Raw genomic sequence first — 121,628 nt, 5'->3', positions numbered from 1 at the left:
TGGTTCATATAGATCACAGCATGCTTGTTTAAAGAATGTTAACAGCACACTACACTGTGTGCAGGTGATGCATACAGGTGGTACGTTTTGGTCTTAGGAAATTTTGTTTTCAAGTGCAATCCATAAGGTTCCTTTGCTTTCACCACGTGTCCTAACCAGGTGAGAGAAGTGGATGAGCACTACAGTGGACTACTGCCAGCACTTGCATGCTTTGAGTCAGTCAGAGGATATTGGAGCCCACAGGAAATTCATCCTTAAATTTCACTCGGATAATGCATTGTGACATTGAATGGAGCTTTTCAATGTATACCAAATTGTTTTATATACAGGGTGTTTCAGCGAACACTTTCAGAATTTATTTAAGGTTGCCTGTGGCAGATAGCCCAATTCTAGTTATTGAGCTGGTCTACTCGAAGAGGCGGACATTACTTGCACAAAAAATTGGCATGCATAATCGACTAATTAACAAAAATTCACTAATTAAGTTTTAAACTAATTATCTGATGGCCCATATTGCAATTTACAAATTGTAGCCGTGGAGTTCGCAAGGCGGGGACACTTGGAATTCTCAGGATGACACCAGTTTCGAGATATTAATTCCCGAACTTTGCGGAGAAATGCATTGGCGTTCCAGTTAAATTATTTAAACAATGTCGCTTTATCAATTAAGAGTGGGCCCTCTGGTGCGCCAGCGAACGCCGGTTGCTGTCCAAAGACTGAGTCAGAGCCCAGAGTTGTCCAAACACAACAAAATATATTCTTCACACAAGGCAGTTACACACACACTTGCACACTTAGGCTAGACACAACACAATTCAAATCAGATGGGTATTAACAAACAAGAAAATAATTCACGACAAGCACTAAGAGTCCAACAGGTAAAGCACAAAATAAAAAAGGAACACTAAGTGTCCAATCGTATTCACCAGTGTTGGTCTTGAAGTCGGACGATCTCGGCGTAACTCGGGGCAAATCTCGAAGAAAGAACTTCTTCCGGAAATGCAGACGCTCGATGAACCCGTCGACTAGCTTGCCGGGGAATCCCCTTCTTCCGCAGGCGCTCGGTCTTCACGTTACATCACTTCACCGGTGCGGACTGAACTCTCGGAACTCCCTGAATTCCACCCTCTGATTCTCGTACGGCGGCTATATAGCTTCCACAGGCGTTCTCGAACTTTCCTATCGGTGTCGTGATCTCGTAGCATTGCCAAAGCTTGGAAAGCTTCGAGTCCTTCGACCTTCGTACCTTCGACCGCTGCTGTCGGAGCATTCTCGAGGGGGGGTGATGACTCATCCTGTTGATGTATGCTGGTAGTAATGTCTGTCGACTCGCCGGGTGAGAAGGTGTCTCGGCACGCGCGTGTGCTCTCTCTCTCTCCAGTTACCGTCACTTCGTCGAGGCTCTTCCAGACGTTTCGGCGCCGTTGTTAGCGTTGTTGCTTGAGGCGTATGCGCTCTCCCCCTCCGTTGAAGTTGCCGCGGGGCTGGCGTGTTCTTTCGCTGGCTTGCGTGACACGCGGCGCGCGCTTGGATTACGCGCTCTTTTGTGACAAATGCATTAGTGTGGAAGAGGTGCCCGAAAACAGAGTTCACTTTCCTGTGAACAGTGGTGGCTGCAGCAGCGTTAATGTGTCGGCTGTTCTAGAGTTAAGTGATGGTGCATACGGCATCAAGAGAGCGCTTGATAAGCTGGAGCTGGCTTGTGGAGTTCAGACGAAGAAGCACGTCCAGTAGACAACTAAGGAAAGCATTTCACAAGCACAAACAAGGGTGCTTAATTGACACATCTGAAGTTGAAAAAAAGAGAAGGCAACTTGAAACGATTGCCGCTGACCAGTGTCGTGTCGAAAAAGGGGGCCCAACTTATGCATATGGATGGGCCTTTGATTATTCGCTATTCACCATAAAGTAAAATGGGATGTTCTGCAATCTTTGAATTCATTTTCCTCAATTAGCACTTTTTGGCCAAGCAACACTTTTACAAAAACTATAGTTTCCATACTGCTTTGCCAAAAGCTGCTTTCAAGGTACAATATTGCCACCTGTAGGTAGTGGGTCGAGGGAAAGAGTGGGTCGAGCCCAAGAGAAGAAAGAAGACCGCGCCCCCTTCTCTGCTCGAGCCAGCCCCGACGGTCGCGTCTTCCGAGAGCCAGCTGCTCTACGGGTTATTAAACCTTCAAGTCCACTTCTAGAGGCTCGTGACAAACTGGTGGAGGTGCTGGGTAAGCGTCCTCACGGATGTTGCAGACCCCTCCAAGGATCCGCGCTACGAATCCAGTGCCTGTCGACACTCCCGTGCATCGGGCCAGCCGCAGGATCAGGGGACTGTCCCCAGAAGTCGTCGACGCTACGGTTCCCACCACATCGACCGGTATGACCAGCGCCACCCTTCAAACCGCCCCAACCGGTACGGGAAGCACGATGTCGAACCGTTACACACTTGAGAGCCCACGGATCCCAAAGACGTTTCATGGCACAGTGTTCGAAGACGTCGAAGACTGGATAGTCGAATACGAGCGCGTGGCCTCCGTGAACGAATGGAACGACACGGAAAAACTCAGACACGTCTACTTCTACCTGGAGGATGGCGCGCGTACGTGGTTTCAGAACCGCGACGGGCAACTGCCGTCGTGGCGCGAGTTTTGTCGTCAGCTCCTGGAGACCTACACCAGTTCTGATCGCCACGAACGAGCGGAACGAGCGATTCAGGCCCGTGTCCAGTTGCCAAACGAAACTGTGACCACGTACGTCGAAGACATGACGCGCCTCTTCCGACGAGCGGATCCAAGAATGACGGAGGAGAAGAAGTTACGTCATCTGATGCGCGGGGTCAAGGAGCAACTCTTCGCTGGCCTCATACGGAGCCCTCCGAAGACGGTCGCGGAGTTCTTGTCCGAGGCCGTAACCATGGAAAAGATGCTTCTGCATCGCTCGAACTTGTATGAGCGGCAAGCGAACAGCATGTCTGCTGCTGACGTTTTCACGGCCATAGGAAGCAACGGCGACTCACTGCGAGAACTCATCCGCTCCGTAGTGCGTGAAGAGTTCTCGCAGTGAGTCGCCGTTGCTTCCTATGGCCGTGAAAACGTCAGCAGCAGACAAGTCCACTTCTAGAGGCTCGTGACAATATAAGGTACATTTTAGGTTTCTAAATTTCTTCTAGCACAATGAAATTGGCTGCTATTTGACATTAGGTGGCAACATTATAAAAACAAACTTGGTTTTCAAGCTAGTGGTGTAATTTTTACAGAAATTGCACAATAAATGAAGTGTCTGCCCTTATCCTGCATTATAGGCCACCTAGAAGGTACGTATTAAAAATTAATTATTGTATTTCTACTATTGCTGAAATGATAGTTTTCCTAAGCTGACGCACTAAACTGCTCTAATAACCATAACGTTTTGTTTCTTTTTCTGTTTGGGACTAGGCTGATCAAATTTAATATGTGTATTCTAAAGACAAGTAGAAATCATCCTACAAAATGGCTGTAGAGTTGACCCTTCAGCACCACATCCTCCCTTAATTAGCCAAGGCAATAAATATAAAAGTGCCTTAATTAGTAGTGATTGCTTATATTAATTTTTAAAATTATTTAATGTGCCAGGTTTTTTTTTAATACCTGAGTTTTGTCCACCACTGGAATTCGCTGGTGGACAACCCCCCCCTCTTTAAATTTGTGTATGTAGCCAGCAGCGAATAGCACGTGACAAACTCACTAAGTCAGTCTTCCCAGCTGGTACTATTCCTTCGCCCTAGAGAGACGAGATAAGTTTAATGATTATCGAAGAGGACCCGCCAGCATGTAAAAACTCATAATCATCATCAATCGCCATCTCAAATTCAGACCCCTCGATCCTTTGAAATATACCTGGATGGTCACTACAGCTAGAATACACAGCTTACCGTTGTGTGCTGTACGATGACTGTGGTCCATGGTTCAAAAGCCCAAAAGTCAAGAAATTTCAAAATAAAGCACTGTCGCCAACAGGGAATAGTGACCAGCTGCAGAGCGGCAAAGCAGCAGGCATATAGGCAGTAGGCTAATCAGTACCGTCTTAGACCCTCACATTGTGAATTTGTCAATTTTTATGCAGATAAGGAGCTCACGTCTAAAAGAGTGGTGGTGTTTTTCTGGCAACAAAATGAGGCATGTTGGATCACTGAACTAGAGATCTACCATGGGCCGTTTACGCAGTTTAAGATGTTGTATAGGTCAGGCCAATACCTCCAGTGTGTTTTGACTTCATTTGATGAGCATGGTGTGTGGAGATTATCAAATCACCTAATCTTATCATTAACCATGCAGTGTCGGCTGTGAGCACTGATTGCGGTACATGAACGCTTGAAAACTGAAATCATGAGCGGTTTTTGCCGAGATTGCGGTCATATCTGCTAACATCACGGATGCAAGTAAATGGTTCGTGAGGAAAGGGAAAGGTTGACGCTATCTTCTGCAGCCCTTGAGGGAGCACGGCTCAGCACCAACAGGGAGGGGTAAGTGGGAGAGAAAGAGGGGTGGTGTGGAGTCGTCACCATAGCTGGACGGGACAAACCGGCAGGCTGAGGTGGCACGTATCGGCCGAGGTGGTAGGCTATAGGGTGCTGCAGAGACTGCAGGGGGGTTGTTCCGGGCCTGTCAGGCCCGGGGTGGGTTGGGAGGCCGTGAGGCCGTTTCGCTTGCAGAAATCATGTCTTAGAGGCGTGCGGAGAGCCCTGACGAGTCAAGGTACTCCACGACGCCTCGAAGTGCAGGAAAGTGGTGTCAGCCGGGGAAGAGAAGATCTTCCTCCTTGCTTGAAGGGAGGCCCAGGCGGCGGAACTCCTGCAGGAGTGGGCCCCGCTGCTGGAGGTACGCCGGGCAGGCCAGCAGGAGATGTTCGATGGTCTCCGGCTCCCCGCAGGAACTGCAGGCCGGGGACGTCGCTCGTCCAAGTCGGTGGCTGCGTGCTGCCGTCCAGCTGCAGCCGATGCGAAGCCGCAGCAGGAGCGAGGTCTCCCTGTGAGCCAGGCCTCGCTGGGGGAGTGGGCGTGGGGGGCGTCCCAGTGACACCTGTTTGTCTGGGTGGTAGGTCGCCAGGTGTCGCCGCAGCCGCAGCCCTGTGAAGTCGCCCTCCGTCACGGCCCGGCTGAGGGGCACAGTGGTGTGGTGGGCGTCCTTCGCCAGGGTGTCGGCCTCGTTGCCCGGGATCCCTACGTGGGCAGGGATCCAGTGCAGGGACACCGGGTGGCCTGCATCCTGCAGCGCTGTCAGCCGGGTAGACAGCAGTGCGACTCCAAGGCTGGAGCTTTCTGGCCTCTGCAGGCCGAGGAGGGCTGCCTTGGAGTCGCAGAGGATGGCCGCCGGTACCTCAGGAAGCTCCTCGGAGAGTAAGTCGACGGCCAGGTGGGGGCCTGCCACCTCCGCTGCAGTCGAGCTGGCGTGTCTGGGCAGTCGACACTGCCTGCTCTTCTGCAGGGCTGGTGCCGTGCAGGCCGCCGTGGCAGAGCCGGTGTCCGGTACCACCGATCCGTCGACGTACACCATGAGGTGGTCTCCGAGGGTCTCATCCAGGAGGCAGGCGGCCGTCTGCTGCAGGGCGCAGGCAGGCGAGCGCCTCTTGGAAATCCCGGGGAGCTCCGTGGCGATGGGGACTGGGGGCCTCTGTGGTGGGGGCAGCTGTACCGCATTCGCCGGAGGATTGCCGACCACCTCCTCGTAGAGGCGGCACAGCTGACCCATCCGTGAGGATGGCCGGGACTGGAGGCTACGCAGCAGGCCTCTGCCGTCAGGAGCATGGTGGAGGCGGTCGACGTGCCTTAGCCCCTGCTGCAGGAAGAGGAGCGACAGGGGCCATGCTCCAGCCTCTGCCAGGGTGGCGGCGATCTGGGAGCTCCGAGAGACTCCCAGGCAGAGTCAGATGGCCGCCCGGTGCTGCAGCTCCAACTTTTCGAGGCGGCGTGGCGGCAGCGCCACCAGCGGGAGGGCGTACCGCAGGCGTGATGTGGCCGCCGCCTCGTAGAGCCGCAGGGCCCACTTGACCGAGCAGCCCTCTCCACGGGCAAGGAGCTGCGACACGGCCTTGCGTACCCTGATGGTCTGGGTCTGCATGGCCCCGACTGCCGGTAGCCAGGTTAGCCGGTGGTCGATGCGCAGCCCAAGGTACGACACAGTCATACTCCATGGGATACGCACGCCTTCCAGCTGCAGCCGGGGAGCTGAGCGCCGTGCCGCTGCTCTCGGGTGGACGAGGAGGGCCACAGTCTTCCCCGTCTAAACAGAGAGACCGATGCTTCCCAGGTAGGCGGCTGTGGCGTCCAGGGCTCTCTGGAGGGCCAGGCGCACGTGGTGGCTTGACTGCGGCGGTCCCCGCACCCACGGGGCGATGTCATCTGCGTAGATGGAGCACTCCACCTTGTAGTGGGGGTCCGTCGGCAGGGCAGCGGGCAACCGGGCCAGAGCGAGGTTGAAGAGAAATGGGCTCACCACTGACCCTTGTGGTACGCCCGCTGCCACCGGACGGGGAGTGCTCCTTGCATGGCCGACGCGGACCCTGAGGGTGCGGTCGTTCAGGAACGATGACAGGAACCGCCGCAGGTTGCCGCCAATGTCCAGGAGGTCCAGAGCCTGCTGGACGACCGCATGTGGGAGGCCATCGAACGCCCCCTTGACGTCGATGAGGAGGAGCATGGCGAGGTCTCCGCTGGCCCTGGCGTCCTCCAGGGTGGAGACGACGTCTGCGATGGAGTCCGCAGTGCACCTTCGGCGCCGGAAGCCTGTCTGCTGGTCCGCAAGGAACCCGCAGGCGCGGGCCACCCATTCGAGCCATGCCAGAGCGATGGCCTCCATCACCTTGCAGGCAGCGGAGGTGAGAGAGACCGGTCGGTAGGAGGACAGCTCGTTGGCCGGCTTTTTGCCCTTCAGAATGGGGGCCACGATGGCTGTGCGCGAGGCCTCCGGCACCTGTCCTGACCACCGGATGTTGTAGCAGTCGAGCAGGCGTCGTTGCTCACTGGTGGCCAGGTTGTGGAGCATCTGGAGTGTCACCCCGTCTGCTCCTGGTGCACTGTGACGCTTGCCCCTCCTCAGGGCCGCCTGCAGCTCGTGGAGAGTCAGTGGGTCCTGGCAGATGGCCGCCATCTGGCTGGTCGCCCACTCCGGATGCAGCTCCAGCAGGCAGGTAGGCGGGTTGGCAGGAGGAAGTCCGACCGGCAGGGTGGCAGCATCGAGGGCGGCCGGGGGGGCGAAGTGGTCCGCTAGCAACTCCGCCAGTGCCGCCTCACTGATGCCCAGCGAGATTGCCACCGCGAGAACGGGGTGGCAGTTGACCTTCCTGCCGGTCAGGGACTTTAGGAGGCGCCAGGCCAGGGGGCCCTTGGAGCAGTTCTCGATGGTGGCGCAAAGGATCCCCCAGCTCTGGCTCCTTCTGCGCCTGGCCTGTCGTCTGCAGTGGGCATCCGCTCTCCTGTATTCTGTCCAGTGCTCTGCATTGCCTGTCCGGATTGCTCGGCACTCCACGCGTCGCCTGGACGCACGGAGGTTGAGCAGGAGCAGATCCGGGGCAGGGGTGTCCGGTTGAGCAGAGCACTGGACTGTGGCTGCCTGGGCACACTCCATGATGGCACTCAGGAAGTCACAGCCATCTTCCAACTCACTGCAGCGCTTCCTGAACTGGGACCAGTCTGTGACGTGGTATGTTCGTGACCTCGGCCTTCTCCCACACCCGGGGGTGATCAAGATAGGGAAGTGATCAGAAGGGGTGGAGGGTCCCACTGTTGTCCAGGACTAACGTAGACGCTCGCCACGGTCGTGTCCTGCCTGTCAAGGCGTACCGTGACAGCACAGCAGCTCCATGGCGCCGCCTACGACGTCCGAGACTGGGTCACCGAGTGGGCCAAGGCTGCTGCGGACGTAGATGGCAGTCCTCGGCTTCACCCTTCTTGTGGGCACCCTCCAGGCAGGGAGCGTCCTGCAGCTCTTGCGTCGAGCAGGTGGTGGCGCCGGGGTAGCCCGTGTAGCCAGGCAGCCGCAGGGTCCTCGGCCATCAGTGTACACCTCCTGCAGTGCGAGGACGTCGAAATCACACTGCAGGAGGTGCGCGCACAGCTTCTGCATGCCCCGTCGCAGCGAGTTGGGTGTTCCATTGGAGAACCACTCGGGCGACGGCGGCTGGCCCTCGGGGGTGTCAGGCATGTTGCTGTGCAGCTGCTGTCGTGCCACTGCCTGGAGGCAGAGGGATCGGAGGGGGCTCTCAGCGGGCCGCATCTCCCCGGGCTACCTTCCGCTGGGGCGCCTGTGGGTGGCCGGCCAGTGCCTGTGCATATGACAGGCCCTGCACAGGCGTTGAGGCGGCCTTTGCCTGCAGGGTCTCCTCCCGTACACCAGCGCGGACTGCACGGCGGGAGAGGGGAGCAGGGGCAGTTGCCAAGATGGTGGCCACCCTGCGTTCCTCCTGCCACCTGGGGCAGGCAGGAGTATTTGCGGGGTGGTGGCCGCCGCAGTTGCGGCAGTGGGCCGCGTTGGGGCAGCTCTCTCCCTGCTCGTGAACTCTCCCACAATGACGGCAGCTGGATACGGATGCAACGAGCGTCGGTCTTGGAAGCAGGAGGAGGAAAGCGGAGGAGGAGAGTATGGCGGAAGGGTGAGGAGGAAAGCGGTGTGCTGGCGGCGCCATCGCATAACAGCAGTACAGTACACTGTAACAGCAGACATAAAAGGGCTGCAGAAGATAGCGCCAACCTTTCCTTTTCTCATAACGAAGTAGCATACGAGGCGCGTTCAAAAATGAAACCGAACTTTTGAAATAGCGCGCCAACCGGCAGAGGGAGCCCGCTGCGGTTTAGGTTGAATTCCTTTCTCTATGTGACTCTAGTTTAGAGTTGTATATGCTCCCTACGGAAGCATATGCCAGTGGCGCACCGACGGGGGGGGGGGGGGGGGGGGGGGGATTCGGGGGTTGTAACCCCCCCCCTGAGGCCGACTTAACCCCCCCTTTTGTTTAACCCCTTTTCTTTCCTTACGCATTTGAGTACTGCAACTAAGATGTAATACGCGCAATCGTCTGCACACTCGCAAAAAGCGCATTTTTTGACTATTTCCCGCGAATAAATCGAAATTAGTGCTGTTTAGATGGTATTGGCAAACTGTCAACCCCCCCCCCCCCCCCCCCCCCCCTGGCAGAGATCCTGGGTGCGCTACTGGCATATGCATATGCAGTAATTCTAGTTTAGACAACAACAAACTGCCATTTTCCGCGTTTCGCTCTTGCGAGCTACAGCCGCTGAAGTGAGCGCATGAACAAGCTGTTCTTCGGATTGGTCCCTAAGTGACAATGAAGGAATTGGAAGAACATCGTGCGTGTGTGTGAAGTTCAGCTACAAACTTGGGAAAACTTTCACAGAGACATTTCAGTTGCTTAGCCAACCATACGGGGAGGTCTGTATGAGTCGCACGCAGTGCTATGATTGGTTCAAGCGTTTTGAAGACGGAAGAATGTCGGTCGGTGACGATCCCAAGCCTGGACGACCTTCCACATCCACAGATGATGACCACGTCGAGATCGAGAGTTCAAACTGTGATTCGTGGAAATCGTCGTTTGACTGTTCGAGAAGTCGCTGACTAAGTGGGTATCTGCGTAGGATCATGTCATGAAATTTTGAGTGACAAACTTGGGATGCGTCGTGTCAGTGAAAAATTCGTGCCGCGTTTGTCGACTGACGAACAGAAGCAGACCCGATTTGAAATCAGCCAGAAACTTCTCGCCGCTGCCAATGACTATGAAAACTTAAGAACATCATAACAGGCGATGAGACATGGGTTTATGGCTATGATGTTGAAACGAAAATGCAGTCATCGCATTGGGTGGCCAAAGGTTCTCCTCGTCCAAAAAAAGCATGCATGGGTCGGTCAAAAATGAAGGTAATGTTGGTTGTTTTTTGACTGCAAAGGCATTGTACATCAGGAATTTTTGCCACATGGTCAGACGGTAAACAAAGAAGTTTACCAGGGAATCCTAGCACGTTTGAGCGATTCTGTGCAGAGTAAGAGGCCTTGGGTGCGATCTTGTACGCGTTCCAAAATGGAACGGAGGCGTTCCGTTCCATCGAGCCGCACACGATTGGTCAATTTGAACGTCGCGGTTGAAATTGACCAATCGTGTGCGGCTCTATGGAACGGAACGCCTCCGTTCCATTTTGGAACGCGTACAAGATCGCGCCCCTGATTTGCCGGAAAATCAGGCTTGGATGTTGCATCATGACAATGCCCCGGCTCACGCGTCGCTCCTAGTCCGCAGCTACTTAGCGAAATGCCACACTCCTGTTGTGCCCCACCCACCATATTCTCCGGACCTAGCCCCAGCAGACTTTTTTCTATTCCCCAAGCTGAAAACCACTTTGAATCCGTCGTTTCCAAACCGTAGAGGAGATCCAGGACAATGCGAGAAGAGACCTGTGCGTCATTCCAGCAAGTGCGTTCCAGGAGGATTTCCATAAATGGAAGAAAAGATGGGAAGAGTGCATTGCCAGTAGAGGGGACTACTTTGAAGGGGACAGCACTTAAAATGTACCATAAGCAGTAACGGTGTTATAGCAAAAGTTCGGTTTCTTTTTGAACTCGCCTCGTATACATGCGGCGAGCGCGGAAACAAAGCGCTGGTCTAGCGTCTAGTCTAGCGCTGGCGTGAGCTTCGGATCCACTGCGCATGCGCTACTTCGCTTGCGCCGCCAGAGAATGCGCTCCGCGCGAGCCACGCGTTCCCGTACGTGTTAACGCTTTTTTTTTTTTTTTCTTCTTTCTGAACAATGAGTTGCGCAACCGGTGAAAATGCTTCGTCTGCCGCTGCTGCTAAACGAGCTGCCAGAGCAGAGGCTCAGCGCCGCCGCCGCGAACACCCTAGCTAGCTGTCATTCAATTTCTTTGCCACAATATTTCGTGAATTCGAAACACTTAAACAGCTGGACTGATAATTCGCATTAGGGAGTATCGTAATCGTCGGTGAATTTTTTATTTCTAGTTTAGAAAAGTGCATCAAAAACTAAAGATTAAAACTGTTTCCTTGCTCTCCAGAGAACTGTTAGGTATATGTACATTGTACTTGTAGTACACTAGGTATATGCCTTTCAGCCATTGCGCATTCCGCCTTTTTTCACGGCCCGACGGCGCATGCGCCCTGCCCTGGCGGATTAGTCGTGAAACGTTTTGGAAGGGTTGCGCGCGCGGCCGTGCGGCCCCATCTCGGGAAAACGCCCCCCGAAAAGAAAAAAAAAAAATGTCACAGTTTCGCCTTAAGGGCGAAGCAATGAATGCGATAGCAACACAGCAATGTCATACGAAGTAAGGTGAGCGGCTTTGGTAGCAATATGAATTGTAGTAAACATGAGCTTTAAGTAAGCAGGTGTGCTGCGGCGTAAGTAGACCGACATGAAGAGAGACTGGATGACCACGAGAAGGCGCGTGTGAAACAGCGGTGTTGATGAGAAGCGCTTCCCGTGGGCAGCGCGTGCGAAGGGACACACCGGTAGCGCTGCACTGCCGATCCGGGCAGCATTGCATGTGTAGCGTGCGTTGGAAAATGTGGCCCGACTATTACTAACTGAGTGAACAAGCGTGGTGTGAGCGCGCACAAACAAACACGAATAGATCACACTGAATGACTGCAGACAACGACTGTCAAAACGCTGGCAGCAAGTATACGCCGCTGCGGGCGAAGGTACGTGCGTCTATCGCTTCAACGGAAACTGAGCGGCGAATGTACGGCGCATAAAGGTCAGAGCCGTGTGGAGATAAGAGACGGTGCGCGCGAGCGACGAGTGACGAGCGCGGTTGTTGGCAGAAAAGTGCGCCCCCCCCCCCCCCCGCGCTCCCTCCGGCGCTCGCTTCCCGCTTCCTTGCTTGCGCGTGGGAGATTGAGTGCGTTCGCTCTCCGTGATAGCGCGCGTCCCCGCACGCTTCCGCTCGGGCATACGGCGCGCGGCGAAGATTTTATCTATAGGGAACCTCACGGCGACGGCGACGCCGACGGCAGAAATCCGGTTGAAGTGTCCATATAATTGCTATCGCAATAAAAAAAAAAGCGCTTGAACGCGCGCTACTGCAAACTGATGCCGTGTGCCGCATTGAAACTCTATATACTGGTAGCTTGACGTCGGCGCGGTACCTAAAACCTGCAACTCCACTTTAAAACAGAAAGCGGTGAGGGCTTCGTCCGGACTGCACAGGGAACCACGTATATGTAGATGCCACCTTTCATTGATGGCTATGATAGCAAATTTATCGATAAACCTCTGCGTTACACTTGGACGGCACTTAAAAACATCACGTTGCTGACGAATACTTCTTGCAGCGTCGGTGCTCGCTTGCTGGTAGTAGCAGCGTGTGCCCGACTTCACGTACTTGTTTAAAGCGCGGTAACACTGGGTCGATACGAAAACGACAAGACGCGCAGGCCAACGATTGGCCGACCATTCAACACAGTGTCGCTGAGCCCATTTTATCATACCAAGCATACAAGGCGTAACTGACGAGCGCGAGTTCTCCAGTGTTGCGGCATGGGCGCTCCCATTCCATTCCAATTCCACTCCGGGGAATTAGAATTTGCCGCAATTCCATTCCTTTCAATTCCTTGGAATTAAGAAACTTAGCCCATTCCCACTCCGGGAATGGACGGGCAGTTCAATTCCATTCCTGTGATTATTATTATTATTTGGTTTGTACACATATAACACAAGGACACGAAGCAAATAGGGAGGGAGCAAGTGATTCCTCAACGTAGGAAAGACATCTGATAGTTTTATCGAGTTAGCAATGAACGCAACATAAATCATCAGACGCGTTAAGAACTGCAACAATACGCAAAACACGTTATCATGGTCAAGGGATAGTAGCTTGGTGACCATCTTGTGCTGTACAACCACCCTACCTATAGTATTTGCATGGTCAGCATGTTTCAAGGGCTTAATTGTGATTCTTTCATATTCTTCAAGCTTAAATTTGTTAATGCTAAAATGACGACATAGCGTATTTTTTATCCTGACAAAAGTAGTGTTCAAAAGACCTTATATATTCACTAAGCAGTTTTGTCACGCGTCTCGTATGTATGATCTCGTTTCGTATGTTCAGCACGAAAGGTCCCGTAGGCGTTTATCTGCAGCTTTATTCTTAGATGTGAAAGGCGCATACGATAACGTATTACATGAGTCCATTCTCGATGCTCTTGCGACGGTTGGCCTAGGTGGTCGAGTCTTCTTGTGGATTGCAAGTTACCTATCTGCAAGATCATTCTTTGTGTTAACTGACGATGGCCCGACTACGCGACGCTATACGAGCAGAGGCGTTCCTCAAGGCGGTGCTCTCAGCCCGATGCTATTCAACCTCGCTCTTCTTGGACTTGCTGAATACTTCCCAACTACCATCAAGATTTCAATATACGCAGACGACATCTGTGTCTGGACTTCGGCAGTCACACGTCCTCAGATACGTGCGCGGCTTCAAAGAGCAGCAACTTTGACAGCGAGCTACTTGTGTAAACAAGGTCTCAGCATATCACCAGAAAAATGCGCACTAGTGGCATTTACTCGCAAACCAATGACGCCTTATGTCATCTCAATCAATGGGCGGACCATTTCCTATGTCAGAACCCACAGATTTCTTGGCGTAATCATTGACCGAGACCTCTGTTGGAGCCCACACGTGGCCTACATGAAACGGCGCCTGACAGCAACTTCCCAGTTGTTTAAATACTTGACAGGAAAGACATGGGGGATGTCAGTAGACGCAATGCTGAAACTCTACAGAGCTCTCTTTCTCGGGTTTTTAAAATATAGTCTACCTGTATTGAACAACACTTGCAAGACAAATATTCGTGTTCTGCAGGCAGAACAAGCTCAAGCACTCAGAGTTTGCCTTGGTTTACCCAGATGCACGTCAACAGAGGCAACTATTGCGATTGCTCGGGACCATCCGATGCAAACTCACATTACGGTGGAAGCCCTGAGAACGCACATCAGACATTTTGCACGTGCCCCCTATCACCACCTTGCAACACTATCTTCGGACCGGCGCCAAGCATCGTTCTCTAAAACTATCATCAAGTACAACGACAAACTTCCCTCGGGCTTCACCGCTGCGTCTAAACCATCGATACCCCCTTGGTGTCTTATTAGCCCCACAGTACATCTCAGTGTACCAGGAATCAAGAAAAAATCTGAGCTGTCGTCACCTGTGCTGAAACAACTGTCTCTGCTTCTTCTACACGAGAGGTATGCGGACAGTGTACATATTTATACTGATGGTTCCACAAACCTCCAGTGTTCGTCCGGTGCTGTGGCTGTCCCAGCAAGAGCTATTACCATTAGCTTCAGGACTGACCACCCAACGACATCGACATCTGCGGAACTAGCTGCTCTTCGTGCTGCACTTCGTTTCGTCAATCGGGAGTCACCTCGACAATGGTCAATCTTCAGTGACTCAAAGGCAGCCCTACAATTTGTGCTATCAGCTCTGCGTCGCGGGCCATACGAACAGCTCGTATTCGATATTAGATACTTACTCCATACATCACAGGAGAAAGGACACCACGTGACGTTTCAGTGGCTTCGAAGTCACTGCGGCGTCATAGGGAATGAAAACGCCGATAATGCCGCTCGGGCAGCTCTTGACGACACACAGGAAGAGACCATACCGCTCTCACGGTCCGACGCAGCCAGCAGACTTCGAGTGCTTGCACAGGAGATCACGCTCTCTCCATGGTGCACACCAAGCAGCCAGACCAACCGGAGCAATCGTCACTACCACCTGCCCTCTTTGATGCAACTCTGTATGCCAACTGGACTCTGCCGAAAAGAGGCCACTATGCTTTATCGCTTATGGATAGGGGCGGCATTCACGAAATCTTATTCATTCCTCATTGGAATGGCCGACAACGCTTTTTGCAATGCCTGTCTTTGCGAGGAGACGCTAGAACATATTCTATGCGACTGTCCTGAATATAATGTTCCGAGACAGTCCCTGACGTCCGTTCTAGCACACCTGGACAATCGACCACTGTCAATTGAAACCATTCTCACGTGTCGTCGACAGAAGACAATGCAGCTGAAAGCGACGAAGGGACTGCTTAGGTTTTTAAAGGAAACGGGCTTGGACAAGCGGCTATGACAGTGATGTCACGTACCACGCAAGATAGACGCACTGTGACTGACGATGTGTGTGCTGTGTACGTTATGTGCTCTCTCTCTCTCCTCCCCATCTTTCATTCCCCCTCACCCCGCTCCCATGTGTAGGGTAGCAAACCGGTTGTCCTGAACTGGTTAACCTCCCTGCCTTTCCTTCTCCACTTCTTTCCTTCCTTTGTCACGCGTCCGGAGCGGTCGTGAATATGGAGAACCCTCCAGATCTGCTGGTCAATGTTGGAACAGTGCCCCGCTCGAGCAACTTGTCGTGCCATTTTTTGCATCAAATACGGAACACTGGGCTGCACTGCTCGTCACCACTCACGCATGTCAAGCGAGTACGATGTGAGACGGCGCGCAAGCTGGTATGCGAGAGCTTGCAGTGAACACAAGACGCGCCAGCGTAGTTACGTCAATACGCATCACAACTTATAGAAGCGCTTTTTGGAATATGCGGCCGAGTCGCCGACGGCGACAGAATCCACAACAAAGAAGTGAAGGGTCGGGAGACAGCAGGAGGCCGGGGCAAAGGCGCCACTGAGGTGAAAAAAAAAAAGAAAGAAAGAAAACAATCACAAGGCGTAATTAAGGCGGGGGGGGGGGGGGGGTAGTTCCGCACGACGGATACCAACGACATGGGGCCGTAGTTACGCGAAGAATCGAGACAAACTTCGGAGCAACTCAGTCTATAAGGACAGAAGTGTAGTAGGTGAGTTGCTTATGTGCCATGCTTGTAATCAGCCAAGCTAGCCATTAAAAAAAAATACTGCTTTATGGTTAAATTCGATGCTCTGACTTAATTGCTAATGTTTGAACGTGGGCTGGTTGGTTCTTCGGCATGTTTTGACAAAAAACAGCGCGTAGACGGAAAAACGCTCCATTTCCGAAAAAAAAAAGAAAAACACGTAATTCCATTCCCATTCCATTCCGGGCAAAATGCGCTTAATTCCATCCCCATTCTATTCCGCCAAGCGTTGTCGCCATTCCATTCTCATTCTATTCCGGGGTCGCGAAAATGTGGAATGATTTCAGAGTCATTCCAATTCCGGAGTGGTAAGTTCGCAACACTGGAGTTGTCGTACTGCGACGGGTTTTCTTGTCGACGGCACTGATAAAATCAGCGTGCCAGACCATCGTTCCACCGAACCCCGCGCAATAGCCGCAACGCCTTCGTTGGTATATGTAAATAATCGCGCTCAAAGTGAGTCAAAACGTGCCTACGAAGTTGAAATGCAAAAGCTTCGACCCTCTCAAGCCGTGCACATCAAGTTTGAGCTAATGTTGAAGGTTAGGCCTGGCGCCGTCAAGTTCGTGCACCCGCTACCGGCGGACCTGTACTAGTAAGCAAGTTAGGACGAATGAAACTGCTTTTATTGTTAAATTCTGGACTTAGCGATTTTAAATAAACTACTCTTCGCTTCGCACGGCGCGTACACAATAAGCTGCAAGCGGTGACACAGCGCTGTGCCCAACGGCTGTGCCAACATCACCGTTCCCGTAGGGTGCCGGTCGTACTCGCAACGTAGATGGGTGGATTTGTACGTGTTGACAGGCTAACACATTTCTTAATTTCTGAGATGTACTGTTTATCTCTGCATCAAACGCGAAACAAGAGACGGTACATTCGGTACAGCAGCATAAACAGCTGCCTCGATCAATTATATACCAACGGTGTCAGCGATGGCATCCACGTTTTTGCGGGAGAACAACGCGGCCTTTAAATGGGCGCTTATGGGAGCACAGATTTCTCTAATAATGATTTATGACGCGCGCAATCTAAGTATGATGAAGGTAAAGAAAAGCGAGAATCAGTAATAAATCAACAGCCCGATATTTGTAACTGGATCACAGTCGATCGCCGTTGTTCAAGTGGCTCTGCCGCTCATACTGACTGGTCTCACGATGGAACAACGCGGCTCATATGAGCAGATATGTGTTTTATTCTACGTTTTGACATTCTTTCATATAAGCAATGCATATTTTCCCAAATTTTTGACGCTAAGAGAGAAAGATAATTTATTTGAAAGGCAGAGAGGTCGGCCTGAGCGAGCATGCTCTGGTACTCTGACGCTAATAACGACCTGTGGCTGTAGATGTCGATGTAAACAAGTGCACCTCTTTGCTAAATACGACGTGGAAGACTGCTCACTCAAAATCTTATTATTTACGTGAAATGTCTAAAGAATGTGCAAAAATAATTTTAAAAAAGCGAGGTGCAAGTGCAGGAGTCAGCGACAACAAACTCCAAAGCAGCCGCGACGGCAGAGGGAACTCGGCATATATATAGTTGGTGAGTGCTACATGGCTTCCAGGAACGACATGCTGCCCCGCAGAAGCCATTAATAATTATTCGCGATCCACGAAGCGCACAACCGATGCGCACTCACCATACGCGCAGGTTAACAAATGAACCGGCGAAAGCCCCGGCACCTTTCCAAAACGTTTCCAGCGGCGTGAGGCAGAGGGCAGCACAGAAAATGAAAAAAAAAAAAAAAAAAAGGCGGAAGCTCTCTTGTATTGAAAATGGATATTTCTGCTTGCCTTACGCCCAAACCAGTACATCTTACAAACATAGGTGCCATCTAGGCCCTAATTCACTCTTCGATCGTACAACCATCAGTCTAACAAACAGATAGAATGCGTTGCGTCAGTAGCGTTGCGGCGTTTACAACACAAAACCAGCTTGCGAGTTGGTTCATACTGAATAACGTAGGTACAGCGCAACAATGTTTGGAAGGAAACAGCGCTCTTTCCTGTCTCTTTGTTTCCTTCCAAAAATTGTTGCGCTGTACCTACGTTATTCAGTTGACTACACAACAAAATACCTTTTAATATTCAAGTTAGGGTGGCTCGAATAATTCAAGTCTCCGCCTCATGGGTCCGCCTTAATGCGCGAAGCCAAGTAGCCACTAGCCAAGTTATTGGCCGAGTCTAGCATTTTATTGTGCAGCTCTTATTGGTTCCCTGTTCAATCAGTGCTCCAATGCTCTCCAAGTACTGCACGCGCTGTTTAGCCAGCAGCCATTGGCAGACGCGCTCGTGCAGTGCCATGGCACTGCTGCGTTCTGTGTTCGATTTCAGTCATATTCACTTGCTGTCCCATTTCCTTGTCACCGCTAGCGTCTGAGAGCGTCGTCGGGCCGCGTTTGTGGCGCACGTAGTGTTAATTCGATGTGCAAGTTGCCATCATATTTTTCACAGCGAATTATTTTGTTGACGCCCACGGCGAACATCTCGACTGCGTCCAGCGTGTTTTGACTTCACTCCAATTTGACAGCCGACTCGAGTGATGAGCACGGTGAGTGGATTATCGAATCGTCTAACCCTTTCTTTGTCGTCTGGACGCGACTAATTACTGTTCTGAGTGACTCCAACCACACTGCTTGATTTGTAAATGGGCGGTGCTCTGTGCCGTTCCCATACAGCAGATGTATTTGTCAAATGTTTTGTACTCCGCAACGCATGGCCTGGCGTTCGAAAGTAGTGGGTGTGCGTTTTGTCCTTAGCCAGCGTAGTTCATTCGCCTGCGTATTATTCATTGGTAAGTCTCAGTAGATATATGATTAGAAAATGACGCGAACAAATCTGACTGGCGTTGTGGGATAAAACGCAGGTTACGCAGGGAGTTGTAACGTAGCTGTCAGTGATCGTTTTATGTAGCGTTATACGTCACTGCGGCGCCATTCAACACGCGTTCGTATGTTGGGGCCGAATGCTAGACGCCAAAAATACTATCGCAAACCAACATAAACACGGAAAGTGTTGTAATCAAACGTTTTCCGTCTGTCGGTAGGTTTAGTATTATTTACGGCTTAACTCGAGTTAGCACCCGCTGCGTTTTGGAAGTGTACCTACTACTTTGTTTCAGGACGTGGGGACGTATTCTGAAACGTTCCACTTCGGCGATATTTTGCTTTTCGCCTGCAGATGCGCGCTGATCGGCTGGCTGAGTAAAATTGAATGACGTCGGGCTCAACCAGCAAATCGGCTCATCCAATTTTGCTAGAACAGCCAATCAGCGCGCATCTGAAAGCGAAAAGCGAAACATCGCCGAAGTGGAACGTTTCAGAATACGTCCCCAGGGTGTTTCAGCGAACATTTTCAAAAATTTGTAAAGGTTTGCTGTGGCAGATAGCACAATTCTAGTTCATGAACTGTTCTATACTCGAAGTGGCCGACTACTTCCACAAAAAATTTAAATGCATAATCGACTAATTAACAAAAGTTCACAAATTAAGTTAAATAATTGCCTTATGGCCCATATTGAAATTCACAAATTCTAGCCGTGGAGTGATCCACTTGGAACGAGTTCTCAGGATGACGCCAGTTTCGACATATAAATTCCCGACCCTTGCGTATAAATGCGTAGGCATTCCAGTTCATCTTGTGCTGAACGCCAATGCATTTCTCCGCAAAGTTCGGGAATTAATACCTCGAAACTGGTGTCAAATCATGCCCTTGTTGCCAGTATTTGTGATTGGTTTAGAATGAGAATGTTACCGGTGCAAATAAACTTTGAATGTGCCACAAGGTCTGTCAGAATTATTGCCTTGCTCTTTAATGTTCTTAGTTTCCAAGATTTTTTCTTTTAATCACTGTTTGAATTTCAATGTTCTGGTATTATCTGTTTTATAATTATCATTGCTAATATTTTCTTAAGTTATCTACTAGCTATTTGTATGCATTCCATGTTTTTATTAACTATTTTCTTGTGTCTGAATGTTTTTAGTTTCCCTTCGTGGTATATCCAGCTCTTTGTTTAACTGTTTATTCAGCTTCTGGCCCATATTCTAAAACATCACAGCCAGAAAAAAAAAAAAAATATATATATATTTTAAGGCAACTGTTCTCGTCTCTGGGAAGTGTTTTTTAAAAAAAATCCTACCAAATACATTTTGTTTGTTAATAAAGACATCCAGAATGGGGAAACACATGGAGGTAGTAGTTCTTCCCCGATCACTTTTTAAAATTTAAAAAATTTTTAGTCTCTCTTTAAGTTTAAAAATATAAAGCTCCAAAACAAAGGACCTTGTGTATTTTGCATTATAAGCTGGATATTTTGCTAAAGCCTTTTCAATGGGGTTGTATGTTCTGTAGAGTCGCCTGTGGGCTCATGCAATTTCTTGACAGCACAGCAGTATTTTTAAATAAGTTGTTGCGTGTTTGAACAACGGGAGGCAGTATAGTTTCTCTTTGTAACAATGTCTAGTGCTGTGCTGCCTGACAGGTGATGGTTCTTCAGGAGTTTGAATAAGGAGCACTGGATCTTCCACGCTACAGCCCAGTCTGCATCAAGTGTCTTTGAGGACATTCCACAGCAGGTGCTAAAGTATAATAAAGGGTCTAGTGCAACCAATACATGGAAAGTATCATAGGTCACAAGAACATAATGGCAAACTGGTCATATTAGAGGTGTCTCTGGCTATACAACAGTCACTGAGCTACAGAGAAATGTCATGCTTAAAGGGACTCTAAAGGGAAAAATGATGTCTTCTATATCAGTAGATTACCCTTCCACAATACCGAAAACACCACTCTTACCGCGAGGAGCTGCTTGGTAAGTCAGAAACGAAAAACAGAGGCGAGTGGCAACGCCACCTTGAAGTTCCCATCCTAGCTCGCCGTGATGTCATGGACTTTGACAGCGTCTTCTGGGTCCCAGTTAATTCTTTAGCGGTAAAGATTGACTACATTGTGTTCTAAAGGAGCCCAAGTCTGAATGTCGCAAGTTTCGTGAACTTTTACTGAGCCAACTTGGCCCATATATGAAAAATTACCTTAGAAGTCGTGACGCCACAGTGAAGTGCTGACGTTGGGGTTCCCGTGCGAAATTAAAAAAAGAATTAACTTTCAGCTTCATTTTCTCGTCTAATAATTGACCTATTGCAGTGTAGTTAATGACAGCAGAGTTTCCGAAGCATACTTTATCAGTCTAAGTTGATTTATTGCTTTGCTTTAGTGTCCCTTTAAGGATACTCAGCCATGCCAGCCCAAGCAGCTGGTACTTTTTTTCTCTGAAAACTCGGAGGACACGGGAAACAATCAAATCTTGGTGAGCAGCTGCATTCTGACATGTTCTTCTGACGAAATATTAACAGCCATACATAGCCTTCAGTCCTGCATCTAATGCCCTTACACGGAAAATGCAAACTCTGTAAAACAACTTGTGTGAGTTGCTTGTGTGTTATGGTGAACAATTGAACACTGGACCAGCTCATCCTATTGTGCATGAAGCCAACGTAAGTAAAAAAAAAAAAATAATAATCGGTAATTTTTGTACTTGCGCAAGTGCTTTTCTAAGGCTTTAAACACAAGCTGAAAAAGGTTAAAATCTTTAGCACAATAGTAGCACTTGTAATACAAGTTATGTATTTTTGCGAATAGATACAAGGTTGTGCGCTACAATCTCCTTTGCGGAGATTGTAGCCTAATACACAGCGAGCGTCGTGGCACATTACTGAAAAAAATGCAGTAACAACTATTTCCCTCTAAATATTTAGTGCAGCAAATTTTTGTGTTCTTTAATGACTGTCAGTTGACGAACCTTTTTTTTTCTGAGAACGCCTCATAAAAAAAGGTTTGTGAACTGACAGTCATTAAAGAACACAAAAATTTGTTGCACTATTTAGAGGGAAATAGTTGTTACTGCATTTTTTCAGTAATGTGCCAGGACCCTTGCTGTGTGTTAGGGGCTATGTGCGAGTTTGGGGTTATTTGGCTGGAATTGCTTTCAGATTATTTTTAGAAGATGCTCGGGACTATGCTCTGCTGTTGGCCAAAACATGTCACACACTCGGGAGTTCCAAGTTCACTAACTGCAATACGGCAATGAAAAATGTACTCCTAAACTTGTCCTCAAAAGCACGAGTACTTATGCTTTTGTCAACTTGTACAACAGCAATTTTCGCTTATGTGGATTTGTGCTCATGTATTTACTTTTTTTTTTTTCTTGTTAGAATTACTTAATAAAATATTGCAAATTTCCATCCACGTGAAGGATGAGCATAAGTGAGGGTGCAGGCCTATACCAAAAAGCTGTTTCCTTTTGCCTGCCATGGTGGCCTAGTGTCTTGACGTCCTGCTGTTGACTGCAGCAAAAAGTTGCGGGTTCCCTTCTCAGCTGTGACAGCCACATTGATCGGGACATTATGCAAAAATGCTCGTGTATCGTGCTTTGGGTGCACAGTTAAAGAACCCTAGGTGGTCAAAATCTGGAGGTCCCTCCTTGCAGCCTTTCTCATAGCCCATCAGTTGTTTCGGGATGCCAATCCTTAATATATTTTGTTCATGTCTGCTGAAAGTGCATACTGCTTGGCATAGCAAATCTCCAAGTGCTACAAAAACAGTAATGGGTAAAAATAAGAAAAGAATGTTTATTTTGTTACAATTTAGCTTAAGAATATCAATGCACTGGTTTAAGGCTGTTCTTGTTACAGTAGTAAGAGACAGATTGCAATAATTTTTCTCCACTCTCTTAACAGGTAGGGAACGCAACAGCCATGGATCCAATGTGGTCTCAACATCTGGAGGCCATCTGGCATTCTGGTAGAAACAAAAAGACAGAACCTCTTGTGAAAGCCTTGCAAACATACTTTGACAAAGCATCCAATAGCTTTGAATGCGCATTTTTGCTGATGTGTGCAGCATCAGATTTCCACAAAAATCGGCCCACTGCTCTGAGCTTCACAATCATGAGCGTGTTTCAGGAATGGGTATGTGAAACTATTTCTTATGAGCTTTTCTTGCTTTAAACTTTGCCTGTCGTGGTGGGGGCAATGTGTGCGCTTTACTGTGCTTATTAGACAGTTTTAAGTGAAGGCCAGAACTTTGCAGGGGAGAATAGGGCATTCCAATCTGTGAAGGCTTAGGTGGGGAAGGTAGCGAGCAAAGGAATAAGACCAAAGCTTTTAGTTTGCAGCAAGCTAAAAAAAATTGCACTGTAACCAAAGAGAAAGACTAGTTTAGCTGTACTAGTAATTCATTTTCTGCAACACCAGAAAAGCCGCACTTATCGTGAGAAGATGCTTGGTAAACCAGAAAACATGAAAAAATGAAAGATTGGCGGCACTGCTGCCTTGGAAGTTCCCGCACCATTGTGCTGCGACATCATGAATTTTGACAGTGTCTTTTCATGCCTAATTAAAACTTTTTTTGGTAAAGATGTACTACATTGTGTTCTGAAAGAGCCAGACTTGGCAAGTTTCGAGAAGTTTCGCTGTGCCAAAACGGCTCAATTGAGAAACACTTTGAAATCCGTGATGTAACACTGGCATACCTGTGCTGTGGTTTCTGCGCGAAATTTAAGGAATGGAAGCTTGGCTTTCATTTTCACTGCGAGTATTCTTTCTCTTGCTGTGAAATTTACAACTTACAAAAATCGTTTGAAAGACTACTTTATCAGTCCGAACTGATTTAGTGTTTCTCTTTAGTATCCCTGTAACTATTTCTATGAGGCGCTGCAGTAGCGAACGATGACAGCACTGACGATGACGATTGCCGATAGTCGCGTGCACGGTCTTCATCTTGCATGCCTGTCTTCTGCCCGTTGTATATATCTTGTAGATATATTGTCAAGCGTCTTTTCGTCCTTTAACATTTTGCCCGTAACAACAAAACAGTATGCCCCCGTAAGAACAAAACAATGTTTTGTTGTTGCTGATGCCTATGGGGCACTTGATGTTGGCTTTCTGAGCACAGCAAAATTTAAATTCTGTATTCGTGTGTAAAGTCCTCACCCCTAAATTTGGGTCTAATATATTTATGAAAAAAGTACTTGGTAAACTATCCATACATGGGCTGCACACCTCCTTCTTACACGCCAATGTCATCAGGAGCTTCTGCGAGCTATTAACGTGGTGCCTTGAGGCATGTTGCATGGTGTATCGGACTCCTTTCAGTTCATTTGTTGTTTCTACGATTGAGTCTATCATTGGGAAACTTGTCAAGCATGGTAGTCGGGGAAATTATTATTATTACCCCATTGCATGGCTTGTCTTGTCGCACTTTGCATTGATGCTTATGCATTCGTGCAGTGTAAGAGCCTATGCCGTTTTCTGCAGACAGAGCCTACTGCTGTGTGCTGCCCCGAGTGCATGTACACCCCGATTTTACATTCATTGTTAGTACGTGTTGCAGTGAGCTTCATTTGCTGCTACACCACTTTAACAAACACAGAAGCTATCAACTGTAACATTCCGTTCACATTTCATGTGAAAGCTTCATTTTTTTTACTGCACAACCTTATGCATGACTCTGCATCCGAGGTCAACTTCACCTATGAACAATGCACTCCCATGATGAACCAAACTGCACTGCTGCAACTCCATGCTTGCTTGCCTGCAATGACGAATGAGATAGCAATTAAGGTAAAGGCTTAGTGTGAGAAAGATAAGGGCTTGATCTCTCGTACGCAAGGGAGGAAGGCAGGGAGGATGTGCACCATCTTCCATTGCGTGCAAATCAGAGGGGGGGTTCTACTTTGGCGGCAGCTGCATATGGTGCAGCTGTGCGGGCCCTATCTTGAAAGTAATCTGTGGTGGGTACAGAATCTAGGCATGCCGAGGGCTAATGGCTGCTTCATGTGTGCTGTGTTCTCGCCACTTCGCGTTGAAGCGAGAGGCAGCACGAAGGGCAATTTGCTTGCTGCTGCTGCCGCTCTTTCCTCATGCCAGCGAGTGTCTGTGGTCATCGAGTGAGGTGTGTTGGTTTGCCTGTGCATGTATGACACCATGCTTGTTAATTTAGTTAGTAAGTGAATGTTTACAGGTTTATACGGCCGATAAAACCACTACCCTTACTGCGTATATAGCTGCCTAATTTGCTTCGCAATCGGGTGAAACGGCAACATTTTTTACAGCATAGTATTTGTCCTCATTCAATAGTACCTGCCACAGTGGCAATGGTGTTGTGCTTCCGAGCATGAGGTCACAGTTACGATGCCCAGCCACCACGACTGCGGCTGTATTCCAATGGAGGCAGAAGGCAAGAACGTTCATGTTGCCATGCTTTGGGTGCATGTTAGAACATCAGGGGCCAAATTAATCCGGAGCCCTCCACTATGGAGACTCTCATAACCCATTGTGTCAGTTTTGGGACGTTAAATCCCTGATTATTTATAATTTAATAGGTGAAAATGAGAGGTGTGTTTAATGTCAGTAGACATGGTGTAGCTGTGGTACAACAAATGCTATATATATGAAAGCTGTCACTATGGGGTTACTCTTGCACTTTTCTCTCAATTCCAGCTGCTTGACCACTCGGAGCTGTATCCTACCTTGCTTACGAGAGAGTTGAAGCGGCGGGCTCTGTTGGCAGTATTGAAGCAAACAAACACATCTCTGATTGACCTTGTGTGCCGTGTGTACAAGTTGAAGGACCAGTCTATGGACTACATGGACGTTGTACAGGATCTGTTGATCAGGAAGCATTTTAATGAGGTGAGCTGTCTTTCATAAGCAGTTGTCTGCTTCTATCATCTTTAATTCTCTTTGCCCCTGCATAGGGTAGCCAGTCAGTTTGACTCTCTAACCTCCCCACCTTTCTTTCTCTGTTCCTCTTCCTTCCTTCGTCTAACCCTGGGACCGCAAGCCACGGTGGCCTGGGCAGTAGTGCCTTTTTGTGCTCCTGCGTGCCTTGGACAAACCAACATAAATACAAATAAGTATTGGTATTTGTATAAAATACACGGGTTGGACTTGACAGTGGACTTGACAAGGGAAAAAAAAAGTGGGGACATTTGCGAAGAAAGCACTGAATTATGGTCACCAGAAGTAAGGGCTGTAGCAAAATAACTGGCATTAGACCTGGACGTCTGACTCATTCTTTATCTGGTAGCGACTGAGCAAGTCGCGCGCGCGTGGCTGCTGCTCGTGCTTGGAGCACCTTTTTCTTTATTTGCAACAAGGGCTATGTAGGGAATACACTTGTTATGTCCTTAATTAACTCTTTCCTTACCACGGCACTAGGCATCGATCATCGGTGACCGAAGTTTTTGAGCGCCCATTTAAAAAAAAGAAACGCTGTGATCCTGGACTTGTAGCGTAATATTGGTGATTGTATACATGGTAGTTTCTGTTTCTGCGCAGTTCACATTTTTACCGCGCGGCGGGCATTTTTAAAGGCCGGGTGAGCTCAAAGTTTGAGGTGCACTTGAGCTGAGAATGGCGTCGACATCTGGTACCGCGCGTGCTCGAAAGAAAGCAGTTTCGCTTGATCTCGACGATTCTGAACTTTTCGAGCAGTGATGACTCGGACATTGATGTCGTGTCATCGGAGTTTAGTTCGAATCGGGAAACTTCAGCAGATCAGCCGTTACCCGCCGGCAAGTTTCATTTTTGCTTCCCGTTTTGTTTATCGATATCTACAGCCAGTTCAATTGCCCTGTTGGTGTCCAAACTATTATTTTCTTTATTTATGGTGTGTCCACTTCATTTGGACAAGACGTGCTGCCACCAGTTTTGGCCCCAGAGAGATCGAGCATTGACCTCGGGATGACACTCCGTAGGGGTCGGAAGCGGCTGGCAAGAGCTCTCGATTTTTTTTTTTGCCTGTCCTTTACGGCGGAGGTCGTTCATGCTATTTATAAACACCAACAAATATGCACGGATGCATATCCTTGACTAATCAACGTAGAGAATTTTAAGTCTATCATTAGGAAAGTTTGCTGTGAATTTTATTAATTATTTGTTTGGCAATTTTTATTACGTATTTTGTAATTGCTGTTTCTTTTCCGAAATGTACTTTGCATTGATGCCTATGCATTCGTGTGTTTAGTACTCGTGTTTTTGTGTATAATATTATGCTGTAAATTATTCTGTTTCCTGAAAAAAAAAAAATCGTAAGTAGGACCAACCAAGAACTTGAATGCTTCAATATGTGTCATGTAATTTTTCTTAACTCAGTCCTTTATTTATGGGTATAATTCTTTAAAGAAATGTTGCCAAGGGATATATCAACAATTTGTATGTTTTGGAATTTCTCAAATTTTTTCCTAGAGATGTTACTTGCCGAAATTTAAAAAAATTACTTCAAGAGTAATTGCTTCAAATTACCTCTGATTAAAGGCCTCAAGCAGGAGAGGTTACATACATGAGGAACAATACATTGAGTGCAAGGCGCAAAGCGTGACCAAAATGAAATAGCACTGAAATTGAAAATATGAAGAGCGTGTCATTTGCGAAAACGTAGCATTTAGCGCTAACAATGTGAAACCATTCCAGACGAAGAAAATGTAAACTGCTCTTAGCGCTATCTTGACGAACTTTTAAGACAGAAAACTAGAAGAATATATGTATATAACGCATGGTAAACGATTTCAGAACATACATCCTATCAAACAATGAAATAGTGTGTGTAAAAATGCGTAGCAGTGGTACACTCATCGGAAAACACATGCATTCAATTGCGTGGAAGGGCAGGCTGAAAAAAAAAAAAAAAGAGGGAGGGCAGTCGATGTACCCTGCTCATTTATACATTTCTTTAAGCAATTTTAAGAATGATTCAATGGTGTCCCAGGCAACCACCGCAGCAGGAAGTACATTCCATTCTCTAATGGTTCAGGGAAAATATGAATTTCTAAACGCTTCTGTTTTGCAGTAGTAATTTTTAAGCTGCATAGCGTGGCTAGACGAGTGAGAGGCTCAGTATACGTGTCCTTGTCTATGCCTAATTTTCCATGATAGAGCAGATACATGTGCTTTAATCGTTCTTTATATCGCCGTTTTTGTAGGGTAACTACAGTTAAACCTGCTTATAACGAACCTCCATATAACGAATTCCTGGATATAACGAAGCTTTAATATTCCCCGCCGTTACTCCATAGAAGCACATGTATTTGAGACCTCTACGTAATGAAGTGGCAGTGGAAGACCCCCTCGAAATAATGAATTTTCCCGGCCGACAACCTTGAGATTTCACCCCAAATTTTGTCATTTTTGCACGAGCAGCAACCGGAAGCACCTTCTCTGCCACGGCGGAATGTGAAGCTGCGGCGTTACGCTTGGCGCGCTCGAATTCAAGGCGACTGTGAGGCGAGAGCGAGCGCACGTATGCATGCGTGCTAGTGTGCGCGAGGTAGGCCTGCATCCCTTGACCCGGCGATCTTGCTGCCGCCGGCGTGACCTTTCCCCCTCCCTTCATTCAAACCTGATCCTGCCGCTTGCTGCAGCTGGCCTAGCCCGCCAAGCCGGCACTCTCCTTTTCCAGTCTACCAATTTAGTTAAACTGCGAATGTTTACAAGTTTATACGGCCGATGAAACTACTACCTTACTTCTTATAGCTGTCTGCTAATTTGCTGTCGCAATCGATGCTTCGCCTTTCGGGCGAAACTGGGACTTTTTTGTTCATCGCAGCTTTAGTTTGTTGGGAGTAAATCTTGAGCGATGGTTGTATTTCTGTATCAAAGCATGAGGTGCGCGGTACAGTAAAGGATTTTTTTTCCTCTTTTGGTCACGGAATCGAGAATCGAGGATGCGTTAGAATCGAGTAAATATGGTAAGCGTTTCTTTTTCGAATTTTCGTGCCAAACCTGCATATAACGAAATCCTCTTTATAACAAAGTTTTTTGGGAATTTGTCAATTTCATTATATCCAGGATTAACTGTAGTTCTGATGTTTCGAGCATTGCACTTGGTGATGCATACCGGCTAAAAGAATTAAATACAAATCTTATCGCCTTTCTCTGAATTTTTTCCACCTCTTCTATGTTAATATCGCTCTGTGGATCCCAGACGACGGACCCATACTCAAGAATCGGGCGGACGAAAGTTTTGTAAGCTAGTAGCTTTAACTCACGGGGTGAATTTCTTGAGCAACACCTCAAGTAACCAAGCTTCTGCATGTCTCTTTTCTATGTATGACACGTGCTCATTCCACTTTAAGTCTGAGCTGATAACTACGCTCAAATATTTGTAGCTTGTCACTTATTCTGAAGCCCATCAATTGAATACTTATTAATTTAAAGGGTGTCGTTTCCGCGTCATGGTTATGGGGTCTCACACGCTCTTGGGACAAAGGAACGACAACACAGTAGTGCAAACAATCAAAAGGGCATTTATTGCACCTTTCATACACTAATGCTTGCTAGCCAAAGTACTACACATAGAGCATTTACATGGGCATGCGACAAATCAAGGAAGTCCGACTCACCGCGACCGGATCGCGAGCGAATATGTTCGCCCCATGCTAGGACACCATGGCCTAGTCATTCACGTGTACAGTCATGCGAACGGTGGCGAGTTCGAACGATCATTGTTTGTCCATACTGGTGTCCTGCTCCTAAGCCTGCTCGGAACAGTCCCGCGAGGTGGGCCGGTGCACGTGCGAACACTCCGTGTGTGCTGCTCGCAGACCCCCCAAGCCAAGAGGAAGCGCCTTCTTCCTTTTGCGCCCAAGTAACCCTCACCGTTAGGTGGCGTTAGCAGCGCAACACTAGCGCCATCTTTCGTCATACGCTGCCACCGTAGCGCCACGCGCCAAAGCCGGATTACAGGAGAAGGGAGCCATGCGAGGAAAACTTCAGGGGACGCATGAGTTGCGCATCCCCACACGGTCATCGCAACCATTTTTATTTGCATTGATTTTCATTTGCCATGCGCTGCACCATGATTGCACTGTAGACAGCGAGGCATTTAACAGCTTGTGGTCAGCGGGACTACGGATTTCTTTATATAAAATTTAATCGTCAGCAAACAATCTTATTTTAACTGGCAATTCCTGTACAATATCAATAATGAAAATTAGGAAAAATAAGGGCCCAAGCACTGATCCCTGTGGGATTCAGGATAGTACAGGTCTTGAACGTGAATGTGTTCCGTCGATGTTTACAGTTTGCTGTCTCGAAGAAAGGTATGCTTGAATCCAAGATTAGAAAGGACTCATTTTTAACTATAGGTTTCAATTTTATCATGAGTTTGGTGTGGGATACCCGGTCAAATGCTTTCTCAATCTAAAAAAATATCAATTTGCCCTTGCTCATCCAGAATAGCTGCAAAATCATGAATAGTTTCTAAAAGCTGAGTAGTGGTAGAAAGCCCTTTACGATATCCGTGCTGCCTGGGGTCCAGAAAACCATGAATCTCAAGAAAAGCTGTTAGATGTTTAAAGATAATGTGCTCAAGAAGTTTGGAACATGTGCAAAGTATAGAAATGGGTCGATAGGAAGAAACCAGTGATGAGTCTCCTCCTTTTGGCACGGGAACAATCTTTCCAAACTTCCAGTCATGAGGCAACACGGATAGATATAAGGACTTATTAAAAATCGCACATAAGAATTTAGAGCACCACTCTGCATATCAGAAAAGCAATGTGTTGGGTATTGACACCAGAAGATTTTTTCGTATCAATGTTAAGTAAAACCTTTAGAACACCTTCTTCCGTTATTATAACATCACTAAAAGGTGGAACGCTGTCCAATGTCGAAAATATGGGCTTTTCACCGTTGTCAACTGCAAACACGGAACAGAAAAAGTTGTTGAAGGATTCTACTACTGGTAATTTCTCCGATACTGTTTCATCATTAATGCAAAGGCTGGGCACAGTTGTTGATATTGAAGAAAAATGCCACCAGAATTTTACAGGGGACGAAAGGAGAAATTGCTTCATAGTGACATTGTGGTAGAAGTCATTTGCTTTTTTAATGCTTTGGCTTAAATGAGTGCGCAGTGCTGAAAGTTTGCGCATGTTACTTTCAGATAGGTGCTTCCGATGTGTTTAGTCTTCTTCACCTTTCGTTCCAACCGCACAATTTCTTTTTTTTTTTTTTTGCGGACAAGGATTACTTTAGTCGGTACAAAGTTATTCACGCATTGCAACACAAGATTTTTAAAGTATTGCCAAAGATCCTCTACTGAGCATAAAGCAGACTGCGATAGAGAAACAAAGTTGGAAAAAGATAAGTCTAGAGCATCTAATATATGCACATCATCTGCTCTTGAGAGAACAAGCACTGAACGCTTTTCTTGCTCAACCCTAGCGACATGGTCCAAACACATCGTAAGACATACCATTCTGTGATCTGATATGCCGTTGACGACACTATGTCCCGAAACCTGAGGAAGCATACTTCTCTTAATTAAAAAAATATCTAAGATAGATTCTTAGTCATTACGTATGCGTGTCGGTTGTTTTACTAGTTGCGTTAGGTCATGATACATTATAAGATAAACAAAGGGTTCAGTGATTTGTGCACCGGGCTGAGGAAATTCACCGTCCCATACCACTGATGGAAAATTAAAATCACCGCTCAGTAGTATATTGCAGGATGAAGCTCTGCATGAGCCAAGGAATTCATTAAGTTGGTCGCTGAAACTGCTGTCTGTGTTAGGAGGGCGGTAAAATCCCCAGATAATGAAAGTTCTGTTAACTGTATGCACCTTTGCGAGAACACATTCAATTCCGGGAATGTCTGCCAACCTTTCAATTCGCAAAGATTCTTCAAAAATGATGGCGACCCTGCCACATCTCAAAATTTTATCTTTACGGAAGATTTTATAGCAGTTAGGCGCCATTTCCTTGTCACTGACATCAGGTTGCAGCCATGATTCTGTAATAATTACAATATGCGGCTTGCACGCAAGGATTATGTATGCTTTCAAGGTCGGAGGACTGGCCCAGTAATCTGCGAGCGTTCAAGTTCAAGCACAAAAAAACGTTTGCGTCATTTTTATCGATTCATCGGTTTGGTGCCACTGCATCTCCAGGTCTGCCTGAGGGAACCATCTTTCTCTGTTCATTTTCCCATTTGAACTATTCGCCGTTGACCTTAACTTTGTTGTAACGTAAACAAGTTTCACCTTCTTGCCTGCCCTTCTAGCGTCGGAAGTACTCTTCCATAGCATTTTCCTTTTGTACCTAGTGGCTGCTGAGAAATCTTCTGAGATAGAAATAGTTTTGCCCTTCAATTTGTAGGAATTCTTTAACACACCTATTTTTTCTCTGTGATAAAAGTTTTTTACAATTACAGGACGACGCGTTTTACCATGCTGCTTTTGTCCTATTCTGTGTATTCTTTCAACTGAATGGGCCTAAAATATCTTTAAATATTGTTTGATATGTAGGACCGTTTCTTTCATCATCAGGAACACGGAAAATAAACAGTCTGTTTTTTTTTTTTTTGAAAAAATTTTTTTATGCAAATAACATTTTTGTATTTAAAAAAAATAAATATTTACATTTACCTGCACTTATACTGCATGCCACTGTAAACTTATTGGCTGTTGCACAAAAAATTCCTAACTCAAAATACAAAAAACAGCCAATTTCCCCATGGTAAGGAAAGAGTAAAGTTTTGTTTGCATTATACGTAGGATAATTTTACCTATTCGTTGTTACTGCATTGTAGCTTCTTAGAACTGTGGCTTTCATATTTTCAGAGTTTAAGCAAACAATATTTGTTTTCATTCCTGAGTAGAGTTTCGAACTGTTGACCCTTTACCAAAGTACATCCCATCTGCTTGCACAATTTCCCTTTACTGGCATTTATTTAGTTAATGGGAAACCTGCTATCATTGTCAATTCAAATTTTCATTCCATTTGTTTACTAACAATTGTACCCCCCCCCCCCCCTCCCCCTTCCCTTTGAGTTAACGACAAACAGTTTCAAGGAAAAAGAAAACAGGCTATCCAGTTGCACAAAAACAATGGAAGTGCATGAAGTAGTGTGTAAACCCTTTAATTTGGTGAGACCTTGAAGCACTCACTTGTATAAGTTGACAAAATGTGTTGCTTGTTCCAGGCAAGCACTATTGTTACTGCTCTGAAGCTGCAAGGCTACTTCACCATTGAAGAGGTAAGCAGATTTTTTTCTTGTTGGTTTCTGTGTGTGTGCGTGTTGGTAACTTATGCCACCCATGGTACCTCTTTTCACCATGTAGATAGCCATTCCGCTCTTTCTCATGGACAAAATGTCATTGCTTGAGAACTATGTTGAAGGACTGCCACAGCTTCAAAAGGAGCTGTTGGCATACCTGGATGCCTTGTACAACGATGGGAGTCGTGCTGATGCTGTGATAAAGTAGGTCACACGTCATCTTCTCTCAATACTAACAATGTGTTAACATCTAGTAATATTTTAATATATAATTGTTTTCAGCACCCTCAATGTGAAGATGATTAGCAAGGATAAGATCCACCCTAAGACATTAGCCAAAGTCATATCAAGGCTGCTCAAGCATTACAGTCTGCCTAGTAGTAAGTACAGACTGTGCAATTGCTATTCATTATCGTTGCCATCTTTCTGTTCAGACTCTCTTGCTGCGGGCAGTTGTATAAGTGCTAAGCGCTACATATTCTCCTTACCTCTGCAGATGTTTGTCCTCACGTCCATTATCACAGAAGCAAGAGTGCACTGAAGTACCTGATGTACAAGCGGTACACTGAGGTGAGCGTTGCTATTGGTTCGATGACAAAGGTGCTTTCTGTGGGATTAGTGTACAATGTGCTAAGTGTCTTGCATTTCCAGGGGGACTTCTCGGAAGCAAGTTGGCGGGAGATGATGTGTGTAAGTGTATCTTTCATGCTGTTCCTGTGAGAAAAATGTGAAGCTGTTCATTGTCATCCCATGTCACATACACTTGGTGAAATGTCAAAACAGCACAGAACAGGGCTATAGCCGGTCTAGTTGCTCTGTATTTACAGTCAATGACCGATTTTTTTCGGACATGCCTGGTAATTCGGACGCCTTTGCGGCACTACTACATACCCCATATACTCAATGTATAAGGACAGCTGAAATTTCGGGCGCAAAAAAAAACCTTCGCCGTCTGATTTTTCGGACTTTTTGCCATAACCGCAGGTCCGAAACGGCATTAATCGAAGCCACCACAACTGCCATTTTGTTTCTCTCCTCCTCAAACCGGCGCTTTCGCACGCAGATCTGCTGGCAGCTGTAGCCACCACCGCAGCAATGCTAGGCCTAGCTACTATGACGTTCGCTACTAAGCTTTTTGCTGTTCGGTGCCATGTTTTTCGTTAAAACAATTCGCTGCTGTTAGCAATGGCAGCAACTCTGCCTTTGTAATCCTCGCCAATGGCTTCGAAGCTCGAAAAGCATGGCGTGTTGCACAATGTTGGTTTCCAAAAGTCAACTTTGTCTCAATACAGCAGTATTACGGGGGGAATCATACCATGAGTGGGAAGGGGCTATTGTCATGGGACACTGTATGTATTCCTTAATTATACATGTGTCTCCTATCACAATAAGAGCACCGATATGCCTAGTAAGTACTGGCAGGCCTTCAGAGCTATTTCGGACGTGCCTGTGGTGATTTGTGCCCTTGGGGGCACTAAAAAGCATGCATTCATTTTTTCCGGATGTTTTCGTGGTCCCTAGGGAGTCTGAAAAATTGGACGTTAACTGTATACTGGCTAGCCTATCATTTTGCTCTATATACACTTTGTGCAACTTGGGCAGCTAAACAGAGTATACTGTATTTACACGATTGTAAGTCGACTCGAATGTAGGTCGACCCCCCCAAAATTGCATGTCTCAAAAAAAGAAATGGGGGGGGGGGGGGAGAAAAACCTGGCGAGTGCATTTCACTCAAGGGAAATTTATTGATGGGGTTGCTAAGACTACTCATCGTCACTAGAGTTGACCTCACTGGTACTGCTGCCGTCATAGCTGCTGCGGTCCCACAGCACGTCGTTCGCGAAGTGCGAGTCCACACTTCGCGAACGACCGCACGCACCACGACATCGCGTGGTAGAGAGGACCCACCCGCGTACAGTAGCCAGGGAGGCCAAATTTCCTCGCGCTGAAGCCGCCACTGCCGCACCACATGTTCACCGACTCCAGACTTGCGTCCCGCTGCGCAGTTGTTAGCTTCCTTGGCATGGAGGATAGCAGCCCGTTTGAATGCTACTGAGAACGAGCGCCGAAAGTTCTTGGCACTCATGACAGGCGCGACGATTCAGCACAACAGCAGAAGCGACAGATGCGCGCGGCCTTCGAAAACAAGCGTATCTCAAAGAAAAGATCCTCCGCCAACTACTAATACCCCCCAAACGATGGCTCTTCCGCCAGCTACCAATACCCCCCAAACGGCGGCTCTTCCATAATCGCTGCTCCCACAAGAGCCGTGCGCTCGCGGTGCGCGCAATCAAAATGTATGCAATACGGTAAATTAATACGGTAAATTAATACCGTAACCATAAAAACGTAGGTGCAAAGTTGTAACCACACCGTTGCGCCCCTGATTTCTCGTTTCTCTTGCCGTTACTAGCGGTACACGGTTCGGTTTCGATTCTAAGTCGACCCCCCCAACATTCGATTGCCAAATTTGAAAAAATGGGTCGACCTACAATCGTGTAAATACGGTAGATAGTTGTTGGCTAGCAGCCATGTACTCTGTGCATAATTCGAAGAGTTCATATTTGTTGCCTAAATTGGCAGCAATCTACTGTTTGCACATAATTTGGGCAGTTTCTGTTCTTTTTCATGAAATTTTGTCTATTTAGGCCAATGATTATATTGCTGCACCTTTGGGTAGTGTTGTTCAAGGGTGATACGATTGACGGGTGGTTAGTTTAGCTGCTTGCTTGCTTGCTTACTTTTTTGGTATTAGCAGCAGCTGCTGCTGTGATTTGCAGTGTACTTCATGCCTGGGCCGCAATTTTGTAGCGATGCCTTCTGCTAAATTGTATGCCAGTCTTATCATCCACGCACACACATTCACAGCTGGCTGATCTATTGATAAACGCGGGTTGGAGCCTTGCTCTGGACACTGACAAAGTGCAAAAGTGTGAAAAAGAATAGCATTGGAACAGGGATTGCTACAAAATCATGGCTCTACTGAGTAAAATGGTCCAAAGTGTAATCACCCCTTGTCCAAGTACTTTGTGTAAAAGGGTATCGAATAGTCTTCATGTAAAGGTCTGCTTAGGAGTGTGCATTCATTGAGTATGGGAAACTGCTTCACTACTGTGGCCTTTTCTTCCTCTTCCTCCGCCCCCAGTCCATCTCACTACACAGTGCACGTTGACTTACTGTTGTTCAGTGCAATGATAAAATATAAAAATAGTCCATCTTTCAGTTAATTTTGCTGAATATTCAAACATGTACAGATGTGCCAGGTTTAGGCATTCTTTGACAGCATGGAACTGATTGTGTGAATTATTACAAGTGGTACAGCCAACTTTCGTTAACTCGACCCTGACGAGGCCAACGAAATCGGTCTAATTATCTAACAAGGCAAACTAAACCAGGTGCAGAAAAAATGCCGAAACACACAACTGATTCATTTGCCAGTATTTGCCCGATTCTAGAATGCCCCCGAACCAACCAGGGCACCCACTTTCTACGTGTTCAAAGCAGGAAACCAATGTAGAAATGACAATAAAGTTCCTAAACAAAGTATAAATTTAATGTGCACCAGATTTTCTAGCAAGAAAAATGGGTAAAGGTCTAATATATGTTGCGCCATGGTGGCCGCATTCCTGAAGTCGGCTTCGCTGCACGGTTTTTTAACATCAACTTCACTGCAATACATCAATGTTATGTGGCAAAGCACAAAACGTCGTGGAGGTAGTCTTTCTAGAAAAAAAAGAAAGCCACGTCTTAGAATTGGGTAAATACCATAATCAGACATTGTGAGCTATGGTTATTGCTTGCCTGGGCAAGCAAAAAATGGACATTTTTGACGGGAGATAATTCACTGTCCTCTAAGCTCCGCCGCGACACACTGCCACTAAAGGGGTCAGGCGCGTACATGCTGAGTGATCGTATTCAAATTATCCGGCGAAGGCCAATTTTAGAATGAAAATAAAAGTTTTGGCCCAAAGAAATACATCGCTGCCGGCTGGGACCTTCGGTCTGGATCGAATTAACCAGAGTCAAATTAATGGAAGTCTACTGTATTTATCAAAATTTGTGGTACTTGCCTTAGAGATTCTTAATTGGGGAGACAGACTGCTCTTTGGAGCCGAAAATTGGCCCAAATATATTTTTGGTTCCTTAGCTCCAGGTTGGTGTAGAGAATTTGTTTGCTTGATTGGACCCCTGTATCACCTGTTATTTATTTAGCCTTTGCCTTAATCACCATGATTATGCCGTGAAACGAAACGGCTTTTCTGATGGTGTCAGTTTTGAACTGACTATATCTCTGGTTCTACTTATCCTATCGTAGTAATGATTTTTTTTTTTGTCAGAAAGGTAGACAATTAGAGTGCAGTATGCCTATAATATGTACAAATATTACAAAAAATTTCTGAAAGTACTAATTTGTCCTTGGTTTTTTTATGAGTTCTTTAAAAAGCTTGCCATGCTCTTACTTGTATAAAATTAACGTGGGAAACTATTCTTGCTGTGTTGCACTCTTTGTTGGTTTCAGATCATTTTTGTATGTCAATCTTTACCAGCATAGTGCGGCTGTTATTTACTATGTTCAGTAGCTGTTGCAGGGCCCCTTTAATTGCATGAGCTTGCTGGCTATTGTTGCATTTGCAAATGAAATGGCAGAAAATTTTTGCATTTCTTTGCTGCAGGAGGCCGTTGGGAATAATATCACATTGAAGCAAGATCTCCTGAATGAATTGATGTGGGTGAGGGACTATGAGAACGCTCTCAGCTTTGCACTGAAGCTGGGTCTACCTGAGCATCAATGGCCACGCTACCTGAGAACCTTCAGGGTGCAGTACGGACAACAAAAGTTAGTTTCCCCAAATTCATTGTTTTTGTGTTGCTATTTTGTGTCATCCCGTGCATTTCATTTGCTCTCATCTAGTTAGTGCATTGTCATTGTGTTGAAACAAGATCAAGTTGCTGAATACCAACAATAATGTCTGAGATGGCCTGGAGATTGCCATGTGAAATTGCAGTTGCATGTGAAACATAATATAGAAAGATAAAGGAAATATTTTTCACCCACTTGAAAGTACTGCAAAGCTAAATGGATATTCGTACCGGTTTCCCAAGAAGAAAGCTTTGCAACTGAAAAATTTGTCCTAGCTGGCGTATCGAACCCAGAACTAGCTTTGGGGGATTTGCTGTGCCATCTGAGCTAACAAGTCGGAGACTTCTCTGGAAAGGTGTATCAGTCCTGGGATTGGATCTTGGGACCTAGCTGCAAAGCTTTCTAAGAAACCCTTTGAGTTCCTTTGGCTGGATGAGTTTTTCCCCTTCATTTAACTCTTGTAAATTTCTGCACAACTGAATTGCAGATAGTCAAGCCCGTTTATAACGAACTTTGAGAGCGAATTATGCTTCATATAGAACACTCGAATCTGTCTTAGCATTATTCGTGTGAAATGTATTTTCTATAACTAACTGCACATTGGATATACAGTAAAATCTCGTTATAAGAGACATTTGAAAATGGTTTGGTTGGTTTTCCGATGTTCGCCATCTTAACATCACATACAAGAGACATGGTTACAAGAGACACTCTGTTACTAAGGTCAACTGTTTTAGGTCCCTAGAGTAAATTATTCACTATTTAGAAGACACAGCCCAGACACGCTTGCGCAACGTGGCCGACGTCGTACCAACCGACATGCGCTGCACTTTTCATTCCCTTGGCCCGATTCTTTTCCGTTCCGCAGCTGAATGTCATTTCTCGCAAGGTTGCGACTGCAAATTGCACTGAACATTCTGTTAGTATACTTTCTGTCATTAGGGCAGAAAGCGTTGGCAGTTGAGGCTGACGAACATCTAAGAGCACTTCAAAGATAAAGTGAGCAACAGGAAGGTTTGCAAAGTGAAGTGCTTTACCTCCAGAAGTTGGGAAGGAAGCCAATACAATCTGCAATCACTAAAAAACAAACTACTATGAATTACTTTTTTAAGCCATACTGAGCAATTTCCTGTAGATGTGTTAAAACACACTTTGATGCTAACATATAATAAAGTGATCTAGTCCAACTCTCCGGTGTTTTTAAAATTTTTGGTTTGAAGAGAACTTGGTTACAAGAGACATGTTTCCCAGGTCCTTCGAGTGTCTCTTGTAACGAGGTTTTACTGTAGTATTGAACTTAGTGCATGCGATCGTTGAGCACCCATGTGCACCACCGGGGCCACGTCGCCACGCCAGCGGCTGAGAACGAAAAAATTTTTCCGAGAGTGCCAAAGGAGAGAGTGGAGAGGATCCAGCTGAGCAACCGTTTGGCGCCTTCGCCCTGCTGCAATGCAGCACTCCCTATGTATTCGGCAACTGCTCACCATGTGACCAAGATATGTGTTTGCATCTGCAAGCCTATCGCATCCAGGTGAAACATGGAGAAACTGGACAGAACGAGCGTGGGAGAGCAGAGGAGGAGGATGATGTGATGTCGGCTGTGCACCACAACAACCGCACTCCTTTTTTTTTATCCTCAATACTTTCTTTGTTTGTAAGTCATTTAGTGTTGTGTGTCTTTGGGAGGAACTTGCCCGCGTTCCTGACGCTGTGTGCCAAGAAGTCTGCTTTGAAGATATCGTCATGGTTGACGACGTGGTAGCAGTGACGGCCAACCCACTGGATGCGGAAATCATTGATGTGATGTGGAGGAGCTGCCGCCGCTAGAACATGATTGTCCTTGCCCAACTTTTGCTGAAGCACTTTCCGTGACAGGTGTGCTGTGCCGCTACTGTGCTGATATCCAAGGAAGCGAACTTGAGTTGTTTCACATTATTTCACGTGTTGAGAATGCAATTAATGTCACTAGGCACACGGTGCAAACTAAGATAGCCACCTACATGCAGATTGCTCGACAATAAATTGCTTTCGGAGCAGATTATGCATAGTTCGTGGCATGGCATTACTTTGATTAGTGCATAGTCACATGACTTCACGATATCCCGTATAACGAACTAGGTTCTGAAATTCATTATAAGTGGGTTTGGATATATCGAAATAATTGGATATCAAACAAATTCTGAATAATCATGCTTTTATAACAGTTTGACTACAGTACAAAGGTAAACCATATATGTACATGTTATATAGTTCAGAGAACTTTTTAACATAATCATCTATAGAGCAGAACCAGATGCAATGCAGGTTTTTGTAACTTTTGTAAATTCAGCTACTATTAGCATGTCATTTAACATCACATGTGAACGTCACAGCAATGTCAAGTTTTTAGAACAATTCTCATTAGCTGGGTTCAAATCAAGAACTCTATGACTGCGAGATGGCTGCTCTACCATTGTCCACAAATGCATTGTATTGCCCACCACACACTAGCAGCAGCGTAGATTAGATACGAATGGCTTAACATGCTCTATCGGCCGCTTTTTTTTACTCCCAAGAAATCCAAGTTGTATCCCCCTTGAATACCATTGTTTCCCTAGAGTGAACTATCCCGCGCACTTATGGTTTTCTTTTCCCGCCGTTTTTTTCTTTGGTCTTTTGCCCATTAAACAATTAGTAGTTTCTTTTTTAAAAACGTTGGAATTGGAAAACATCCACTATTTTCTGGTACTAATCACTGGAATTGAAAGCTTAGATATATTTGCGTATTACATTAATGCTAGTTGGCAGTTGCCCAATCTATAAGTCAACATGACTTATAAATGGCGTGCTTTAAAAGCTATGAAATCCCAACTCTAAAACCAGAGTTTTACAAAGACAGTGTGTAATAACCCAATAATGAAAGCATTGATGTTTCTGGATTTGTTCAAGCAAATCCTGCATATATTTGCAAATTTGTCTACAACATACTGCTGTGAAAGTTTGTCTTAGATTGAAGTAAAGGACTCATGATGGCAACATTTTGTTTTACTGAATTTGTATGTCATAATCTTGGCTCTCTGTTCTGTGGTTACAAGTACATCGCAAGTTATTGTCCGAGACAATTCAAAAGCGTGTGTGTATCTCTGGATGGTGGCTATCAAATAAGCATGGAACTGCTGTTCACCCTTTCCATCACTTGTTCTTGTCACATTTGGCATCATGCCCTATGGAGCTGCCGTGGTGGTTGAGTGGCCATATCATTACATTGCCGAGCATGGGGCCGTGGGTTTGACTTGCAGGTGCTGCGACTGCATCACCAGATTGCCTTAGTCATACTCTTGTTGATGCATGTTATCGCTGCTCCTTGTGTTTTCCCTCATAGGGTGCAGGAATTGCTCAGGTCTTGGAACTTGAGTTATGAGAAAGATGACCCCACCAAATACTTGCCATTGAGACTTGATCTTTGCGATGTGCACATGGTGGATACTGCTGATGGCCTTGAAAGTTGCATTGAAGTTATCAAGGTAAACTTCTCCTCTTAGGTTTTGTTGGACATGCTCAGCTGAGCCCTAATGTGCCATATCTTTTGCAGGACTATGATGTTGTTGGCATTGATGCAGAGTGGAAGCCAACAATGGGACTGACACCTTCGAGGTTTGTCCCATCAACATATTTCTTGATAAGTGTCCGGTGAATTGGGTTTTGGCTTTATGTGAAATCTGCTGTGAAAGATTCCGATTTTGCAGATTCTGCTAGTAAATTTTGCAAGGACGTGGCTTATCCACCTTTGCTCTCTTCCAAAATGAAAATGGGAACTCAGAAGCTAGTCCATGTTTTTATCAGTACTATGAAGTAGGGGTTCACCTTTGCAGTTAGAGGTTTTAGCCTGGGGGAACTCGATCTTGCTTGATTCTTGCATGCTCTACTAGCGTAATAGTTAAACCTCAATATAATGAAGTACAGTAGAACCTCGTTCATACATTTAGGAAAAAAACACGAGAAGAAATGATTAACCCGGAAAACATACCACCATAAATCACTAAAAACTTTGCAGACTTAACTGTAGTTGGCATCCATGTAATGCGAAGTGTTGCACGGATTGTTGCCGCATGAGACGAGACGCTGATGCGCGTTGAGCTGGTGAGGCCCGAGCGGCCCGAGACGTGCTTTGTTGTTTTCCTATATTGCATAGTGTTTTAAGACACGGGAAACTGAACCTAAATGGAGCTTGTGAACACGCCAGAAAGTGATACTGTCACAGTGAAACATCACGCTCAGTTCACGATGCATGCAGCATGGAACAGCTGCGCGTTTGAGATTTCGCCTGTTAAAAGCATGCAGTAATAAGTGTAATAATAAATGGAAATGTAATAATAATCGAAACTGCCACGAATGCTAATGGATTTACCTGTGGCTACTTGCGAACGCACCGCTCAAATCGCTTGTCACATGACAGAGCAGCTGCGAAAGTGGACCAGCGTAGCAGCAAAACCCTCTTGTCTTATTCCGTATAAAGTTCAAGTGCTGCTCGCGACTACGTTATTGCTTGTTACCCGCATGTGGTGGCTTAGTGTCTAAGGTGTTGCGCTGCTAAGTATGAGGTAGCGGGATCCAATCCCGGCTGCGGCGGCCGCATTTCGATGGGGGCGCAATGCAAGAACACCGTGTACTATGCATTGGGGCACGTTAAAAGATCCCCTGATAGTAAAAATTAATCCGCAGTCCCCCACTATGGCGTGCCTCATAATCAAATGGGGTTTTGGCACGTAAAACTCTAGGATTCAAATTATCGCTTGCCACCCAGTGGCTGCACTGAGAACTAGCCGGTCCAGGTTCAGGCTTGAAGCTAGACAGGTTCTCCTACTATGGCATGCTGAAAATTTGCCTTGTAGTTCTCGAATCATTGTGATGCCACTACGTACAAGCCTGAAAAAAGAAAAAAAAAAAAAGCGGTTAACTATTTCGCTGTGTACCATGCATTTATGCATGTCATCGTGGTGGAAAGACAGCAGTGTATCATTTCATAGTTTCCCGAAAGAAGCAGACGACGCGCATCGGAGAGCGACATGGATAAGAAACTTGCGCATTGGGGAAATGTGACTGACACTATGCTGGTTTGTTTGAAACACTTCACTTGGAACGACTTCTTTCTTCCCGGCGAGTAGACCATTGCTTTCTTATCGTGCGGGCGTTTCAAATTTCGAAGTGTACTTTTGTTCAGGCAGGCGCTTTAATAAATTAGTGATGTACGCTTAAGCCTAATTTGTTTTTTTTGTTTTTTAGCTTAGTGCCTGACCCTTTGTGTTAATGTTTTAAGCAGCTGGAATATTCTCGCTGATGTGCACTTAAACCTCTGTATAATGAACTTCAATATAACGCAATTCTCTTTGTAAGGAAATATATAACTTTTTATATCTTGTTTATATAATAGTACCATATATTTAGAATCTCAATATAAGTGTTTTTACACGATGTCAATATAAGAAAGGTTTACTACCACCGCAAAGGAATACTGAGGAAATAAAAGGAAACTTCAGCAGGCGCAGGCGGTTAAATGGTTGAATTACAAGTGGCTGCTTGCACATGCACCTCTCAAATCGTGCGCCACGCAACCAGGAGCGACCGCCAAAGTGGAGCAGCATCATGTTCCGTGTAAGGTCCAAGTGCGATAAAATCCTATCGCGCTCCATGCGCTGCATGCTTTGGGTGCAAGTGAACGCGAGTGAGGGTGAGCTGAGAAGGATGGTGTCTTGATGAGCGCCGTCTTCCTGTGCGCAAGGGCAAAGGGGTGCAAGCTCGCAGTAATGCGGTCAAGCGTTTGAGAGGGATGGGGGGAGGCAGTGGGGCAGGTTGGCATGCGTCCCCATTTGCTAGCACAGCTGTGGCTGTGCATAGCCGTCAGCACAGTTCAGCGCATATGCATCCCGTGTGCCCATTTTTAGAGGTATTATGGCGCCTGTGCAAAGAGTGGGTGTGCTGATACGACGTGGCATCATGTGTGCCGTTTTCGTGCATGTTTGGTAATCTCCGAGGTTGTTTAATCTCCGAATTTTAGAGAGACATTGATGTGAGAGGTGTGGACGAGGCATTCGCTCCCCGCTGCCAGCACTTTTCATGATAGGGTTGTCCCATTGTGGGCTACACTATCAGCCGTGGGGGCAGAGTGGACGTAGAAGCGAGGCCGATTCGCTTCATACTGTGAAGGTACCGTCAACATGGAATAAAACTTTATCTTTCGTCGCCAACTCTCAAATTCAACAAAAAAAATTTTTTAATGCATTAGCATTCTTAGGATACTTCTTGCACTTTCCAGGGGCCACCTATCTGTGTTTGTACATTTGTATCTAACCGTTCTCCCGCCTACTTGGGTCATCGGGTAGTTGATAGTTGAATGGGTAGCGAGTCGGGCTGCCGATAGTTGAATGGGTAGCGAGTTGGGCTGCTGTGCTGAGGTAAAAGGGTTCGAAACCAACCATTGGACGAACTTGATATACTGAGTGTGTGGCAATGTGTACATATGTGCTGCTCTTCAATGAACCTATTTCATGCTGAAATGGGTCACGGTAGATGTGGGACTGGGTAGGTACCGCTGTTCGAAGAAAATGTTTTGACGCCTACTCGGTCTGATATCGTTTTCAATGAACCTCTTTGATACCAACTTGAGTCACTGGGTATGGGCCAGTAAGTGTGTCCTGCTCTTCAGTCAATGCCTTTGGACGCCAACTGGGAATATGCCGCTTTACAATGACGAAAACGATCCTTTAGATTTCTCCGATACTGAGTGGAATCGAACTCTCATCACAAGGGCTCTTCAAGGGCAGCAACCAGACGCATTAGCAGGCTGCGCCATAAAAGCACTGGGTGTGTGCCACTTTTCAATGAATGCTTCACGCCAATGATTTAGCAAGCTGCCCCATGAATGCACTGGGTATGTGCTGCTCTTCAGTAAACCTCTCGCTAACTTGGGTCACTATGTGCCACGGAGTGTGCGGCAAGCGAGGGAAAAATTCTCGTCGATCTCAGGCAACGGTGCGCCACGCTTCTCGTCTTGGAGGCCACGCGTGGACTTTTTGGCAGTGCCATTAGATGCCGCAGTGTGTCCAGAAAGAAGTAAAAGAGGAGCATGGTTGCCACGTGATTCATTTTCAATGTTTGCACGCAATGGTGCACCATGCATTTCGGAGGCCACGTGCAGACTTTGTGGCGCCAGTGCTAGATGGCATCAAGTGTTCTTAGGGAAGAGGGAAAGAGGAATCCCACTGTAGTGCACGCCTCATACATAACTAATTTTTGAATGGTGGCAGTATGTTGTGTCGCTATATTGATTCAATGCTAAATGCATTAACGTTGAGTCATCGTGAGATGGGTTCCGCAATTTTTTCTCATGCTCATTCAGCCCCTTCCGTGAAAGAAAAATATATCGGTGATGGTAGTTATTTGTGTAAATTGTCGAATTTCTCTATAACGAAGTTAATTGTCGATTTTACCAACTCTGTTAATCGAGGTTTAACTGTACTTTTGTCCGCAGACACACAGTACTAGTCAACGATAACTAGCTAGGAAGCTCGGTCTAAAGTAGATCATGACACGTTATGCCATGAGTGAACACATTGTTTTGAAGATGCTGTTATCTCATTCAGCACAGCAAGTTGTCAGTTTATGTGCTCCCAAGAAATTGAGGAGCAACTGCAAATAGCGCTCGTTCCAGCTTTGGCACATTCGACCTGCGCACAATGTCGCTAGTTTACCTTCTAACACAGTTCCCACAGCTAAATTTTATTACAACTGGTTCAGTTGGTTTCCAACTCATGCATTTATGCTCGTACAAATGACTTTGTTTGAAATAAACCATCGCTAAATTTCGGAAACCTGTTGGGGGAAACTCAGCTTGGGCTGATTGATTGTTTCACTGGGGTTTGAGACACCCTATGGGTAGCGGTTGTCTGCTGGGTTCCCAAGCCTGTGCCCTACTTCAAACACTGCATACTTCGAACACGGAAAGTGCCAGTCATCGGATGCAGACGGCCTTATCGCATGGATCAGCGAATGAAAGAGAAAAGTGCACCCCGACTTGTAAACGGAACTCTCATTTGCTTTTATCCCAAGAGACACTGACCAGGTAACTTTAGTTTTTAACCTCTTTCTGTCAGTGCACACTATGCATATTTAGCTTCTGAAAGGATAACAGCATTCCACAATATATAGGCAGTAACGTAGTAACATCTATGTGATATACTGCTACACAAGTCGCAATGAGGAGTTGCCTATGAAGGTCGAAAACACTCAAGTATGTTACCTGTAGCTGTGGAGCAATGCCCAAATGCTTGCACCTTTCGGAGAGCCCCAGTATGCACACACTTGCCCTCTTACACCTCCGGCCCGCTTGAAAGGCTGTCTTTAAAAAAACATCTGACATGGCTCGCTGAGCAAGTCTGAATTTTTGCACACAAAGTGCAACTATTTCCGCAGTTACATTGCTGAAATCCTTGATACTGATAAATATAAGGTTATTGGCAGCAAGGACCCTTTCGGCTTCGACAGACATCTCAATTCAACCCTACAATCGAGAAACTTCGAGAAAATTGAGTACAGCTCCAAGCGAAAGTGCCGCCATGACACTGCATGTTGTAGCCATCTTTGTTTATTTGGACAGTGCTGGGAGCTTAAGTAATGGATTCTGGAGTTGCGAATAATATCCTATCGCGTCGTGTGATAAGGGTGCGATGGAAAGCGTGCATGTGTAAGCCTAAAAGGGATGGTGGCGACGTCTGCCATGTTGCCACGGGAGCAAAGGGGAGCACGGTAACGTGATCATGTGCGCTCTAAGAGGGGCAAGCTGGAGACAGGTAAGCACGTGTCTCGACCTCTAGCCCAGCCGTGGCTGCACATGGCTGTCGGTGCGGCTTAACGCATATGTGGCCCACGCGCCCTATCTTGGAGGTCAGTGGCTCCATGTGCGCTCTCTTCCCGTGCGTTTAGTGCTGGAGGTCCCATGATCTCGAGTTTTGGAGGTGCATTGAAGTGAGGCAGACAGCGTTCGCAGCCCTTCTGCCCGAATTTTCATGATAGCGTCGTCCCACTGTGGGCGATACTATCACAAATCACAAAATGAAATGTTTTTTTCAATTGAAATTTGTTTTTTTTCCAAGGGCCCGATAATTCGTAATATTTTAGAGAAAAATCCGTCGGCGACTGTACTTGCATAAAAGTCTTATTTCAGTATAACGAAGTGCCTAGTTTTACGGACTTTGTCATATCGGGATATAACTGTATTGGTTTGTGTGTATGAGCTGGCTAAAACACTTTATTGTGATGCTTTGGAAATCTCGATTGAAATTGAAGGCAGTAGCTATATTCTTTAGTTGCATTGAAACTTGAAATAGCACTGCACTGCCTTCTGTAACCTTGTCATATGTTGCATGGGATTATTGCGAAGCTTTTTTAGTTTGCAGACTTTTTTTCACTTCTGTAACCTTGTAATATGTTGCATGGTATTATTGTGAAGCTTTGTTAATTCGCAGACATTTTTTTCACTGCTTATTTGTGATGTGAATAAGCTTGCTGACTCTTATGGCACTCTATAGGCTGTCCTTGGTCCAGCTGGCAGTGTGGGACGGTGTGTATGTCTTGGATATGCTGAAGTTGTCTAACACCCTGTCGGAGGCACAGTGGGCCCAACTGTACACAGATGTATTGTCATCGAATGAAATACTGAAGCTAGGTAGGCTTTTAAAGACATCTCATCAGATGTGAACCAGTGTAGTGCCTTCACTTTCCAATGGTTTCTAAAGCTTCTCAACCTTTGCCTTTAGGTTTTGGCATTGCTGAAGATCTGAAGTTGCTGTCTGAGACCATCAAGTGCCCAGAAGCAAAGATTCAAAATGTTGTGGACTTGTGCAGCTTCGTGGAAAAGGTGAGGATGCGCAGATTTCAGCTCATGCAGTGCACAATATTTTTACCACAAGTGGCATCAGTAGAGGTGGAGGGGTGGATTGCTCTGGTTGTAGGGTGCTCTGATGGGGGTTCAGCTGGGCAGTGAAATGGGCAGTGAAATGGGAAATGGTCGGTTTGTCATCTCTAAACCCATTTAAGATAAAAAGTGTAGCACGGTAAATCGTAGCAAGCTAGCACTATATAGTTCTAGCTTGACTATACCCAGGCAGCACGACACCACTGGGCCAAGCATGGTCCAATGCTCGCAGAAATTGGTACGAATTTTGGCCCAATCCTGGCATCATGGCAAAGTGCAACCCGATCCAAGGTCCACCCATTGTTCGAGCCAAGATTGGCTGTACAGTTTGCCATTGTAGAATCCAATGTAGTTCAAGCATAGAGCCAGTGCACAGCCATCCTGTATCCAGTGTTTCAAGAATGTCCAGTGCTCAGCCATTCTGTATCCAACGTGTTTCAAGAACATCCAGTGCTCAGCCATTCTGTATCCAACGTGTTCCAAGAATATCCAGTGCTCAGCCATTCTGTATCCGTGTTTCAAGAATATCCAGTGCTTAGCCATTTTGTATCCAATGAGTTTCAAGAATATTCAGTGCTGAGCCATTTTGCAACCAATGTTGTTCAAGCATTCAAGGGGGGTAGAAAGGGCAAAGAATTACTCGTCAAAGAAGCAAAAAGGTGCTGGGTGCCTTTTGCTGAGTGCAACAGTGGCACTATGCACTGTCTACAGAAAAAGGAAAAAGAATGGAAGTTTGTAGGAGGGTGCTCTTAGCAAAGCTTAATGACTTCGGGTGCCTTAGAATGTGGAGTTAAAATGAAATTTACATTAGACACGTCACCCCTGAGAAGTACATCCAATATTGTGTCGCAGATACACCCGCCTAGTGCATATTGTAACTGCCCACGAAACACGGAAGCAGCTATTTGATGTCTAAAAGATGTCTTGAATGGATAATTCAAAAGTCTAGTAGCTGTCTTGATCAAGACATTTTTGTAGCCGTGGACGTCTAAAAGTACTTCAGTAAGCCCTGCTAACGTTACGCTAAAAGTTGGCTAACGGACATCTTGACAAGAACAACTGAAGACTTTCATTAGACATTCCCTCAAAATTTTGTGGCAGCGGCTACATTAACACGAGGTTTGTCCACAGTTACAATTTATTTTAAATGAGGCATGGACATCAGAAAAAAATTATTTATATTGTCGGATAGAGTAATGCACACGTTTTTCCAGGTGTGAACTATGGGAATAGTGTAGCACATCCCGATTTTTTTACTAGTGCATTTTGCTTAGACCAATCAATTGAATGCCGCCGGTCACAATTATTTTTTCTATAAAACAAGATCTGTATTGTATGCCGATGTCATGCCAATGCGACACCTTTGACTGAAACAAGGATGTCGTGTCTGCATGAAACACATCACTGTCGACATAACTTTGCCCTGCTGGGTCTCCTGCAGACTGAAATAGTTTATAGCAGGGAAACATTTTTGTTAGTGATGAGTGATGCTGCTGTTCAGGCAGAGATGACATCCTGGTATCAGTTACAGCCGGCAGAATAGCATTACACAAGTATACGAAACAGAATGTTGTGCTACAATGAATTCTTGAAAATAAAGAATGGTTCACATCTGGAAAAGCACTCTGTGTACGACTCTATTCGACAATACAAATATTTTCTTCTGATGTCCGTGCCTCGTTTAAAAGTAAATTGCAACTTAGTTTGTGGGTGCCCCTTGTTAAGGATCGCCATGTGCTTGCAGAGCATCATGCAGGAATAATGACCAGTTCTTCAGCATACCATCCTTTAGTGAATTCCTTGCATATTGCATGTTACCAGAACTGAAAGATAAATTAGAATAAGCTGTTATTTTTTTTGCTCACACTGTACAATGAGCTTTTCATGCGGTGCAGTGCATAGAACATGACTGCAAGCTAAAATGCTGCAAGAAATCTACTTCACACCATGTGACACAGTCAAACTTGTAATTAACAAGAGTGACAAATAGCAGCAAAGATGGCCATGCATAGATCTTGCAGATGATTGCTGCCGCAGCCAGAGCAGGCCAGTCTTTGTAGGAGAGCACTGGCTGCCCACAAATGCTTTTTGTCGCAGGTCACACGTGAAGGTTCTTGTAGACACAAGCAAGCAAAACCTGCACAGACGAGGAAAAAAAAAAAGGAAATGATAATGTGCAAATTGGAACTTGAATTAGCAATTTGTGCCAAGCAAGAAGTTTGACTAACATTAAAAATAAATTTAAGCCCTCCATTGTCCTAAAGTACTGGGCTGTTAAGGTATGTATGCGATAATGCTTAAAATTACTAGTATATTTCCTGTCTATAGTTATTAAAATGCAGAGCAGAGTCGGACGGAGAAGTGCCTTCAAATTAATATATAGTGTTTTGTGGCTAAAAAGGCCTCTATCAACTTGTTAAACAAGTCTGAGAGCCTCTCTGCAAAAGATAAGTTTAAACAGTTAACCATTATGCTGGTAAATGATCTGCTATCTTAATTAAAAACTTAAATTTCATTTTATATTAAACCAAGAGCAAGTTTAGCATTTTGCACTGTCTAGTTGTCTCCTTTATTTCATACTTCAACATAACATAGTACAGGTTAAGCAGGCAGCACACAAAGGACTGGTGATACAGTATCGCAATGCAATGCTTCTGGCGTTGGGTCAATCACTTGATATATTTTCATCAGACCCTAAATGGCGTAGGGCAATACTTCAAACCAATAACGCGTCACCTTGGATGATACCTCATACAAAATTGAAAGTACAGTAGAACCTCGCTGATACGTTCCCGCTTAATACGATTACCCAGCTCCTACGTTCGCAATCGCGAAAAATAAACATAACCCCATAGAGGAACATGTTAATACGTTCCTGGAAAATACGGTTATTCGGCAGCAACATTCAGCATTGCAGCAAACTGCGGTCGTATGATACGTTCTGCAGCGAAAAATTAACATTCAGGTGTGCAAAAAGGCCGCTCTCATGTGCTTGTGAAGCGCTAAATGGCAGACGGCCGTCGCGCGGCTTCTCTGTAGTGCTCAATCCCCCCCCCCCCCCCTCCGCGACTTCTCTGCATTGCTTGTTTGCCCGAAGTGACGAAGTGCGGCAGCAGCAGCGAGCGAATTGACCTTTGCGCTACCTCGCCCCTCGCTTCAACACGAACTACTAAACAGCGAAAACAGGCGGACGCCATGCGCGTGGCATCACCGGCTACCTTCGCCGAAGCCCTTGAGGGCCTGGAAGCATTACAAAGCTTCTTTCGCACGAATGACAATGAAAATGCGGACAAGGGTCTGCAATGTGTGCAAAAGGAACTGTTCCTGTCCAAGGGTGTGACACACCAGCAGAAAATGCAGCCTAATCTCGATAATTCGAACTCGAAGGGGCCCGAAAATTTGTTCGAATTAAAAGGACTTATTTTTGATGTATTTGTGCACCATAGCGCTACGTACGAACGGTGCGAGTCGTGAATTATCGTGGTGCGCAAGCACATAGCGAGCGAGGACCACAAAACTGCCCACGGCGGCCAACGCTCGCATCCCAGTAGCGCCTCTTCCTCTTCATAACCACAATCTCTCTCTCTCTCTCTCTCTCTCTCGCATCCCGATAACGGCAGTGAACGAAACTTCAGGGAGCGAGCGGCGCCGGCACGGCGACGCGCGCGGGTTCCTCGAAGGTGAGGGAGGAGAGCGGCAGGGAAGCGCATTTAGCCTCGGAAACCCCGTCGCTTCGGTGGCTCCCCTCGCCCTCACTCGCGACTCCCTCGTAGCTCCCTCACCTTCAATTGTCTCCGTGTGCACCCGCCGCCGTGTCGGCACCGCCGCTCCTGCCGGCCCGGTGCCAGCTTAGCCCGCTCCCCCGAAGTTTAGTTTTCTTCCGTTGAAGCGAGCGTTGGCCAGCGTGGGCAGTTTCATTAACCGGACTAGGCCTCCGCGTTCCTTCCTTCTGCGCCGCAGCCGCAGCGTTGGCTGAGACGTCGGCACGTACATGCGTGTTCCGGCGCGACTCAGAAACGGCGACCTTGCCATTACAGAGAGGGTAATTTTCACCGCGGTATTTTTTCTTTTTATTTCTCCGCACAGCGTTGAGGGGTCTCTCCTAAGCTTTTGCTTAATGGTGGTGTAGGAGCAATGCCGGTCGGAGGCGCCACCACGTGATTTGGCGTGCTGCTGAGAGCATTGTCGGTGCGTGGTTATGTTGGAATTAACCGCCGCAAATGCTTTCGTGTTCGAATTACCGAGCGTTCTCGCCCATTGGAATACACATAACTTTGACGGGACCACAGCGTCCGTTCGATTTAACGAGATTCGACTATGTTTCGCAAGAAATAAATGTTTTCTGCCCTTGCACCTCAATATGGGCTTGTCAGCTCAATTTTTACTGGATTCGGATCGTACGTTTTCCCGGATCGTACGTTTATTTTTTGCGTATTTTTTGAAAACGTATGAACAAGGTTCTACTGTATCTCACCATGTGATCAAATGAGAACATTGTCACCTGTCTTAAAAGGCTTAACGTACTGGTTGCACCAGAAAGTGCAAAGTGATTTGTTGATGTTGCAGGTTCATCAGTGCATCTATAGCCTCAGGTAATTCTGAGCATCCGCATTGACTTGCAGTTGATAGGCTACTACACACGAAAAACTGTATTCAAGTAATGGTACACCTAGCGAAAGGTGAAACGTGGCAGCCTAGTGAGAGGGCCAAGAATAGTAAGTTGCTAAATTCTGATAACACCTCTAGATGACAAAAAACAACACGGGTAAAATTTTTATGACAAATTTTTGCAAAGCAGCTCTGCACAGTGCTGGAACCTGCAGCATCATGCCTGTTCTACACGTATACTATATGACAATCAGACACATGCAGCATCACACATCATTGTGCGATCCCCTCAGAGTAAGGTTGAATAACAGTCTGCACAAACTACCTGCGATGATTCATTCGGCAGGCGCCAGCCAAGTGCTGATGGTGGTAGAGCCAAATTGAAGTTCGTTCTTGTATGGAAGCCTCGGCCCATGTTTTATCAATCCAAGCAGCAAAGCATACATCCTGCAGAACACACAAAGATCTGAAATTAGACTCCTTGCTGATGCTGTACAGTAAATTCCTGTAAAACTAAATCACGCAGAAAACCTTTTAGAATACAGAACTCATCACATAATGGCTTGAACACATTTGCGCATTGGGGAAGCAATGTGCGACGTACACTGTTGTAGCAAAATTTCACTCATGTATGAAATACTGGTGAATGATGACACAACAGAGTTAATTTGCGAGTTCTTGCATAGTATTGACTACCTACAGTTAAGTTTTGGAAGGCATAAGGAAACTAAGTAGTAGTAGAAGTAAACTGTACACTGGTGCTGAGAAACTGAGAATTAGGGTCCAGTGCAAAAAATTAATCAAAAAATGCCCGTTTGCTAAATGCTACATATTTTACCGTGAAGTGCTCCTTGGTCTTAACCCATATACAAAGCACTGTGAAGATCAGAGAGCGTAAAGTGCATTGGCTTACACTGATCATAATGATGAGGTCCCGCCATTCAGCTAGCGCCAAGAGACAAGATGTCCAGCCGTCTATACAGTGAAAAGAACAAAATAAGATAACATCAGGTCAGTTGAAAGACAGTTATGCAATTGCAAATAAGGTGAACCACAGTTATTCATTAATAAACGACAAGCAGTCGTAATTGCACTACCAGATGAAGCACGTACTAGGCTACAAGTTTAGCAGCTTATTTTTAACAAAGCACCAGTGCACTTTTTATATCAGCAGCCGACTACATTTGACATTGTATAAAACAAGTAAGCATTGCAGTGGGAACGTTACAAGCTGTATAGTGACACATGCGCGCGCGCGCACGCAACGCTGAGACGTACCCATGCAAGAACAAAGGACACAAGATAGGCCGAGCACAGTCTGGCTCAAGATTATGGGCAGCGTGCTCTCTGAATGCACTCCCTTTGGTTGTTTCATGCTACGTTAACCATAAAGACTATAAACAAGCAGAACCCTTGTATAAAAATAAAGCTGACAAAAACCGGCAATGCAGAAGAGCCCAACCATATATAATTGTCGCGGTTAACACCTAAAAAAATTCAGACATTGTTGACGTGAAACAAAGTGCAAAGTATTTCACTTACCGGAAAAAGTTCTATCCAAACGTGCAACGTACAAAGGTGCATCGAGAACGAAGGCGGCCAACGCAGATCCCGCCATTGTGGTAGTAAGCCGTCGGCGAAAACGCACAATACAGTCGACGTCACAAAGCACTGATGCAAAACACATGGCAAACAGCGTCGGCATAGCCAAATGACTCCACCTGATATCAAATAAATGTATAGAACAGCTTAGAATGGCACACAATTAGCACAACGTACGAACCCCTGAACGAGACAATGCGTACGTCAGCAACTCCCAGTGTTGGCAGCATCGAATGGGATGTCGGACAAATTTAGAGCCTGTTCGCCAAAGCGATCGCACCGTGGTGGCTGCTCTGTGACACCGCTGCGATCACAATCACTGTGATGCTATTACTTTGACACCAGCGTTTCACTCCTGCGGTCAGCCCCTGCATGCTGCGCGAGCATGAAATAATGGTTTTTAGGCGTCGTGTGCGCGTTGGGTTGTAAACAATAATAACCCTTTGATCGTTGAAGTTCCGCTGTGGAAGTATTCAACAATGAAGCGAGCTTTGTTATGTTGCTTCTTATGAGTTCGTTTATCTGTGGCGTCTTTTGTTCGTTATCGCCGACGGTAACCGTAAACTTAACATTCCGTTTGGCATTGTATGCACTTTTAGACAAAAACATCTAAAAATGTTCTTGAGTTAGACATTCTGAATGCGTTTAACAAAATACTTTGGTAACACTAGTAGTGAGTTGTTACCGCAGATAGAATGTATACTAGCATATTTCAGGCGCTTAGGTCATGTTTAGAAGAAATTCTATTTGTGGTCTTGTCGCAGACCAAGACGTCTATAGATGTTTGTAGCCGTTTCAAGACACTATTAAGAGGTTTTGTGTTTCGTGGGATGCTGTAAAAATACTTCCCCACCAGGGTCGACTGTGCTAACGGATAGTAACTCCATGCTGAAGCAAGCCATGAGGATAAAAGTGTGCTTCCTTGCTTGAAATAAGAAGGTGGGGTGTTAAGGTGGGCCACTGCCCCAGGTGCCACTGATCCTAGTGACCCTACTGTGTACCATCACTGTGTTGGGTGGTAAATGTAATGTAACATGCTTCATAAAAGTGTCTTCAATTGATGCTTGTTGGTTTCAAGAAAAGAAATACTTTTTTTCTTAAAACGCTGTAATGTACTTCTGTTCATTTGACCTAATGCCAGAGCTGTATAAGGCTTTTTTTTTTTATTTCATGTAGGAACTGACAGCCAATTTTATGGTAAAGCTTTACTGGTCAGTGTCGAATTCTACAGTGGTTACATGAGAAAAAAAATTTTAATTTTTGGTTTTGTAGTTGTGTTTAAAGTCAGGGCACTGAAAGATGCTGGAAACAGTGATAGGTGTGAGCAATAGCGATCCTGCAGCAGAATTGGTGGGAAGTGGTAGGATATGCCAGTACTGCATAGACCACTTATAACTCGTGTCGCCAGAGTCCGAGTTCTGCACTGTAAGCGGTACCACACTATAACCAAAACATTTTCCAAAGGCTGTGCACAAGAACATGTAGACCAAGCAGCCGTGTGTGTCCAGGAATCGGAAGTGTACGACTGGGATGTGTCCTCACGTTTGTTGGCAAGGAGGTTCCTCAGCTTTCCAAGTGCCATACAGCCATTGCGAAACATTTTGTTGACTCTGCTCCAAATCACAACTTTGGCCGCTGCCGAGACGCGCTGGTTAGGCCTAGCCAGCGGCGGTGGCAGGTGGCATGTTGTGGGAAGCTTTCCCTTGATATGTGCTCGTACCCGTAGACCACGGAGGAAGATTATTTAGGAGTAGAAACTCCCACCAGCGCGGGCGACCAGATAACGTCACATTAGTATGTGCCAACGGGGGGCATATGCAGTGGCGCGCGGCGCCTTGCGGCGCGTCATGCAAGCCCGGGCCCGGGCGGGCTGCTCGGGCACGTTCTGTTCGGCGGCGCCTGTGTCTTCCTCTTAAAGCAGATGGCAAGCAGACAACACGAGCATTTGCTTCAGCGGGCACGCCGTAACGTTGTATTTGTGGACCTTTAAGTCAAACAGCAACTGTTCTTGTGTCTGTTCTTCGGAATTTGCTAGCCTAAGATGGGGGACGCAGGTGGGACGCGTGAGTACCCTCAGTCAAAATGCCTTGGTAGAAGTTGTCAGGCATGCAGCCAAACGGGAGCAACACACGCGACCGGTTGCCTTGGCAACCAAAACAGCGATAATTTATTTCTCGGCTGCCAGGTACTGCCAGCATGATAGTGGCTCCGCAGGCTTGTGACATTTTCTGGTCGTCACTACTGGTGGAGTTTCCACTCCTATAGTTTCTTGCTCCGTGCCGTACACTAACACACTGAGATCTGGCGTGAGATAGCATGCACAGGCTGAACGGACAGCAGCGCCTGTAAAGTGTGGGGTTCGTGTGCGATAAGCCGGCAACTACCGCGAATTCGTATAGAAAACGTTTATATGCGTGCCTACTGGTAGGAATGGCGAAAGCTCACGTGTGGACAACATTGTGAACTGATGAATTTGTAGAACACAGTTTAAACTGACAGCATCGTGGAGTCAAGGTCGTATGCAGAATATCGCGACAGGTGAACGTGAAATGTACTCGTGGCCTCAGCCGATTTTTCCGTGGTACTGGAGTTGTAAAAAAGAAATTCATTTTAAAATAATTTTTTCTGGCCTGCCTAATACATTTTTGCAACACCATTCCTGTCTGAAAAAAATCAGTTGGCGACTGTATTTACTTTACTCACAAAAACTGAAGAGCTAAAGAGTAACAATGCGCACACGCCTTCGGTGTGGACCGTGTGTAGCAGTAGAAAACATTTATTGTAAAAAATAGGAAGAGGTTAGTCGGGGGCACCGCTGGCGTGTGCTCTGCGGCTGGCCTGGAGTGTGGCAGCCCTCTGGGCCGCCGCCTCAGAGCTGGAGAGCAGGGCCTCCCATCCCTCTCGCATTATGGTTTTGTGACCGTGTGCCACGGATAAGCGACCGGAGCTAAAGGCTTCTCTTTAGCCTAGGCAACCCCGCACACTCGCTGAGGCAGCATGCTGCCGCTTGTTTTCTTTTTCCCCTCTGCTACTTCGCTCATTCGCTCCGCGCCTCCTCCTCTGCAACGCCCATGTCACTTTCCCCTTGGTATTCGCACCTTGTTGAGACGCACGCTCACTGCCTTGCTTGTCTGCAGGATCTTTCGGCAACCATATTATAACCGGTATTTGGTCTCGCGCGGCTGCACTGTAAGCGGTATGCGTATACATTGAGTTCTGTGGAAAGATAAATGGGAGTCTGAAAAGAAAGCATTATATCTGGTCTGGCACTATAAGCGGTTACATTATAGGTTCTGGCAGTAGAGCTGTAGTGCTATATTTATGTAGTGCTGGCACGTGTTTACGGCACAATTAGTTGATGCCATTTTGTATCTCGCAGGGAGACCACAGAACTCGGGGTACTCTTTCACAAACTCACAGGCATACAAAAGCACGCATGTGCACCACCATGCAATGAGAGTTGCCACGGCTCACCACAAATCTGCCGTTCCACTCGTTGCCGTGAAGGCAACGCTGCTTGTTATCGTAACTTTTTTTTAGATTGTAATGTGCATAGAATAAAGGGCAAACACCTGTATAGTAATGTAAAGACTGTGATTTTAAACAATACATGTGGTACACTTCAGGAAGAAGTTGGGTCTTAGACCAGCAATTTTTAAAATATTTATTCTTTGAGGTATGGTGCTGAAAGCTTGCACATATATGTAATATTAGTGCTTATTTCAAATATGAGCTCCATTTCTTTACCTCATTTTATTATAATTTTATGCAAGCATCTTTTAATTAATTTTCTGCAAAGATGTGCACATTATCAGTTTCCCAGATTTTGTTAAACAGGGTATCAATGGCTTCTGTATTTTTCAATAATGCCATAAGACTAACCTTATTGCTCTGCCTACCCTAGAGCAAGAGTTGAGACTTTGAAGGTAAGCTCCAGAAGAACTCTCTCGAGTTTCAAGGGGGTGGAATTTTCTGAATTTCAACCTCGGGCTTAAAATCTTTCTTTAAATTTCACCCTTGTATGACCGGTCTTTTTATGCTACTCGTAAATCCTGGATTGTACCAACTAGACGCTGAGCTAATCCTTTTACTGCGGGAAACAGCTATTGGCCAGGTGCTCATAAGTTAATGAGAGATTCCTTGTTGTTTTTGTTCCAAATTTGTTGTGCGTTTAAGTGCTCTGCTTGTAACACTAAAAGGACTTAGAACCTGAGTCACTGTGTCGGTTTGTTGCTTTGCTTTCTACTAGCATTTGGCAGCTATATAGGTAGTTTTGGTGATGCGTATTGCAAAGTTGAAATTATGTACTAAGCACAGTTGTTTAAACGTGCCCCCCATTTTTTTTAGTTGCGATCTGATCATCCCAACATGATGAAACCTGTGGTGCCAAAAGAGAGAGGACACAAGGGTTTGTCGGAGCTGACCCGTATACTTCTGGGCCTTCCACTGAACAAGGATGAACAATGCTCAGATTGGGAAAACAGGCCACTGAGGCAGTCTCAGATGAAATATGCTGGTGAGTACTGGTTGCAGCTGCTTATGAGTAATTAGGAGTGTGTAAATATTCAGAAATTTTAAATAACGAATCAAATATTGTCTTATTTAACTCGGTCCTTGAATCAAATAGTCATTACTTGAAAATCTGAACATTTTTCAACAGTTTTCGAATATAATTTACATTGTCATCTGTATGGAATCAAACAGGAAATTGAACCAAAAGTGCAACAGCTTTCGTCCTGTACACAGTGAATATAACAGCGGACAGCACACTGCGTCATCGCTTACAAGACTTTTCCGGCTAAGCAATCACTCTGAATAAAATGTTTAGGCATGTCATTTGACAGTGAGTATTGTTTGGTACTAGAGTCAACAACTGAATTTTCGGACATGCCCGATAATTCGGACACCTTCTCGGCACCACCACATACTCCATACAGCCAGTGGGCCTCTTCGATTTTCTACTTCTAGCTACCCGCGAGCTGCCAGTGTCAGCCAGTGCGCACTTGTTTTTCTCGGGTTGCTCCGCCCACTGCTCGACGCACTGCCGCTGTGCGTTCGTTTTACTCGGGCTGGACAGTTCTGCCTACTCGCGGGCTGCCAGAACCGGCCAGGACGTTTTTGGTCTGGCTGCTCTCTGGAAGCTCTTTGGCTAGCTGACGACAAAAAGAGGTGATAAGCGCTTGCTGCCATCTTTGTGGGAGACTTGACGGATTGCAACGCAGGCGCTTCAGCACTTTAACCTCGCTCAGCCAACTGGCTGCTGTCACCTTCTGATTGCATTACTTCTAACATTATCTTACTAGGGTTCTAACGCACCGTTCCGCCTTGCTTCGGTGCCATACGAGCGGTGGCGAACCATTTGAAGCTTTCGTTTGTGTGTGTATCTCGGGAATACTTCTTTCCGGCCGTGAACAGTGCGCCATGCTCTCTATCATGTTTGCATGGCATCTTCATGTTCCGCACAGTTGTAGACGCTCATTCCCACACATTACGGTGCCTTTTCGGTTCATATCTTTCTCTGGTGGTATCCCTTTTCTCATATCTCGCGTATATGCGGCGATATATCCTTTTTCTGCAGTTTCTGCAGTTAGCAGCAAAGGCGTTGCAGCTAGCCAGTGTTCGCTCTGGCGGTCTCTGTCGTATGCTTGGGTGGCAGCTTGAAACCAATGTGTTCTAACTATAGGCCGTTGATGTTAAAGGAATGCACTGGTTGAGATGAGTAATGGCCACATGTACATTAGCTTAATTATTTCTCTCACGATAGACCAATACTACTTTTTGTGTGAAATTTTTCGCTGGTCGCAAGTGGCGTGCATTTTCATGTGCCAGCCGCTGTCCCAGTTCCTTCAGCACAGGGGCAAAATTAAAAGAAGCACCATCAGCCGAAACAAACTTTCTGAGATTGAATTCAAGCATGTTGGCATGAAATATTATGCGTATAAGACATACCTGCTTTTTCGTGTCTTGTCAAATGTTACCGGGGGTCAATGTGATCGCTGCAAGCAGGCATCCTCGAGCGATCACTTTCATGATCACTTACGTGTGATTTCGTGTCTTGGCATTCGACACGTTGCGTCGCACGCTGTTTGTTGTGCTGTGCAAAGTCGGGTGTCCAGTGCGCGTTCTGTGCCGAGTCGTGCGATATCTCGCAAAAGTGATCATATTCCCGAATGCAACTATATATTTTCAAGCTAGCAACGTAGAAGTGGGTCGACTACGCTGAGCGTGTGCCGCCCACGCCAGTCACTACCATGCTGATACAGTAACATGTTTACATTTATCCCGCGGCCACCCTGTCCCGGTGTTCAATTTTGCAAACTTCGAGCAGCTTCGGGTTGTCTTGAGTTCCCAGCCCACGTGACTTCCTATCAGGACCATAACTAGCCGTCTGCCGTCTGGCTGCCAGCGGGCTGCCAGAACTCCGAAAATCCAAGAAGTCCAGTGTATAACAACTGAAATTATACACGCAGAAACAATTCGCCGTTGGATTTTGTGGACTTTTTGTCATGACTGCAGGTCCGAAATTGCAATAATCGAAGCCACCACTGCCGCAATTTTGATTATCTTGCAGCCTCAAACCAGCGCTCTCGCAAGCCGATGTACTAGGCTTAGCGGCTTTGACATTCGCTACCAAGCTTCCTTATGTTCGGTGTTGAATTTTTCATTGAAAGAATTCACCGCTGTCAACAATTGCAGACTCTGCCTTTATCATCCTCGCCAAAGGCTTCGAAGCGCGGCAAAGCTTAAACTTTGCACAATGCCGGTTTCCAAAAGTCATCTTCGCCATAGTACAGTGGTACTATGCACCGAAGCATAGCAAATTATTGCTATGCTTTGGTGCGGTGTATTGCGGTGAAGCATACCAGGAGTGAATCGGGGCAATTGTCACGGGACAGTTTGTAATCCTTAATTATACGTACGTGCACCCGCTGTCTTTTGTCATAGTACAATGCAATAAGTGCACTGGCAGGCCTTAAGATCTATTTCGGGCGTGTCTGTGGGGATTTAAATCCTAGGGGGCAGTAAACGGCATACATTAATTTTTTTTTGACCTTCGTGCAGACTGTCCTATTTTAAGACGGGCCACTTGTGTCTTATAGGAATAAATGTGAATACATTTCATCAATACAGTTAAACCCCTCTATAACGAACTCGGTAGTTCTGTGAAAAGAGGTCGTTATATCAGTAGTTCGTTATATGTGGACTTGCATTTGAAGGGGCCCTGAACCACTCATTAGGCTTGGTGAAATAACATCGTCCGCGGTTAGCATACGCTGCTGTGAACATCTCAGCCAAGTTTTGCTGTCGTACGCGGTGCATGGATCTCGCAAGCGGAGCGTGAAGTCACCTTTCTCTTACAAGCTCTCGTTCCAACAGAAGCCATGATCCTCCCGACCCTCTTTTCTGGGTGCTTTATTTCGTAATAAAGCACATTTCTATACGCGGCTGCTATTGGTCACTGCAGTCGGCTACACCGCGGCTGCTGCGGGGTGCCGCCACGAGTGCACTGGCTAAGTGCACTGCGGCTCGCTGAGGACAACCGCGATTGGCTTACATTTAGCGCATCATAGGCACCAAAATCTGAAGTCATGCCACCTACGTTAACATCTGAGCTGGAATTTGAACTGCGCACCACGGTGACATTTCGAAGGCAGAGCGTTGTGGCCCCGCCCCCCTCCGCCACAGCCTTTGCAGTGCAAGGCATTGAAGAAGGAACGGGAGCACAGCGGAGGCCATGTTTGATAGCAAATAAATCCGCTTCTGCTGAATGCATCAAGTACTTTTTGCGGCAAAGTATTTCTAAATTGCCTATTTTCACTTCAAATGCTTTTTTCCACTTCAATAAAAAGTGGTTTAGGGTGCCTTTAAAACCCCCCCCAAAATTTAGTGCACTGAAGCTGGTGTCAGCAGTTACAATTTGGCAGCACTTTGATCTGAAAAGCAGATTTTCAGTCATCTTTGTTCACGGTGCATTCCTGCACCTAGCCACAAATTTCTGTTAGAAACGTCCATCTAAAGATACAAATGCTGTGTCATATATAGTTCTTTCAAACGGCGCCTGGTTCCAATCACCTGTCATTTCGAAACTGCAGCCGCCATTCATCATTTGAGACCTTGTGATATATTTTACTACCAGTGGGACATGACTGTATTCTGCACAAGAGAGAAGCGTTGTAGTTGGCTGGAAGCGTAAACATCGGAAACTACTGCTGCATGCTGTGATTCTGCGAAGGTCTCGTACATCCTGGTCTCAGCATTACGACTGCGCGTCAGCCACACAAAAGCTGTAAGCTTCCATTATCTCTTTCGCTTTGGGCGAAAAAAAATGCAGTATCTAAAAGGTAGAATGTGACCACAAAACTGTAATCGCCTGATAACGGCGTAGTAACTGACGATCATTTGCAACATTGCATGATGCAACGTGACTATCGACAGGAACACTTGAGTGGCCGTTCCCATGGTGGAAGGACATGGATGGTTGTTTCAAATTGTTGGAGTAGGTGTAATGCACATGGTGCCACACGGACAGTTGTGCAAAAATGAGAGTGCCGCCATCGTGGCATCCGGTATTGCACTGGCACATGTGCCAAGGCACGCCGTGTGCTGTGCTGTTTGTTTGTGCTGTACGCTTCCCTGGCGGTGTGCCTTGAAAGCGAGGGATCTTCCCGGCTTCCGAAATCCGTGCGTGGCGGTCGCTTGCTCATCTCGAAGGCGGTGTCATTGCTGCAGTTTTACTGGAGCGTGGTGCGCGCTGCTGTGTGTGCCCAGTTTGGTCGCGCTTCCTTGCTTTGGTACTTTGCGTGTGTCCTCTTTTTACCCTGACTGGGTTTGAAGCGTTTGTTGTAACAGTATGGCGATTTAAAGAATGTTCGTTATATATGGAAGCAGTTTCAATAAGCAGGGTCGGAAAATTGTAAGTGCACTGAAATGTGGTCGTTCTAACCGACAAATTGTTATATCTTGGATCGTTATACAGTAGAACCCCGCTGTTACGTTCCCGAGTGCTGCGTTTTCCCGGCTGTTAAGTCGTTTTCGGCCGGTCCCAAAACAGCTCCCATAGAACCCAATGCATTGGTAACCCCGCTGTTACGTCGCAACTGTGGAACCGTTCCCGCATCATACGTTGCGACCTGCCACAGCGCGCCGGCCCGAGCGGCCATTTTGACTTTTCATTATGCTTGGTTTGGTTGTTTGACGATGGCATTGGCCGCCCAAAGTGCCGGGGGCGACACTTATTACGTATTTTCGGTTTCCGCCAGCAAAAGTATGGCCTTTGAGATCCGTATTTACTATCCAAAGATGGTGTCTATGACGCGTTGCGGCCCTAAAATTGGTGTTTGGCTCATAGATGTTCCCTATAAAGTCCAAGGGCGATAACGCCGTCGCCGCGCGCCGTATGCTTTCTTTCTTTCGCGCGCGAGACGCGGTCGTCGGTTCCCCTCGCACGCTTTCACTCGCACACGAGGGGAACTCGCACATGCAGCGGCGCCGTATGCTGCATGTGCGAGTGAAAGCGTGCGAGGGGAACTCGCACATGCAGCGGTGCTGTATGCTGCATGTGCGAGTGAAAGCGTGTAAGGGGAGCCGACGACCGCGTCTCGCGCGCGAAAGAAAGAAAAGCAGGGAGGAAGCGAGCCTCCTTCCGTTGCACGCGAGGTACCGGTGAGGGAGTGAGGGGGGAGGGATAGTGGGCAGTGTTGTGCTCTGGCATCATACTGCGCGGTGGCGCGCGGTCGGTCGCGCGAGCCGTATCTTGAAAGCGATCTGCGCGGGGGCTGAGTCTACGCAGTGTTAAAGCCCTTATATATATATAAAAAGTAGCGCCATTCTTAGATCTTGCCGCCACCGCGCTCACCCCGGCGTTCCCTCCTCGCCGCCTCCTGTCGCCCCAGCCTCCTCCGCTCCCCCATTGGCCAATCCGTGTCACGTGGAAGCACGCGTTGCACTTTTGTTTATTTTTTCTTTCCAGTGCGCTCCGACTGCCATTCTCGGGCCTGTGCGACGAAAGTGCTGTACGCACAAACGGATCAAACGTGTTAGGGACCATAACTTTGTTGTGATGGCATGCTGCTGCGCCTTAAGTTGCCGCAACCGACAAGGCGAGGGCAAAAGGCTTTTTTTGTTTACCATCCGGCGTGCGCAAACGCTTGCTGCACACTTGATATTTGCGCCGTCTCGCATCGTCGCGTTGCTACTTCCAAAACGGCATCATTAAGACCAGTTACTGACTGACGAAGCAAATACTGACTGACGAAGCAAAATTGCGCCTCAAAAACTTCTCCGCAGGGCGCGATTGAAGTTTTCCTCGGATTTCCTCTGGTATCGCGTTAGCTGTCTGCCACGGCAGGCGGCGCCACTGTCGATATCGCGCCCCGATCGCGCTGGTTGCGCCGAGCGCGATAGTGGAACGGAGGAGGAGGGAAGTGGATGGCGCTACTTTTTATATATAGGGGCTTTACGCAGTGTAGGTGCGTCGGCGGCTCGTAGCTTTGTGCATGCTGCGTGTTCTCGGCGCTCAGTTTGCGTTGAAGCGATAGACAACAGCACGAAGGTCACTTTGCTCGCTTCTGCAGCGGCGCTTAACTGCGCGTGTCCGCGCTCGAGTGTGATGTGTTCATGTTTACCTGTGGGCGCTGACACCATGTTTGTTAATTAGTTATTAAGCGAATGTTTACAAGTTTATACGGACGATAAGACTACTATTCTTACTTTGTATAGCTCATCGCAATCGATACTTCGGCTGTCGGGCGAAACTACTTTTTGTCACACGTAAGAATTAAAATAATATTGTGTGCAGTTCAACACTACTCCCATTTCTCAATTTTTCTTGTTTCCTGGCTCTTGCATTTCCCGACTCTTGCGTTTTTTTTTTTTACGGTCCCGTGAAAAACGCAACAGCGGGGTTCTACTGTAAATGGGTCTGACTTTATACAACAGTGGCACCATCTTCCGCGACCATTTGAACTAGAGAAAAAGAACATTAACCCTTTCAGGGTCAGTGATGTAAATATACGGTGCCGTGAACAAGTCGAAAATGGTCGATGCTGCATATTTACGGCGCCGTCTGCACGTTTAAAAAGCACGCGAATTTCCTAACATTTTCTTGCCTGGCATGTGCTGCCACTATGCGCGAATACAGGGAATATTTTTCTTGTGCCTGTCTTTTGGTTTTCGTTGTATGGTTTGTTTGCTCCGGTGAGTCTACTACCGCTCGCACATTGGCGCTCGCAGGCACGCGGTGGTTAGTTTTGGTTTTGTTCTGTGAGTGGTTTCAGCTTCTAGCGCTCGCAAAACTGATGGCTATCTCGTTACTATACTCGCGGACAACTTTCTGTGGCAATGAAGGGAAAGCTACGGAGCCAAAGCGCGCCCAAGTGAGAGCACTTCTGAAAAGAGTCCCGCATTTTAATCCACGTTAATTTAGGCTGGGGAAGAGAAAACATAAACACCTTATTAGCAACAGTTATATATGACAGAATGCACCACCGAGTGTAAAAGTTTACTTATTTTGCAGCTTTTCCCTTCCGCTTCTGTGCAAATGCGAAACCGTCGCACGTGGAAGCTGCGTCGATTCAGCGTCTGCTGCGAGCAACCAAAAGCACCGTCAAACGCTGCCGGACTACTTGGCGCGGTAACACATGTGCAGCAGCCACGCGCCCGTAGCTTTCCCTTCATTGCCACAGAAAGTTGTCCGCGAGTATAATCGCTCCAAGGGTGACCGCCTGTTACTCGCTCGTTTATTGCTCACAGGGGTGCGCATATGAAGGATGTGGGTGCATGCGTTTCATTTTTTTTGGAGACTCTCAAACTAATTGCCTCTGGTTGGTGATAAGATGAAGGATTAGCAGAAGTTTGTCGCACGTTTTGCTTTTCTGACGGGCGCACAACCACAGTTTTCTTGAGTGCGCTCACCTACGCAGTTCAATTACGCTATAGACGTGCGCGCCGGCTGCTCTGCAGCAAGTAAGTCGAACGGCGATTCCTCCGATGCTGACTACTGCCCAATTGCCGGGTCGGAATCAGATTCATTGGATGTGAGCCCGTTAGACGAGGAGTTACTTACCATCTCGGACTCTGACTCTGATGAAGGAGCGACATCTCAAAAGCGTGCCGTGACGATGCTGACTGGGTCAAACGTGACTCTTCTCCCTCCTTGTGTACATTTGAGGCCACACATTCTGGACAAGTGTCCAGCTCTACATTGCCCCCAGACGCAAAAGAAGTTGACTACTTCAAGCTAGTCTATCCAGTAGTCGCCGAATGCACCCAAACTGCAGGACAAGCTAAGTCCTGCATTGTGGGGGTTTCGCACATTGTGTTTTTAATTTGTGTGTTAAGGGGCGATGACCAAAAAATCGTGGCAAGATAATTTTTTTTTAATGTTATATTTAGTCTGCAGCAACTGATACGTGACTCGGAAATGATCTTTCATCTTGGATCATTATTTTAGTCGTAATAGCGTTTTATATCACATCGGCAAGCTGAATTTTTATCGATGAACATGCAAAAGAAGTCCTTTTTCTGTGCCACGCAACTGCCATTCTACGTGTCCGATCACAACCATCTTGGTCTGATTTGAAAGAGCAGCCCCTCATCTTCAATATCCCACCACCGCTGGCATCCTTGATCATTGGCTTTCTAGAAAAAATGAGTTGAGACTAACCAACATGCGATTGTATTGGCTGCTCAGTGCACGTGACAGCAGCGCGCCAGTCGATTAGCCAAGCATCGATCCCACTGTCTGCTGCATGGTGTCGGCGTTATTGGATCTGCTTCGGTCGAAGGTTCATCCTTATCGCTGACATCAGTTATTAGATCTGGTAGGCGTTGGTTGCGGGAGTTGGGGGACGTTGAGGCGGACTTGGGAGAAACAGGAGGGATTTATTTACATTATGTACAGTGATTAAAATGCAAAATACTGAACAGTCATAAAGGGATCGACGGCCGGCAGCATCTCTGACGCTGCGGCCCGTGGCAAGAAGAGCTCTGTTCTTCTCCTTGATTTGTCGCTCCTTTAACCCCTTTGGTCTCGGGGTCTCTCGGGGTCCCGTCATTTTTGGCCAATCGTCGAGCCAGCTCAGGTGTCGTCATTTTCCTCCCCTGGTATTGGCCTGTGCAAGTGCCGTCATATTCGGCCAATGGGGACGCTCCGAGGGCTTCATTGTCCGATGGCTGATTTACCTCCGGCTTTGCCTCCTCGCCTGGAAGCGCTCGGCTGAAGGAGACGGGATGTTCTCGGAACGGCCCTCCAGAGCTGCAAAACCGCTTTGCACTCGACCAAGGCTTCCTTCCTGGAACCGTGCCAGCCTCCCGTTCCACTTTTGGGAAGAGTCAAGCAGGGGGAGAGACAATAGCTCGACGTGTGGTGCGTGAGGTAGGAGTCGCCAACCTGTCTGACGGGTCTGGTAACGTGGTTGATGCGCCTCCGTGCACCATAATTGGAATGCGATGACCTTTTTAAGGTGGTGGGGAAACTTGGGTGATTCCGGGAAAGGGTCCGTATCTAACAGCGTGCACTGTTTTATCTTGGTGTTGTCGCTAGTTACGAGTTGAGCGTAAATTCGGGAAAGTGGTGTTGTCTGAGAACTTAAAAATTTCATGAAATTTTGAGGGGCTTGAAAAAAACTGGTTTCTTTCATGGTTTTCTTTTTTCCAGAAAATATGAAAAATTGAAAAAAAGGATGATTGCGCTCCACAGAGCTATGAAAAACCAGACACATTTATTTCTTTAACACTAAAAAGAATATAATTGTTACATTATTGCATCACAAAAGCCGCAGCAGAGCTTCCGTGTTCAAAATCTAGCATGATTTGACGTCAAGGCATTCATTTCACATCAAAGCGTCGAGACAGACATTTGTTTCTGTGTCCAATTCACTTCCGCATGACGTGTCAACGCTTCACTGTGCTGCAGACGAAGCCTTCCAGACATTGAGGTTCGAGTGCACGTACACAAGTTTTTGCACGCGATCTCTTGCGAGCCTGTTGCATAGCTTGGTGTGTGCATTTCCAAACTCGAACCAGTTACTTTCACATGCCGCAGAAGGAGGAATCTGCAGTATGCAACAGGTGAGATGGCTCAAGGGTTGGTTGAAGCAGTTCTTGCCACTCCCAAATCCTTCTTTCGGCCAAATTCTCTTGCAGGTTCTGTATTCTGACGTTACTCGGAAGTTTCCCGATGTCCAGTGAAAGTGGGAAATCCAGTCAAATGTAACTAATGGATCGTCGTTCCCGGAACTACTTTTTTTTGGGGAGGAACGCCACCGTTCCATTAAGGGTCGGTGGAACTGTAACAGTAACTCATTAGGTTTATGAAGGAATGGCGTTCTTTCTGTAAACGTTCCACGGCATTGAACAAGCGCACGCACGTACGCAGCACGTCGTGCAGGGCGGATGGGCGACCACGTGAGTCGCAAGGGAGTCGCAAGTTACTACTGCTTGCCTGTCACGTGACTGTGGAACATTTTTGTCGGGAGATCTCTGTTGTATGTTTTTATTGCTAGGCTTCAAGATCGTCACGTGATGCTTCCTCCTATAGTTAGTTTCTTTCCTCCATGCCGGCATGCCGGCCTGCCTCAAAGGAACCATGACGTTGGGATCGCAGCGCCACTCGAGGGACTTGCGGTGGATGGAAAGTTTCCAGTCCTCACGGGCACTGAACCCTTTCAGCCGAGGCACAGGATAAACTGTATGGTACTTGCTGGTATCAATTGACTACCCGCTGTCGCAGATGAAGAACTTCGAAGGATTGAACCAACTTTTCCAAGTACAACATGGCAGTACCCTCAAGCACTTCCGTGGAACGGCTCTTCAACATTGCCAACGAAGTGCTAACGAAAAAATCGCCAGCCCTTCCCCTGTAAGGAAAGGGGGGTAAGCGAAGCTTGTGGCAAGACGACGCTATCGCAAGCGTTCCGCTTCGTTTGCCCTAAACTCAGGGTCGGCGGCTCTTTGCTGACATTTGGCCTCAACATTGTGCTCCCACAACTTTGAGTGTATGGCTCTTTGCTGACGTTTCGCCTGGTCTTCGGAAGTCCTCGTGCTAAAATTGGCACGTCGACGACGAGCCCTTTCCCGAGCGAGTTCGCGGCACTGTTGCTCAAACACAACCTGTTCCTAGGTGGAACACACCATACGCGGGCCTTCCCATCTGGATATCGAAACTGATCTGAGGCGAGGGAAGCCCGGCGGAGCATGCGCCAAGCCCCTTTCCTTTCCCTCCCCGTGACACACCAAACGACCCTGATTGGTGGAGCACGTCACGTGATCCGGCGCCAGCGCAGCTTTCCCTGCACCTGCTCTACACGGGATTTTTCTTTCGTTCTTTCTTTCTTTCTTCCTTCCTTCCTTTCATTCTTGTCCCTGGCTCATACGCGCATATCCAATGTGGGTATGCACCACTCGTGATTTTGTTATCGATAATCGTGACGTAACTGACGAGTATGTGATGTTATTGATGTCATGACCTGTAAGTCATGTTAGCCATACATTTGTACCCTTCCATGCCAAATTTGGTATATACCAAGCGAACGAGACGCGAGTTTCCGACACGTTTTTGATAGGGTTTTAGCGTGACACCACCACCATCGCCAACACTTGTGAGGCAATACAGGCTTCGCTTGAAAAATGGGTTCGTCTGTCAGGCACCAACATCGAGATGCAACTCTTGCTGAGTTCAAGCAAGGGACTTAACTAAGTTGCGAATACGTATTCTGGACATTTCTTTTTCCTACTCATACTGCAATATTGAATTAGCATTTGTTAAACGCCTATGTATTGTTTCTTTCGATGTGGTTTCTTGTGCAACAAATTTAATTACATTGGTGCATGTGAGTAACTTTCTATTTGCACATCTGAAGCACAGTATCCTGACTGCGCATTTGAAGACCGAAGTGTAAAGTGTCATATGTGTTGCACTTGTAATAGATGAGTATCAAAGTTGCAGTGAGGCATCTCTGGAGTATGTTCGGTGCTGTTCTTATAGGAGCGTTTCCTTGGATTCTTTTTATTTCCGGATAATCTGTTGCCGGCGATGTACAAATTCGTATAATATACGTAGTTCGATGTGTGTTTGAAATTCCGCATTTTATTTTGCTTCTGGATTATCCGACACTATATTTTAATTAAAGAATCATAAAATGTAATGTTAATGTAACGACACATTCCAATGTTCGAAGTGTAACTGGAACGTGTTCCTTTCGCATTAAAGGAACTTGTAACGGGAACTCTTTTCAATATTCGGAAGGAACGAGGAACAAGCTTTCGTTCCTGTTTTTGAGGTACATGTAGCACACTGCTACGGTGAAGTACTGGTGAATAGCTTGTTAGCACATGAACCAAGCCATTTGTTTGGTTCACTCGCATAGGCCATGTACAGTAGAGTTTATGGGTACTCTGGCGCCATCTGCTGTAGCGACGCGACAGCACTGGGGAGGTGGCTCGGCCGGCTCAACGCTTACATTCCTTCCCGCGTACTGCACTTGGGGTTGGTCACGGTTGGGGCATGTTAGAGCACCGCGGTGTCACAGTCAATTTGGATCAAGATAGCGCCCGATCCGGATCAAATTTCTCAATTTCAATCAAGCATGGTCGTTGCTACACGGTTCAAGCGACAGCACTGGGGAGGTGGCTCGGCCGGCTCAACGCTTACATTCCTTCCCGCTTACTGCACTTGGGGTTGGTCACGGTTGGCGCATGTTAGAGCACTGCGGTGTCACAGTCAATTTGGATCAAGATAGCGCCCGATCCGGATCAAATTTGTCAATTTCAATCAAGCATGGTCGCTGCTACACGGTTCAACAAACCGAATTGAGTTAGTGTAGCCAGAGGTTTAGCTCACTCTGCACGACGGTGCTGACGACAGCCTTTTAAAAAGAAACATTTAGATACGTTGATAGGAGTCGCATCTCACCGGAAGAATTCAGTGGAAAAGCTCTGTCTTCTTTTTTTTTTTTCACTTTTATTCTGGTTGAAAAAAAATGTTTAACTTTTTTTTTCGAAATTTTCAATGTTCTTTTTTTTTTTCAACTGCTTACATCTCTAGATACAACAGCATTCACCAATTGTGAGTTTGGAGGCAGCGAGTGCCTTGCTAGTGGTTGCGAAGCATAAAACATGAAACAGTGAATTAAAAATAGAGAACGGTGAGTGAGCGGTAGCACAGCCTTGCCATCAGGCTGCTGCTTGCGTGTGCGAACTGCGGCGAGACGTCAGTCTGAGTTCACTGCATGTTCAGGGAGATTAGACTAGCCCGTTTACTGTGAATCTGCTCGCTGTGCGCCACTGTGCAAGTGACTGGCAATCAGCAAATGGCACTAAATGATGCTTTTCAAAGATAACATCGTGCATCTCGGCCTTCACATGAAATAGTGGCAGGGATACTGGGTGCGCGAGATATTTGAGGACATAATGACGACTTCAGGAGTATACTTGCATTGATATTCCAGACGAGATTTGGTGTACTTCTTTCAAATAATTCTTAGTGTTTCTTTTGCTGCTTTTTTATAAGACAGTTAAATAAAACCATCTTCAGCTGCAATTATTGACTGAATTCAGCTTCGATAATAACTGTACCCTTGAATCAGATGGTGCTTGTTGATGTCAGGCAGTGCTTCTACAATAGCAGGCTTTAGCAAGTTTTTATCATTGTGTGGCTGTTTGTTAGTCTTTCTCTCAGCGACGCTCGCCATACTTAGCGGCATACAGGCTTAGATATTTGGAACTATGACACCATAGTGAGGCCGACGTGGTCACTGAAGTTTGCAGCCAGACATTCTTGGGTGTCACAGGCGGGCTCCAGCAAATCCATAACTTAGGTACGGCACCTAATAAAATCATGTACAGGAAGCTTGATTTTTTATTCTGCCACCTGAAGCTGATCATCAGTGGCCATAATCAGCTTTTCTGGATTCTCGCTCATCATGACCTCCACGTGATGGAGAAATTCAACCATCTGAATGACATCTGACCACTGGCAGCGCTTAATTGTCTTTGTCACAGATAATTGGCAACAAACTCTCGTCTCGCCCAGAAAGCAAACCATTTCGCGTCCTTCAAGAAGGTGATTTCCATGTCGCAGTGGTTGGCGTGCAAGGCGACTAAAGGAATGTACTGTTTTATCTATGGTGTCAGACTGAAAGCTGATACCCTGGAATAAATGTGCTATATAGGTGACAGGGGGGTTGATGTGGACAATGTTCAGCGCCTAGACATAGAACAAGAAAATGTCTATGGCAATCCAAAGCCATATCCTCAAATACCTCACATACCGGTATGTGAAGACCGGCCGCTACTCGCGACGGACAGGTGATGCAAATCGCCCGTGGCATTGAAATGGCATTGCAAATCAGCACAGAAAATTGGAAGCGAATCTTGAAAAAGTGGCACATGGGTGCAAGTAGCTAGTGTGCCTATAAGCCTGGAGCTTATTAGCCTGTTCTCCATGTCAAGATGTGCCTGGCGCTTACTAAGCTGTTTCAACTGTAAAAGATAGGTTTAGGTTTTGTTTGTATTTCTCAAATTTCTCAAAACATTTTTTTGGTAACATCTACTAGTTTTTTTCGAGGGGTATCTCGTGATCTAGAACAGCTACAATTTTTTTTATACATAGAACTGAATTTGTGTACAAATGAATGCTTGGAGCACATTTTTAATTTTCTGCTCGTATACTTTTACCTTTGGTTGTTTTTTCTTTGCAGTAGCCATGGTACGAACACTTCACTTTCATGATCTGCAGAATGACTAATTATGATTTGATTTGAAAACTGCCTTCAGCACTGTATATTCTAGTAATAAGTATCTACCTATTCAATATTAGCTTTCAGCTGAGTAGTTTTTTTCACTGTTGTCCCCAGAAACAATAGCGTGGCAGCTTCATATATCTCCCGATCAAATGATGTACAAAAAAAAAATTTCACATTTCAAACCATCATGAAAAACAAAACAAAAAAAAGCCTATTGTTTCGCCATAAGATATATGTCGATAACGTCCCCCCTTTATGCAAAGCCCATAATAGTGTACTTGATGTGCTTGATGTTGTTTTGTAGAAAGTTTAGCAAGCCAATTACTAATTACCATACTAATTACTTTCAACTACTTTTTACATTTTTAGTTTTTATTACCTCGTTTTTTTGTGTAAATTCCATGGCCAGAAATGTGAAGTTTTAGTTTTCTTTGATGTGAAATGGGTGTTAATTTAACTCTTGAACCTGTTTCCCCAACAGCACTGGATGCCTTCTGCTTGCTTCAAGTCTATGAAGAGCTTTACAAGAGGGCTGAAGATGAACAGATGAACTTGCGAGACCTTATGGAGGAGGTAAAAGATGCCAAGGGAGGAGAAACTCATCTGCGCCAAGACAGGTCGCGGAAGTACAAATCTCAGGTACACAGGCGTAATGGCCGCAAGACTAACTCTGGCAAACGCTAGCACTTTCCTCTCGCCTGATACTGCCAGAACTTTACAGCAAGATCATTGCACAGTGTGTCCCTTTGTTTGTGTGTGTTGTTTGTTTCCATCTCAAAAGCATCTACTTTTCTATTTAAGTTGGCATGACTGACCACACCAGACTGGCATGATCAGACATGCAGCTCGGAGCAAAAGGATTTAATAAAGTCCGTGTTTGTTGATATGTGGTCATGTTTCCTACTTTTTCTGTGTTCTAATATTTATTTCCAATAGAGAATGTTTAGAGTGCAGTGTGCATATTATGCAAGCTCAGATTTGCACATAACTGGCTGCCATGGAGCTCTATATAAACATTTTGTGGTCTTGCAAGTGCAGTTATGCCTGCCTCTCCTTTTCTCACACTAAAATTTGGCAATGGCAGCCTAATAGCTTTTACAGGCTGCGTTGTATGCTGCCATGAATGAGAAGCTTGGTCTTCTCATTTTTTTTTTCATCGACACTTGGCTAATAGAACAAAGTGCCACTGATGAGTACAAATAGGAAAATGTTTTTTGGGGTTCCTGTATCTGAATTTTATAAAATTATGATTACTAGCAGGGCTTACTGCATCAAATCTTAGCTCAACTAGGATGATAAAATAGTAAAGGAACATGCTCTTTTCTGTTGTCCATGTTGACGTTGAGTTCTTAAAATTCTTTGTTAGGATACTGGCACTCTAAAGGTGGGTGGTGGCAACTGGTTTGCTTCTGCAAGGGCAATAGTTGTATCACGCAGCAATGTATTTTTTGTGAACACCTTATGTGGTCGAGTGGAAATGACGTGATCAGTGGTATGTTTGCTTCAGAGGCAAAGGGTGCGCAAAGATTGCTGTTATTTGTGGTTACTAAGCACCAATAAGAAAGCATGGCTCTATGGTATACATTATCTGGAACAGTTAGGTAGTAGTAGTTCTTTTGTTTGCAACATTCATTATACTACACTTGTGTTAGGAATCCTGCCCTTGTGTGCATTGCATTACAAGGTGCCATGTCTTGTTTCTGCATATATTTCCCTTGCAACTGGGTGTATTATTTGTCATTATTCTTCAGGAGTTTATTTCTTAAGTCTGAAAAATCAGCCTTGCACTAACGTGCAAATGTTGAACACATCACTATGGACCAGTCCTTTGAAGATTGTTTGCTTGAAAACTGCGCATTCATGCAACTGGTCAGAGGGCTTCAGTTTTCACTGGCAAACTTCAAAGGAATAAAATAGGATTCACTGCTACAACCAATATCCCTGCAGCTAAAAGTATTCTTAGCTTATTTGCCAATCCGCTATATATTGTACTGCAGTTCTGTTTATGAACACATCCTGTCCAAGTATTTTTTTTTTTGTAGCAAAGATAATGTGACATCCCGTGCACAGAGTAAGAGCAGTATGCATTTCTAGTTACAGTGCTGTTCGTGAACACCATTCTTGCAGTCTTTGGCTGCTGTTATGCACTTCATACTGATTGTACAAATATTCATGCCATCAGCATCCTAAGAGGTAAACTTGCCAGAGTTCCTCTCCCGGTTCACATTGGCCACGCAACTAAGAATGGTTTAATTGCTTTGTTGTTTTTTGTTAACCTGTGCAGTTTTATGATCTTTTTCAGTACATATTATTGCATTATAGCTGCATAGTGTCATGTACATAGTCCTGGGTGTCATTGCCCGATGACTTAAGTCAATCTGGCATGCATTTGGATACTGAAGAGACGCATTGGCAATGCTCGCAGTGGTTAAAGTCGCAATATCACCTTATCGCCAAGGGCTTGAATGCCGAACGATGCCTTTTCACTTCCATGTCTTGCAGTGAAAGCATCTGTATGCACTGGGTTTTTGTGTGTGCCACAACAATGTGCATTTTCCACTTCCGCACAAGGCATCATCTTCCAAAGCATATACAACACAGCAAGATGCATAGTATGCATCTAGGGGACCAAACTTAGCTGGAACACATGACCGTGTGGCCCGCGCTTTGCCTGCAGTGGCTGCTGGCACTTGTGGAAGCATTGCCAATTCACTGTGTAGACACGAAGGGTGTGGTGCTTCTATTATCTACTTTATAACTGGATGTTGCCTGACATGCAGCGGTAGAGGGATTTTGGTACCATGTGCAACTCATTCTGCTCAACCTTTTTGTTCCCATCTATTGATAATTTTTGTGTGCATCTGTCATGGATGAATGAAAGCATATTGACGTTGCGGCATGTGTGCACATTTTCCTTTTCTGCAGGTTGGGCAATGCCTGACTCTGCAGTAGGCAGTACTGCTCTTCATGCTCATTGCGTCTGCACACTGCATTGACTGTGCTTCCGCAGGTGTCCATAGCTGGTGCTGTACAGAGAGTTGGCCATGTGCATACATGTTCACACTGAGTTTGGTCTCGCCTGTATATGGCCACGTGTTCTTGGCCACAGCTTCCATGTGATTTTGTGTCTCTTACCACTTAATACAGTGTAGACCGCTTATAACGTAAGTCGCCGGAGTCGCGAATATCCGCACTATAAGCGGTACCGCACTATAACCAAAGCAACAATTTTCAAGGCCCGCACATATGCAAAACGTGCACTGAGCCGCTACGCGTCAATTGAAGAATGCGGCTAGAACGTTTGCCTTCAATTTACAGTCGAATCTCGTTAATTCGAACCAAATCACGCTGCACTGCCATAGAGTAAAAGCTTAGGAGAGACCCCTCAATGTCGCGCGCGAACAAAAAGAAAAAAAAAAAAACGCCGCCGAAATTTCACCCTCTCTCAAATGGCAAGGTCACTGATTCTGCATTGCGCCGGTACGTGCTGACGTCTCAGCCACGCTACCGTAGCCACGCATAGGAAATGGCAGTGAACCCTTCTTTCTCCTTTATGCTTCCTCTACTTTCTAGTCGCATGTTGACCTTGCACGCTGTGGCTACGGCGCAGAGGGAAGCAGCGGCGCTGTCCCAGGCCGGCCAACGAAACTGCCCACGCTGGCAAACGCCCGCTTCCCGATAACGGCATAAAACGAAACTTTGGGCAGCTGGCGCCAGCACTGCACAGCGACGGGCGCGCACGGTGACAGTCGAAAGTGAGGGAGCTACGAGGGAGGGCGAGGGGAGCCACCGGAGCCACCGAAGCGGCGGAGTTGCTGAGGCGAAATCTGCTTCCCTGCCGCCCTCCTCCCTCACATTCCACGGTCTCCGCGTGCGCCCTTCGCCGTGCAGTGCCGGCGCCGCCCGCTCCCTGAAGTTTCTTTCGTTATCGTGAAGCGAGCGTTGGCCGGCGTTGGCAGTTTCGTGGCCCTCGCTCGCTATGCACACTGCATAGCGAGGCAAGTGATTACTAGTGATTACCGTGCCGTGACATTTCACGACTCCACTCAAGATTCTGGTTTCAGCCTCACTGGCTGTTCGTTCGCACCACGTGCCCTTCTCCTCCACTTCGTCTTTCTTCTTCGAGCACTCCTCCGGGCGCCCGTTTGAGGGAGCGTTCGCCGTCTCCGCTGACTTCCATACTCCCAGGCAGCCACACAGTAACCGGTATTTCGTTTCCCGCAACTGCACTATAAGGGATACGTGTATACATGGAGTGCTATGGGAAAATTAACGGGAGTCTGAAAAGACCGTACTATATCCGATCCTGCACTATAAGCGGTTACGTTATAAGTGGTCTATACTGTAATAGGTTTGAACCTAAAGATCAAAAGAACTGACAATATGATAATGGTTGACTAGCTTGGTGATTCCTTTGGTTTTGTAAAAAGTCCCCTGTAAATTTTGTCATTTGATCCGCGTAAACAATTTTTTTTCTTTTTTACCGGAACATGCAAGTGTTGCCGAACAGCTTGTATTGTTTCAATCTCAAGAGCATCTACTTTTCTATTTAAGTTGGCATGACTGACCACACCAGACTGGCATGATCAGACATGCAGCTGAGAGCATGTCTGATCATGCTCTGAGCTGCATGGCACAACAATGCTGCAGTGAAATGTGGGCGTTGCAAACCTTATATGTAGCACTGAGCTGATATATTTGAATGGCACCTTTTGCTGCTTACAAGTCCTCTACTCTTCATTGTGTTTAGAAAGACGATTGTTGTACATATGGCTCTTTTTCTGATACTGGTCAGACGTGTTTTGCCTAGCTCGATGTTTTGTACTGGTAGCAGATACCAGTGACTATTTTACCATGCTTTTTCGTTGCCTATTACAAATCTGATCAGGAATACGTTTGCAGTTACTGCAAAGATGTTAGAAGGGTCATTTATAATTGCCTCCACTTTTGTTAAGCTGGAATGATTGAGATTAGTAGGATTTATGAAATTGTTACAGCTATTGGGAGATACATATTAATACAGAGCATTCTCATCTCTGCTGTCAGCAAAATTCTTGTGCTATAATGGCACTGAAAGTCCATATGAATTGAAGGCACACATCAGTGAAATGCTGTTTGGTATTTAAGGGGCTGGTGACAAACTCCTTGGAGAGCTGCAATTTAGCTAGCTCTACAGACATGTTTCAATGACTTGTGCACTGTTTGCTAGACAGGCTAGTTTTGGCTTGGTTTGAGAGTGGGAGCAGTAAGCCAATAGAGAGGTTTAGCTTGTCTAGTAATTGGGTAAATGCAGGTGGACTGGGCGTTGAGGCGGAGGTGTAAACGTGAGCGGCCTGTATGGTGCTGTCACCTGGTGGCACAGAGCAAACAGACAAAAACAGCTAATATTGCAGTAACCAATTGTATTCTACTTCGCTGCTGGTGTAAATTTTCAGTAACGGAGTAATCGTGCTGCTGCCGAAAGTTTACACCAGCAGCAAAGTAGAATACACTTGGTTAATACAATATCTGTTTTTGTCTGTTTGAGCTCTGTGCCACCAGGTGGCTGCACCATACAGGACACTCACGTTTACGCTTCCGCCCTAACGCCCAGTCCGCCTGTGTTTACCCGATTACCGGAGAAGCTAAACCTCTCTAATATTCAGTGTTGTCTAAAGAATGTTTTCATCTTGGGGCTTTTTCTGGCAGCTTTGTCAGCCTGTTACTAAAAATAAATTATGTACAGAATGCTTAAACCATGTTTTGGCATGTGTGGTTTTTCTACATGTAATTGCCGTTGGTTCTGATGACAGTGTTAGACATGCACAGATTTTTTTGTAGTGTGAGTGGGTGCTACTTCCAGGCCACACGAGTGTTGGGCTAATAGTGTAGCAATGCACAAGGTGTGAGAAAAGAGCAAAATTGGCCTACTCTCTTCTGTAAGCTCATTTCACAGGCTGGTAGGTGTATTTCTTATAAATGTTGATATACCCTTTATTTTATATAGAATTTCAGACTTCAAGCTAAGAAAACTTGAAAGTACAAACAAAGCACAAATTTCTCATAACTTTTGCTTGCTGTAGGGCTTAAGACTGCTGTTTGTATGGTCCATTTGCAGCTCTTGATTTTGCATTAGGTTCACATCATAACTGTCCAGCAATTTTGGACTTGAAAGCAGTGGGGTGAACTTGTGATTGGTGCATACCTATGAGCATGGGGGGGGGGGGGGGGAGGGGTTGTTGGACTGAATCTGTGTGATGCACTGCTTGTTTACTACCAACTTAACAAGTTAAGGACCATTTTGCATACAGAAACATTTTGACAGAAGGATCTGGGTCGCGATTTTGTAGCAGAGCCTTTTCTGATATTTCTTTTTGTGCTTCATCGGTAGTCAGAGCAACACTCCACCCATGTCAATGGAATCAGCCAGCCATAAACGGTGGGTGGTAAGAGTGGCATATGGTAGAGTGGAAAGAATCTCTACAAAATTGCTGCCCTGGTTTCTGTACTAATGGGCACCCAATTGTACCTGTCAGTGAGCATCTAGGACTCCTAGTGACTGTTCATTTTTTCACGGTTCAGAAGTTTGTTATTGTTGACTTCTGAACAAGTTCTTCTTTGTACTTGAAGTGAATTAATTTCAGCTTTCATGTGTAGTAGACCTGACCCTGTTCATGGTGACCATTTGAAGTGCAGTGGAATCTCGTTGATACGATCTTCACGGGAACCGGAAAATAAAACGCATCATCCGAAAATCGTATTATCTGAATATAATCGTACATAAGAAACAGAAGTGGTATATATAAGAAAAAATTCAGTGCCATTCCACTCTGTGAAGGTGGATGACCAGCGGAATTGTGTATGTCGATATTGACCGTTGCTCCAGTGAAACGTTCCAAGTTTGCGGGATCGGGGCCACATGGACTGTTTGCAAGACCGTAGAGGCTTGGGCTAGTCGGCACATACTCGAGAGGGAAACAGCGCGAAAAAACACAAGAAGACAAGAAGGAAGACGCACACCAGTGCTGACTGACGACTGAATTCTTTATTTAGAAAGTAACACATATATACCAAAAAAAAAAAGAAGTCAGTCGGTGCTGGTGTGTGTCTCCCTTCTTGTCTTCTTGTCATGTTTTTTCGCGCTGTTTCCCTCACGGGACTGTTTGCATTTCTTTCCGCCTCGTGGCCGTTGCGGATAGCACACTTGTGCTTGGCGTCCGCGGCCCTCTCATCATTGGTGTTCTCCTTCCGCTGCCGCTGCACCCATTCCCTTTTCTATGCGAAACCCCGGAGATCTCAGTGGGCACCACAAGGTGGCGCTACACTCCGGAGCGATGTACAACGACGCTAAATGCAAACTTCACATACAAAGGCACACACACGATTGTAGAAGAGACTTAAGTTTTATTTTATTTTAGAGTCCGGTTGCCCATTCGTGGCACGCGTGCTAGCGCGACACGCGCAGCTGCCGGGGAGAAGCTACGTCACGTTATGTGAAAGCGCTGGAGATTTTAGTGGACGCCACAAGGTGGCGCTACACTTTAGAGTGGTGTAACTTTCAGCCGGTGCCGCAAGGGGGCACGACGCTTCAGAGGGATGCGCATTAATACACAATGAACCTACACACGGTATAGGAGAGACTATGACGTTTTTTATTTAACACGAATACGCTAATCGTAGCACGCATACTAGCACTCGCATGACCACCAGGGTGAGCTACGTCATGTAATGGAGCAAACATAAGCTCCTGCGAAAAGCATAGTGTAGTGCAGAAGTTTTTACGATCCTGAAGTTTAAAAACGCTGCCATCCAGATGTTTTCATACAACACTATAAGGTGACGCGATGCGTCTGGAATTGTTGATCTACTTCCGTCTGTTGCCGCACACGATCTCCTGGAACCTAGCCTATAACAGCTTCACTGTAAAAAACATATCCCGAAAAACCTATTATGCAGAATCGTATCAACGCGATTCCACTCGTTGTACATGTTAAAGAACCCCATGTGGTCAAAATTAATCCGGAGCCCTCCACTACGGCGTGCCTAATAATCGGAACTTGTTTTGGCACGTAAAACCCCAGAAAGAACACAATTGCACAGTACTTGTGTAAAGGAGCTATAAGGACTAAGGTGGTTCTTTTACCCTCTTGTGGTGCACACGGCCTTCCTCAATACATGCGTACACCTGTAGTGTCACCATTTGTTTTATCCTTCCAAGAATGCCCCAAGAAAAGCTGTTTGAAGGGCTCTTTTGCTGGCATCAAAACACTCTGAATTAACTTTTTGGCTGGACCCCTCCCTGTCACACGGTAAACAGGCATGTTAAATTTACCTGGAGCATTAAACACTTCAATGCCAGGATGCTGTTCTGGCTCACAAAAGTGCGTAAAAACTTCTGAAGTGTTTAGAATATTTATGGCATCAATTTCAGTTATGTCCAGGGCAACTGTTGGGTCATGCTTTGGGACAGCAGTGTTGAGTAGTGAAGGGTGTTGAATGTTCTGCCCTCCCTCCAGAGATTTCTAGCACTGGGGATAGAATGGAAGTTCCACTCTGTCACATGTGCATCGGGCTGTAAACATTTGACATGCTGTACATGTTCCTTGCACAAGCTAATGCTAGTTAGAGCAAAGATAGTTTGGTGTGTACTTATGCATTTCATATTTGTAGTGATCAGGACAGTGCTACACTTGCTGCAAAATACATTGCACAAGCTCCTGTCAAGTTGGTTTAGGGATGGAAGTCGGTAGTGATGTGTGTCCCGGTCATCACCAGTTTGTTTTATTTCTTGCAATTTTCCTGACAAAATTTGTATCAAAATTTATGTACATAACAGTAATACTTATCATGTAGCAGGAATGTTACTTTGTTTTTGTGTGGTTAATAATTTCTTTCCATCAATCAGCTGTACTGCTTAGGCTTCATGCTATCACATTTCATTCTATAGGTAGTTTTATATTGGAGGTGGGTGCCAGCGGCTTGTTTGCAAGAACCCAAGATGTTTGCACATGCAAGTGAAGCACAAACCATTTGTGTCCTGTAGACTAAATCTCTATTAACTGGATGCATGCCTCGGAGATCCTTACTGAAGCTGGCTTTGATGGCCTCTTTTTTTCTCTTAACATATAGCATCAATAGTGTGTCTGGAATATTGGAGCATATAAGATGGAGGCAGGGCATGGAAAGAGGCATTGTATGCCTTTTGTAGTTGTAACAGCTGCAAACCTTGAAAACAAAATATTGCACTTGCCTCTATGTAATACACATCACCTGTGGAATATAAAGTATGTCTATTCCGAAAGAGAATTTCAAACAGTTGGGGCTTCTTAAGGCTGTGCAAACAGCTGTGCACAAAAAGATAAGATAGAGTGGCTGCATGAGTAGTTGCCGGAATTGAATCCAGTGAGATATTAAGTGAAATTTGCATTAGAGTGTCGAAGTAAAATATTTTAGCTTGTGGTTGCAATGTTGAGATTTCACTGGAGAATCTTGGATACTGATTGCATTTTGTCAAGAGTGCATGGATGTTTGGAAGCAGATATCTTCACTTAAATATACAAGGTAGATTAAGAACCAGTCCAGGTCCTCTGATGCTCCCATTGTTCCTAGTGCGTGACTGGCTTGAGAGATAAACACTGTGCCGATGTTAGTTGTTTGTGTACTTTGTTACGCATTGTTAACACTTACGTGCTCCAGAAGTGCATACACCTCCAGTGCTGTAATCTTTGTGCGTTCATTATGTGCGGACTCACTGTTAAGAACATGCATTGTGCAGAAGCATTAATGTGCTGGTTAGTTGTTTGTATCTGCTTGGAAGTGTTGTGATATGTAGTGCTCCAAACTAATGGATGTCAAGTGCTTCAGTATGTATCCCGTGTGACAGGGGTGGTGATGTTTGGTTGTGCACATCATTTAGTTGGTGTTTGACGAGTGTTGTTGGAAAGTAAAACCATTAATTCGCACCTAGAGCTCATAATTGAATGTAGGGTTGATCAAATGCTTATGACACCCATTGCATTCCTTTCTGTTGTTCTTTGAGATGTCTAATAGTCCTCACGGGTTTTAGTGGTCCACTTGCTGTTCCCTGTTCAGGCATATTTGCATCTTCCATCTAGCCACAGTTATCATTTTTGCGCACGTAAAGTGAAATAAACTGTTCCACTGCTGACCCGTTTCCTTCGCTCTTTCTCTCAAATTGCTCCTGCAAGCAGTTGGTGCATGTAAGCAGTGACAAACCTGCATAGCATTAAGAGGATGAAAATGTGCTTGTAGGAAAGGTATGCCTTGTAAAGGGAACTCACTTGTACACTTATGGGTACTTGCAGTCACCAGCATTCATTTTCACACTCACATTCACTTGCATCAATTTCAAATTAGCATTTGCTCACATCTTGCGCATACATGTTCTGTAATGTATCCACCTCCAGTACTTGCTGAATGTACAGCCTCTAACACGTTTGAAAAGTGACAGTTGGGGAGAACATATACTTGTACTAAGCAATTTGCAAAGCTAGTCCCATCTCCAGCTTGCAACCCAGCAAAAAAAAAAAATAATAATATCTAAGGTGTCTGCGCAACATCCATTAGCTGCTCATCTTGACTGCAAATGGCTGCCAGTATCATCGCCTCTTTCACCTTGTTTCATGTTTACAGCTGCCTCGTGCATCGTTGCAGCACTGCAGTGTGTGACAGCCATGCTGCACATCTTTATGTTCAGTCCATTAATGTTTTTTTCACTTGCTTCTTTTTGTGTTGCTAGTATTGCAACAACCTCTTTCGCCTTAATTCTGGTTTGAGGGTGCCTCGTGCACAACAGAATGATGAGGCAATTGTGAACAGTTACTATGCATTAACAGAAAGCAGACAGGATTGGTGCCAAGCACAGCAAAGACAGCTGTATGCTGAAAAAGTTTCCTTTCATTTGCCTGATTCCTTGTTTGGCTTTGGGGCAAAGTTGTGTTAATGGGCGACCGACACGTGCAGTAACAATGCCTGTGACTGATTGCTCTATTAGAGGCCTTGGTGTGGAAGTGAGCAGCTAATAATGCATACATGGTTAGGCTGCCTACTTGTACTTTTCAAGCATTTTACTGTTTGCACATTACTGCGCTCATGTAGCTCTTAATGGTGAGGACCATAATTTGGGTGACTGTGTGTACCCCTATCTATGCATGGTACACTATAGCTGGTATGTTTGCCATGCCATATTTGTGCACGCTTAGGTAGTATATGTTGAGAGCTACTGCTAGTTTTACATTTAGCTGAGACTGCAGGCACCATGGGAGGGGATCTACATGTTTTGGTTTTTTTTACTCGGATATGTGAAGCACGGGATTAAAAACGAGGATATGCTTTTTCAATATTTAAATTCTGCTGATCCTTTTTTGTAAATTAAATTTGGGTTTGTCAACGTGAAGTCCAAGGGGTGCATTTTTGGTGTGCGTTCCATGTGCTTGCTCAAGTATTGCTTTACTGCAACATAATGCTAAACCGTTCAGTCGCAGGGAAAGGTCGTGTACAGCCTTTGTCAAGGACGTGTACAGTTTACTTGGTGCGTGACAAAAGCAGACTAAGTTGTATATAGTGGGTCTTCAATTTCATCACCAGTGACAGCTCATCTTGAAAATCCAGAACTTAGTTGCAGCAGGGATGCAATAGGACTCACTAGGAATGTAGTTCATTCCTTTGCATCAACCCTTGACAAGAACGGACAAATAGACATAATTTTCCTTGACTTCCGTGAGGCATTCGATACGGTCCCTCATGATAAATTAATTCTAAAACTTGAAAATGCAGGAATTCCTCAGATGTTTATCTCTTGGGTTTCTGCTTATTTGTCTAACCGGAAACAATTCGTTGAGATTAATGACGAAAAATTGGGCTGCCTTTCGGTCACATCGGGTGTTCCCCAGGGCAGTGTGCTCGGTCCGCTTCTTTTTGTTCTATATATTAATGATATTGTTAACACGGTTAAAGGTGGTGTACAGATTCAATTATTTGCCGATGATTGTGTGCTCTTTAAAGATAGTTTCTCTCCATGATCAAACTAGTTTACTTTTGTAGTTTAAGTAATAATTTTGCATGGTGCAGGTGGGCTGGAGAATGACACTAAATACAGATAAAAGCATATTACTGCAAATGACACATAAGAAATCACCCCTGCTTTATACATATAAGTTCGGTCCATCACCTCTTCATGAAGTCACTAGCTATAAATACCTAGGAGTGACCCTTAACCATACACTATCATGGAATGATCACATAACACATGTGCTTCAGCCGTAAGAAAACTATGCCTGTTGAGACACTAACTTAAGAAAGCCCCCTCTAACGTTAAAATGCTATGCTAAATCTCCCTAATTAGACCTAAGCTGGAATATGCTTGCATAGTTTGGGATCCGTACACAAAAATTAATATCAATAGTCTTGAGAGAATTCAGAGAAAAGTGATCATATTTATATTTAACAAATTTTCCAGATGCAATTCCCCCACCGAACTTAAGGAAATTGACAACATTGAACCACTCGAACTTAGAAGAAAGAAACAGACTTGAATTCCTTAAGATACTTCACACCAACAATTTATCCCTTGACCCATCTGAACATTTATCGCAGTTATCGACCAGAACTACGCACCTCCACAGACATGATGCATTAACCCTTTACTTTGCAAGAACAAATACATTATAAGTTTTCTTTTTTTCCTCGAACTGTAACCGAATAGAGTTGTATGATTGAATCCACTTCCTAATCTTGTAATTTCATGGTTCTGTTTGTTTTGTCAATCTGATCTTCATTGTATGTACCATATGTCGCCCTCCCTGCTTGGACCACATGTCGGTAGTATTTAATAAATAAATAAATGGCTTTGAATCAGGTCTTTGGGCTGCATACAAAAGCTGTGTACAGTGTCTTCCGTGCTACCTCAAGAACCTGCTGCAACTTGATTTGATCTGACATTAAACTCTCTTGAGACAAAGGAATATCTGAGCGACTAGTGAACGTCTTAAATTTTGACCATCTAGTGCTGTTAATATGCACAAGGTCTCAGTGCACCTTCCCTCCGGTCCGGCCCTGTGTCAACCCCCCTCCCCCCTCCTTTTTTTTAATCTAGCTATGCCCTCCAGTTACTCAAGCTGAGAACACTGCCGCCTCCTTGTGTCCAGCAGGTAAATGACAAATACTGGTTTTGGGTCTGGCCACTGGATAAACTCTGCCTGCTCTTCAATGAAAACTTGCGTCCCAACATACACATTCTTATGTTATTTGAGGAACAGTGAATGCATACCCTCCCAGTTCTTGCAGCAGTGGAGTGAAAAAAGTGGAACAGTGAAGCAGCAGTGGAGTAACCTAAGGAAGTAGCTGGAATAACAAAATTTGTTAAGATTAAGATGAAGTTGTTGCAATTAGTAGTTGTACATAATGAAATGAAATGACATGATTTCTTGAAAAGCAACATGGCAGAAGCCTCATTGGCATTATTTTGTTGTGACAATAGGCTACTCTGGCCAGAAAACCAGCCATCTGCCTGACCTTCGCTCCATAAAATTCTCTAATCTGATTCCTACTATCTGCACACCTGAAACTGACTCGAGCTGTGTGGTTGTCATTTTAAACATCTGGCTTCAGGTCTCAGGTTGGGTCAAGTTTTGTTTTCTTTTTACTGCTATGAGGCTGTTTCTATGGAACGTTTGTAGCAGTAAGTTGTCTGTTTTCTCCCATGGATCCTCTGCTATGCAGTTATCTTTAGCTCGGCACAGGTCTAGCCTCAATAGGCCTGGAGTAAAGTCCCTGGGTGTATCACTAATGCCTTTCTAGGATCTTTAATCCGAGGGAGCTGAGATTGTTGAGGCCTGGGAATAGCAACATTCCCAGAGGCCTCAGTTGCAGTACGAATGTCCCACCCCTTTTGTAACGTTGTACCTATGTAACAAAAGACAGGGGCAGGGGAGTAAGCACATTGCTTGTTTATATTCTTTCGTGCATGTCATGCAAACTATATTTGCAGACAATGGTGTATGTATCTTCCACATGTGACTGTTTCGCATGTGGAAGAGAAAAGCAGAAAAGTAAGCCAAATATAAGACTTTGTGGTCTATTTTGTCTTATGTTGTAAATAAGGTGTTTATCTCTTCTCTTCCCCAGCTTAAGCTAATACGGATGAGACTGGGACCCTGAGCAAAATGTTTATAAATAAACAGTGTCTGGTTTTCTCTAGGATTTTGCATCATTAGCTAAATACAAATACATAAAAAAATTATTTCAAACACTCAAGGCTGACATGGCAGTCTGGTGATTCATCCCAATGTGCATGTTTTTTGCCTAAAAGGATTGTGCTACAAATAGTAGTGCTTAACACACTTCTGTTCTTTGTAGCTTGCACCTGCAACAAGTGCATTATGTGGCAGGTTAGTTCGATGGTGCATTTGATGTTTCCTTTGCTTTTTGCTGTTGTTAATATGGCTGCACTCAAGGTCATTAAATGTCATTGAGAATTTTTAAGGGTGAGCATTGCTGTCCTAGTAAGTGAGAGTACCTGGCAATAGTTTATTCATTTACATGTTCTTGTGCATGTAGGTCAGAGAGGCCAGCTCATTGTAAGCAAAGTTTAAGCAAAGTTTAAGCAATTATAAAGTAAAAGCCAATGAAAATCATGTGCATAGGCATGTGTAAATCTTCTGTCCACAGCAGTGGTCACCAAGTTAAATGTGATTTTAGCATGATCACTCCATTAATCTGCAGCATAAATGTTTTGAGGAGGCAGTGGGGAGTTTCAGAATAAGTGTATGCAAGTTGGCCTGTGTGTGCTAAAGGCACTTTTGTGTACCTTCGAAATATCTTCTATGGTAATGCACTGGAGCCCAAATGTTTTTTGTGGTTAGAACTGATACTATCCTGAACCTTGAGGTTTATTATTTATAAAGCTACCTTTGAAAGACATGTGATGGTTGCACTAACACACCCGGCACCTAAATCTAGTCATAAGTGAAAAGCTTTCCAGCACCAAGCTGAGTTGTAGAATGTACTACTTTTTTTTTGTTATATAAAATTTTTATTCAATGGGGACTGTACGTCGCACTGAGAATTGTTTTTATAAGTGTTTGCCCCCCTATGTAGCGTTCAGTAATGGTGCATCTATAATTCATCCTCAAACATATATTTAGAAATGCCAAATAACACATTTTCTAATCAAACTTATTTGTCAACTATATCCCATTTCTACTGTGACAAAGTTTTTTTCAACAGACCTTTGAAAAGTCGCATGTGGGCAGATTGTATAGTTTTGCACTGATAAGGTGGATTACTCGGAAGAGGTAAACATTACCTGGACACTACTCGTGCCTTAGATGTTGGAATTTCAGAATTGAAGTCTGTCTGTTTGGGGTGATCAAATAGCAGAATACAAATACATGAAAAAAATTATTTCAAACACTCAAGGCTGACATGGCAGTCTGGTGATTCATCCCAATGTGCATGTTTTTTGCTTGTAATGGCATATTGGACAACATAAACATTGCACGAGATTGCATGTTGCATAGGATGAAAATAAAAACAATTATGTATATGCACTACGTTTAGTTATAATGTAGTAGTATTTAATTAACTGCCCTATGAAAGCTTCACTTCTATATATATTTAAACATGTGCATTGAATCTGCATAATGTTTATCACATTTTGAATAATAAATTGAATTATGAGGACTGATTCACATTCAAAGTTGTGGATGTTCACACAACCCCTCCCTACTCTCAGCGCCAAAGTATCCATATTGACTAGAAATCTGAGACTAGGGGAGATATCAAGTTATCTCCAAATACTTCCATTGAATTAATTGGAATTGTACATTGTACTTAGTTTTATGCCACACAGAAGAAAGGGGGCTTCCCAGTGGAGGGGGGGGGGAACCACTACCACTGTATTTTGTAACATTTTGTGTACCGATACCATTAATAAATTTGTGCTAAATGGCATGTGTAAAATACTCCCAGGCTTCAGCAATAGCAACATGTTCCCTGAAGTAATTACGTAAAGGTTAATTCATACAATGTTTATTAGCTTCATGGTGCGATCTACTCTAAGTAATCATGTCACAAATTGCCGAATTTCGCTATCTGTTACAGCAATTTTGTTTTAATGCCTCTGTTAAAAATGGATAAAGTGGTTACGGGTCGCAGCTTTTGATGAGTTCCTGCTGTTTTGCCTGATCATTTGCCCACTCCTTCCACAGCTCCTTGGCGTTTTCTTGGACGGCTTGCCACCTGTTCTTATGCCGACCTCTTTTGCACAGAATGTCATCATTGTTTTTTGTCGACATCATTCTTTCTCATCGTAAGTGCAAACTACTAATGCTAGCATTTCCTCTTAGTACCTTTGGTGCAATGTCTGGGACTTGCACCGGTCGTACTTTGATTTCCATATGTGTAGTCGTACCGTGCTTCCCTTCGCTCCATGCTTCGTACATTCACATCAGAACCTTCATTTCGGCAGCTTGCATCTCACTCTGAATGTTGTTACATGGAAACCGAAAAACAGGGAACATTAAATTTGAATTGGAAATCTAGATTTCTCACCTTCCCGACTTTTTGTTTATTCGTTTTTTCCTACGCGGAGGACATACACATTTGGTAGCGGTGGTCCAACGCACTATCTCCTCCGGCATCTCCCACGAGATTTATTTTGACCATTGACCAGTATGGGGCGCTGCCATTGCAGATGTCACAGTATTACATCATGATGCCATTAAATCTGAATCGAACAAACCTAAAATAACGTCACTTGACAGCAGCCTCTGGATAGAGCGAGGGCTTTTTGATTTGACTTTTGGCACTTGGCACTACTTAAAAGTTAGTATCACTTTCGTAGTTCCACTTTCATGAGATTTCGTGAGACTCGGCACCGGATGCGTCTGCATGTACGGCCGACTGTTTCTGGTGCTGTGCCAAGCTCGCTATCTTCGCTCAGAGCGGAGCGCTGTCGGCCGTATGCTTTGACACGTCCAGTTCCAAGTCTCGTGAAACATTGCGAAAGTCAACTATCTCCGTAAGTGATCGCCCGTGAATATCATCCAAGGCTTCGGAAACAGGTCACGTGATAAGGAATAAAATGTGTTTTCTGTGCGTTTGTGGTGAATGATGTCTGGTTCATTTGCGGGGAAAATTGAGATGCTTGGGCGAAACGGAAGCGTTGACTGGCAGAAGGGAAACCCAAACGACGTCGTCATGGTAAGAATATGTGCTGCGACAGTAAACAAGCGATGATTATTATCGCAAAATTTCGTATTGCTGATTGTTGTTGAACCTGATGGGTGCTGGTGAATGTCAAAGCTGCTAGAATCGCTCGTGAGAAGAAAGTCGAGGAGTTACTAAAAAAACCGTAGTGGGGTGCTGCTGATTAATTTTGACCACCTGGTATTCTTTGACGTGCATTCAATGCACAGGCCACGGTTGTTTTTGCGTTTAGCCCCCATCGAAATGCAGGCTGCCGCGACTGGGATTCAATCCTGCGCCCTCGGGCTTGGTAGCGCAACGCCAAAGCCACTAAGCCATCGGGATGGGTAGAAATAACTACTAGAAGTAACTCGTAAATGGTGAGGTAAGCGATATAACGAAGGCAGTTATGGACAAAGCACTATGAGGTCATCGACTGCTCGGACAGCACATTTGGTGTATGCAGTACATAGTGGATACCGTTAGCCGCGTTTTGCCGTGGTTTGTGTCATTCGTCAGCATCATGGGAATCACCAGACCATTTCAATGTTTGGTGAAAATGAGTCAAAGCTTGCATGAACTTTGAAGTCTGCAGGTCTCTGTGGTTTCTTTCACAAAGCACGTATATAGTCGGATACAACTTAAGTCTGCAGTGAATCCCCGTCCACGCCCTCATAACCGCCAGCCACTGTTCCTCCGCGAGGCTGCAAATAGTTCGTATTTCAAGCTTTCCCTGTTACCTAAATAAGGCGGAAACCACGAAAAATAAAATTATGAGTGCATAATTTTAGACGTTTTTACTCGTCCATTATAGTGGAATGGTGAAAGCCTAATTCTTTATTGAACTGAAATAAAACGCTTGCAACGTAAAAACCTGGCGTGCGGCACACATCTTCACAAAAAGCAACAGCTGGGAAAATGGGTTTTGAACCCCTCCTTGTGTAAATAAAACTGATGTGTGGAATGGGGCTCTCTGGCCAGCGCCTTTGCACCATAATATTCAACATCATCAGGTGGTTGTGTTGTGAACCAGTCAATGGTCAGGTGTGAACAATTTGTCACTCACTTTTGTAGTGGTTTTCTCCTTTGCAAAGCTGCACTACTTTCAAGCGTTTCATAAAGCACAACCAAGGCTTTGGCCATATGAGTGCTGTTTGTCAAATGTATAGTACTTTTTTCTATGCATATACTACTGTTACGACCTGTATTTTGGGAAACAAAACATTCCAAATGAATTTGAAGCGTCTTACAAGATGTATTATGTATGGAACTTTTTCAATAATGCACGTAAATGAACTCTTTGATCCATGCATAGCATACAATGCTTGGCAGACTTCCTTCAGTAGCATCTATTCTAACGCAGCTGCTTGTAAATATTTTCCTGTGGGTATAATTTTCAGTGGCTAACTACATGGTTTCATTGGTTCTGGACAAGTGGCAACTGTTGCTGCTAGGGACGCTCAGTTACAGAGTCCCTGAGGATGCCCAGTGGGTTCGGCTGTTTGTCCAGATATGCAAGTGCTAAGGCACCCGTTTCTCAAGTTCTTTTCGGTAGCATATAATGAATGCTGGCTTTGCCAGTGTGTGACATGACGCTGCTCAGGATGTTTTGTCTCGCTACATGGTTGTTCAAGTCTTTCCACCTCATGATTATTTTGCAAGGGTTACGGTTGTACCATAATTTACGGTTACGGAGGTATCATAATTGTACCATTATAATTGGTCATAATTATAATTGTGTAATTCAGCAGGACAGCCAAAAGCAGTGCATGTGCGGCATCGGTCTCCAACCAGTGTGTGAAAGAGTGAAGTCAGTACTTTAGTCAATATGCTCAATAGGTAGAAGTAGGTCAACGTCAACAAATGTATTTTCTCTGCTCAAGCGCAGAGCAAATATCAGTGCAGTCGTCATAAAACCAGTCTCTAATGTGTTCCATCCCCATTACAGTGGATTAAAGTGTAGTGAGAAATGACATTTTTTACACTTGTTTCCTCTTCTCTGAACTGTTCCTCTTGTTTCCTCTTCTCTTGTTTCCTCAGTGGGCAGCAATTCGATTTCATTGAGTCAGGATTTCGCCTTTCATGGCAAGGCAAGAAAAGCTCTAACTTCATGTGTTGTCTCGACATGAACTTGCATTTTGTATGGATCAGCGCATACACAATCGCCTCTCCACAGTCTTCCCCTTGGGCGATACTCAACCATTGTTCTCAGTCATGTTCTGTATCTCCTCGTGAACCTTGCCAATGGGCTCCAACAATGAATGATCAAGTTAACACCTGACAGAGGGAGAGAGACATAAATCTTTTAGTGTCAATGCTATGTATGTATGTACATCTGTTCATAGGTGTATGTTGTCCTAGTATAATGCATGCTCTTTTGTCACACTGAAGCCTCACTGAGTCTTGGGTCTCTTCACTCGGGCCAGTGCTCGGGCCCAAAACCACATATTGTTTGAATGGAAAAAATTAACACAAGGCCCGTCTACTAGTCTGTGTCACAAAGATGTCTTGCCACGACACTAAGTTAACACGATCAACAGTGAAAAGTTGACCCAGCAACATTGCCTTGCGGACTGCTATATAATGGTACTACACATAAATTAGTTTTGTTACAGTATCTCATGAATTAAATATTGCCTGTTTATACCATTGAAGTGCCCAATGCACCTCAACCAAGTACCTATCTTGGTCACAAGAACTTCGCAAATGTCTTGTCACATGCAGCTCAATTTCTTAATGTGTAACATTACAAACAGCCAGAAATTATGTTTGCAGTACTCTGTTCATGGCATTTGCTAATCAAGGATGCTACATCCTTTGACGTCTGCACACACTGTTATGTATGGTATGGTATGTGGTGTTAAACCTCCCAAAGCTGCATATTGGCTATGAGACAAGCAGTGCATGGCCTCTTAGCTGCATTGTGCCAGTTGCAGTAACGTCATGTGTGAGCTTAACATAAGGCCAGTGCATGAATCGGGTGTGCACCCAATACATTTGAAACGAATTCTCCACCGTTTAATGTTCATGGTTACCGAAACCAATTGCTTGCTCTGTACTACAAGAGTGCATCACACTGCACAATTAAGATGATTACACTGGTATTAGGATGATTGTGCTCAAGGCTGTACAAAGACAGTTTGTTTAGGCATAAAATAAATGCACAGAGCCCTCAAATCGTCAAACACAGCTCGTGGGTCTTAAGGGACACTGGATAATTGGTGAAAGCGACACATTGGTAATGAGGGACAGCTCAGTGGAGGGCTGTGGAATAATTTCTACCAACTGGGGTTCTTTAACGTCGACTTACGTCACACAGTATACAGGCGCCTTGTGTTTCGCCTCCATCGAAACGCAGACGCCGCGGCTGAGATTGAACCCATCCTTGGGCTTAGCAGCCGAGTCAGCCCGCAACGGCAGCATTGCACAGCGTCCGGAAATCTTGAAACCGAGCTGAAAATTATGTGCTTTTGGTTAAAAAGACGCCCGCAACGCCTGCGGCCAGTTCGGGAAGCACGCCAGCAAGCCAACAGCGGTTCTTCAGTGGCCCTGCCCAACCACAAAAAATTACAATGAAACATATATAGTGACTTTAACAGTATGGATTTTACGATACGATGAACTCATGGGTACAACTGAATTTAGGTTGAGTTCTCGATCAATAGCACTTCTCGCTAAAAAAAATATATATCCGAACGGCTTATCAATACGCACGATCCATACGAAGAGACCTGGTTTTAGGGTGGGAAGTAAGGAACTGCAAAGACGTCGAAAATGCTGTCTTGCTTCATGCTTGACTTGAAGCGCAAGAAAATGGGGACAACTTTAGTTCGCTGCAACTATTTATTGTCAAGTTTCATGAGGAAAACGGACTTGGCAGTGAAATGAACTGTACTGCGGACTTTTGAAGAGGGAAATGCTCACACTCCATACACTTTGTCCATGTCTGTTGCACACCTCATTGCTTCCGCCGATGAAAAGACTCTTCAATAACAGCAGACGATCTGGAGGTAGGGTGGCTACCGGAGGTTTCAAGTACGACACCATTTTAAGGTTGCATGACAATGATTTTGTTGGCTTCTGTGATTGGTTGGCGGAGTAACACAACCCCACGCTACGGTGGCGCGGGTACGGTAACCACCAAACCCTCGCGGTCCGTGTGCCTTTCTTGCCAAGTGCTGTTTTTTTTTTAAGTAGTCGGATAAAACTTAAAAAAAAAAACAGCAGTTGAAATGTTTTGTTTCTTTCCTCCATGGCAGTTTGCAATAAAGCACACGGACTGCGCAGGATTGTGTTACTCTGCCAGCCAATCCCAGAAGCAAACAAAATTGTCGTCATGTGAACTTTTCAAAATGGCGTCGTACTTGATATGACTGTACTTGTACTTGCAAATTCCACTATAATAGACGAGTGAAAACATATAAAATTACGCGCTTATAATATTATTTTTGTGGTTACCGCCTTATTTAGGTACCAGGGAAAGTTTGAAGTACGAACTATTTGCAGCCTCGCGGAGGAACAGTGGTTGGCAGTTATGAGGGCGTGGGCGGGGCTTCACTGTAGACTTAAGTTGTATCCGACTATAGCGAGGTATAACGTTTGTTTGCCTTCGAAGAAGCATTAGTTGCGTGCACCTCCTGTGGGACCTGCAGCTCTTGTGCGGCATTCACAAATAGTTTCGCATTATTTTGAAGTCGATGCTGTGAAAGGCGTCCTTTGCAACGTTCCCCGATTTTGTGACTAGCGTCCGCTATGTTGCTGCTCCAAACACCCCGTCGTATTTTAAACCATTGACAGGCCTGACAGTGTTGTATTACCGAGGGAATTGGAAGTACTTGAGATTAACGTGGAAACTGACTTTCACTCCTCAAACGGAAAACCAGATGACAAAGAGGGGGGGGGGGGGGGGGATTGGTTGGAAGGTTGCGGCGGCGCCATCTATTTCTGAATGTCCAGTGAGCCCAAATACCTCAAGGGTGAAAGGGGATCCTGGACATTCGTAAACACTGGACGTTCAGACATTGTGGATATTCCGTCTCGTTATGCCTTTAGGCCCAATTGCTTGGATATTTCACTTCCTGTATGTAAATGTCTTATCAATAGGTGTTAGACATTTAAGCCATTTAAACCAGATTGGATCTTCATTCACGGTGAGCATTTCATCTCTTTTGTCTCGCGAGTTGTCTATGAACTCAGTGTTCATCGAGAAGCTGTGCAACGGGACTAAGGATTCAACTATGCCTGTGTATATTTCTCAAGTTTTATTTTATTTATTTATTTCATACTGCAGACAAAGAAGTGGTCCAAGCAGAACAGGTACAAGAGGCAGGATAAAAGTACAAACACAAAAGATAACATAGGAAATCATTACACAGAATGGAAACATAACACCAATTAACAGTATGTATCACCAATTAACATGGTATGTAACATGGGAAAAATTATGCAAATTGAAACATAAAACTAATTAACAGTACGTATAAAGGCTCTAAGTTACATAAAATTGGCTAAAGTTACTTAGACGTGCAGTTCCATTCTAATACAGCACGCGGAAAAAAGGAAAACTGAAAAGCGTTAGCTTTAGCAAAATACGGAGTTAAAGAATGGGCTTGATGATGTCGTGTATGTCTAGTGGACAGAGGAGATATGCATGTGGGTCAAGGGCTAACTTATGATTAAGAAGTAGGTAAAGAAAGTGGAGGCGGTTCTTTTTTCGTCGTAGTACAAGTTTTTCAATGTTGTTAGCAGCCATGAATTCAGAGAGTGATTCTGTAATTTTAAATTTAGAATACAGAAACCTAACAGCCTTTCTTTGTAGAGCTTCAAGTTATCTTATGTTAGCTTTAGTGAAGGGGTCCCAAACAACACGAGTATTCTAGTTTAGGTCTTGTATACGTAAAGTAACCGAGTAGTTTAATGCTGGAAGGAGTATTTCTAAGCTTATGTTTTAGAAAACGCAACTCGCGGAAGGCGGCAGAACATATGTTGTCTGTGTGTAGGTTCCAAGACAGGTCATTAGTTATTGTTATGCCGAGATATTTGTAGTTGGTGACCTGTTGCAGTGATGATGAGCCAAGGCTATACATAAAATCGAGAGGTGTTTTTGTATGAGATACACAAAGATAAACAGTTTTTTGTACGCTCAGAGCCATACCATGTTCATTACACCAGTTTAATATGTTATTAAAATGACTAAAATTCAAATTCTCTTGATTGCACAAGTAACCTGACGAAAAAGCGCACAGTCATCTGCGAACAGTCTGATTTGAGTTCTTGGTAGTACTACGTTAACTATGTCATTTACATAAAGTAAAAACAATAATGGCCCCAGAACACTGCCCTGGGGCACGCCTGATGTTACAGGAAGAAAGCTTCTATAGGATTATGCTTTTCTGGTTGTTATAGCTACCTAACCACGGTAAAACTAAGCCCCCTCCCCTTCGGCCTTACTCTGGGCCCCTACATACTATCAGCATAAATACAAACGTGAACAACTCAAAAACGGCTCAAATACTTTGTTTTGTGTCCAGGTTTGCCTGTATTTGTAAAAGTAGGATTAGCTCGGAGGCTTAAACGTACACTTGAGACTACTACAGGCTTGGAAACTGTGGTTAGAGAGCGATTAAATGCTGTACTTCAATGTAGTTTTGCGTAATAGGCATCATTGCAGGCGTTCTGTTAGGCTACTTCCTGTTCGTGTTTCAATTTATGCTAATGGCACATAAAAGTGTTAGGTAAGTACTGCTATAGTCATTGCTCGCGCAAGAGTCATGTCGTAAAAAAAGAAAGAAAAAAAAGGTATTGCAGGGGAGTGCAGAGTTGTACACGTTACTGGAAAAAAAAAGTAACCGATTACAATTACAATTATTTCTTTCCGAAATGTAATTGATTACGGTTAACATCCCCATAAAAGTAACTCAGCAATTACTAAAAAGTAATCAATTCACCGTTACTTTCCTCCCTACTTTTATTAACATTGCCCAAACACAGTAAATAAAATGAGCTGGACTGGCTCTTTCAATACGTCTCCTGTAGCCCTTCACACGTAGTTTATTTTCACTATGAAGTGCTTTTCAAATTTTTCTTCGGTTATCTTCCCTTATTTTCTTGTGAAGACACATCAGAAACGATTCTGAAAACTCGCTTGATGTGCGCGCTTTCGAGAAGGGCTGTGCTGTAACGTACGAACACCTTGCTCACAAGATATGATCTAATACACTATAGCATGGTTATTTAAGACGGGTCGTATCGATTATCCGAACTGGACTGCATGCGAAGAGATGGGAGACATTGAACACTATCGGTTGTCTTGTCCAAAATACCGATGTGAAAAGGACGCTCTGCTTGAGAACCTGAAACAGAATTACCTTCCGCATGCGTGCCTGCAACACCTTGCGTTCCCAGAAGAGTCAGTTATAGCTCGCAAGAAGCTTGAAGTCTTCCATTACTGAGAGAGACATGCTTTGATGGACATGTGGTGACATACTGCAATGACGTTGTGGGAGATTCCCAGGCAGAGAAATTGCCGGCCTCGATCGCCAGGCTGAGCCCGCCATTTGCTGCTATACAGCCCACCACTAACACCACCACCGCATAAACATTGTGGTTACTCAATGCAGCAATTCTTGCAGTATGGGTCCTCCCTGAAGCGGAGCGCTTCATTGTTTTTGGGGCCAGGGGAAGGGACTCCTGATTGGGCCAGTTAAAAACTGAAAAATCATTCATAAGTGATTCTCTGGCATCAATGTCGGAATAGGCCGTCGCTATCCAGCCATAGAAGTGCCGTTTCAATTTGTCAGCACTCTTCTTTAGCCATTTAGACTTTAATGACTTGTTCTGAACGCACCAGTGAACGTTCACGTTTCTTGAAACGGTGGCCAAATCTGTAAGGTAATATATTATAACGTTGCATATTATTCACTTAAAGATACCTTTCGCATATTACAATCGGAAAAATAGGTGTATGTGACTCACGTATACATAAAACAGATAGAAACATAACCGTTCAACGGTCAGAAATGCATGTCTAGTCTAGGTCAGAGAAGCCATAGACTCACTATTAACACTTGCTAGTGTCATTCTATAAATTCATTCCAAGTGGATACAGCTTGCAAATTCACCGGCTACAATTCGTAAATTGCAATGTGCACTGTAAATTAATTAAGGCAATTAGTGATCTTTGTAATATGTGTTTAAATTTTTCGTGCAAGTATGTCCGCCTGTCTGAATAATCCATTTCAAGGACTAGAGTTATGTTATATATACAAAAGGCGATTTTTAAAAATACCGAAAAACTTAAAAATGATCACCCCACGTGGTGTCGGTGACTTCCGGTTTATATATATATATACACGCAAATTACATGCATAAGTTAATAATTGGCTCGCGTATGCAAGATCTTTATATATATATTTATATCATCATCAGCCTATATTTATGTCCGCTGCAGGACGAAGGCCTCTCTCTGTGAGCTCCAATTACCCCCGTCTTGCGCTAGCTGATTCCAACTGCACACAAATGTTAATTGAGGATAGTAAAGAGACGAACAAATGCCAATTCACTCACATTATTGATGACAAGGAAGGAAGGATGTGTCCAGGGATGAAAAAAAATTCACTTTACCGTATGGGAACCAATGTCTGTTAAAACCAAGAAAAATCATTTCTTTGGCCATAAACAGGAAAAATACATTTTTGAAATGAAATACTCTCTTTGTTTACTGAAATAAATTTTCTGTAGTAAAAATAGAAATTTTCCGTCTGTTTTTTTCGCATTTATTTTTTACAGTGCTGCATTGTGGCTCATATAAGTGCACATACTGTACATAATACAAATATATGATCAAAACTGTATATATCCAAATACTGTTACGTCTCAAGACAGAAACGTGCTTTCTTTGGGTGTTGCCCCCGAGGCAGCCCCTTTCATCAGCGCCGTCCAGACGGTGACAGTGCCCGACACCGACCATGACAAGCTGACCGTCACGGAGATGCCACTGATTGATGTGAGGACCAACTTTGTGGAATTACTACCGTGGGAACGGCGACGATCTCGGTTTCCCAGATGGCGACGCAGTTGCGGCGAATGCGAGGGCGAGGGTGCAACATTGGAGGCGGAGGCCAGCGGAACGGTGCGACGTCATGGGCGGGACATTAATTGTGAACGGCCGACGATTGTAACTGGCCGAGACAGTGATAAGATTCCCTAGTCTGGTCACCTAGGGAAGACGACTGCTTTATAAGCGGATACAATTGGTGTGTGTCCTGACCTGTTCTGATGTGTGCTTAGATATGTAGTGATCAGTCAGACAGTCAAAGTGCTCCTACATGGAGTGGGCTTCCATATCTGGAGCCACTGTAAATATTGTAAAATCAACCCTTTTTCTCTCCTTCCTACTCCCGGACGTACTCATTCCTGCAACTGGAAGATCCCCGGCTTAAACGCTAGCCGAGTCCCAACAATACTCAGGTGCGCACCGGTACAACCTATGCTGCAACAAGTTGTGGCTATACGTATATACTCGTAAGGTTGTTATTAGAACATGTCACCTATAGTATCCCGATCATTGTATTGTGCGATGTATTGTTTCCTTTTGTCGTTTTTTTCCTTTCTGTACAGTGCAGTTATTACACGCAACCTAATGTTCCTGTCGGGACCCTCACCTGTGATGGTGTTATAAATTACACTGAACTGCGCGGCAATGCTGTCCTGGTTTTTCTTTCTTAATTTCGCATATGTATTGTATTACATTTTTAGAAAAGCGACCTAATTGTTTCTTGGCAATGGAAGAACCGCTCGTGATTTAAAAAAAAAAAAAAAAATGTCCCACTAGCTTAATTGGGAAGTACCATTATACCTGCGCCATTACTCTTTATGGTGCATAAACTGACTACCTGTGCTTGCCTCCTTTTGGGAGTAAATGCAACTACCAATGTCGTTGCCCACTAGCACCCCACGAGCACCTTCGTTAACTCTGTGACAAGCAGTTGCTAGTTTTTCGTTAGTAACTGATGCGACCTTTCTTCTAAGAGTGCAATGTTGCTTTGGGACGTTAATTAAACCCAATCAAACAATAATGCAACCGAGTGATCACACGTATACTGCGAGGCAAATGAGGGATGTATTGTGTTCCGCTTGGCCGTGTCCCCACTTGTAGCGCAACTTGTAGTAGGACGAGTTCGTGAAGTCTGAAATTTGGTGATCACTTGCTTCAGGTGGGCGAGGAAATGACGTGCGCCGACGAGTGCTTCTTCGTGCGCTCCGACCAGATGCTGCCCGTGGCCGAGTTTCGGGTCATCGCGGACACTATGGTGCAGGGTTTGGGTCGGTATCTGCGCCTCTGCGGTATCGATACCATCATCCTCCGAGATGGCGACGACCGCGACCAAGCCGTCAAGGTGGGTATAGACATGGGCGGCGTGCACGTGTGGTCAGTGGTCCTCAATTAAGATGTCCTAAACAGCCTTTATCCTGGCCACCCAGCTGGCTGATGTTGTTTGCTGCAAATGTACTCAATTAAAAAAAAAAAAGTTTCATCCGCCGGCATGCTCTTTCGTATGCGCTAAAAATCAATGTCGAAGCATCTGAATCCGAAGTCCGAGCGCAGAAAACTCCGTTAGGCCTAATTTGCTCGTATGTTACAAAGAAAGAAGCCAAACCCGAATTATTACGCGGTACACCCGGCTTGCCTTTCTTTTATAATGCTATATACAATAGTGTATAAACGAATGGTATGAATTAATTAGTGCTTTATTCGTCCCAGTCAATTAGAAAACGGACTTCAGGCAAAAAGCTACAAAAAATTAGCCTGAGGACATCTGGGGCACAGAAAACAAATACAATCATATATTATACAGGGGTGGCACGTAGACACAATTTGTGCCAGCAGGCAATGGCGAAATAACAATCCAGAAAATATTGGAGAATGGAAGATCTGCAACTAAATTGGCACACAAAAATGCAAACAAGTCATGTATTAGGAAACAATATTATTTGATAATTTTAATAAATTATAGCTTAAAGGAAACGGATGACGGAGTATAAACATCGTGGGGGCCGTCATACTTATTTAACGTTGTAGGCAATAAATATTGTAGGCTCTGTTCTCCGTAGTTTGTTCTTACACGCGGAACTAACCACTTAAAAAAAAAAATTAAATTATGGGGTTTTACGTGCCAAAACCAGTTCTGATTATGAGGCACGCCGTATACTGGATTTAGGGAAATTTGGACCACCTGGGGTTCTTTAACGTGCACCTAAATCTAAGTACACGGGTGTTTTCGCATTCCGCCCCCATCGACATGCGACCGCCGTGGCCGGGATTCGATCCCGCGACCTCGGGATCAGCAGCCCAACACCATAGCCACTGAGCAACCACGGCGGGTTGGAACTAAGCACTTATCTGTCTTGTAGAAATACGGTGATGTATGCATGTTATTTAAGAGAGGGCCTTAAGACGTTCAGAAACACTTAGCACAGAAAATCTGAGGGAATATAATAATCTGTATTGAAAAGAAGGTCCACATGGAGAATATTGTAATTAAGAAAAAGGCTATGTGTATGAGTTCTGCAACTGACTCCACCTATGTCTTATTGCTCTTTTCGCAGAACTAGAAGCTTATTGATATTAGTTTTATGCGTGGATGCGCGTGACAGTTTTGATGAAATGTGCCTGGTGTGGTCAGGTTCACCCCATGTACTCATCAAAGATTACACCAAGATATTTGAAGTTGCTTACAACTTCAATAACTGAATTATTTATCTTCAGTGTTTGATTTCTTTGTGGATTTCTGTGAGAATTTCGTTGCCTACGTTTCTAAGCTATCAGTTGCTGTATTTTTTTTTCGACATTGTAAAACAGGGCGTGCACTGCTGCATCCAAAGGGACAGAGATAGAAAACATCTTGTTTATTTGCAGTGCCTTGCATATATAGCTCCACTTTCCACTTTGCTAATTTCATGGTGCCTACATTGTTGTCTACATTTACGAGCTTATGTGGGTGGGTGTGTGTTTTCTCTTTTTTTTATTTCATCCTTTATCATAAAGAATGTTTCAGCGACGACAGTCCATAATTATTAGAAATAGAGGATTCGAGGCACGATAATACGATAATAATAAATTTGGAACAAAGGCGGACAAAAGAAAACTCCTTCTCGGATCATTTAGCAGAACCTAATTAACTAATATTTGCTGACAACCTTTTTAATTATCAGCGTAAATTGTACGCAACTTAACCATGTAGTACATTGTTGTAAATAAATAAATAAATAAATAAATAAATAAATAAATAAATAAATAAATAAATAAATAAATAAATAAGCCTGCCTTGTGCTGTGAAGGACATAAATACAATGTAGAACAGTGATGTGCGACTTCGTGGCAGATTTTGGGGACAAATGTCTCGACTGGTGGCAGTTTCACGCTGACACCGGTAAAACGTTCACAGCGAGAAGCGAAACGCTCGGTCGTATCTATGGTCGATGCTGAAGGCTGCCCAAAGGAAGACGCGACTATTTAGGATGTCTTTTTGTTTCCGCTGCTTGCCGTGAATTTTCGTTTATTTCTGCGTACAAATAAGTGTCGCAGGTTGAAGCGTTTACCGGTATACTGAAGGCAGCAAAAATGCCGTGCTTTTTGCATTACGGGCAGCACCATCAGTTTGAGGATTTGAACCCCCCCCCCCCCCCTTTCCCCTCTCAAAAAATAAATAAATAAAAATAAAATAAAATGGACTGCTGGTGACTTAGCGTTAGCACGACGGGCACATGAGAGCGGACATAAATAATTTCTTGAGGGCCTGAGTGTAGCGTTCATTCTGGCACCTTTTATTTGTGTGTGTGTCTGTCGTGCTGATGATACGGTTGTTGCTTTAACTATAATGGCGGTTGCCTTAATGGCGGGAACCACTTGGGAATCAGAAGTTGAAAGATTTGCTATGGTAGTGCTCTGCTGCACTTCGCGTTGGCTTGCGAATGGTAGGATGTTTCACTAACTGGATTCATTTGTGTTGAGACAGTTACATTGTATGGCAAGGAGTTTAATGGCCAACAAACGACCTACTCCTTTTCAGCTCGCACAGAAGGAAAGCCGGGTTATCCTCACGTGTGGTGCTCCGTATAAAAAGGTATAGCTCCGCTGTCCTGTTGCTTCCTCTTGTTATCTTTCTTTTCTTTTTTTTTTAGTTGATTATCGTTACGCAGTTGTATGCGGTAACACACTTTAATGTTTTTCTTTTCTTTCCTCTCTCTGTCTCTATTGTTGTGGGCGGCAGATGAAGCAGTACGTCGCACGTGAGCAGTGCTTTTGCGTGAACAATGTGGCTTCCGCTCGAGAACAGCTGAAGGACGTGCTCAAATTCTACAACGTGGTGGTTAGAGAAAAGGACATCTTGACAAGGTGCACGGTGAGTGTCGTTTCGCGTTAGAGTCACGTTGGTGCGGGTCCGTGATCGTTAGCCTTTCGGACCGCATCCACTGAGGACGATAGAGAACTCCGAGCCCGTGGCGTGGTTGAAATTTTCTGCGGTGTATAATATGCCGTTAATGTGATGCAGGGAACCAAATAAATAAATAAATAAATAAATAAATAAATAAATAAATAAATAAATAAATAAATAAACGAGCGAGCGAACGAACGAATGAACAAACGAACGAGCGAGCGAGCGAGCGAGAGCTGAGACAACGTGCTTCAGCCGCAAGCATGACAGTGTAGCAACAATCACATGCAAACTGTTCCGTTGTGAAGCTAGGCGCTCAAGTTTACGTTAAAAAATCGTCTTTAACACGCGCAGTTGGTAGTAGTATATCTGTGTAATCTGCGACTGGTCGCCTCAGAACGTCATGGAAACGCTGCAAAGATTGTCTAACGCAACAAAAAGGTTTATTGTGAAATTGAGCTAACTAAATTTTGTATAATCACGCTTGATGCTCACTGTTAGAACAGCACAGGTTCTAACAGTGCAGACGAATCATGGAACAATGTAAGCACCCGTCGTCGGATGTCTCCAAAGCGATGAATGTCATAACGACTATGGATGTCCCCATTGCATAGCGACGCATGCACTATACGCGCGGCAGCGCGTCACATGCGCCGGGTGCTCTTGCCTCCGCACTCGGGCTATCGTTTTGCCTGTTACGGTGCTCTTACGGAGTACTTAAAGCGCTTGCTGGTGAGCTAGTCGGTTCATTTCTGGGTATAAGAAAACCTTAGGCGCCAATAGCCGACACACAACTTAGTGCGCACCCACGACTTAACTTTTTTTTTTTTTTTTTTTTTTCTGTAATTCAGAAAACAAGGTGCAGAGCACCAGGCATGCGCACCCGGCGCAGACATAATAACCAAAACCGTCTGGTATCAAGCACGTGTTTCCCCGATATCAAATCCTCCTTTCAAGAGAATGTCTTTTTTTTTTTTTTTTTTTGAAGCGAACAGGCAAATAGACGCGTCGCTAATGCAAGGGGTTCCCCGATTCTTTATGTGGTAGGATTCAGGATAGTTCTTTTGTATCTCGATCGGCTCCTGCCTTTAGGTGCGCATGACTTTGCACACCATTTCCTCGATCAGACAATGCAGTTGGTCGTGAGTGTGCATCTGTCCTGTTTACATGTATCGTGTGTTAAACTGTGTGATCGTATAGTCTCTTTGCGCAGCTCGCTTTAGCCCATGCGCGCTTGTGGCGGATGTAGCGAACAAACGGAAAACCTAATGAGCGATGTCGCTGATTGTCAGTCACGTTGCGACGTGGCCACAGCTGCTCGCCGAGACGCCGTCGTTCGTCCACTCAGTTGGACCGGACCATTCGCTCGCAACCCGTCGCCATTGCGACTCCAGCATTCATACTATATATAGGTCTCACATATATAGGTCGGCTGGACGCGGGCACTTCTAAAATACTGAATTTCCTCGCGTCCTTGGTGCTGTTATGTTCGTAACAGCGGACACATGGTTCCAAGTACATACAACAGAAACAAACGAAACAATGAAGAATGATACAGCGCTAAAGTAGAAAATTAATATTGCAAATTAGGACCGGGATGCACTTGAACAATTTCATTACGTTTTAATAGTTCGAAAAAAAAAAGAACATTTGAACGTGTTCGTTCGTGGCAAAAATAGTGTTAACGTGTCCTGCCCACGGTGACGAGTGGGATTTAGTCGATAACTGCGATAAGTATGGAGATGGGTCTAGGGATAATTTGTTAGTATGAAGTAGATGCCTAAGGAATTAAAGTCTCAATTTCTTTCTGCTAAGCTCGAGCGTTTGAATGTCAATGCCCGGCAATCGAAAGATACACTTCGTAGATCGCATATATACACGTACGCAGCTTCAGAGTGCTCACGACGATAAGGCATGTGAATGCGTGCTTATACCGCGAAGGAATTCAGTCTTTGGCAGCAAAGTATAACTGGCTGGTTGGCAATGTCTGTGTTCCAGAGACTTGCATGTACCCCTGTACGCAGCGCTTTCAGCGACAGCCGAAGCATTGCGCGTGTCCAGCCTACAGCTCAGCCAACAGGCAGCGAAACGTTTTTCTTTTTGGCTAGTTGGTTCATAGCGAAGAACGAAGAATCATAACTCAATAGACACAAGGATGAAGACATAGGGCATGCGCTGAATTCACTGTATAGCGCTTGTCCTGTGCACGCCCTCTTCGTCCTTGTCGGCTACGATTTTTCGTTCTTCGTTATAACTGGCATGTGGCATTCGCCTTCTCATATAGGAACGTTGTATATTGTGTAGAGCACGCACCCTCTGTCGCAATATATTGTCAAGGCCACCGAACTCTTTGGCACAGCGTGCTGCATGGCTGCTGTGCACTGCGCCTTCCGGCACTCGGCTACAGCGAGGCCCTGACTGAATTCCTGGTGCCAACGATTGCCGGAAACTGTAGCTCCCATGTTTACACAGAAACTGGCAAGCTCGGACGACGAAAGCGGTTGTCTGTACTCTTTTGCGACGTACTGTATACACGTTGTTACTATGCTCATTCGCGCAGGAGTGCAACGCGTCCCGCTACGCGCTCGTGCCGTCCGCGGACATGTGGCAGCTCCAGGCGTGCCTGCGAGATGAGGGCCAGGCGGCGGCCGGCGGAGAGCCCCTGGTTCGCTCCTACGGACCCGACTGCTCGATTGATTTCACGTCCGGCCGCTTCAACAACGGAAAGTTGGTCCAGTGCGACGGTCTCGTCTTTGAGTATCTCTCGCACGTGGAGACGTTCTACGTGTGTGTGGCCTGCGGCAAGGTCTACTGGGATGGCTCCCACCACGGCCGATTCAGGAAGCAGTTGTGGCTAGCCGACCTCATCTTCGTTGAGCCATCGCCGGGCTCCGAGAGTTGCGCTGATCGCGTCACAACGACGGAGACCGGCTGTTGCCACCAAAGCGACGGAACTTCCTCCTGAGGCCAGATAGCGTGCAGTCGGCAGTCGTTCGTGCTACGTACTGCTGCTGCGTTGTAGTCACCTGCACGTGCAGACACCTTCGACGTCGTCATGTTACGCACTTTTTTGTTGGAATTCGTGGGAACGTCTTGCTAAGTGCTTCCGTCAGCACGAACGTCTCGAAAGGGTAACAAACAAACAAACAAACAAACAAACAAACAAACAAACAAACAAACAAACAAACAAACAAGCAAACAAGCAAACAAGCAAACAAACAAACAAACAAACAAACAAACAAACAAACAAAACTGTTTTACAAAACAAACAAACAAACAAACAAACAAACAAACAAACAAACAAACAAATCTGGAGTCTGCGCATCTCATTCGGCCGACAATTAACCTAATGCTTGTACACAGCATTCACTGGGAAATCAACAAAGAAATCTTAGTATACTCCCCGAAAAAGTCTGACTGTGAGCGTCTTTCTTCCTTGGTTTGTTTCTTTTCCTTTTCAACTTGAATTTATTCGCGTTAGTCGATAGGGGCCTGCCATTTTTCTCTCGTAAAGCCAACATACCCTGCGAAAAGGAGCGAAAATGATGGCAGACACAGCGTGCTCCAGTAAATGTGTTTAAATGTTGGCTCAGTGAAACAGAGTCTCTAGAAATCGAGTCAAATTGGGCGACGAGAGTATGATCTCACTGTGGAGATTAACTGCAGTGACTTCCTTTGTGTTGTATATGCAAAAGAGTGATGGACGAGCTGTTCAATAAAACTCTGGCGGGAGACCGCCTTTTCATTTCCCGGTCTTCTCGAACTCGGTGCTTCTACAATGACGTGCAGCGCTGTTATTTTGACCCCTGCGGGCGCCACCAAGTCATGTTCTCTTGCAGTGCATCAATGCCACAATGCAAGTTCTCAGAATGCAAATGCTATTCTTGCTCGTCCGTTTGTCTCATATTATTATTATTATTATTATTATTATTATTATTATTATTATTATTATTATTATTATTATTAATGTTATTCCATGCGCTAGCGATAGCATTGACTCTGGAAACTTGCATGTTTACTCACAAATCGCGATAACGTTCTTTCTTTTTTTTGAACAAAGCCTGTTCATTAATAGGTTTTTACATTTGGTTAACAGTTTCCGAACAGAAATCACGGCGAATTCCTTTTGTGGTAGTTGTGGCTGAAAAACCAGGTGCTATTCGCGTTGAGGAATTGTATGTCTACATTATTATCAAGATGGGAGTAGTTGTGTTGCCTACATAATTCGTGTGCAAAGCAGGTCATTTATTTCGTAACGCTGGCATCCTTGGGCGGGTGTAGAAGTAGAAGCTTCGGGACTTTTTGCGTGCGCTAAAAAAAAAAAAATGCTGCAGATTTTTCTTTGTCTCCTACCAGTAATAACCATTTTTTATCAAGAAACTCTGCTTGTTAGCGATAGCTGATAACAATTTTTTTTTGATCTCCTACGATGTTCCCACAAAATCACATGGCTTGGCACAGCTGCCCATTAATGGACGAATTTAGTGCCCGTTCATGTGCTCTTTGATTTTGTAAATGCTGAGCTGTCAATAGTATAGGGACATTTCCCGGCAGTTTCGCGCACTGACGTTAACAGACTGTAGGAGACAGTATACGACAGAGGCAGATGCTTTAGCCCAACAACCTGTGATATTTGCCACGTGGTCCCAAACGCTGACCATTGGGGATATAGCATTATAAATTCTGGCATATTTAATGACTAGCATGACAGTGCTCCTCCAATAAAAGCGTCCGCACAAGGTGGATGTTCTTCCACCTGTCATGGTTGGGGCTATAGGTTGGTGAAGCCTGTATTGTGAAGCCACGCCGTAGTGAACGTCCGGTAAGTACAGGGTAAAAAGTCTTGTTTTTATTGTACTTTTCCCTTCAGCATCCGTGTCCAACTATTTCTCGTAAAATGTACAGGCGTCCGTAATTTCATTCCACAGTACTGCAATAACGCGGCGTCATATTTACAGTAACTTCCCGTAAAAAATACAGTCGTCTGTAATTTCATCCCACGGCCCCGCGAATACACGCCGTCACATTTACAGGAACTTCGCTTAAAAAATACAGAAGCCCGTAATTTCATTCCATATTGTACCGAAATAACAGGCCGTCATATTTGCAGCCAATTGCCCATAAAAATACTGGTTTCTGTAATTTCATTGCACGGCATCACAATGACATGTCGTCATATTTACAACAATTTTAGCTGTTATATGTAACCCGCCGTGGTTGCTCAGTGGCTATGGTGTTGGGCTGCTGAGCACGAGGTCGCGGGATCTAATCCCGGCCACGGCGGCCGCATTTCGATGGGGGCGAAATGCGAAAACACCCGTGTACTTAGATTTAGGTGCACGTTAAAGAACCCCAGGTGGTCCAAATTTCCGGAGTCCCCCACTACGGCGTGCCTCATAATCAGAACTGGTTTTGGCACGTAAAACCCCATAACTTTTTTTTTTAATTTTAAGCTGTTATATGTATTGTAGCATGCATAAAGACGCTACACAGATAGCAGAAATAGGAATGGCTTTATTCCCAAAACGCGCGCTGTTTATCTAAGTACGAACAGGGGGTGTGTCATTGACGCCATATACTGTCACAGCACTTCTACCAGCTTTAATTTTCTTGTTAACTGTATCCCCACATATCTGGTTCCTTGCGTGTTCGTGTACTACGCCTTAAGGTTTCAGGAGTAGACTGCACTGGAACCTGCTCCGAGCTCTCGGGGCCTGATATCGCCTGGTCATCTTCAAAGCGTCCCGATGCCGGGGGCTCCTGGGAAGATTGGTCTGGTAGTGTCTGATCATCGCCCTGTTGACGGTCAGGAAAGGCTGCCATTTCTCGGGCTGCCGTGGGGTGTGCTTGATCGAGCCGCCCTGGAAGTTGTAGGACTGAATGCGAGCTTCTGGCTGGCTGGTAATCCAGGGGCTTAGCTGAAACGGTATGGTCTGCATGCACAAAGCGTTCTTCGTTATTGTATATGTGACGAATACGTTACTGTATACGTGCGTATACGTATTGTATACGTTACTGTATACGTGACGGCACTAATACGGCGCGTGATGATGCCTGCTAACCGAAGAGGGTCACCCGGACGAGTTCCTGTCACTCGCACATAGTCACCTACTGTGAACTCGCGCCATGTTGACCTTGAGCAGGCAAAAGTGGGCTGACGCGATTCAGTCTTCAACCGGTTACTCAGCTCCATGAGCAGGAGGTTCTTGGGGCCCATGTCAAAAAACTGAGCTGGCGTAACCCCTGTCGATGCGAAGGGTGTGTTTCTGTACGAGAATAAAAACTGATCGACGAAATGCTGCATAAACTTGCCATGCTTTTCGTGTTCTCCGATTTGCTTTAGTAGGCTTTTCTTGACGGTTTGCACAAGTCGTTACGCCACCCCATTCGAAGCCAGATGATAAGGCGGAGTAGTGAGGTGGCGTATGCCATTGGAGGCAAGGTGTGTGGAGAACTGCGCAGACGTGAACTGCGGTCCGTTGTCTGTGACGACCATTTCCGGTAGACCGAAACTGGCAAATATTCTTCGCAGCTCTTGCACAGTTGCTTCCGCTGTAGTTGTTTTCATGCACACAACTTCTGCCCATTTGGAATAAGCATCTATCAGGACTAGTAACCAGCATGAGTTTGCAAAAGCAAAGTCCAAGTGCACTCTTTCCCATCGTTTGCTTGCACGGGCCCAAGGTGTGAAGTCTACCTGGGACGGCGTATTTTGCGCAAATTGACAGACTGCACAACTCTGGACAGTGTCTTCTATGTCCGAAGTTTGCTGGGGCCACCACACATGGCTCCTCACAAGCATTTTCATTCAAGTCGCGCCTGGATGTCCTTCGTGCAGCAATTTTAAAACCGGCGTAACAAGCGCACGTGGCAGAATTACGCGATTGCCCCAGTTCACGCAGTCTCGATCCAACGATAGTTCATGGCGTCTAGTAAAGTACGGTCATAGAGAAAGAAATTCAACAAGAGGGGACACTCGGCAAAAACTGGCAACAGGAAACACGTCACGCTATAGTATTGATGCCGAATGTTAGCTGCCGCAAGCATCGAAAAAAAAAAAAGAAAGTGAAATTAAGGTAACCGACATTGTTTTATTTTTTTTTAATTATTTACCGTGAAAACTAAAACGTTTTGCGTAAAAATGAACTTAAGCTTTGCGACTTATTTTTCTTGCGTTACCTAGGGACAGGATCATGCGTCATCCGCCAGACACTCCACCGAAGCGAGCGAGGACGGCTGCGCGCGCGTTTGAGCGCTCGTCCGCGACGACCCGTATGTCTCCTTTTTTATAAATGTAGCCTGATTTCTTGGGCTCCCGGCGTATTCTTGCGTTCCTTCTGCACTGGGACAAGACACCACTGCACTATTGGACTACGGCAAGGTGAGAAATTTTGTTTCACAGGCACGGGACCGAGACTTAAGACGCAGTCAGCGAAAAAAAAATGTCACAGTTTCGCCCTAAGGGCGAAGCAATGAATGCGATAGCAACACAGCAATGTCATACGATGTAAGGTGAGGGGCTTTGGTAGCAATATGAATTGTAGTAAACATGAGCTGATTAAGTAAGCAGGTGTGCTGCGGCGTAAGTAGACCGACATGAAGAGAGACTCGATGACCACGAGAAGGCGCGTGTGAAACGGTGGTGTTGATGAGAAGCGCTTCCCGTGGGCAGCGCGCGTGCGAAGGGACACACCTGTAGCGCTGCACTGCCGATCCGGGCAGCATTACATGTGTAGCGTGCGTTGGAAAATGTGGCCCGACTATTACTAAGTGAATGAACAAGCGTGGTGTGAGCGCGCACAAACAAACATGAATAGATCACACTGAATGACTGCAGACAACGACTGTCAAAACGCTGGCAGCGAGCAGCGGGCGAAGGTACGTGCGGTCTATCGCTTCAACGGAAACTGAGCGTACATAAAGGTCAGAGCCGTGTGGAGATAAGAGACGGTGCGGCGAGCGACGAGCGCGGTTGCTGGCAGAGGAAAAGTGCGCCCCCCCCCCCCCCCCCCCCCCGCTCCCTCCCTCCGGCGCTGGCTGCCCGCTTCCTTGCTTGCGCGTGGGAGAGATAAGAGACCGTGCGGTCGAGCGACGAGCGCGGTTGTTGGCACAGTAGAAGTGCCCCCCCCCCCCCCCCCCCCCCCGCTCCCTCCGGCGCTCGCTTCCCGCTTCGTTGCTTGCGCGTGGGAGATTGAGTGCGTTCGCTCTCCGTGATAGCGCGCGTCCCCGCACGCTTCCGTTCGGGCATACGGCGCGCGGTGAAGATTTTATCTATACGGAACCTCACGGCGACGGCAGAAATCCGGTTGAAGTGTCCATATAATTGCTATCGCAATAAAACAGCTCAGCCGTCCTAGCGCAGTTAATTTCAGTTAATGAATCATGCTGGGACATGTTTCAGACGCTTTCTAGGGGATTATTGTTACTTATTTCGGTTATTTTGAGGCACACTGACCACGCAGCGCGCTGTGACGCAGTTAGCGATAAGCAGCTCGGCCGTGGTGACAAAGTTAGTTTGGCGTGTAATGAATCTTAGAGGGACAAATTTGTGACGTTTTTTGTGGCCCCGCAACAACATATACCTTCTTTCAGTACTCACGCCTGTCGAAAACGCGATGGGCGATTACCAAGAGTGATAACATGGGAGAGTGTTGCTGGCGCCGGCAGAACGCACAAAAGATAACGCCGAGGAACATATCAGAGACTTGTAATTCCAATATTCCGTCTTCTAAAGGACTGAAAACAGGCTTTGCACCCACGCTTTGTCTTGAGTGCGAGTAGAAGGCATTCTGCGAACGTCTAGCATGGTCCGGCTGGGAGCCTCTGTTGCGTCCGTCTCTATGTATGTAGCGTACCGTCGCGTCGCCCGAGGCCAAGTTTTGGAAACGCGAAGTCGCCCGTGTATTTGTGCTGCTAAAGTGCGGGAAATGATGCCCGGAAATGGGGGAATGCTTGGAAATCAAATGTTTTCATATTTTATGGTATTGTTTGGGATGAGTCGGGTATTCTCTACGCCATGTATGTAAAAGCGAATTGCTTTTGTTTGTAATGCCGCCCATTCTCTGCTTTCGCATGTTTCGTCTCTACACGCAGTATTCCTATATCTAAATACCAAAATGACACATGCTTGTAGATGTAACATGCTTGTAATTTACTTTTTTTTTCAGCTGATGCCGTCCGGTGGAGCTTCATACGGGAACTACTGCTTACCTGGGATCACAACGTTGGATGAACGTACAAAAAGCGCGGAACGAGCTTTTATATAGAGCAAAATGAATATTTCCTTATTTCACACGGGGTCTTGCGTCTACTTTGTGAAATTGCACTCGGCAAAGATTCGATGGGACTTGACAGGATCGTTTGCAATCATTTTTACCAAATAACCGATTCCGCACGAAGACCGTGCGCGGTAGGGCAAGAAAAGGCGCAGCCGGCGTGCTAGCTAGCGTTCAAAATGCACGCGCCCAAAACCGAAAACGGAAGTGATTGATGCCGACCGCTCGAAGCGCTGCCGTCAATTCGGTGGCTGGGCTCTATGGGAGTGTCCGCTCTTGTTGAATTCCTTTCTCTATGGTACGGTGCTAAATTTTCGTCGGCAACTTTTGCTGGCCATCCATTTAATGTGAAGTGGACCTTCGATAGGATTGGGTCCTTCTTTGGTGCTTTTCGAATATCTTCAGCTGATAACGGCAGTTCGTCTGATGCAGAGAAAAATTGCACGTAGTCACTGACGTCAGCTTGGTTCTTTAGCGGAAGCCGCAATAATGCGTCTGCATTAGCGAGAGCCTTCCCTTTCCTATATACCCATTTGTAACGATAGGCCGCAAGGAGCAGCATCCAGCGCTGCATTCGGGCAGCTGATAGTGCTGGAATGGGCTTGTGTCCGAGTAAGCCATTTAATGGCAGGTGATCAGAGTATATAGCGAACTCTCGTCCATAAATATATTTATGAAATCGTTTGATAGCGAACACCATGACAAGCGCTTTTTATATTTGGGAGTACCCAGTCTCTGGTTTACCGAGTGTTCGCGAAGCGTATGCTACCGGTTTTTCGTTTCCTTTGATTTCGTGGAAGAGTAGCGCCCCCACTCCGTATTGACCCTTTTCGTGGAGCAGTTTGCTCTAGAGGAACGAGATGGCGATTTCGGTGGCGCGCCATACGTTGCCTCAGCGAATGCGCACGAATACGAAACCACTAATGTTTCTGCCCTGCTACTATGCGATCAGCTGTCGGAAATGCAACTGGGTGTGCGCTAATGCACTGTGCCCAATTCATACTGCAAAATGTGTAACGATAAAGAGAAGACGTGTGCGGTAGTTAGCTGGAACAATAGTGATTCGCAAATTAAGGAAAGGAATCAACCTGTGTCGCCGCTGCTACATAAGGATTGCCTGCGTTGTCGGTCCTTCGCGATGCACGGCTTTCCTTGAGGATAAAAAAGGATAATTCATCCGCCAGCGATGTATGGCTAACCTCCAAAGAAATGACTTCAACTCCGCAACGTCGGCACTTAAGAGTGAGTACCACTCGTTACAAAAGGAAGTAACGACACTTACTGGCATAGTAAGTTTCTCGCACGTTATCTACACACATCCATCCCTACTCGCACGCAAACTTACACGCACCCTATCGCCAAAGTATCACTAATAAGTGAATGTGCGCACACTTGAATCAATGTGCCGAAGCGTGAGTGACGGCGACTACACCAAGACACGAATGTTGGAAACTGAACGTTTCGTGACGGTCCACAGAGTAAGCGATGGACTAGCGATAATACGTCTTTGCTATAAGCTATACCACAAAGTACAGAACATTTACATTCCAAGCTTTGTGCGCCGCAAGAAAAAATCTATCGCAGCAGAGCACACCCGCGAGCGCGATTAGGCTGAAAATAAACAATCAGATAGTAACTTAGTATTACTGAGTCAGAAACATGGCAAGCCGCTGCTTCAAAATGTTTGCCAAATAAAGAACGAGAACAGTGATCCTGATTTAATTCATAAGCGGGAAGTTTGGACAGCTTGGAATACATTTCTAGCCTCGCTTTTAGTACAAGCACCGTATACGCTGCTCGCGCCGTTTGGACAAGGCGTAATGAGCTATGAAAGCACTTACATGTCCTCTAAAGCTGTGGCCAAAGCTTCGTGTCGTCCACATAGTCACCGTCTACGATATGCGTCGAAACGGAGGTTTGCTGCGCCGCACCGGCGTCACGCGCTTGCATTGTAAACACAGAGGCAACGGCGGCAGCTGAGGCAAGCAATGGACGCGTCACCACGTGATAAAACATGGCAGCGCCCACGGGAGCGCCGGGAAAAGGGTCAGTTTGCGCTAAAGTCCCTATATAAGAAAAGTACCGCCATCTACTCTTTCCTCCGCCGCCTCCTCTCCTAAAGCGCTTGCTTTTTTCTTTACTTTTTGCTTGCGAAAGCCAAGACGACGGTGGCGCACCTAGAAAGTCTACGTTGAAGCTTTCAGGCCGGGCGCGCGCCGCCGCCGCCGACTGCGGCTGCGCAGAGGACTTTCAACATGACTCTGAGGCGGAAAAAAATATAAAGAAGTGAAAAACGCGCGCTATCATTGTCCAATCGGAGATACAGGAGAGAGAGAAGCGGCGTTGATCAAAGGATGGCGGTACTTTTCTTATATGGGGATTTTAGTTTGCGCGCGATCTATGCGCCACTACAAGTGAAGCTTTGGGACAGCCTTTGGACACCCGCCGCGGTGGCTCAGTCAGCTAAGGCGTTGCGCTGCTGAGCACGAGATCGCGGGATCGAATCCCGGCTGCGGCGGCCGCATTTCGATGGAGGCGAAATGCAAAAACGCCCGTGTGCTTGCGTTGTAGTGCACGTTAAAGAACCCCAGGTGGTCAAAATTAATCCGGAGCCCTCCACTACGGCGTGCCTCATAATCAGAACTGTTTTTGGCACGTAAAACCCCAGAAAGAAGAAGGGACAGTCTGTGTCAAAACTGGAGAGACGCTGTATGCATTCGCCGTGATACTTTCGATCGCTTATCACAAAAGAAGACTGTACGAGTTCTGAAAATATCAAAGTGCGCATACTCTGCATATGATAGCACGCGTTCGCAATCGATATGAGCAGCGGGAACAATTGTGAGCTTCATATCGTCAAAGCGCAGGGCATACCTCTCAAACGAGCGACGATAAGGAAGTCGTCGTTCGGAATGGCGTATCATTTTCATCGCCTCTCTAGCGGCGGCCGGCGTCGGCAATACTGGGGCGAAACATGAAATGTCGTAGCGCCATCTGAACAGTGAACGGTGCCCATGCAGACGCGTCTGCTACAAGGCCTATTGACTTCTCCGGATTGTAGAAGCTTAGGACACTGTCACTTGTCAACCAACCCTTGCTCCTCTGGAAGCACTCCTCAGCGTCTTTGGGCCACTGCCGAGTTCCCTTAAGTAATTGATATAGCGGTTTCAGCTCTGTGGACATCTTGGGGATGAACTAATTAGAGTAAAAAGATAGCATGCCAAGGTACGCTCTTAGCTCCGATTCATTCCTTGGAGCTGGCGCATTCCTAACAACTTCAGCCTTTTCCGTGCACGGCTTAATTCCACTTGCGCTAATAATATGCCCCAGATAGGTGACAGAGTTTTTGAAGAACTTACATTTCTCTTGCTTGAGCCGAACGCCGTGCTCCCGAAACCGAGTAAGGACGGCTTCAACGCGTTCGAAACATTTCCTTTCGGACGCTCCAGTGATGAAGACATCATCGAGATAGCAGGCAACGCTCTTCACGCCTTTTAATACTTGATCCGTCACCGACTGGAATATGGCTGGGGCACTGAAAATTCCGTATGGCATGCGGAGGCACTGAAATAAACCGATGTGCGTGTTAAGCATCAACAGCTTTTGAGAGTCAGGGTGTACTTTTATTTATTGGTACGCAGTGATCACGTCTAAGACAGTGAAGACCTTGCCTTCCGCAATTACTGCAAAGATGAATAATGCCCCATCATTATGCAAGGATTTAAGGTAACTTTAAAGTCTCCACACAGCCTCACCTTCTTGTCTGCCTTAGGGACGATGACCACTGGTGTAGACAGTCGCTTTGTGCCACGGGAACCAAGACCCCGTTCCGTTCGAGCTGTCGAATTTCTTCTTCTGCTGTCCGCAGGGAAAAGGGAACCAGTCAAGCCTTGCAGAAAACTGGTCTGGCGTCTTCCTTTAGGACCAGCTGTGCTTTGTGTCCCTTTATTAGCGCTACCTCCGTAGAAAAACGTCGATATACTTGCGTAGCAGCTCCTCCACCATTCCGTCTGTCTGCACCGTGAATACGCTCTTCCAGTCAATCCTCAGTTCTGCAAGCCAGTCACGTCCAAGTAGTGACGGCTTCCTTCCAGGTACAACCACGACAGGCAACGTCTTGCGTTGTTCTCGGTAGACCACAGGCACTTCCGCTTGCCCTACAATTTCCAGTGGTGCGCCTCCGTACGTTCTAAGTTGCAGTCCTGTTTTGACTAGTGGCTGTAAACACGACAGGGACGAAGAGACGCTCTCGCTAATAATCGAGACAGCGGCTCCTGCAATGTGCACTTGCACTCGGTAAGGTCGAGTCGTCGGCCCCCTTTGCTGAACGTGAAAAAGTTGTAACTCTTCCACTTCTTCATCGTTGTCGTTGAACGCATGAACCGCTTCTCGTTTTTTTGCATGCCCGAGCCAGATGACCGGTCATTTTACAATAATGACACCTTGCCTTTCGATATGAACAGTCTCCAGCATCGTGTTGCTCCGCACGTCGGTACCAAGAGTTACCGGCTGCAAGACCAACCGAATTCTTCGCCTTTTGTTTTTGTTGACCCTTCTGAATGACGTGGACGCCTTCGTCGAGAAAAGTCCTGTCAGAACTTGGGCGGAAGCCTTTCGATTCTTTCCCAGCCAGTTCCGCGCTTCTTGCTATGTCACACGCGGTTTCGAAGCTTAGCTCCTTTTTCTTCAGAAGGCTGGCTTGAAGCGTCACTGAGGCTAGCCACGAACCTGTCTCGAAGAGCATCGTCCAGGAACGTCCCAAAATTGCATCTTGCTGCCATATGGCGTAGTTCCACTGGAAATGCGGAAATTTTCTCACCTGCCATCTGACAGCGGCGATTAAACTTAAACCTTTCGGCGATAACTTTGCTTCCCGGAGAGTAGTGTTCTCTCAGGACTGCGACGATTTCATCGAATGATTTTTCTTCTGGCTTCGCTGGTAGCAACAGGTCCCTTAGCATTTTGTAGGGGCGTTACCAATGGCCATTATAAATTCAGATTTCTTCAGGCTGTCATCCTTGTTTTGGGTCACTTTCCAGCAGTGACCAAATCTTTCAACATAAGACATGAAATCTGCTTCGCCGTCATCGACGAAAGGCTCAAAATCCAAAAACTTCGTCATTCTTCTCGTACTGCGCAATCTCGGCCTAGGCGTCGTATCCAATCTTCGTCGCCACTTGTTGTAGCATGCATACAGACGCCACGCAGATAGCAGAAATATGAATGATTTTTTCCCCAAAAACGCGCGCTGTTTATCTAGGTACGAACAGGGGGTGTGGCATTAACGTCATGCTGTCACAACACTATAAATTCTCAAAATTTGCCTTTTCGATAAAGACGAACCTGCTATATTTATTATTCATTATTACGGTATCCAGATTACTGGAAAAGTGTCATTTATCATCTTTGCTGTAGTGTCTTCCTGCTTTACCAAGTACGAGTCACTTTACAGCTTACTAGTTATACACTGCATCTGAAGCAATAAAAAAACAAAAACAAAAAAAAAAACAAACCGAGAAAGGTGGCTGGTAATAAAACCACAGCAAAAGCTAATCACCACAGGAAAGTATATTGGCCCCTATCTAAAGTATATTAGAAGTCTGTGTAGCTCAATAAAGAAGATGGGAAGCAGTCTGAATAAATAAACGAGGCAGGTCCATAGAAAAAGTAATGAACAAGTATAATTGTCTGGTGTTAGGCTACAGTGCACCAATATATACGAATATCTATGATTGGCAAACTATGTCCGAGTATGTATTTAGAACGACGCGTAATGTGCCTAGCAATACACCGGAACCATGTAGTGCCAAAGCGTCTTAGCTTATTGCTCTTGGCAGTTATTTTACATTTTTCCCAGTGCGTCATGAAACCCCATACATATCAATTTTACATTTTTCGGTCCTACAATATACACATGACAGCACGTTCTTAGTATGCACGCCCTACATACTAACTGCAATGAAAGCATGAACAAGCACCTTATTCTGAAACACTGACGAGTGACGTTTGTATCAGCACTAATGCTGCTTACATAAAGCATTGTGATAAATAAATGAGAAGGGAGAAAGTAACTGGTTGATTGCACAGAACAACTTCGCTGGCAGCGTTCAAGAAAAAAAGACATTTGAGGCTACATTTCCAACATTGGCGAAGTCCTCGCTGGAGAATGGCGGGATCCTTGAGCTGTGGGGCAGAAAATGAACACAAAGCTTAAATTCTGGGCATGAAAATTTTTCCGCAGTGCCCGCTCTCACCGCGCCACAATTCACTTTATTTTGACACTTGAATAAAACTGCTTTAGGTAGAAAAAATATATCAGACCAAAATGTACCCGCAATCTTCTATGATTAGATGCTCAAGGCCTAGCACCTTTTTATGATCTGGACGAGCCATGTTTTGAGGCAACAACAACAACAATAACATCCGGTCATCCGCTGGTTTTGCCGTCAATATTGTGCTGTGACCTAGGTTGATCCCAATTGGAGTGTTCTTCTGGAAGGAGGTAAACAAAATGGAAAAGTAACTTGAAGTCGAAGTTCTTAAATTTGTGAAATAGGCTGCAATATGGTAAAATTCCAGCTCCTGCATAGCGAGCCCGATAGAGAACAATGCGCATGAAAGGCACCACGCTTCATTAAGAAAAGACAGACAGCTGATGCTGTGAAGAATGTACTGACATCTTTCATTATAAGCATTGTCACGCTAAATCATGGTTAAGCTACAGTGAGGGACCTGGTTTATTTCCCATAGATACAGTGAAATTAGGATTTCTGACAAGACAAAGAAAACTACAAGTTCCTTTCAGGTGCAAAAATTTTCAATAGGTTTATCATTATTCCCTCCAATTCAGTCGCACATGTTCAAGTCTAAACGTCTTCATTCATGAACTTCGTTTCTGTGAATACGAAAAATATGACCACGTCAATGCAGAATAAGCCACAATTTCGCAAATTTTGTGTATAGGTGGAATAACAGCTCTCGTTATCGAAATGATGAACATATCTAGAAAGTGTGTCTGCCAGAAACTGGCAAGTTCTCATGATGTTCCCACACGTGACATGAACGACAAATAAAAGAAATCGTGGATTCATGCTCCGAGCTACGCAAAGCGATACGTAAAGCGAAGAAACGGGAGCGAGTTCATGTGCTGGTGCAGTTGAACGCAACTTCTATGAATCTCTCTCACACACACACACACACACACACACACACACACACACACACACACACACACACACACACGCACACGCACACGCACACGCACACGCACACGCACACACGCACGCACGCACGCAGAGAGAGAGAGAGAGAAAAAAAATAGAAAGAGAAAACGTAAGTCAGAACACTGGCCCTACTATACGCGAACAATCAATAACGCAGCATGGCAGTCAGATAACGCCTCCCTCGACGGCAACGATGTCCTCGAGGCACGCAACACCAATGCCCAGTTCGGCGAGAACGCATGTTTTACTAAAAAATGCAAAGTATTGCTTTCAACTTCACTAGCGGCGATGTCCTTAGTAAGCGATACTCTAAAAAGAAAAAAAAACAAAACAAACAAACTCAAAGCGCACTCAGCAAACTGTAGTTGCTCGGCAGACCTAGGAGACACAGTTCCAGGTCCAGTGAAGTGGTGCCGCCACCGCTTGCACGCTCAGTCGCTCACTTTTTCACCCAAGAGCGCGCACTGAAGTACGCTTCCTGCAGCTTCTGCTGCAGCGGAGCCCAGGCATGTCGGGGCAGGCAGCGGAAAAAATGTGCATGCACGTTGTGCGGGCCCCCACGATTTTAGAGCGCAGCGCCCGGTCCTGCGTTTCGCTAGTTTCGCGTCGGCCTACGAGCACAGCGAAGGATGAAAGAGCGAATGGGGAGCGCATATTGGGGAATGAAATAGTGCGCGAGGAGGAAAGCGGAGGAGGAGGGTATGGCGAAAGCCTAGAAGAAAAGCGTAGTGCCGCGCAAGACGGGCTCTGCGGTGACGACCGCTACGAGATGGCGCCAGAGTAGCGCGCAGTCTAAAGCCCCTTTAGCGCAGTCGTCTGTTCACCGATGGCATGCGGCGAGCGCGTCTACCGACACGATATATAAAAACAAAGCGCTGCATGAGCGGAGGTCTGTCTGCGGCGTCTGCTGTGAATCGCGCCCACGCGTCGCCCTCGCGCTGCCTCTCGCGATCTCCCGATTAGCGAGGCAGTGGCGCTACACTTCGCTCCGTTTGCATGTGTCACACGAGACAGATGGTCCGCGCTAGCCAATATATCGCGAAATGAAGCTGCGAAATAATGCGAAATAGAGCTGCGCTCAAATTTCGCATTAGGGAGTGTCGTAATCGTCAGTGAATGTTCTGCTACAGGCATTGCACTCTCACCCCTTTGCCTGTCTTTTCTTTATTCCTCTTCAGACAGTGCGCATGCGTGTGTCTTACTCTGCTTTCTCACTAAGTGTGCATGCTTCGAGCACCGACCATCTTCTATCGAGTAAAAGTAACATGTATACCTTCAAGTAATTAGTTTAACGCGTCAATAGGGCAAAATATAGCGAAGCGCTTATTGCCAATTAACGCACATTTTCTGATGTCCACCGCTAATACGCTCGTATGAATCTTGACCAGCAAAAATTATTTTTTGCTCTCGAATCCCCTATATTCATTAATTGGAGACAGTGGTCGCTGAAACGTCGAGTATGTGTATAGGGCCCTTCGTGTTCGAGTAAAACATAATTTGACGCTAGTTTTCCACATAGAGCCTTGTTTGCCCTCTTTTTTTTTTTCACGGTCGGATTAATCCAGAGGGAAGGGATACGGGCTGCAAGATTACTGATCGCATGCACGCACTAGTCCGATGAACGACACAAGAAATGAATGTCATTGCATAAAAGCATTTATTGGTACAAAGCTCGAACCGACGGACAGTGTAATGGCGTATTTCAAGCAGAATATAAGAAAACGCGAACACGTGCTATTCATAAAAATGCAGAGCCATTAAAGGAATTAACCTAATTCGAGATAAGGGTTAA

General features: G+C 45.6%; 1 protein-coding gene across 2 annotated transcripts; it reads left to right on the top strand.

Annotated features, from left to right (window-relative positions):
* The first annotated feature begins 18,069 nt into the window (after positions 1–18,069).
* Positions 18,070–107,092, top strand: LOC119436742 (exonuclease mut-7 homolog). Of its 2 annotated transcripts, XM_049659935.1 has the most exons (20): positions 18,070–18,443; positions 21,105–21,197; positions 22,627–22,857; positions 25,390–25,581; positions 32,878–32,931; positions 33,017–33,156; positions 33,235–33,332; positions 33,449–33,522; positions 33,604–33,642; positions 37,626–37,789; positions 41,175–41,316; positions 41,385–41,446; positions 47,377–47,513; positions 47,605–47,705; positions 58,320–58,488; positions 73,197–73,354; positions 100,117–100,299; positions 102,973–103,026; positions 103,174–103,305; positions 105,899–107,092. In XM_049659935.1, the coding sequence occupies exons 1-20, from the start codon at positions 18,435–18,437 to the stop codon at positions 106,301–106,303; spliced, it is 2,637 nt and encodes an 878-aa protein (XP_049515892.1). In that variant the 5' UTR covers positions 18,070–18,434; the 3' UTR covers positions 106,304–107,092. The 2 variants fall into 2 exon arrangements, with proteins under 2 accessions (XP_049515892.1, XP_037559654.1); XM_037703726.2 differs by lacking the exon at positions 21,105–21,197 and having other exon boundaries at positions 18,073–18,443.
* Positions 107,093–121,628: the final 14,536 nt, after the last annotated feature.

Source organism: Dermacentor silvarum, chromosome 1 (genome assembly GCF_013339745.2).
Source record: "Dermacentor silvarum isolate Dsil-2018 chromosome 1, BIME_Dsil_1.4, whole genome shotgun sequence".
Lineage (NCBI taxonomy): Eukaryota > Metazoa > Arthropoda > Arachnida > Ixodida > Ixodidae > Dermacentor > Dermacentor silvarum.
This window is presented reverse-complemented; position numbering and strand designations above follow the sequence as displayed.

Excerpts from the sequence above, each read along its gene's own strand:
- LOC119436742 (XM_049659935.1), top strand. Across the intron at positions 33,643-37,625 it reads GTTGGCGGGAGATGATGTGT|GAGGCCGTTGGGAATAATAT; the intron begins GTAAGTGTATCT and ends TCTTTGCTGCAG. Across the intron at positions 41,317-41,384 it reads GTTGCATTGAAGTTATCAAG|GACTATGATGTTGTTGGCAT; the intron begins GTAAACTTCTCC and ends TATCTTTTGCAG.